The sequence below is a fragment of the Phascolarctos cinereus genome, unplaced genomic scaffold, assembly GCF_003287225.1.
Source record: "Phascolarctos cinereus isolate Bilbo 61053 unplaced genomic scaffold, phaCin_HiC Scaffold_726;HRSCAF=1367, whole genome shotgun sequence".
Taxonomy (NCBI): domain Eukaryota; kingdom Metazoa; phylum Chordata; class Mammalia; order Diprotodontia; family Phascolarctidae; genus Phascolarctos; species Phascolarctos cinereus.
Genome location: NW_027556098.1, coordinates 91,829,919 through 91,974,097, shown reverse-complemented (window position 1 = coordinate 91,974,097; position 144,179 = coordinate 91,829,919).

Here is a 144,179-nt window from a genome sequence, read left to right as displayed (position 1 = left end):
CTCCATTCTACTTTTTAAGGAAGTATTTTCTTCAGTAATCTTTTGGACTTCCTTTTCCATTTGGCCAATTTTGCTTTTTAGGACATTCTTCTCCTCATTGGCTTTTTGGACCTCTTTTGCTATTTGGGTTAGGCTATTTTTTAAGGTGTTATTTTCTTCAGCATATCTTTGGATCTCCTTTAGCAAGCGGTTGACTTGTTTTTCATGATATTCTTGCATCACCCTCATTTCTCTTCCAGGTTTTTCCTCTACTTCTCTTACTTGCTCCTTAAAATCCCTTTTAAGCTCTTCCAAGGCTTGGGACTAATTCATATTTTTCTTGGAGGCTTTGTGTGTAGGATATTTGACTTTGTTGTCTTCTTCTGGTTGTATGTGTTGATCTTTTTTGTCACCAAAATAAGATAATATAGTCTGACTCTTTTTGTGAGGTTTGTTCATGATCCCAGCCAACTATATGCGTTCTAAACTCTTTGTTAAGGTAAGAGCCTGCTTCTAATATAGAGAATGTACTGTCCCAAGCTTCAGGTGTTTGTGCAGCTATTTTCAGAGATATTTCTAGGGACCTGTCAATTTTCAGTTCTTTCAAGGTCATAAGGTAAGGGACTAGGTGTTTACTCTTTTCCTGGCCTGTGCTGTGGTATATGAGGGACCACCCACAAGCAGTCTTTTCTGTTTTAGAATTGTGAGAAGGTTTTCCTCTCCGCCACTACAAGCTCTACCATGCCAGCACTTCTCCATGTCCCAGGTCTTTCCCTCAGAACTGTGACCCAGATCCAAGAACGGGCAAAGCAAGCGATTCCTGCCTCAGTACTGGCAAAGAGATCTCTGCAATCCCCCTCTGATCAGCCACTCAATTACCCCTCAGTCTGTGGGCCAGAAGCTCAAGAGGCAGCCACTGCCCTGGAGCGGAGCTCCTCAGGGAATGGGGCTGAGACCCTGTGCTTTTCTCACTGCAGAAACAGATTTTCCCACTGACCTTCTAAGTTGTCTTCAGGGCTCGTGGGTTGAGAACACCACAGCTGCCCTTGATTCAGCCCTCTGAGGCCTGCTGCAGGTTTTCTGTGGCCTGCACACCCACACCTAACTGCACTCCTTTCCCTGTCTGGTGTGATATATATTTATATTCAACCATCCAGTTTGTCTTGGGTTGGAAATTTGTTTCACTCTGTCTTTTTGTGGGTTCTGCTGCTTTAGAATTTGTTTAGAGCCATTTTTTCACGGGTATTTGGAGGGATTTGGGGGGAAGAGTTCAAGTAAGTCACTGCCTTCACTCTACCATCTTGGCTCCACCCCTGAACTTTACTTTTTTTTCTTTTCTTTCCTAGAGATGATATGGAAGTACTGAACCCTAATATAGCAATATGAACATGTCAGTTCTTTCAGAATTCAAAGACATCTGGATGAGGAGAATTGTATTTTCAAGGGCAAATTGGTATTCTTTTATTATCATCTTTATCTTTGATTATAAGTTTCCTATTATTTAGTCTACCATTTCTAGTATAATGGTTATTTTTTTTTGCAATAAATAATATACAATAAATAAATGAGTAAAAGGAGGAAACAGACAGTAAAACTATACTAATGAGAGACTTCTACAGTGCCCTCTCAGACCTAGATGAATCTAACAAAATAAAGAATGAAATTAAGTAGATTAATAGAATTTTAGAAAAGTTAGATATGATAGATCTGAGGAAAAAAAATTAATAGAAATAAAAAGGATTATACCTTCTTCTCAGCTGTACATGGAACTTTCACAAAAATTGACCATGTATTAGTGCATAAAAATCTCACAACCAAACATAGAAAGAAGAAATATCATATGTACTCTTTTAAGACCATAATTCAATAAAAATTACATTCAATAAAGGTTTGTGGAAGCATAGAATAAAAATTGATTGGAAAATAAATAATCTAATACTAAAAAAAGTGAGTAGATCAAAGAACAAAACACAGAAACAATAATTTAATTAAAGAGAATGACAATAATGAGACAACATTGTGAAATGTGTGGGATGGAACTCCAAAGGAGTACTTACAGAAAAAAAATTATATTTCTAAGTATGTACATCAATAAAAGGGAGAAAGAATAAATTTGACATGTACCTAAAAAAAGAAACAACTAGAAAATAAATTTAAAATCCACAATTAAATGCCAAAATGGAAAACTGGGATTGGGTTTTATGAAAAGAACAATAAATTGATACAAATTGGTTAAACTGATTTAAACAAAAAGAAATAAAACCAAATTACCAGTACCAAAAATTAAATGACTGAATGTGCCACCAATAAAGATGAAATTAAAGTGATTATTGGAAGTTATACTGCCCAGTTATACGCTAGCAAAACTAAGTGAGATGGATGAATACTTACAAAAATGTAAATTGTTCAAATTATCACAAAAAAGAAATAAAATACTTAAATAACTCCATGTTAGAAAAAAATAAATTGAATAAACCATCAATGTACTCCCTAAGGAAAAATTTCCAAGACCAGATAAATTTACAAGTGATTTTATTGAACTTTTAAGGAATAATTAATCCAAATAGTATACATATTATATGAAAAAATAGGGGAAATGAATTCTATAAAACTCCTTTTATGGCAATGTGAATTTAATAATAAACCAGGGAGAGCAAAAACAGAGAAAGAAAACTATAAACTAATTTCCTAAGTAAATATCAATACAAACATTTAAAATGAAACACTACAAAGGAGAATACCACAATACATCACAAAGGTCATATGCTATGAGCAAATGGAATTTGTGACAGGAATGCAAGCTGGTCGAATATTAGAAAACTCTAAATATATTTAACCATATCAATAAGAAAAAAAAAACCAATCATACGATTGTATCAACAGAGGCAGAAAAAAAGTATTGATTAAAATTCCACACCCATTCCTATTAAAAACACTAGAAAACACAGAAGTAAATGGAGCTTGTCTTAAAATGTAAGTGATATCTCTCTAAAACCAAGAGCAAGCATTGTATGTAATATGATAAAGTATAAGTAGCAGAGATCAGAATGTCTATTAGCACCACTATTATTCAATATTGTATAAGAAAAACTAGCTACAGCAATAAGACAAGAAAAATAAATTGAAGGAATAAAAATAGGAAACAAGAAAATAAAGCTATCACTCTCTGCAGATGATATGACAACATACTTAGAAAAACAGCTGCAAAACTAGTTGTAACAAATAACAACATCAACAAAATTGCAGGATATAAAATAAACCCACAGAAATCAACAGCATTTCTATACATTAAAAACAAAGTCAAGCAGGAAGAGTTAGAAAGAAAAATTCTATTTAAAATGACTGCATATGGCATAAATAACTTTGAAATTTATACCAATAAAGACAATTCTAAGCAATTGGAGAAATATTAATTGCCCATGGGTAGGTTCAGCCAATATAATAAAAATGAGAATTCTACCTAAGTTAATTTACTTATTCAGTGCTATATTAATCAAACTACCAAAATAATTATTTCATAGAGCAAGGGGTAAAAAAGGAGGAAGGAAGGATTTCAAAATTACTAAAAAATAGTGTTCAAATTTCTTTAAAATGTAATTTGGAAGTATTTAATGAACTAAACAAAATATATTTTTAAAATAATGTAAGGATATACAGTTTAAGTGGATGAAAAGACTTGAATTTATCCAGAGCAACCATATACTTTCTTATATCTCCTATCTTGAGTATTAATTTCCTGTTAACTATGTCACTTTCTGTAAACAAAAACATATAAACTCAGAATGAATAGCTCTGATTTTTGTAAATTGCAGTTTTTAATCCCTCATTTATCCAAAAACAAAGATCTCATCCAATTTTTTGTTCTCTTTTTCTCCTAAAAATAGCTTTTAAAGTATTTTTATTATTGTTGTTTTCCTTACCTTCACTTGTCAGTTTCACTTTACCCTGAGTTGTAGCTCCCTGGATAGTAATTTGACATTACCGTGTCTGTTACATAGTCTTGCTTTCTCCTATTTATATTTTTATTTAAAATCTAAGTTGGTTAGAGAAGTCCCTGTGCATGCATGCAGTTTTATTCACATACATCCCAGTTTTCCTCTTCACTTGAATTACTTCTCTTTGAATCTTCAGAATATCATTTTTGTACATCTTCTATCCCTCCAGGACTCATTTATTATTGTTTTTTTTTGAGCCTACCTATTCTTCCTATGAACACTGAAATCTTCTTTCTCCAAATCTAGAATTCATGTCAGTCTACTTTTCTTAAAAAAAAAAAGTTAATTCATCTTCCAAAGTTCCCAGAATTTCTACTCCAGAGAGAAACCAGGAAGTTTTCTTAGTTAATGAGAATCCAATCCAGAATATAATTTCCTTTTGTCTCTGCTACCTATTGAAGGATGAAATTATAAGTAGAATAATAGTTATTAGCTACTTTGCTTTAGGCAGAGATAATCTTTGGAAATATCTGAATAACTGAAGTCCCAGATCACTACTATATCATGCTTCTGTACCAAACGCATGATCTTTTCCATTCATTTTTTGCCTAATTCCGCTTTCTTTCAAGATGTCTGTAGCATGCTTCAAGAGAGCATTTGTTTAGTTTGTTTTTATTTTTCTCCCTCTACTGACCTTTATCTGTATTCTGTCCACATACTTTGCCTCCCTGGTTCCTGGATATCCTCATTCTCATATTTTCTTAAAGTAAAAGACAAACCCCATTTACTATACCCCATTTAACCCTCTAGTTTTTTTTTTTTTTTAATACTAATAATGTATGTCCATCAAGACCTATAATTCAGTTATGGTTTTCATCATCTAACCATGGTTGCTAGGAGTGAGGGTGGGCATATACTCCAAAGCAAGTGCTTCCATCTCTCATAGTACCAAGCATTTTCCACCTCCTGGTACCAGCACACTTTCCTAATAGGGATGTAGAGAAACTACAATGCAAAGAAAAGCAATCTGCCCTTACACTTAAGACCTCTCATTTCCTGCTGCACCTGTCCTTTTAGAGTAGAGGGTGCCCCCTGCACTCAAAAACAATCATTCTCACATCTGGTCATACACTTTACATCCCAGTAATGCTAAACTCCTATAAATCATCATCCAAACAACATTTCACACTCCTTACCACCTGATTTGTCATTCCCATCCTCCTCAACGTTTCCAACCCAAAATTTCAGCCTGTCTCCATCCAGCCCTTCCACTGTGTCCTCAGTAAAGTTGTCTTATAAGTAACAAACTTTCCTTCAAGTTAAATAATTTCTCTCCTTTCATCTACTAACTCTTATGGAAACCTGGCTTTTCCTTGATTTCACAGCCTCCATGGCCATCCTTTCCAGTAATAACTGTATCTTCACTGATTTTCCTTAGCTCACTGGAGAAGGTGAGGAAGTTGTAATATTCCTTGATCTCCATTGCCACTTCCAGGTTTTAGTTCCTTCCTCTATTACTTAATAACTTTTCTTCCTTTGAGGTTCATGCTATTCATATGCTCTTGCCCTCAGACTTCCAGTTCAATCCTCTTCCTTTTTCAATGAGAATTGTGCAAATTTCTAAATGTCTTTGCATATTATGAGAGGATGGTTATTAAGGCTTTATTGCAAAAAGTGTTCTGTACCACTGAAGACACACACAAAAAACATTATTCATGCACTCTTCATAGTTGTTGCTGTAGAACTAGACATGCAGGTGTTTTTTCTTCTTACTGTAAACTTTTCTCTTGAAAATATCTTGAAAAATATTTTTCCAAATTAAAGTCAGGCTAGGGGTTTCTGAGAGATTCCACCTCAAGGTGGTAGAGTGTGTGAGTGTGTGTGTGTGTGTGTGTGTGTGTGTGTGTGTGTGTGTGTGTGTGTGTTTAGTAGGGGGAGGGAATATTTATATAAATTGTCCTGGATTAAAAAGTACAATAGCAAGGGAGGTGGAGGGTCTCAGAATGTTGCTTTGGGAGAAAGACTTCATCTACCCCTCAATTCCACTGACAGCTTCCTTTACTTCACTGACTATAAGCAATCCATATCATTTTGATGATGATGATGATGACAATTTCTGATTCAGTTCTAGTGCTCTGGTATCTCCATGCACTTTGGCATTGTCTACAAGCATATCGATTAGTTCATAATCATCTTTGGCATATAAATGTCTCAGCAGGTACCAGCGTGCAACTGAGACGATGGATTTAGGATACCCAGGCTTACACACTACTCTCTCCAACAGCCACCATGTCTCCCTTGCTCCCATTTTGCGATGAAATTGTAACAAAACTTGCAACAGAAGAGCAAGTGGGCAAAAGCAAAGTTTCGGTGCTTCAGCTGTAGCTTCCTGAACCAAAGATGGCCAGTGATCATTTGAAACACCAGCCCTGCAGACTTCCAGGGCAAGTAATGGTTTACATTTTTTTTTCTTTTCTCCAACTCCTACCCTCATATTAGGGGGTTTCAAAATATACATTGATTCTCTCTCAAATACCTTAGCTAACTCAGTTCCTCAAACTGCTTACCTCCCATGACTTAATGCTTCACTCAACCACAGCTGCAAATGAAGATACTCATAACCTGCAACTTGTACCCTCAAATTGTATTTTTTAAGCTGGAAGTATATAGCTGCCCTTTACTGTCTCTTTCTCTCTTATGCAATAATCTTACCTCCTCTAACAACATCATGATAAGAGTTTGCTTCCCCTGTTCTCTACTGGATCCCTTCCCCCTCCAATCATTGACTCTTCACTTGTTTCCTTTATAAACTTTTTATCATCCCTAATAACATGGAGAGTGAAATGATATTCTTCAAAAGTATTTGCTTTCTCTTCTAGGAGGAAGCATAAGCTACACTTTCAACACAGATAAGAGTTAGCTGTAGCAGAAATATAAACATTGCATCTCATTATAAATCACTACAGAATTTGCCCTGCTATCTATATGCTTGACATTTTCAAACTTTTGCAGGGACTACTTAGGGTTTTCATAGCAATTCTAAGTACATACTTTAAAGATTCCTGTCGACTGGACTCTAACCTGTGGGTGGCCAAAGTTGAACAGAGCACGGTAAAGACAAAAGTCAGGAATCAAACAGAAGTTTAACTTCAAATTGAGGGAAATGGCTTGCAAGCAAGTATACATTTTCTGGAGCCCAGCCCCAAGTTGAGGGGACCTACTTTAGTGTGGGCAAATCTTGATACTTATATCTATGGCTATGCAGTGAGCTGCAGCTCTGACAATAACAGGTAACAGTAGCAACCAGACAAGTTTGATTCATAGCAAGATGATATGACTGGAACATGGGTACTTGTCTGAGTTTGTCTGGTGCTTGTCTTAGCTCAGAGAACTCCTGATTCTGGGATTTTGCTGTGGCTGAGATCACCCAGAGGGTTAATATAAAGGATTGTTGTTATGCCAGGCAAAGTACATCTTACTTGCTGGGCCTTAGCTCTGGAAAACAGGGCACTTCTAATATCTTGACATAACTTAGTCAATTTCTTTTTCTTCATTCAATTAGAAATCTGAAACCACATCCCACATCCCACTCTCAGTCTGGTGCTCTGTCTACTGCACCACCTAGCTACCCCAAGAAATATAAAACCCATTATAAATTTTGTTATAGAAGACAAATTTCTAAATTAACCATGTTCTAGAAAAAGTAAAAACAAGAAAAGAAAAGAAAAGAAAAGAAAAGAAAAGAAAAGAAAAGAAAAGAAAAGAAGAGAAGAGAAAAGAAGAGAAGAGAAAAGAAAAGAAAAGACTCATACTCAGTCCATCTGCACCTGGCTGTGGAGAGCATTTTTTATGATTCATCTTTTGAAATTGTGGTAGATCATTGTGTTGATCAGTTTCTATGGTTTACACAGTTGATTATCCTTTTTTTTTTGGCAACTGGGGTTAAGTGACTTGCCCAGGGTCACACAGCTAGTAAATGTTAAGTGTTTGGTCTGAGGCCGGATTTGAACTCAGGTACTCCTGACTTCAGGGCCGGTGCTCTATCCTCTGCGCCACCTAGCTGCCCCTACAGTTGATTATCCTTACAATATTGGTGTTACCATGTAAATTGTTCTGGTTCTGCTCATTTCACTTTGCAGCAGTTCATATAATTTTTCCCCAATTTTTTCTGAAATAATTCCCTTCATCATTTCTTATAGTACAATAGGATTACATCACATTCATCAATCATAATTTCTTTGGCCTTTCCCGACTTGATAGATATCCCCACATTGTCTAATTCTTTGTCATCAAAAAAGAGTCACTATGAATATTTCTGTACATATGGTCCTTTTACTTTTTTCTTTGATATTTTTGTTTTTTAAACCCATTAGTGCTATTTCTGGGTCAAAGGGTATGTTCAGTTTTATAGCCCTTTGACCACAGGAAAAATTGGAATCCAGAAAAATAGGACAGGTTCATAGCCCCATCAAAGGTGTATTAATGTACCTCTTTCCCCCCATCCCCTCTAGCATTTGTCACTTTTCTTTTTTATTTTATTAGCCAATTTGATAGGTATGAGGTGGTATCACAGAAATGTTTCAATATGCATTTCCCTCTTTATTAATGATGTGAGCATTTTTTTTCAAATGTCAATCAATAACTTTGGTTGCTTCTTGTGAAAACTGCCTATCCATATCCTTTTATGATTTATCAATTGGAGAATGGTTCTTATTCTTACAAAGTTGGTTCAGTTCCCCATATTTCTGAAATGAAATATAGAAATTTATGAAAATATTATTTTTCCCAATTTCCTGTTTTTCCTTCTACTTTTACATGCATTGGTTTTGGTTGTACAAAATCTTTTTTTTTTAATTTTATGTAATTAAAATTGTCAAATTTATCTATTGCAAACCTTCTTATCTCTTTCTTGGTATTGAACACTCACATTATCTTTCAATCTTATAGGGTTTTTTTTTTAATATTCCACTAACTTATTTAAGATATTCCTTTTTTTATCTAAATCACATACCCATTTTTAGTTTAACTTGGTATACAATATAACATGTTACTTTTGCCAGTTTTTACCAGACTACTTTCAAGTTTTCCCAATTTTTTTTGTTTGTATTTGTCATCAAATAGAGGGTTTTTGGTCCAGTAACTTGACTTTTTGGGGTTTATGAAAAACTTGGTTATTGGGCTCTTTTTATTTTATGTATTGCATACCTAATCTGTTATATTAATGAACCATTTTATTGCTTATCCAGAATCAAATTGTTTTGATGGTTAGAGCTTTGGAGTATACTTGGAGATCTAGTACTGCTGCCCCCCTTCCTTCCCATTTCTTTTTCACTAATTCCCTCAATATTCTTGACCTTTTTTTCTTCCAAATGAATTTTGTTATTTTTTTCTAGCTCTATAATGTAATTCTTTGGTGGCTTGATTCTTTTGACAGTGAATAATTTAGGCAGTTTTGTTTTTTATTATACTGGCTCAACCTACCAATGACTAAATCATATATGTCTTAACTCATTCTAACTAAAATTAGAATGTTATATGCACTTGGCCAATATCACATAGTAAATATCATAATGGGAGACACTGTCTTAGAAGTGTAGGCTGTAACCAGTGTAAATTCATATTGTAGAAATACGGAAATATGAAAAAATATTCTCTCTTTCTTTTCCTCCCCTTTGAACCCCTATTTTATTTTCCTCATTTATCTTGGCATGAAATTGTTAGGCTTATATAACCTCATAAGAAGCTTAAAAGTTCATAATAGGGGTATTGATTTGTCATCTAATTTAATCATATTTATAGAAATGCTTGCATGTCTGCATTTTTACAGTTAATATATTAGATAAAAATATGACCCCAATTTCTAGAAGTCATTGGTTATAAACAGAATCGGGTTGATTCAGCTTTGCTTTTAATGTTGTGACCACAGTCCTTCACCTACTGGCTTCCTTTAAATATGAACTAAAATCCCTTCTTCTACAGGAAGTCTTTTCCAAACAGTTTTAACTGTAATGCCTTTCTTCTCAATTACTTTCTATTTATTCTGCATATAACTTCTTTGTACATATTTCCTTTTGTTAACTGTATTGGATTGTGAGTTCCTTGAGGGCAGCAACTAACTTTTGCTTTTTTTTTTTTTGGTTTTGTTTTGTTTTGTTTTGTTTTGTTTTTATCCCCAGTACTTAGCACAGTACTGCAAAATAATAGGTACTTAATACATATTTATTGATTAACTGCTACCCTAATTTGTGCTTCCTTATTCTTGGACCTTTGTCTACATCAGGATTTCTTAATCTGTTTGCATACCATGGATCTCTTTGGCAGTCTGAAACCTATAGACTGCTCCTTAGGGTAATGTTTTTAAATGCACAAAATAAAATTCCTTTTATTTTTTCCTTCGTAATTTGGTAATAAAATTATAAAGAAAACCAATTAAATGGAAATAGTTATCTTTTTTTTTTCAATTTAATGGCTCCAGGTCTAGATTAGGCACTTATGGACTCTTATATCCAGGTTCCCTACATAGTTTCAGTGCAGCCAATGGAATTTTCCACTAAATGTACTTGATGAATTTTTTGTGGTGTAACTTGTCATAATTACTCAAGAACGCATCATTGGAAGTAATTGAAGAACCAAGCAGGAATAAGGAGAAATACAGATGTGTTCAAAATTAGGGAAAGAAATATGAATGGAAACTAGCTGATAAAAAATAAATGCATTCCAATACATTTTAGAAAAATGAATAATGTGATGTTTTCTTATTATTATTGTTTAGTCATTTTCAGTCATGCCTGACCCTTCATGACATCATTTTGGGTTTTCTTGTTAAAGATACTGGAATGGTTTCCTTCTCCAGCTCATTTTGCTGATGAGAAAACTGAGGCCAAAAAAAAAAAAAGGTATGTGACTTGCCCAGGGTCTGAGTCCAGAGGTGAGTTTTATTAACTCCAAGCCCAGTATTCAATACAGTGCACCAACTAGTTGCCACATATGTGATGTCTCTATCAACTATAACTTCTAATTACTTAATTATTTTGGATAAATTCATTCTTCATTTAATAAAAAGACTTTTGTATCTAAGTAAACTAGAAAGCTCAGTTAAAAAACTTGCACACAGAGTTCAAACCACCTTTTCATTTGGTTAGCAGTCTACATGAAGCTATAAGCAATTTGACTAAGTTGTCCTGACAAATATGTGAGTAAAATTAGACTATATATATGAAATAGATCATTTGAGATAGCAAAAAGAACAGTGGACCCAGCACCAACAGAGTTATAAATTTAAATCACGGTTCAAAGACTCGATAATTATGAGAATATCACCAACTTATTTAGCCTCTATTAACCTCGACTTCTTCATCTATATAATGGGAATAATAATATTTGGCACTACCTACATCACAATGAAGAAAGTGCTTTGTAAATCTTAGAACAATATATCAAAGTAATTTTTTATTATGAAGCAGAATAAAGAGTTCATGGGCAAATGAATATGAACAAATAAAAGGGAAGAAACAGAAAATATATGTTGTTTTTCCTCTTCACTGAATGGATGATATCATATATATTATGACAATTTTGAAAAGTTGGGCTCACTTTATCTAATGAAAATGGCAATTATTTTTAATTACATGGGCTTTTTATTGAAAATTATTTTTGTAAGACTATTTGGTGCATGACAAAGTTGGGGACAATCAATAAGAGACCAATTTTGTGAACAATTTCTGGGCTTTTCTATTTACCTATTTTTATTCTTTTTCCATAAAAAGATCATAGAAATATATGATGAAAATTTCATAGAAATTCTATATGGAAAACATTGCCATAAGTTGTCCTTTTAGAACTTTAGTTGACAGGTTACAATACATCCTCTTCATTTAGGAATGAGGAATAAAGCAGAAATAATTACTAAAATATATTTTAGACCAAGTCCTAATAGAGCAATGAAGAGAATATAGAACAACAGTTCCTTTTGAGATAAAATTTGCTGAGGATAGCACCATCTTTATGTAATACTCAGTTCTTTGAAATAGCTGATAAATGTGTCTATATCTTGAAGGACTGAGCTCACTTTCCTACAATTCTCTCTCAAGGGAAAGCTGTTTCTAGAATTATTTTGATTGATTCCATTGTCAGCTCTTAATTTGACTCCCTATTAATTGTGAACTTACATTGTCAAGGGGCAATAACACATATTAAAAATTGTCTTATGATGACATCTGGGAATTTCTCCAGGAATATGGTGATATGGCTGGGTAAAACTTAAGAATGATGTAAGATATAAGATTGATTGTCTCCTTTATCAGGAAGGGAAAGCAGGAAATTGTCCAGTGGGTGAGTGAGAACTATAGAGCAGTACCCCTAAGAATGATATAAGACATATTGTGGCAGGATACCTGCTGGGAGAAACTAAAGACTGACTGAACTGGCAGTATTGAGAAAGGCTGTATAAGAAATACAAGGACAATGAGACACTGAACTTTGATACTGCAGGGAATTGTAGGCAGACTTTGCTTGGAAATCTTGAAAAACACAATAGATTTCCAACACTTTTCAGTTTTATTATAATCATGACTGAAGTCAGAGTACTTTGATGCTCTACAAGGTCCCTTTCAGATCTGTGATTTAGCATGTTTATTATCCTGAGGAAAAACCTATTCTTGAGTAAATATTTAAAAAGCACACACTTCAGATGCACAATTGCGTTAAGCTCAGAAATGCTTCTTATCCTTAAGAAATATATAATACAGTTGTTGAAATAAGAAAAAAAATATACAATGACCAAAATATAATTAACATATGCAAAAAAACCATGTATAATTAAGGTATACACCAAAAGGCAACATCTAACTTAAGAAAGGCTCTGAAATCTCCCAAGCCTGGAAATCCGGACAGGAAAAAATACAAATACTCTCAATAATGAAATCAATACTTAACAAGAAAAAGGGCTTCAAAGTCAAAGTAATGAGTTCAAAAAGAGATTCAGATTTCTATCGGACTTATAATTTAAGATATAAAATACATAGTTGTAAATGTGAAGTTTGGAAGTTAGGATATCACCAGGTTCAATAACATAGAGGGAGAAATAAACCCAGAAGAAACTCTTGTACTACACATTAGGTTAGTGGGAGTGCCTTAGATGAATAGCCAGTAGAAAAAGTGTAGACATACAAGCAGGAGAAGAAACAGAAGACATGAAGAAGTTTATTTTTTTTTAATAACAAAATAAAAATACTTGGAAAAGAGTATCAAGGAAAAGATGATCTACAGCAGCACAGGCTGCATAAAGTCAATAATGAAGAAGACTGAGAAAAAGCCATGATATTAAATAGTCCTGAGGGTGAAAAACAATCTCTCTGTCTCCCTCCCTCTCTCCCTCTCTGTGTCCTTCTCTTTTTTCCTTCCTTCCTTCCTTCCTTCCTTCCTTCCTTCCTTCCTTCCTTCCTTTTCCTTCCTTCCTTCCTTCCTTCCTTCCTTCCTTCTTTTCCTTCCTTCCTCTCTCTCTCTCTCTCTCTCTCTCTCTCTTCTCTCTCTCTCTCTCTCTTCTCTCTCTCTCTCTTTCTTTCTTTCCACACACCTCTGGATACCAGGTTAATAAAAGAGAAAAAAGGGAGTTAAAAAATTGAACATACAATATTAAAAAATAGAAAATCAACTGATGTGTGATCCCCAAAAGATGCATAGGAAAAATATCATGAAAATCAGAAGAACAGTGAATAAAATTGAAAACAAAATGAACAAATTATTAAGAAAAAATACAGCTTTCTTTTTATAGGGACTCAAAAAATTCAATAAACTATAATGGAATTGAAAAGGAAAAAGTAAAACAGTTCATTTAAATTTCCAAAATAAAAAGCAAATTCATGACATGGAGGGAAATTTTATTAGTAACTATTATAACATAAGAAACAGATAATTACCTTAAGGATAAAAAAATACTATGAAAGGTATCAGAAAGGGATATCTAGACAGCAAATATTACTAAGAGAAATTGTTATAAACCTGTTAAATAAAAATCTTTAAAATGATTACCATATATATGTATCATATATTTTATCATCTCTTTGGTAAAATTTTTATTTAAAATATTTGCATCAGTTTTAATGAGTAATTTTGACTTGCTTCTTTTCCTGATTTTGAATTAGATAGCTCATATTACTTATTTCTTCTTTTTGTACTTTATCACATACTTATTTTTTTTATATTCCTCATGTTCACAATCTTGCAAGAATATACTTTTGATAATTATATTGTGTATGGGCCTACATATACATACACACTGTGTATTTACGACTAAGCTAGATGTACATTAAAGATCAAAGGATAGGTCAAAATTAGAAAAAAAATAACTTAAATTTTGATATAATTGGAGGAGGGATGTTCTTTAATATGATCAAAAGTATATCTCTAAAACCAAATGCAAGTGTTCTATGCAATGGCAGAATACCTGAAATTTTTCCAGTAAGTATACAAGTAAAGGAGGTGGATAGGTGACTCCATGCAGTGAATGGAGTCCCAGGTCTGGAATCAGGAAGATCTGAGTTCAAATATGGCCTCAGATATTTACTAGCTGTGTGATCCTGGGCAAGTTATTTAACTCTGCTTGCCTCAGTTTCCTCATTTGTGAAATAAGCTAGAAATAAGCCAGGCCATGAAAAGTGAGGGCCAGGTAAAAGAGAGGGTATTTTCTCTTCTTAGTACATTTGGAAATTCTTCTGGCAATGCTAGGTATAGCAAGATGCAAGATAGAAAAATCAAATGCATAAACACTGTAAACACAAGACAAAATTACCACCATGTTCTGATGACATAATGGCTTATTTAGAAACTTTCAGAGAATCAATAATGAAATTATCTGAGACTATAGCTTCATTAAAACATCACATTTCAAATTGACAAAATCATCATCATCATCATCATCATCATCATTTCTCTATAGTACTAACTGGGAAGAAATTACAGAAAATGTAATTTATTTCAAAATAAATTATAAATTCTTTGCGAAGTTAAGCTACCCAGACACAGGATTTATATAGAAAACTAATGGAAAGTACTCTTTATAGAAATAAATGCCAACTAATGAGAGAACTTTATGATTAAAACACAATATGATAAAAAAAAAAAGATTAAGCTCTCTAAATAATTAATAATTTAGTACTCTAACAAATTTCCAAAAGGTTTAGAACTGGATAAAAATATCAAAATTCATTTGAAGCAACAAAACATTTAAATTGTCAAGGAAAATCATGGAAAAAAAACAGTGGAAGTGAGAAAGAAAATATGGCTTTACTAGATTGAAAAATAGAGTGAAGAGCAATAACTTTCAACTATTGTGGTATCTGTTAAAAACATAAAAGTAGATCTAGCTGACAGACAATCAAGACAAGTAAAAGAAGACCATTAGGGATGGATAGAGCCAAGATGACAGAGTAAAAGAAGTGACTTGCTTGAGCTCAACCCCAAACCCCTCCAAATACCATTAAAAAATGTCTCTAAACAAATTCTAGAGTAGCAGAAGCCGCAAAAAGACAGAGTGAAACAAATTTCCAGCCCAAGACAACTGGTTGGGTGATTAGAAAGGTCTATCATGCCTGGCTGGGAGGGGATTTCAATTTGAAGTGGGCATGCAGGCAAAACAGGCCTCAGTGAACCTGGAGCAGGCCTCAGAGGACTGAATCACAAGCAGCTGTGGTAGTTTTCAGACTTCTCAACACAGGAATGCCAAAGATAATTTAGAAGGTCAGTAAGAAAAGACTGTTAGTACAGTGAGAGAGAAGTGTGGTCCCAGCCCCAGCCCTGGCTATTGATCCCAGGTGGTGGCTGCTTTTGAAGCTTCTGGCTCACAGACTGAGGGGGAATTGAGTGACTGATCAGAGGTGGATTGCAGGGATCTGCTGCTGGTGCTGATGTAGGATTCTCTTGCTTTGCCTGGGCTTGGATCTGTTCCCTTCAAGTATCTCTGAAAACAGCTGCCCAAACCCTCCAAAACTTGGGACAGTACATTTTCCACATTGAAAGCAGACCCCTACCTTAACAAAGAATTTATGTCAAGTAACTGCCTAAGATCATCAACAAAGTTACAAAAATTCAGTAGAATCTTTCTTTAGCAACAAAGAAGATCAAAACATCAATGAGAAAAAGACCACAAAGTCAAAGCTCCTACATCCAAAACCTCCAAGAAAAATATGAATCAGTCCCAAGCCATAGAAGACCTCAAAGAGGATTTTGAGAAGCAAGTAAGAGAAGTAGAGGAAAAACTAGGAAGAGAAATGAGAGTGATGTAAGAAAACCATGAAAAACTGGTTAACAGCTTGCTAAAGGAGACCCCTTAAAAATACTGAAGAAAATAGTACCTTAAAAAATAGCCTAACCCAAATGGCAAAAGAGGCCCAAAAAGCCAATGAGGAGAATAATGCCTTAAAAAGCAAAATTGACCAAATGGAAAAGGAAATCTAAATGCTTACTGAAGAAAATACTTCCTTAAAAATTAGAATGGAGCAATTGGAAACTAGCAAGTGACTTTATAAGAAATCAAGACACTGTAAAATAAATCTAAAAGAATGAAAAAATTGAAAACAATATAAAATATCTCATTAAAAAAAATCGACCTGGAAAATAGATCCAGGAGAGATAACTTAAAAAATTATTGGACTATCTGAAAGCCATGATCAAAAAAAAGAGCCTACACACCATCTTTCAAGAAATTGGCAAGGAAAACTGCCCTGATATTCTAGAACCAGAGGGTAAAATATTAATGGAAAGGATCCACTGATCACCTTTTGAAAGATATCCCCAGAGGAAAACTCCTAGAAATATTGTAGCCAAATTCCAGAGTTCCCTGGTCAAGGAGAAAATGTTGCAAGCAGCCAGAAAGAAACAATTCAAGTATTGTGGAAACACAGTCAAGATAACATAGGATTTAGCAGCTTCTACATTAAGGGACTGCAGGGCTTGGAATATGGTATTCCAGAGGGCAAAGGGGATAGGATTACAGCCAAGAATCACCTACCCTGCAAAACTGAGTATAATCTTTTTTTTTGGGGGGGGGAAATGGACATTCAGTGAAATAGAGGACTATCATTCTTGATGAAAAGACCAGAGCTGAACAGAAAATTTGTCTTTCAGATACAACACTCAAGTGAAACATGAAGTAAACCAGAAAGAGAAATCGTAAGGGATTGAACTGTTTACATTCTTGCATGGAAAGATGACATTTATAACTCATGCGATCTTTGTCAGTATTAGAGTAGTTGGAGGGAAAAATATAGATAGATAGATAGATAGATAGATAGATAGATAGATAGATAGATAGATAGATAGATAGAAAGAAAGATAGAGGGCACAGGGTGAGTTGAAGATAAATAGGTTCTATCTGAAGGACAAAATTAAGCAGTGAGAGAGGATTATACTGGGAGAAGGAGAAAGAGAGATAGAATGGGGTGTATTATCTCACATGATATAGACAAAAAATGCTTTTACAGTGGAGGGGAATGGGGGGAAAAGGTTAGAGGCTATGAATAAATCTTATTCTCATTGGATTTGTCTTAAGGAATAACATGCACACTCAATTGGCTGTGGAAATCAATCTTACCCTGGGGTGGGGAAAGGGGACAAGAGACCAGGAGGATGATAGAGGGTAGGACATATTGGGGGAGGGGTTAATCAGAAGCAAACACTTGTAAGGAGGGAGAGGGTCAAAAGAGAGCATAGAAAAAATAGGAGATGGGATAGGATGAAGGGAAATAAAGTTTGTTTTCCACAGCATGACTACTATGGAATTGTTTTGATGACTACACATGGATAACTTGTATCGAATTGCTTGCCTTCTCAGTGAGGGTAGGTGAGGAGGGAGGTAGGGAGAAAATTTGGAACCAAAAGTTTTAAAAACAAATGTTAAAACAAAATGTTTTCCAGTCACGTTGTGCGATGACTAATATTGATACACTTAACCCTTCCCAGCAATACAAGTATCTAAGACATCTCCAAATGTGTCATGAAGGAAAATGCTATCCATATCCAAAGAAAGAACAAGAACTATGGAGTTTGAATGCAAATTGAAGTATACTTTTTGCTAGTTTTTTCTTCTGTTGAATTTCGTTTCATCTTTCCGGTGGTTCCTTCTATTAGTTCTAAGTCTTACTTAGAACATCACCAATGTGAAAATATGTTTAATAGTAATGTATATGTATAGCCTATATCAGACTGTGCACCATCTTGGGAAGGGTACTGGAGAGGGATGGGGAGAAAAATTTTAAACTCAAAAGCATACGGAAGTGATTGTTGATAAATCAAAACAAATTAATTAAAAAATTGTTTTCACATGCAACTGGGAAATAAGATATACAGGCAATTGGGTATAGAAATCTATCCTTTCCTATAGGAAAACTGAAGGGGAAGAGAAGGGGGGTAGAGATAGAAGGGAGGCAAGATCAGGGGAAGGGGTATTCAGAATACATGCCATTTTGGGGTGGGGATGAGATGGGGAGAAAATTTGGAACTCAAAATATTGTGGAAGTGAATGTTGAAAACTAAAAATAAATAAATAAATTTAGAAAAAAAGAAGACCATAGGCAAGGGACTGATAAACTCAGAAACATAAATTATTTATGGAAATACTCTGGCAAGAACAGCTTTAAAAGGTTGAGGTCAGTGTTGTAGAATTTTAGTTAATGATAGCATTTTGTACCATGTAGTACAGTAAACTCCAAATAGATGTGTCACCTACATGTATATACATAAATAGATAAATAGATTAGATAGATATAGATATCTATCAATGTTCACACACATACACACACATATAATATCTGTATACACACACACACACACACACACATATGTATATACGGACCTTTCACTACTATGACTAGGTGGAGAATCTTTAAACAAAGGATGCATCTGTTCACAAAAACAGCCAATCTCAGTCACACAAACTTAGATTTTTTTTTATGAACACAATTAATTTGTCAATAAACATTAGTAAGTGCCTACTGTGTTTCAGGCAATGTACATAAAAATACATACATAAAAAAAGACAGTAACTGCTTTCAGTGAGAGACTACACACAAAAGGAAGCTAAACCAGGGAGGTGGAAGGGTAGGAAGAAGAGGTAGGTTGATGAAGCCCATTCCAGAACAGTCCAGCTTGAGGGAAATGAAGAGCTGGTTCTCCTGAGAGCCAGGTGGTTTAAATGGTGGTTTAAATTCAAGATGAATTTTTTTTGAGAGGGTATTGGGGTTAAGTGACTTGCGTAGGGTCATGCCAGTAGTGAGTATCATGTATCTCAGGCTGCATTTGAACTCAAGTCCACCCGACCAGTTCTCTATCCACTGTGCCACCTACCTGGTGCCCCACAAGGAATTTTTTGCTCCAGCTTCTAGCTCTCTAATCAGAGAGGCATGGAGTACTGAGTGTACTAATGAGGAGCGAGTCATAAAACTAACGCAGTTTTATGATTATGAGGCTGGAATGAGGAAAGAGAGTCAAAAATATTGGAATAAGAAGGGATGTTTTCAAATGAGAAAAACAAGTATTTGAATTAAATATATTTGACATATTGTTTTAACCTGTTGTTCCTGGGAGACTGAAATAATTATATAAGAGTAGGTAGGAGTCATTACATAATGAATAAAAATGGGAGAAAAAAAGTATTTGAACAGTTTTCTCAAGAAGAAAGGCAAATTATGAATAACCATATGAAATATTTCTTTAATCCTTAACAAGAGAAATATAAATTAAAGCGTCTCTAAATTTCTACCACAATATCATCAAATTATCAAAGACAATCAAAATTAGAAATAGTTAATATTAATATGGAAGAAATTATAAGGATATAGACACACTAACATACCATTGATAGTGCCATAAATCGATGCAATCATTTCAGAAGTTTACTTGTAATTTTGTGAGAAAACTCAATAAATTCTTGAGACCTTTTGATCCAGAAATTATATTAAGTGGCATTTTCTCAAAGGACTAAATGACCCAGTGATTATGCCATATATAACAAAACAGTCAATATAGCATTCATTGTAGCAGGGAAAAACTGGAAAAGTTAAATAAATAGAGTTATACGAATTTAGTAGAATACTATTAGGTAGTATATAATGATGTATGATTTTGAAGAGCTATAAGATTTATGAGATTATAGAATTTTGTTACATGATTATACAATATATAAATATTTTAATATATTAAATTATGTTTAATATATTATATAATATAAATGTTATAGAATGAAGAAAGGGCAGCAAAGAAAACTATATGCAAAATGGCAACAATGTAAATGGAAATAATATTAGAAAGCAGTTGAACTCTCAAGATTTTTAATTAATAGTCTAAGTCCTAACAAATTTAAAAGGAAATACAACTTCCTCCTTTCAGGAGAAACGTAAGGACTCTTTGAGTATGGGAACATATTGTACTGTCCCATGTGAGTACTATGTTGCTTTGACTAAAACAAAATCTTTCTTATAGGGAAGATTTCATTGGCAGAGATGGTTTAGATGAAATGTCTCCTCCAAAAAAAAGATAAAATGAAAAGGAAAAAATACTTAGTTGCCAACTTTGTAGCGATGACATTCTCTGTACTTACTGAATGTTTGTTGTTATTTATTTGTTTGATTTTAGTGAGAGGGAACATTCTATCCTCAGGCCCATATCTGAAGGCTTTAGAGCTTGGTAAAAGCTACTTAAATAGCCAATGCTTGTTTAGTGCTTCAAGGTTTGCTATGTGCTTTTTACACTTACATCTATTTTTGATACTCATAACAAATCTATGAAGTAAGTGTTACTATTATCCCTATTTTACAAGTGAGGAAATAGAGCCTGACAAAGGTTACATTTCTTGCCCATGGTCACACAACTAGTGAATGTCTGACACAGGATTTCAACTTGGCTCTTTCCGATTACAAGTAGTCTTCTTATCTATTATGGTAGTTACCCTCACTTCCCTGGAAGAAATCCAGGAAGAATCCCAAACCTTTGAGAATCTTGTAATATCTTTACATAATAATATGACACTGGAATAAGACTTTTTCATATGAGGAAACATATTAGGAATTTATTTAAATGACAATAAAATCACTACTTATCTGAGTAAGTAAGTAAAGGGAAACACTAAAAGATGTTACTATGTCTGTAGGAGGTCACATTTTTAAATGACTTGTGCACAAGAAAGGCACATGGTCAAGAAAATACGGATTAATAAAACTAGTCTTAGGAAGGTGGAAGCACAGAATGAGCTGTTTTGCAAACCATCGCAGGAGAAAGAATATAGGATTCTCTTAATTATGTTAGGAGAAAAGAAAACCACTTATTTAAGACTTAGAGAAAACGGTTTAATGTTAACCAGTAAAAGAGAAGGCAAAATTACTAACTCCTATTTTGTGTTTGTTTTCTTTATCAAAAAAAAAAAAGATTACTTTTTTTTGAAATTGGAAAGGATGAAAAATTTAGGTCTAAGGAGCAATTGAAACCTCAAATTGGTAAAGGAGTAATAACTTAGCATTTCTAAACGAGTTCAATGCTTCACATCCAGATATATATCTAAATGTAATGAGAGGTTATTCATGTGATGACAGCACCATTGACAGTCATGTAATGTCTAGAATCATGGAAATATGAAAGTTGGCAAAAGATTTTAAGATGGGTAAAATTCCCAATTTTAAAAAAGCTAAATTTAAAAAGGTCAACTCTGCAAACTCTACATCAGCATCAATGGTGCCCATGGCTGGTAGGAGGGGAGAAAAAAAATCGTGAAATTGTTTAAGAGAATTTAGAACTTAAAAGAGTTGAAACCAGTAATCATCATGGTTTTTTTTTTAAATCATCAAAACATATTTCTTTTTCCTTATTTTTCCTTTCCTTCCTTTTTCTTCCCTTCTATTTTCCTCTCTAGCTCACTCTTTTCCTTCCTTTTCTCCTTTTAACATTTCTCCCTCTCTCCTCCCTCCTTCCTTCTTTTTTCTTCCTTTTCCTTCCTTCCTTCCTTCCTTCCTTCCTTCCTTCCTTCCTTCCTTCCTTCCTTCCTTCCTTCCTTCCTTCCTTCCTTCCTTCCTTCCTTCCTTCTTTCTTTCCTGCTTTCCTTCCTTCTCCCCTCTTGTCTCCCTCCCTTTCTTGTTTTTGGAATGTTAATTCAAGACTGTGGACATAACATATCTCTATTTCAGGAAAACATTCAACAAAATGTATGATGATGTACTAAGGGACAAGAAGGAGAAACATGAGCTATGAAATTGTAAAATTAAGTAGAAATATAATTGCATGACTAACCATACCTAATGAGCATTGATTAATAGATCTATGGGAAATCAACTTTGCAAATGTATAGAATGTATACCTATCAAATAGTAGAATCTTATAATTTTCAAGATGATTTATGATATATATTACAGAAAAAAAAATATCTTAGTAATCTATAATGATGATTGAAACTAAAAAATGTACTTTAATTGTTGTAAAAATGATGTCTTACACTTAGCTTACAAAATTCAACTGTGTGGATATAGATTAAGAAGTCATAGGGTCAAAGGAACATTAATTTAGCACTGAAAGAGATCTAAAAAGCTAATTTCTTCACAATCTTTTTTTTTTTTAAATAAGTAGACCATGACCAAGAGAGATTAAGTGGCTTGTGAAGCTCAGTTTACACAGGTATATGTCTGATAAAAGCATCTAAACCAATGTTATCTCACCAAATCTGTTTTATTTACTTTTATGCATTTTTTATTTATTTCCCCACTATAGGTAACAAACGTTCTTGAAGGCAAGGGAAATCTTCCATATATTTTTATATCCTCCTAAGAAACTTACTTGATTTGCCATTGTCCTTTTTAACATATTGTCTTATTCGGAGATCCAAAGTCATCACTGTTTCCACTGAAACACTGGGAAATATTGTAAAAAAAAAAGATTATGATAATGTAAATAAAAAATACAAAAAAGAATGTTCAATAATTATGCTAAGTTGTTACAAACACTAAGATGATAAACTTTTTTGATCTAGTGACTAGTTTGGCTCTCTCTCTCTCTCTCTCTCTCTCTCTCTCTCTCTCTCTCTCAGTGGTGGAGGAAGGGGAGAAATACATTGGGAAATCTAGGTTGTGTAACAAAAAGATAGAAACCATTTTTAAGGGAAAATATGCCATTCAAGTTGAATACACAATTCTTAATTTATCCAGTTTCCACCCAAACCTGGGATCAGTTTGATAAAGGGACAGCCCCTGTGCTCCATGGTACTGCTGCTATCAGAAGGCTCCTGACTGGCTGAGAAAAACTTAGGTGGAATGTTATGTACCTGCTGTAAGAGATCTACTTGAGTTCGTTGTAGGTCTTTGCTCTTCAAAGATACACAGACACATATAGATACATTTATCCTCATCTCATATGACTCATATGCTTTCGGCAATTACCTTCTCCTTCATCCTTGTCTCACATGATGAGGTGATTTTGTACCTTACCAAGACTAACCCTTCTATCTGTTAAAAAATTCCATCCTATTTCCTTCAAAAGATTTTCCCCTCTGATACCCCTTACTCTATCACTTATTTTCAGTCTCTACCTGTATACCGGCTTATTCCCTACTGCCTATAAATATGTCCATGTATTAGCCATTCTGAAAACACACTCACTTGTTCCTTCCATCCCCAGTAATTATCAACCTGTACCTCTTTTTTTAATAGCTAAAACCCATTAAAAGGCCATATCTAAGAGTTGCCTCAACTTTTTCTACTCTCATTTTTTTCCTAACCTTTTACAACCCACAATCCAATCTTATCATTCTAACAAAATTGTTCTCTCCAAAGTTACCAATGATCTATTAATTGTCAAATTCAATGGCATTTTCTCAACTATCATTTCCCTTGACTTCTCTGCAACTTTGACTACATTGCACATCATCTTCTCTTTGATAATGTCTTTTCTCTATGTTCTCAAGGCACAATGTTATCCTGATTCTCCTATCTGACCACTCCACAATCTCCTTTACTGGATCCTCATCCAGAACACATATTTTTCTATCAGTTGCCCACAGGGATCTACTATGGGCCCTTTTCTCTTCTCCCTCCAGACTACTTCAGTTGGGCATCTCATCAGCTCCCATGAATTTCATTACCATCTCTACCCTACAATTCACAAATATATCTATTCTGCCCAAACCTCTCTACTGACCTTCAAATTTATATCTCCAACTATCTTTCAGACATCTCAAACTAAGTGTACTGTTGACATCTTAAATTGAACATGTACAAAGTTCATTACTTTTTATCTACATACTTCCAGCCTCTACCTTCCCTATTGCTTCAGAAAGTAAAACTTTCCTCCCTGTCCCTCAGGTTCACAACCAAGGTGTCATCCTCAACTTCTTACTGCCTCTCACTCCCCATATCCAATCCGTTGCCAGGGTCTATTGATTTCACCTCTAACATCACTTAAAAATATCCTCTTCTGTCCCTTGACTCTGAAACTATTCTGGTGCAAGCCCACATTATCTCAGACTTACTGGTAGCAGGCTGATGTCACACAAGCAATGCCATGTTGCCGCAATTCTCTCTTCATTTTAATCTATCTTTTATTCAGTCACAAAAATGATTTTCCTAATTTGAAGATATGATCATATTACCTCTCCTACTCAATAAATTCCAGTGGCTCTATATCATCTCTGGAATCAAATACAAAATCATTTCTTTGACATTCAAAGTCTTTTATAACCTAGCCCCCTTCTAGATTTCCAATCCTTTCATACCTTACTCCTGATCTGACACCATACCCTTCAACTCAGTGACACCCAGACTCCTTAATGTTCCATAAACAAAGATAATCCACCTCAACTTTAGGCATTTTCTCTGACTACTCTCAATGCCTGGAACTTTTTTCCTTCTTCATCTCCACCTTCTCTTGCTTCCTTTAAGAACCAACTAAAATCCAATCTTTTTCAAGAAGTCTTTTCCAATCCCTCCTAATTCTAGTATCTTTTCTTTATTCTTATCAATTTTTTATGTATTTTATTTGTATACTTTTTTTATTATTTCCTTTTTCCATTCATTCATGAGCTCCTTAGGGGCAGCCTTTTGCCTCTTTTTCTAACCTCAGTGCTTAGTACAGTGACTGGACATAGTAGACACTTAATAATTGTTCATTCACTGATTGACATGGACCAAGGATCTCCTGGTATACGTATATTTATATATACATACATACACACATTTACATATATGTGTAAATGCATATATACATATATATCAGTGTACCCATATGTATATATGCACTACATATATTACATGTGTATACCCATACACACATATGTTTGTGTATTTGTGTACTTGCGGATTCTTATGTTTGTACATTTAATTCCTCTAAATGAATGAAATTCCTTGAGGCAAATATTATTTGCTTTTGGTCTTTTGTTCTTGGAAATGCCCAGCATGGAACAGGTATTGATGGATTTACTAATTAATTGATACTGAGTTTGTTGTTAAGAGTCTTTTTTAATGAACTACATAGTTATCGAGTACCTGTTATATGTAAGGTCCTGTTGTAGCTTCTGAGGACAAAAACATGAGTAAGATGTTGTCCTTGCCTCTCAAAAATCTTCTAGCCTGGGGTCAGTTAACTGGTGCTTGATCAAAGCAGTATCATGATACAAGAACTGTTTTAGGGAAATTATACTGGCAATGACTTAAAAGTTGAACTGTGGGAGAAAGAGAGCTAGTTCTTCAAGGCAGGTCAAAGAAAGCTTATTGCAAAAATAGTTATTAGTTGATAAGAAGCTTGATTAGAATGGGAGTGACAAGACTAGTAATAAAAAAAAAGACATGTATTATTGTATATCATGAAACTAGGGATGACCTTAGGCACTTATTCTTTTATGTTTTGGGAAAAAAATTCTTATAATTCAATATTTTTTTAATCAATAGACTTTTTTTAAATGAAATATTTCATTTCAATTATATTCATGGCTGAATTATCATGGTTAAGTTTCATGGTAGCTATTCCTCCTCTTGGTTAAATATATATTATTAGATAAAATATAAACTTGCAAGAAAGAGTAAAATGCATTGTCAAATCAATTAAGTGAAACTTACTTATAACTAAGGATGACAAGAATTAGGTGCCTTAGGTGGGATGGACAATAGTGACACTTTTGATAACAACATCAAGGAAAGCAGAATGTATTTCTCCACTCATCACACTCATCCATTCCTTTTCACTTTACCTCAATGCTGAAACATCATACATTCAATGACAGTCCTGCTTAGGTAGAAAGAACAGTCGTTTGGTAGTTTCCAAACTTCAGTTTGAATTTTTCCTCTTCCACCTACAATTTGTGTGGCTTTGAGCTAATCACTTAATCTTTCTGGGACTCAATTTACTCATCAACAAAATATGAGTTTTGAAAAAAATCATCAATCAGTAATTGAAAGTGCTCAGGAGTCAAATAATCTAAGCCTTTCATTTTTGTAAATGAAGAAACTGAAGCCCGAGAGGTATAGAGCATGGTACTCTGAAGTACAAAGTACAAGCTACTTCCTTTTTGCTGGAAATTAATGGAAGACACAGTTATTTAACCCACATTCTCTGACTCCTGCTACATTGTCTTTTCCAGTGGAAAATTAAACCTCTTTTAGGAATTCTATTGTCTCTTTCAACCTTAAAATCTTATGATTAATTGCTATGAATCAAGCAAGGGAAAAGTATACAACCGTACACACACACACACACACACACACACACACACACACACAAAAAAAAAAATGAACATGCTACAGAATTAAATATCTTCCCAGTTGATATTTTTAATTTAACTGAACAAGAGCAATAAACAAAGATACTGTGACTGGATGAAAAAATCTTTGAAAATTCATGATTATACTTTGTTTTAATTAAAAAAAGATAAACATAACAAGTATTACTATTCTTGAAATTTCTGTACCAAATAAATAAACACCTCTTTTAAAGACATAAAATATTATGACATATGCCCAAAGAGTATGCTTTTTGGTCCCCACACTTACTTAAGGAATAGGAGATTTGTTATATTTATCATAAAAATAATAGTGATTCACTTTTTATGGCTCTAAGGTTTGCAAATCATTTTGCGCACAACAGCCTATGAGACAGGTGTTATAGGTATTATAATTTCCTTTTACAGATGAGGAAAATGAATGTCTAAAGTGATATACTTTTCTTATGTCCATCCACTTGTCAAATATGAGAGCTGGGATCCAAGCCCTGCTTTTGAGTCTCACACTCTTTCCACTATGTTATCCAAGTTTCCAATTGTCATAAAAGCAATGGCTTTGCTCTGGACTTGTGTAGTCATCAGTGTCGCTTGATATTTATTTTTTACAACAAGAATATGTTGTTCATCTGGAAGTTATTCTTTCAATCACGATAGGACAGCAAGGGCTGAGGAGAGGCTTTTTTCAACTATAGTTTTGAGGGTTGGTTAACTAAAACTCTCATATCTTCAGACTAAAGCTATACAATGGGAAGGGTGGGGAAAGGTCAACTGTACTAAGAGTGTATGTGTTCTCATTTCCTAAAGTTTCCTAAAGAATATGATTAGGGAAAGGAATCAATGAACTGTTGATCTAAACATGATAAGGATCATAGAAAACTATGGTTCCAACCTTCTCTTTTTACAGATGAGGAAACTGATGCTCAGGGAGTTGAAGTGACTTGTTCAAAGTCACACAGGTGGTGTTAGATTTAATTCAGGTCCCCTAATTCCAAAGCCCAGTTTCATTTCTCTGTATCATTCTCCTTCCCTAATGGGAAAGAGGCACATTCTTAAATACTTCACATCCATCATTGTGCATAAGTGATAATATCTTCCTGAAAATGAGTATAGAATTGGGTATACAAATTGCTTTTGGCTTCTGGGTACAACAGGTGAAAAGTAAGATCACATATCCAAAACTGAGCTATCAGCTCATTTATTTCACTGTACAATGAGCTTAAAACATCTGATGACACAGGAAAACAATAAAATGAAAAGAGGACCAGTGCAATTTTACATCCAGGATTTATAACCAGAAGCCAAAGAGGATTCCAACAGATGTGGTTAATGTGAAACACAACACTCTAACAAGTCCTAATGCATTCAGCTACCCTTTCAACCTGCTGAGTGCTTATTATTTACTCTTTTCTTCTAAAATATATCACTTTACATGTATCTTTACATAAATGTGCCTATTAGAAAGGAGGTCCTTAGCTTCTTTGCTTAAAGTGCCTAGTATACATTGAAATGTGACTGTCTCCTCATCCCTGACAGAAATAGCTTAAGGGAGTATTTGGGGGGGATGCACAATAAATGTCAAGTTCTGTTTTTTTTTGAGCAAATAACAAAAGATGCTAATTATCAACAAAGTATAAGAAATTGATACTTGAGTTGAAGCCTTCCCTTTTAGAGCAAAGTTGGAATCATATTTCTTTTTTAAATTTTTGGTCCTTTATTTCATTCATTATGAATCATATTTCTAAATTGATGAAAAAATTGAAGATTCACTAGTTAATGATTTGTGTATGTGCATGTGTATCACATTGAAAAGAAAAAGAGCTTGCTGTCTCTATGCATGTTCATGACAATTATTTGCCAAGATCATTTGTAATAGGACCAATATCCTAAGGTTTTTTGCCACATACATTAGGCTAGCAATTTTTTTTTTCTCCTTTTCCTGCTTATATGGCATTGAAACCATCCTGGCGACTCACTTGGCTCAAGAGGCCCTAAGACTGTGACTGTTTATGTAGCTTTCTGGTGGCATATGTTTTATATACATGTATACATGCATATATCCACACATATATGTATGTATACATATACATACACATATGTATATAATCAAGCTATAAGGAGTCACCAACTCCTCCACACTTCTGATCTATGTACTAGCATGGGTTCCGCTGAATTACTGCTATATACTTGTTTGATCTTTCCCCTGCTCAGAACATCCTCCACTGTTTTCCTTTTTTGTGTTAACTTTACTTCCTTTTGTGTTTTATCTTTCCTTATTAGAATGTAATCTCCTTGAGGGCAGGAATTATCTTTCTACATGTATGTGTATTCATCAGAGTACCTAGCATATAATACAGTAAATTTTTAACAAATCCTTCTTTATTGACAGATTGCCACAATTATCTTTAAGTAAACTTCTTTTTGTAAACTATCAGATGTCTTACAAGAGTCTTAATTTGTTCTGATCTTGAACCTGAACTGTCAGATAAACCTGAGTCTGGCCTTCCTTATTATAACGTTAAACTGATATTTATCTAAATAGATCAGAATTGTATTATGAAAAAATTTTGTTAGTTTAAGTACTTGGCATTTATAATAATCATAAACATTATCATAATAATAACTAGCATTTTATATAACAATTTAGGGTTTACAAAGTACTTTACAAAGATTATCTGTATGTAATCTTACAAAAATCCTGGAAAGTAGGCATTATTATTATTCCCATTTATATGTGTTAAAACTCAGTTAAATAAATAGAGGTTAAGTGACTTCCCTAGGGTCATATAGCTAGAAAGTGTTCTAGACTGAATTTGAACTCAGGTTTTCTGACTGCTAGGTCTATTGCATGGCATTCCCAGTAGTATAGAGAAGTTTCATGGCAGAATAGATCCAGTTGTATCATCAAACTGAAAGGATGCCTATAGTATCAAAAACAGAGATCGTGAAGACACATGAGACCATCTAATCCAAACAACAAATTTTGCAGATGAAGAAACTGAGTCCTAGAGAGGTAAAGTGACTTACTCAATGTCTCATGAATAGTAAACATCAAAGGCAGTACTTGAACACATGTACTTTGAATCCAGGGAAAGATTTTTTTGTTCTTCTTATTGTCCTGTACTGCCTTCTAGATCAGAGCTTATCTTGTACAACCTGAAAGGACATTCACCAAGGTACATTCCTGAGAAATGATCCTCTGCATTAAACTTTTTCATTTTTAAGAATGTAAAACTCACCACCACACTGGGAAAGCCAATCTTACTTTTGAGCAGTTCTAAGTACCAGGATGATGTGGTTTTTTGTTTGTTTTTTTGCTTTTTTCTTTTTTAGTCAAAATCTTCCTCCTTGTACCTTCTACTCATTGCTCCTAGTTCTACCCTCTTAGGCCAAGTAGAGCAAAGCCTGTCCTTTTTGATGATCACTAAAATATCTCCACCCCTACTTCTGTATTTTGTAATTCATATTAAATGTTGCCACATTTTTTTTTCACCAATTCAAGTATAGCATGGTTTTAATTCAGCTCATCATTCTTTCCATCCTCCTTTAGACAGGTTCCAGATAAGTACTATCCATCTTAAAATATTATAGCAAGAACTGAACACAATTCTCTTGTGATGATCCAATGGGGCTCTAATCCCTTTTGTTTGGGACACCATATTTCTATTAATGTATCTTAATATTTTCTGAGGGGACTGCTATGTCATAATGTTAACTATAATTGATATTATAGCTCATTTAGAACTGAAGTTTTTTCTCAAATGAATTGCTATTTGATTACATTTCAATGATCTTAAAAGAAGGAAGGAAAAGGAGAGGACAGAGTAGGAAAAATGGGAAGAGGAAAAGTGAATAATATCTATAATCAGGGTATACAAGTAGAAGTCTATTCTACATTAAAATGGATGTGGTAGAGGAAATATGTGTCACAGGAACACCTCATTTTCATTTGAATAGGTCAAATGCATGTATAATACTTCTTCTCTCCCTCTTTCCCAACACACACATACAAAGATTTTGGTATAGAAAACATTGAACTCAACAGGAAAAAAAAGGGGGGGGGAAGGAAATAAAGAATAATTTTAAAATTATCCATCTAAATTAAATAATAAATTAACATGTAACCCTAGTAACTTTTTCAAACAATAATTTATTCATAATAAAGTTTACCATAGAAAGTATATACCCAGGCTAAATCAGACATGGTACTCTAAATTCAAACCAACTAATAATAAAACTAAGAATAAATGCATGTAATCTGTGGAACACAGAGGTAAACACTGAAATAAACAAACACAAAATATCAAAACATTGATAGGAACATGTGCCTTTTCTCCAATGGGAGATACAAAAAGCCATATTAAGGATTTTATCTAGACCATGTAGTACAAAATGTAATAGCATAATAGGAAAAGGAAGGAATCTAAAAAAGCAAGTCCCCTAACAAGTCTTACTTCATGCTTCCAGGGATACACATATAAAATAACTAGTTTCAGCAGCTGTGTCACAGTTTGACAAATAACAAAGACAAAAATATCTTCTTACTCTTCAATAAGAAATAAAAGCTGAGTGGGAGCCAAGATGGTGGAGTAGAAAGATAGTTGCTCTCACCCTCCCCTATCAACCTCTGAAAACTAGGCCCAGGAAAAGCCCGGAACAGATGAACAAGAAGAAAGATGGGGAGTAGCAGTCCAGTAACACAGGTAGCTTGATGGATTAATGGAAAAAGGCCCCTCTTGCCCTGGGGGAATGAAAGCAGTACAGGATGGGAGGCATCCCAGCAAGCTAGCAGAAAGCTCACTTTAGTACAATGGGAGATCATGAAACCCAGGTGGTGGAGGAGGCAAACACCAACACCTGGACCTCTGAGTGCCTCAGAGAGGGCAGGGGAACCAGTGGAAACCTGCTCAAAAAATCACCAGGTGCCTTGGCATTCTACAGCCACTGGGTCTCCAAGTGCCTCAGCAAAAATAGGGAAGCAGCACCACAAAGGGCACCAGGGGGATAAACATCCTGCAATATCCATCTGAAAGAAGCTGAAGAAAGATAAAGGAAAGGTAAAGCAGGAAACAAAGAGTTTCCCTAGAGTTCCAGCCTTGCTGATTCCAGCCCAACACCAGTTAATCTGCCAGAACCCTACAGCCTCTAATTGCCAACATTGGAGGCCCCAGCACACAAAGCCATTGACCACGCCGTAGGCTCCCAATAAAAGAAACTTGGGTCAGTGCCCTCTGCTCCCCAGCAGGAGAGTTCAATCTCTTTAAAGACCAGGGAATAACACCATCAGCAAAAAAGAAAAATACCATAGATTCATATAATGAAAAGAGTGAAGATCAAGGCAGAAATTCTGAAGAGGACAACAATGTCAACAAACCCACATTTGGAACCTTAGAAGAGAATATGAACTGATCTGAAGCCCAAAAAAAGCCTTCTTAGAAGAGCTCTAGAAGGATTTTAAAAGTCAAATGAGAGAGGTAGAAGAGTTCTTAAAAATACAATTGGCCAACTGGAAAAAAAGAAAGTTGAAGAAAACAAATTGGCCGAATGGGGAAGGAGATACAAATGTAACAGAAGAAAATAACTTTTTTAAAAATTAGTAATTGGCAAATGGAAGCTAATGACTCTATGAGAGAGCAAGAATCAGTCAAACAGAAACCAAAAAAAATGAAAAAACATAGATGAAAACGTAAAATACCTTATTGGTAAAACAACTGACTTGGAAAATTGATCCAGGAGGGATAATTTAAAAATTATTGGTCTATCTGAAAATTACAATAAAAAAAAGCCTGGACAGTATCTTTCAGGAAATCATAAAGGAAAACTGCCCTGAGGTCCTAGAACCAGAGGGTAAAACAGCCATAGAAAGAAACAACTGTTCAACTCCTGAAAGAGATCCCAAATTCAAAATGACAAGGAATATAGTAGCCAAATTCCAAAATGACCAAGTCAAAGAGAAAATGCTGCAAGCAGCCAGAAAGAAACAATTTAAATGTCATGGAACCACAGTGAGGATTACACAGGACCTTGCAGCTTCTACATTAAAAGACCGCAGGGCATGGAACATGATATTCCATAAGGCAAAGGAGCTTGGATGACAACCAAGGATCAACTACCCAGGGAAAATGAACATGATCTTTCAGGTGAGAAGATGGATATTCAATGAAAAAGGGGACTTTCAAATCTTCCTGACACAAAGACCAGAACTCAACAGAAAATTTGATCTTCAAGTACAAGACTGAAGAGAGAGATGAAAAAGTAAATTGGACAGAAAGATAAAATATGTTGTTAATAAGGGCAATCTGTTTACATCCCTACAAGGGAAGATGACACTTGCAACTCTTGAGAACTGTATTGTCATTACATCATGTTAAAGGAGTATACATAAAGGGGGCTCATATAAATTGACTTTCATGTAATGATAAAAACAAATCTAATCAAGTGGGTGAATTACAAGTAAGTGGATTAATCTGATATAAGAAAATGTACTGAGAAAGGAGGAGGCAGAGAAAGTAAATTGCATTACAAGAAAAGACACTAAAACCTATTATAGAAGAGGGAAAGAAGGGAGGGAGGTGAGCATTGTTTGAACCTTACTTTCACCACATTTGGCTCAAGAAGGGAAAAACATAATCAGTTAGGTATAGAAATCTAACTTGCCATATAAGCAGTAGGAGGGAAAGGGGGAAAGAAAAAGGAGGGAAGATAAAAGGGAGGGAAGAAGCAGTAAGGAAGAAGAGGAAGAAAAGAGAAAGGGCTAATAGAAGGGAGGAGAACAGAAGGAGGCTGTAGTCAAAAGCAACAACAAAAATAAATAAATAAAACTAGTGAGCAGGGGGAAAAAGAGAAAGAAGAAAGAAAAGAGTAAACGGGTGGGGAGGAAGATAGGAAGATGGAGAGAAAGACACAGATAGTAATCATAACTGTGAATGTGAATGGGATGAACTCTACCATAAAATGGAAGCAGATAGCAGAATGGATTAACAACCATAATCCTTAAATATGTTTTTTATAAGAAACACAGGTGAAAAAGAGTGACACACACAGGGTAAAGGTAAAAGGCTGGAGCAAAATATATTAAGCTTCAGCTGAAAAAAAAAAGCAGGGGTAGCAATCCTGATCTCAGAGAAAGCAAAAGCAAAAATACATCTTACCAAAAGTAAAAAAGGAAGGAAACTACATCCTGCTAAAAGGCGCCATAGCCAATGAAGTAATATCATTACTACACATATATGCACCAAATGGTATAGCATACACATTCCTAGAGGAGAAGTTCAGAGAGTTATAGGAAAAAATAGCAGAACTATACTAGTGGGGGACCTCAATCTCCCCCTCTCTGAACTAGATAAATCTAACCACAAAATAAACAAGAAAGAAGTTAAGGAAGTAAAGTGAACATAAGAAAAGATAGGTTTGATAGACCTCTGGAGAAAACTGAATGGGGATAGAAAGGAATATACTTTTTAATCCATGATGCATGGCACATACATAACAATTGACCAGGTACTAGGGTATAAAAAACTCACAATGCAATGCAGAATGGCAGAAATATTAAATGCATCCTTTTCATATCATGATGAAATAAAAATTATAAGTAATAAAGGGCCATGGAAAGACAGACTAAAAATTAATTGGAAACTAAATAATCTAATTCTAAAGAATGAATGGGTCAAACAACAAATCACAGACACATCAATAACTTCATTCAAGAGAATGTCAATAATGAGACAACCTACCAAACCTTATGGGATGCAGCAAAAGCAGTTCTTAGAGGAAGTTTTATATGTCTAAATGCTTACATACATAAAATACAAAAAGAGGAGATCAATGAATTGGGCATACAACTAAATAAAAAAAAAAAACTAGAAAAAGAATAAATTAAGAATCACTAATTAAACACCAAATTAGAATATTGAAAACCAAACAAAATTTAATAAAAATGAAATTAAGAAAATTATTGAACTAATAAATAAAAGTAGGAGATAATTTTATGAAAAAAAAAACACAATGAAATAGATAAACCTTTGGTTAATTTAATTAAAAAAATAAAGAAGGAAACCAAATTACTACTATCAAGAATGAAAATGGTGCATCTACCACCAGGGAAGAGGAAATTAAAAAAATAATTAGAAACTGTTTAGTCCAACTGTATGCCAATAAATTTGACAATCCTAATGAATTGGATACATATTAAGAAAACTATAAATTGCCTAGATTAACAGAAGAGGAATTGAAATACTTAAATACCAGCATCTCAGAAAAAGAAATTGAGGGGGGAGCTAGGTGGTGCAGTGGATAGATCATATGCCCCATTAGTCAGGAGGGCTTGAGTTCAAATCTGGCCTCAGACCAAACACCTGACACTTAGTAGCTGTGTGACCCTAGGCAAGTCACTTAACCCCAACTGCCTTAAAAAAAAAAAAAAGAAGAAATTGAACATGACATTGATGAACTCCCTAGGAAAAAATCTAAAGGGTTACATGGATTTGCATGCAAATTCTATCAAACACATAAAGAACAATTAATTCCAATACTGTATAGACTATTTGGGAAAATGGGTGAAGGAGTCTTACCAAATTGTTTTTATGTTAAAAATATGGTGCTGGTACCTAAACTAGGAAGAGTCATAACAGAGAAAGAAAATTATAGATCAATTTCTCTAATGAATATAGATACAAAAATTTTAAATAAAATATTAGCAAATAGATTACACAACTTATCAAAAGAATAATACATTATGGCCAGGTAGGATTTATACCAGGAATGCAGCGCTGGTTTGATATTAGGAAAACTATCAACATAATTGATCATATCACCACCAAAACTAACAGAAACCATATGATCATCTCAATAGATGCAGAAAAAGCTTTGGACAGAATACAACACCCATTCCTATTAAAAACACTAGAGAGCATAGAAATAAATGGGGTCTTCCTTAAAATAATAAATGGCATCAGCCTAAAATCTTCAGCAATCATCATATGCAATGGGAACAAGCTAGAAGTATTTCCAATAAGATCAGGGGTGAAACAAGGATGTCCATTATCACCATCGTTGTTCAATATCGTACTAGAAATGTTAGCTTTAACAACAAGAGAAGAAAAAAGAAATTGAAGGTATTAGAACAGGCAAAGAAGAAACAAAGTTATCACTCTTTGCAGATGACATGATGATATACTTAGAGAATCCTAGAGACTCAAGTAAAAAGCTACTTGAAATAATGAACAACTTTAGCAAAGTTGCAGGCTATAAAATAAACCCACATATATCATTGCCATTGCTATATATTACCAATAAAGCCCAACAGCAACAGATAGAAACTGAAATTCCATTTAAACTTACTGTAGACATTATAAAATATTGAGGAGTCTACCTCCCGAAACAAACCCAGGAACTCTATGAACACAATTACAAAACACTTTTCACACAAATAAAATCAGATGTAAATAATTGGAAAAACATCAGTTGCTCATGGGTAGGCCAAGACAATGTAATAAAAATGACAATCCCACTAAGCTAATTTACTTATTCAGTGCCATGCCAATCAAACTACCAAAAATTATTTTATAGAGTTAGAAAAAATAATAACAAGATTCATTTGGAAGAACAAAAGGTCCAGAATATCAAAGGAACTAATGAAAAGAAATGCAGAGGAAGGTGGCCTAGCAATTCCAGATCTTAAAATTGTATTATAAAAGCAGCAATCATCAAAACTGCTCAGTACTGGTTAAGAAATAGAGTGGTGGATCAGAGGAATAGGTTAAGCATGGAAGACACAGTAGTCAATGACTATAGTAATCTATTATTTGATAAACCCAAAGACCCCAGCTTCCTTACAGTCTTCCTCTCACAGCCATACATTGCTATTAGAAAAACAAAACAAAGCAAACCAAAACAAACATAGCTTTCATTATACAGACCTTTGTTGGCAAAGTGATGTCTCTGTTTTTCAGTATGCTCTCCAGTTTTGCCATAACGTTCCCTTCTAAGAAGCAAGCCATGAACCTTAACATTCCTTAACAGAGGCTTTTAATGGCTGTAGTGCTGTCTGCAGTTATTCATGCATAAACACACACATTCATAACTGTCACAATATAGATTACTTTCCTTTGGTAGCTCCTTACAAGCAGATATACTTAATTTTATCTTTGCATTGTTAGAACCTACCATAATGTCTACCACATAGTAATTGTTTAATAAAGTTTGTTGAATTAAATTCTCACTCTCTGTTGAATTACTGCTATAGTAGTGAATAATAATAATGAAAAAAGAAAGCAGTCCTTTATAGGTAAAAGCTTAAAGTAGTTTTAGATATCAGAGGTCCTTACTAATGCAACAATTGTGAAAACTCACAATTTTGGATGTGTGCTTGGTTGAATGAAATCCTCGCAATAGAATACAAAATTTGAACGGGCCTAAATCTCCAGGCTCTTTTAAACTACATGATTATATTTCAATTTAGCATACATACTTTATAACACAATTAGAATTATATTTTCCATATTTATATAGCAGATTTTTATGAGAAAATGAAACAATATATTGCTGTCAGTGAATTAAGTTATGGTAAGCAATTTGTCAGTAATAAATTTAGATAACATACCTGAATGAGAATTTGCTTTTACAATTACTTTCACTGCATGGTTAAGCCCATAATGCAATTTTTCATCTGCTTGATCACAGTGTTTTTTAGAAACCAGGCCTGAGTGAGGAAGGAATCCTCTGAAGCCTTCTCAACTTCCACTCCAAAAAATTCAGAATTGATGCAGGAGTAAGGAAGCATCTTACCAGTCTGGCAGGAAAGGTCTTTCTCACTGGGGTAGGAAGGGAGCAAGATCCAAGAGCAGCAGAAGCAGCTAGACACTAAGCAAAGGGCTTACAGAAAGGTTCCAAACCTGCAGCTTTCAATCAGTGAGGCTCATCCTCCTGCAAACCAACAGTCTATGCAGCACAGCAAGTGAGCCATCTTTACAGCACAGCAAGGTCAGACAACAGCAACTCTACTCCTAGTATAAGCCACTGGCCTTTACCCCATTGTTGAGCAGCAGTAAAGTCCCCCCCACACTTCAGTACCACCCCTGGGGTTATACAGACCCAGAGCCCCAACACAAAAGGCTTGGGACAGGGCAGGACTAGGGCCCAAATCTCACATAAAAATACCAAGTCACAAAGAAAAGGCAGAAAAATGAGCAAAAAATTAAAAAAAATAGCTTGACTAAAATTACCATGGCGGTAGGGAGAATCAAGGCACAAACGTAGAAGAGGATGATAGTGTCAAACTGGCTACATAGGAAGCCTGAAAGAAAACATGTAATTTGGTCTCAGGTCTAAAAAGGATTCCTGGAAGTTCTTAAAAAGGATTTCAAAAAGAAAATTAGAGAAATAGAAGAAAAATTGGTAAAAGCAATGAGAGTAATTCAAGAGAATCATCAAAAAAGAGTCAATAGCACAGAAATTCTACCACACATTAAAAACAACAACAACAATAATCTCAATACTATACTAATGATTTGGAAAAACAGGTGAAGAAGCCCTACCAAATTCTTTTCACAACACAAATATGGTACTGATATCCAAACTGGAAAGAGCCAAAACAGAGAAATAAAATTATAGAGCAATTTCCCTAATGGATATTGATGCAAAATGTTTAATTAAAATACTAGCCAAGAGACTTCAGCAACATATCACAAGGATCATACACTAAGACCAAGTGAGATTTGTACCAGGAAAACAGGGTTGATTCAATATTAGTAATACTATCAGTATAATTAACCATCTCAACAACAAAACCAACAGAAATCATATGATTATCACAATAGATGCAGAAGAAAACTTTGATAAAAATATAGCACCCATTCCTATTTAAAAAAACAAAAAGAAAAAAACCATAGTGAGCATAGGAATAAATGGAGCTTCCCTTAAAATAATAAGTAATATTCATCTAAAAACACCAGCAACATTATTTTTAATAGGGATAAGCTAGAAGTCTTCCCAGTACAATCAGCATTTAAGCAAAGATGCACATTATTACCTTTATTATCTAATATTGTACCAGAAATGTTAGCTATAGTAATAAGAGGGGGGAAAAAAAGATATTGAAGGAATTGGAATAGGCAATGAGGACACAAAAATATCACTCTTTGTAGATGATATGATGGTATACTTAGAAAATCCTAGATAATCAACTCAAAAACTACTTGAAATTATTAACAACTTTAGCAACACTGCAGGACACAAAATAAACCCACATAAATCATTAACCTTTCTATATATTACCAACAAAGTGCACCAGTGAGAGAGAAAAAGAGAAATTCCATTTAAAATAACTATAGACATTATAAAAGACTTGGAAGTCTACCTGCCAAGACAAACTCAGGAATTATAAGAACACAATTACAAAACACTTTTCAAACAAATAAAGTCAGATGTAAATAATTGGGAAAAAACATATTAATTACTTATGGTCAGGCTGAACTGATATGATAAAAATGATAATTCTACCTAAATTAATGTATTTATTCAGTGCCATGCCAATCAAACTATCAAAAATAATAACAAAATTCATTCGGAAGAATAAAACCTCAAGGATATCAAGGGAATCAATGAAAAAAAATGTGAAAGAAGGTGGTCTAGCCACACCAGATCTCAAAGTGCATTATAAACTGGTAATTTTCAAACCAATCTGGTACTGACTAAGAAATAAAGTGGTGGAGCAGTAGGATAGATTAGATATAAATTACATTATAGTAAATGATGATAGTAATTTATTATATGATACACCAAAAGATCCAAGCTTTTGGAACAAAAACTCATTATTTGACAAAAACTGACAGGAAAACTGGAAAATAATATGGAAGAAACTTGGTATACACCAACGTCTTACACCATATACCAAGGTGAAGTTGAAATGGATATATAATTTATACATAAAGGGTGACAGCATAAGGAAATTAAGAGAGCATAGAATAGTTTATCTGTCAGATTTGTCGACAAGGGGAGAATTTAGGACAAAGGAGGTAGGGAAAGCATTTCAAATTATAAAATGGATAATTTTGATCATCTAAAATTAAAATGTTTTTGCAGAAATAAAACCAATGCAACCAAAATTGTTAGAAAAGCAGAAAACTGGGGATTTTTTTTTGCAAAAATATATCTGTGAAAAGTCTCATTTCTCAAATATATAGAGAATTGAATCAAATTTTTGAAAAAATGCAAGTCATTCCCCACTTGGTAAATGGTCAAAGGATATGAATAGGCAGTTTTCAAAGAAATCAAAGTTATCTGTATTCATATAAAAATGCTCTAAAGCACCACTGATTAGAGAAAAACAAACTATAACAACATTGAAGTACCACTTCATGTGTATCAGAAAGGTTAATATGCTAAAAAAGGAAAATGTTGGATGTTGGAAGTGATGTGGGAAAACTAGAACACTAATGCATTGTTGGTGGAGTTGTGAACTGATCTAGCCTTTCTGGAGAGCAATTTGCAACTATGGCAGAAGGACTATTAAACTGTGCATATCCTTTCATCCAGGAATACTACTGCTGGGTCTACATCCCAAAAATATCCAAAAAAAGGGGGAGAGGGAAAGATCTATTTGCACAAAACTATTTATAGCAACTATTTTTATGGTGGCTAAGAATTGGAAATGAAAGGGGTGCCCATTAATTGTGGAATGGCTAAAAAAGCTGTGGTATATGATTTTAATGGAATATTATTGTGCTATGAGAAATGACAAGCAGGATGATTTCAGGGGAAAAAATGCTGGAAAGATATGAACTGATACATAGTGAAGTGAACAGAACCAGGAGAACATTGTACACAGTAACAGCAATATTAGATGAAGAACTATTAATGACTTGGCTCAGCAATACATGATCCAAGACAATCCCAAAGGATTAATGATGAAGCATACTATCATTCTCTAGAGAAAGAACTGATATTAATTGAATGCAGACTGAAACATGCTATTTTTCACTTTCTTTCATTTTTTTCCCCTTTTATTTAAGTCCTCTTGTACAAAATTACTAATATGGAATCATTTTAAATAATTGCACGTGTATAACCTATATCTGATTACTTGCCATCTTGAGAATGGAGGAGAGAGAGAGAGGGATGAATAGAATTTTGAACTCAAAACTTTAAATAAAAATATTAAAAATTAGAAAAAAAGAAACTAGGTCTGAGGCAAGATGTACACAATGGACTGAGTTGCTTTAGTAGAAATATGGCAGAATTTTAAGTGATTACTTTCCTAATACAGTATTAACTTATTTAATGAGGAAAAAACATTCCCTACATTCAGAGAAAGAAAAATCAATATGCAATGGAAAATTTCTTCAGAAGAAAAAAAGGCATGTACATATTTTGGGAAAGGAAAAATATACAAACAGTACCAGGACAGCTCAAGCTCAGGAGAAATGAAGTCTCTAGGTCATCTCTTCAAGCATATTTTTCCCTCAGCATTGATTAAGTTTGACAGAAATGAGTACTTGTATTTCCTAATGCATGAACTTTTAACAAAATCCTTCAACCTTTTTTTGTGTTCAGTCAGATTCACAACCCTACTCCCATGCTAACCACCATTTTTTTCCTTCAGCAGATCCAATAAAATAATTCTTAGTAACATCCAGTTATTGGAAACATAGTGCACTGGTAGAGGAGAGATATTTTAATTTTCTGAATGTTTTCCTCTAGAAGATCCACATTTTCTGGACTTGTCTCACTCTTTAATCTATCTTGAAGTTGAGGTTCATGCTTTTTTTTTTTTTATTTACCATCCAAGCATAGGCATCTCTGCTTGGTCTCAACTTCAAGAAACAAAATTCCCCTTTCAGGACAGACTGATTACTAAAATTCTCTTCATCATGCTGTTTAATTGAACCTTAAAGACTAACCACCTTCCTACGTTCCTCCTCCCTCCTTTCCCCTCTAATTGGAGGGCTAGAGAGTGGAACAATAATTTCCATCCCCCAGCCTTCCTTTATAGAGGACAGAACATGGACTTTGTAGCTCACTCCACTTTGCTTCAGCAGCCCTGCTTATTCTCAACTCCACAAAAGAAGATGCCTGCCAGCTGGGTAACTCCTGGTGTCCTAGTACTCCTGACCTCCCAATTTCTAACTTCTTTGGTTGTATTCCCCAACTAGACTTAAATCTCCTTGAGAGATTTTTGTATTTCCATCCCCAGTACTTAGTACTGTGCCTTGCATTATAGTAGTTGCCTAAAAACCCTTTATCAAATTGAATTGCATTCTGGTGACTGCTATCTACTGACCCCCAGATGACTCTCATTCCTTCCTTAAGCAGTTCAATAGCTGACTCACATGTTTCCTCACCTCTATAGCTCCTGTCCTCATTTTAAGGGACTTCAACATACATATTATTGCTTCTTCAAACATCCTTACCATTCAGTACCTCATCTTACTCGCCTCCAATGAACTACTCCTCCACCCAAACTCAGACACACACAAAGATGGTCATACCCTACATCATGCCGTCACTCAAATCTTATTCTCCTTGACCTCTTTGTAGCCTTTAATATTGTTGATCACCTTCTCCTCCTTGATGCTCTCTTCTCTCTAGGTGTTAAGGACATCACTGTCTCCTGATTCTCCTCCTACCAATCTATTGTGCCTTCTCTATCTCCTTTGCCCTGGAACCATAGTTGTCCAGCAGGGTTCTGTCCTGAGCCATCTTCTCTATTGCCTTTATAATACTTTACTTGGTTATATCATTACCTCCCATGAATTGAATTATGGTCCTTATGCTGATAATTGTCAAATCTATCTTTCATGGCCTAATCTCTCTGCTCACCTCCATTCTTACATCTCCAACTGCCCTTCAGACATTTTAAAATGGATATCTGATAAACACCTTAAGCTTAATCTATCTAAAATGGAACTCATTATCACCCACTTAACTACCTTCTACCTTTACTACCACTGCAGAGAACAATACCATCCTGCCAGTCTTTCAAGCTCATAACCTTGGAGTCCTCTTTGGATTTCTCACTATGAATATCAAATCTGTTCCCAAAGCCTGTTGATTTCACCCTTTCAACATCTCTCAAATGTTCTTCCTTCTCTCCTCTGACACTGCCCCCACTCTAGGCCCTCATCACCTCATGCCTTGATTACTGCGGTAGCCTACTGCTGGGTTTACTTGACTCAAGTCTCTCTTCATTCCAATCTATTCTCCATTCAGGCACTAAACTAAGTTTACAAAAGTTCAAGTCTGATCATATCATGCCCCCTACTCAATAAATTGCAATGGCTTCCTATTTATTGTATCCTATTGTATCAAATAATTTTGGGGGGGGCATTCAGAAAGCCTTTTTTTTTGTTTGTTTTACCTTTTCAATCTACTTACATACTGACTTACTTTTTACTCTCCAACATGTACTCTTTGATTTAGTGACACTGGTCTTCTGGTTGTTCTACAAAGAAATTCCATTTCTAAAGAACTACAGAATGCAGATTGAAGCGTACTATTCTCTTTTTTTTTCTTTCTTCTGGTTTTTACCTTTTTTTCTGATTCTTCTTTCACAACATGGCTAATATGGAAATAGGTATAATATGATTTTACATGTATAGCCAATATCATATTGCATATCATCTTGGGGAAGGGAGAAGAGAGAGAGGAGGAAAATTTAGAACTCAAAAGCTCACAAAAATGAATGCTGAAAATTAAAAATAAACAAACAAATAATTTTTAAAAGAAAGGACAATACCCTCCCACTCACCCCACCCCCCTAAAAAAAAGTTCTAGGAATTTTATCTGGCTGTTCTCTATACCTACAACACTCTCTTTCTTTCACTCCAACTACTAACCTCCTGGATTAATTTAAGTCCTAACTAAAATCCCACCTTCCCCAACACTTCTTAATTCCAATATCTTTCTTCTATTAATTATTTCCTACTTACATGGAACAGTGGATAGAGAGCTGGGTCTGGAATCAGGAAAACTCATCTTTATGAATAAGAAATACTTTACATCCAGTGACTTTCACAGCTTGTTAGCTTTGGTAAATTAAAAAAAAAAGTTATCTGTTTTCTACTATGTTACAAAATTTACTAGGATAAACCAAATCCACCATTAGCTCTCTAACATGGAATTCAGAATTCTTTTTATTGCCTTAACTTTTATTTTTCAAAAATGAGAACTGGGTATTTTTAACATTTAGTAGTGTCATGCCATATGTATCTTACAACTACATATTTTAGTATCAAATGAAATTAGTAATATTTAGATAATTCATAGTATATTTATAGAATAAAAACAATCAAAATACACTTCTAACTAAGAAAAATAAATAAAATCCAAGCAAACCTACCTACACAAAGTTAGAAGTAACTTTGATGGATTTCAGTATAATAGATAGTCTATAAGTAGCATGTTTGCCCTTTCCCCCTATTGCTGCTTATATTCTGGGCTAAGAATTGGTTTTGTTAAGATTTTATTATGTTGACATGTTTCTCATTCTACATCATCTTCGGCCAAGTTCTGTACACTCACAAGTCTCTGGCTAATTATTTGCAGCTTTGTCAGAAGCATCTGGAACACTGGTGGTGGAAGAGTTTGCTATAAAACTTTCAACACCTGCAGTGGCTGCCCATAGAGCACAATAGAGTTTGTCGAGTGGTCAATACCCTTTTCATATTCACCTTGGGCTAGTAATTCCTCACCAAGCTGTATTTCTTCGAGAAAGAACTTCTGAATAGTTTCTACATCTTTAAGGTCAGGTAACTTAGAAAGCCCAGCTCTCTCTTTAGTAAGCTTCTGTTTCTTTCTTTGTCAGGAGCCAGGTCCTTATGGAAAATCTCTAAGTCCTTAGTGACTTAAGGGGTCAGTACATACAGAGGCTTGCCGCGATAAATGCTTCCTTGACTTTTGCCCCACTTCCTGCTTGTTACGGGTTCATTGGTTCCAAGTCCTTACTCGTGACTGAATTATTTGTAGATATGATTTTTACCCTACCAGCTCTGAAGCCAATACTAAGACAATACTAAGAACTGGGCAGGAAAACAATAGATATGAACTTTGGAAATGTTACTACTTTGCCTTGAGAAAAAGATGATCTTTAGCTGCTTAGTTTGTGTATATTATTGATAGGGCTTTGCAGAACTTGTAAATCATTTCTCACAATACAAAGTTGTTTTTCTATGAGTATATAATGAGAAAACTTCTGGTATAAACTAGTCTTGAGCATTAACCTCTAAGACTCGCCTAGCTCGACTTTTCTTTATCCATTTTTCTTCACTGCTCTGTCCTGCACCATGCCAGCTGCTGGCATTTCTTCACTCTCTAAGCCTGTTCTTGAAGTTGGGGTCGTTCCTCTCTTCTGGTGAAAATAAATACAGTAGTTGATGAAGAAGGCCCCTGCACACATTGGTGGCCATCATACCACTCAGGCCCACCATGTTGGTTGCTGCTCATGATGGAGGCACCAGCAGCAGTACTGTCCCTAGCTATATGACCCTATGCTAAGATAGTAGCCAAAGTTCCTTCTAACTCTGAGATTCAATGACATGACATGGTCCACACTGCTATGAATTATCTAGTTTTCCCAATTAGCAGAGATTTCCACTTTTAGCAAAATTTGAAGCTTGAGAATATGATCAATGCTGGTCACCTTTGAAATCAGTTCAGGAAACTGACAAGGCAGCCCATATTCTGTACTAGATCTCTAATGGTGGTCTATTGAGAACAAGACTGGTTTCAGTGACAGCAGACTTGGATTCCAGTTTTAAGTTCTGTCACTAACTATAATCTCAGGTAAAGCACTTAAGCATTCTGCAGCACTTTCCTCTTCTATAAAGTATTATCTAAGGTCCTATCATCTGTATAATTCTATGAGGCTTGGTATTGCTAAACAGCCTCGCTCTCTCTCTCTCTCTCTCTCTCTCTCTCTCTCTCTCTCTCTCTTTAGCTTTCACTGCCTGTCACACAAAAAGACAAAATCACACTTTAAGAAGTCCCATAATTTTCTCTGGTTGGATCCTGTGAAGTGTTAGTTATCACATTATGTGACCTCAGCATGATTATACGATGCATAACTCACTGGAGTTTGGACAATCATCCTCTAGAACTATATGTGAATAAAACAAACATACTTTGGTGAGCCCCATACTCAGGAAACAACTAAACATCCATTTGTTTGCTTTTCTTCTCCAAACTTTCAATTCAGTGTGTGTGTGTGTGTGTGTGTGTGTGTGTGTGTGTAGTGGAGGAAGGGTTCTATGAGCTTATTAGGATTACTAAAATAGCCAGCTACTTGGTAGTGCAACAACAGTCAAGAATAAACAAAGACATTGCAAACTCCTCCCCTGCTGTGCTAAGATTATCTATTGAGCCTTACGAAACAAATATGGAAAGAATTTAGGAGTCAGGCTCATGAAGGCTCAATAATCAAATTACTAAGTGTGAGAAGCCTAGAGAGGTTTAAGAGCAGGGATATAACTTATTCTCATCCTACTCCCTCTCCATACCTCCAACTTTCATATTCAGATTGCTGTTCCCAGAAAGCTCCCTTGGCTTTTAGGCTTTCTTCTTGTCTATGGAATGATTACAATGACAGATCTTCCCCCAAGTAGTTTCTGCTCTCTGCTGTGCTTTCTCCCTCATGCACTTGGGGCTGCAGTCTCTTTGCCTTTCTCATTATTTGTTCAAACTTTCAAATTCTCCATGGAAGCATTCACAGAACAAAAGGCTGCCATTACATCTATCCCTATTTATCCTCCTTTGAAGCTGAATTGAATTTTGCTCTTCCACTGTACAACAGCAGGTATAAGAATCCTGCATCATCACCGTATCCCTAGCTTTGTTTGAAACTTTCTGAATATGACTGCAATTTAAACCCTGAACTCTTTTCAATGACTTGAGAACCAAAAATATTCCTATTAAAAAATCTTCCCTATTGTTTCTTTGCCAGCAGAGAAAATGTCCTGTGTAAGGATCTAACATAGTCAAATATAGCCCATGTGAGAGAAAGGGGGTGAGAGGTGTTCCAGGCAGTTATGGGCAAAGGTCCAAGGGCAGCTATCTTTACATAGAGATGGTATACCTAGAACAAGCTTTGTATTTAAACAATCTACTTGCTTAGTTTATTCAACATCCTTTAAAAAAAGTATTGCTGGAGGGGGGAAATAATCTGCAGAACTAAATCACTGTTCTATCACCAAAAGGACAAGCCTCAACAATTTGTATCACTGTAGAGAGAAATATGCCTTTTTCTGGCCTACTGCTGAATTAATTTAGACAGTTAAGCCCTGTTTTCTGAGTCATTTCAGCTTAACTAAGTGAAGAAGAAATCGCCAACAATTACAGGAACTCCCCCAAAATTCTCAGGTTTCATTGGTGAAGATGAGGCAAGTGCCATTCAAAATCCAAGAGGATATCAATGAACAATTCCCCCAGATCTCCTTTGGAATCATGTAGAATAAGGGGTAGATGTTTTCCCTTCATTTTCATCCTGCCATATGTCTGGCAGGATTGACTTTACACTGATTGGATTGAGGGAGCTTTCTTAGTGAGGGGAACAGCTTTTCTCTTGTACACTGCTCCCATTCTTCCTAAGGCAAAATGTCTCCCTTTACATTATGGATTTTGAGACAGTAGGGACCCTAGAGATCATGCAGTCCAACCTTCTGTAAAAAAAAAAAATAGGTAATTTGGGGAAAAGAATGTTCCCTCCCACTGGAATGCATGGGAACAAATACTTTAGGGCAGAAAAAAAATGCTGGTTATATTCATCATTAATAACTTAGTATCTGTATTGTGTTGTGATTCCAGATGTAGCCAGCCACATTTTAATTACCCTTTTTGTTTTCATAGAGTAATTTCAGCAATGTACAATTCTTTGTGATCACATTTTGGAGTTTTCTTGTCAAAGATACTGTGGAGTGATTTGCAATTTCCTTCTCCAGCTCATTTTACAGATGAGGAAACTGAAGCAAACAAAGTTAAGTGATGGGCTTAGAGTCACATAGCTAGTAAGTCTCTGAGACTGAATTTGAACTCGATTCTTCCTGATTTCAGGCCCAGTACTCTATCCACTGTACCACCTAGCTGCCCTTAATTACCCTTCGCTGCCCTATTAACTCAGGAGTCAACTGAAGGCACAACTATATGTGGTGGTCAGGCATTTTCTCCTACTCAGCAGAATGTACCTAGCTGTACTTAAGAATCCATAATGGGGAAGATTATATGCATTTATATCATGCCTACTACATGCTAGGTACTGAACTAAACATTTTATAAGTGCAAATGGAGAGAGATTGTTCTTCCCTATGTGTATAGGAAAGCTCATCATTAATGCCTTGTCACATAAAAAGAGAGAAAAAAAGATATTTCACATTACTTGAGTTCTCAATTTAGCAGACTTTAAATGTAATTTTTTTTTTGCTTGATAACTGAACACTACAGAACTGATATATTCAGTATTTTCCTTTTTCCATGTATACATGTAAGTGTGGGGATTGAAATATTTCCTATAATTTGATACACACCTTTCAATAAATAACCCAAAGGTGCAATTCCCCATTAAATAACACCACAGGTGCTTTCTGTCAATACATTTTCTAAGGAAAATAATCTCCAAAAATTTCTTATATCCACTTATTTCAATTCAATTCATTCTCATAAACATTTAATAAATGGCTACTTTTTGTGAGCAACTTTTAGATGCTAGGGATACAAGGATTGTAAATGTCATGATCTCTATCCTGGCAATTCCTACAATGTAGTAGAGTGTTCAGTCAATCCTCAACTTACATGGGTATAATATTCTTAGAGCAAGAAAGTAAAAAAAAATGTGAATGTTGATATATTTTACCTGTGGGAAATAGGGGTTAAGTTCCTTCTACCACCAAAACCGTAATCTTTCACTCGAAAATGCTGAAAATACACTTTTCTATATACAATTCTTTATAACAAAACATGAATTCTGATAATATGTACTATTTCTACCAAAGAAACCATAAAATACAGACCACAAAACAAAATTATAACACACAAACCCTTTTCTCTTGCTATTCCCTAGAATTCTGTGACCTTTTGTTTTAACACCATGATAAAAAAAATATTGATTTCAGACAATATTCACTTTTCATAACACATGAAATCTACAGTACAATAAATAATTTCTTCCTTTTTGTAAAAATAATGAATCATCAATTTGTTAACACCAAACTCATGGCTAACAGTGGCTACAGACATTCCAGCATGAAGCTTCTCTAACACCTTTATTTTCTCACTAAGCTGCCTCACTGACTGTGCATACTTGCAAGGAGATTCTAAAGGACTTGCACTATATTTAGGTGGCATAATTGCAAAAACAATCAAAACAACAAATTGAGTTTTTAAAGGCAAACAATGGGAATATGCAACAAATGCACAGGGAGCTCTTTACAAGGGTAGGGTGAACAAGACCTGTGAAACATCTAGTAAGATCCCAGCTGCTCCACAAATTTTCATGCATCCTACATCTTATTTATTTTTCTCTATTGTTCATAGGCACAAATCACGTGGTTGCCAACACAAAAGTATAAATGAGGTTACTAATATGAATGTTAAAGATTGTATGTAGAAATAAATATATTGTTACATGGAATATAGTAATGTACATAGGGGATATAAAATTGAGTGGTAACAAGAATTTGAAATAATGAGTTATTTTTATCTGAAGTGACAAAGAAAGATTTCATAGTGGAGATGCCACCACAATACAGTCATAACTAGTAGGATAACCACAGCATTTGCAATTCGTTAGCAGTGGAAACAACTGAGCTACAAGTGGCTACATGAAATAATGGGTAAACATCTGGCCATCATGGTGTCAGGACAGCCTGGGTTCAAGTTCTGCATCTGATGCATGGCTAATTGAAATAATTCCTCCATTACACACACAACTAAGAGTAAAAATTGAAGAGTAGGCAGAACTCTACACTAGTACAGGAATTTTCTTAAGTAACAAGTTCACATTAAGAAAATAAGTAAGAAAAGTATAAACCAATTAAGTTGAGTGCCTAGTTCAGAAAACATTATAGTTAACATACAAGATAGCAGAAGAGCTGCATTCATTGTGTCCTGGTCTTGGTTTCGCAAGCTAAACAACTGAATTTTCTTTAAAAACTATTTAAGGGATCTTTTCATGTTATTTTTCCCTACCTGTTTTGTAGGATTTTCCTAAGGCTGAAAAATTCTACTTGAGACTTTTCTGATAGATTTCATTAAGACAGAGATGTGGACAAAGTTGGGTTGAGGTACAGGAGACAGACAGCATGAATAAAATCATAGTGATTATGTGGAGAAGGATGATATTTCTTTGGAAAGCAAACTGCATGAAAGAGGCATGATAAAGTTAAAAAAAGTCAAGGCAGACTGTGGAAGGTCATGAATGTCAGGATAGTTAATCTTATATTTAGCATGATTGATTATAGAGAGGAAAGATTGAAGGTATTACAATAATTCAGATATTAGAGAGTGAGGCTTTAAATTAGCCTATTTGCAGGGGAAATAGGAAAGACAGATACAAAAAAAAATTGGTAACTTATTGGTTGTAGGAAATGAGGGAAAGCATTTAATAGTTTCCTACATGTTGATATCCATAACTGAAGGTGACTCCGTTGATAATATTCTATATCAGATTTCTCATCTGTCAGCAAACCATGTAGTGAAATTATACATAATGTTGTGGTTCATGCCCCATCACACACTCTCACTTATGGCAGAACTTGTAGAAAGATGACCAGCAAAGGTTAGTGCAGCATTGTAAATGACAAATGAAACATCTGTGAACTCTCTATGGTAGTAGGGACCTGATTTCATTCAGTAACTAGGCAGTAGAAAAGAACTGGGCATTTAATCACTATTAGTGATTAAATTAAGGACCAGAGAATTCCCACTATTAGTGGAGTTTCAATTACTACCTGTTAAGATTTGTGATCTACTTGAGAAACTCAACAAATAGAAAACAATTCTAAATGGAAATTTGTATGGATATTACATGGATGTTGTAGGAATGTGAACTAAAATAATGACCAGTGGATTGAAATTATTTAGGAAAGAAATTGTAAAGAGTGAATTTTCAATTTGGTCATGAAATAATTGATACAAATTAGTGAACATGAATGGGGGAAGCATTAAAAAATTGTGAATGTCAAGAACAAGGGCATGGAAGTGTAGATGAATACGTGTTAGGGAGGATAACATGATGCACTTAGTTGAGACAGATGATCTATGATAGAGAATGAGAAATTTTATGGGAAAAGTGACCGTGTAGTGGGGAAAAAAGGCTGAAAAATAGAGACAGACAGTATTAACCTGAACCCAGAGTAATGCATAGAATAAAAGGTGTTCATATTTGGAAGGGACCATGGATTTTATCTGTTGCAACCTATGAACAGGAATGCATTCTGCAATATCTCATATGTGGTTAACCAACTTTCAGTTGAATAATTTGAATGATGAAAACTCATTTCCTGTAGGAGAAGTTTATTCCCCTTTTACAATATTCTTAATTGTTAATAATTTTTTCCCCTCACTTTGCTACCTCAACAACTTTCACATTATTGTTAGTTTTGACTTCTGAAATCAAATAACATGTTTTTCACATAATAGCTCTAAAAAAAAAACTAGAGACAGTTAACAAGTCTTATCCTATCTTCCCTTCTCCAGTTTAAAATCCTTTAAATGGACATCATTTGTAAAGCTGGACATCACAAACCATTGTCTCCAGGTCCATTCTTCCACTTGTTCTGTCACTAAGGAGTACTGGGTAAATGGTTTATTACACTTGATGCTCAGTGTGTCTATCTCTAACATTTCTGTACAGGAAAATTGTATCAATGCTGAAATTAATGGCTACCCCAATGAGAAAGAAAAAAAAAAGGATCACCAAAAAGAAGGAAGACAAGCATTTGTTAAAAAAAAATGAATGAAAAACACCCATTAGCCTTTAGTTTGGTCATTATGGAGTATTTGCATGGACCTATGTATAAAATCCTCAAGTATCTGGTTACCACTACCTGGTAGAGCCACTTGCTTCTTACCCACGTTCATCAGGCAGAATCACTATGCACTTCTAGCAGACTTCGAGTAGGGAAAATATATGAAAAAATGGAGGATACAAAATGTAAGGCATTGCCTATTTCACTCAGTTTCTGTACCCTCTGAATGGTTAATATATAAACTCTTGAGCACAGTAGATGACAATCCTTATTTGAAGTAAACTAATGGTCATAATATGAGGAAGCTTATTTTAATATTTGAAGTAAACTAATGGCCATAATATGAAGAAGCTTATTCTATCAACCATATATAAATTAGACTAAAAAGTGAAAATGAAGCTAGTCAGTAGCAAATTGGAATTTTAGACTTAGAAGGTAATGAAAGGGAAAGAGTTTGAAGAAGAATTAGTAAGATCAGGTAAGTAATTCAATGTGGGAGGAAAAAACAATTTTAAAAAATTGAGAATGTTTTTTGAGGAAATAAAAGAGCATAATAATGTTGTTGAGGGTCAAGGGTCATTGAATAACTTGCCCAGTTATTTTGAAATTATATTCAGTTCAACTCAATTCAATGAAGATGATGTGCCCAATAAAAACTTGATATGATCCTCCACAAATCCTTTGTGTCTCCTTAATGAAGTGTTAAATTCACTTCATAAACAATTTGTATAAGGTGTGAATTCACCTTTTTCTCTGTCCTCATTGACCCTTTAACAACAAATGAAGGTAACTGATAATGAATTTTAAATATAGTAAAGTTTGCTCATGATAAATTACAGAAGCAATAATTTATCATCAGAATGATTAAGACTACCATGACAATATATTCACATCTAATCATATACCTGTTCTAAAAAAGTTGGACTTGATCTTCAAAAGAGATCTGAACAGAGAAAGAGAGAAAAGGAACTGGAGAGAGAGGAGCAGAGAAGAGAAAGAATCCAGGTATTACTATTCTCTTGAGTCCCTGTGAGACCCACCTTGGAGCAAAGTGACCACAGAGAGCATAACAAATAGTAACAGTAGTAATAATAATGTTATAGCTGCTGGAATTTATATAACACCTTAAGGTTTGCAGAGTAGTCTACAAATATTTTTCTTAAAATAACCTTAGGAAGTAGGTACAATTATTTATCACTTAAAAGACGAAAAAATTGAGACTGATATAGTTTTAGTGATTTATTCTGAGTCACACGGATAGTAAGGATCTGAGGTCAGGTTTAAACTCAGGTCTTCTTAGATCTCAATACTGCAGTCTAGTCACTTTGCAATTCAGGTGCTTAGCTTACCACCAAGTTTCTGGAAAAATAAATATTCCTTCAAAATTAGGATTTGGTAAGGGGACACTAATAATTCCATAAGACATCAGGAATCAAACAAAATCAAAGAAATGAAAAAAGAAGAAAAAGTGAAAAATCTCATTGGAAAAAGAACTGACCTTGAAAGATAATGAAGATAGTTGAAATAAATTAAGATAATTTAAGAATTATTGGACTACCAGAAAGTCATGATTAAAAAATAGAAGTTGGACATCATATTACAACAAATTATCAAAGGAAATTACCCTGATATACTAAAATAAGAGAGTAAAATAGAAATGAAGAGAATCTACCAATTACCTCCTAAAAGAGATCCCAAAATTAAAACTTTCTCCCAGGAATGTTATAGCCAAATCGCAGAACTATCAGATCAAAGAGAAAATACTGCAAGCATCCAGAAAGAAATAATTCAAATATTGTGGAGCGATAGTCAGGATTATACAGGATTTAGCAACTTCTACATTAAAGTATTGGAAGGCTTGGAATATGATATTCTGGAAGGCAAATTAGCTTGGATTACAACCATGAATCATTTACCCAGAGAAACTTAGCTTAACATTTCAGGGGGGAAATGATTATTCCATGAAATAGAGGTCTTTTTATTTTTATTTTTTATTTATTGATTTATTTTGATTTATCAACAATCACTTCCATATGCTTTTGAGTTTAAAATTTTTCTTCCCCTTCCTCCCCACCACTCTCGCCAAGATGGCACACAATCTGATATAAGCTATACATTTACATTCCTATTAAACATATTTTCACATTAGTGAAGTTATAAGTAAAAATTAAAACCAATGGGAGGAACCATCAGAAAGAGGAAACAAAACTCAACAGAAGAGAAAAAAAAGATAGCGATTCAACTTTCACAGTTATGATTAATGTCTGTGTCTTTTTCTCCACCCTTTTTCCCCATTTATGCTTTTCTTTCTCCTCTCTCCCTTCCCCCCACCAATACTTTGCTTTTGACCATCGCCTCCTTCAAACTCTCCTCCCTTCTATTATCCCCCTCCCCCCTCTTCCCCTTCACCCCACCACTTCCTCCCTCCCTTCCATCCCCCCTCCTTTTTCTTTCCCCTTTTCTGTCCCAATGCCCATAGGGAAAATTAGATTTCCATACCTGATTATGTTATTCCCTTCTTGAGCCAAATCTGATGAGAGCAAGGTTCAAACAATGCTCACCCCTCTCCTTGCTTTCCCTCTGCTGTAATAGGATTTTCTGACTTTTCCTTTAATGTAATTTACCCTTGTCTGCCTCCTCCTTTCTCAGTACCTTTTTCTAAGATCATACTAATCCACTTACTTGGATCCATGTAATCCACTTGATTAGATTTTGTTTTAATCTTTACATCAAAGTCAACTAATATCCGCCCTATTTATGTATACTCCTTTAACATGATGTAATAACAATACAGTTCTCAAGAGTTACAAGTATCATCTTCCCTTGTTGGGATGTAAACAGACCGCCCTTATTAAGAACATTTTGTATCTTTCTGTCTCATTTACCTTTTTATGTCTTTCTTGAATCTTGCAATTGAAGATCAAATTTTTGTTGAGCTCTGGTATTTTTTATGAGGAAGGTTTGGAAGTCCCCTTTTTAGTTGAATATCCATCTCCTCCCTTGAAAAATCATGCTCATTTTTGTTAGGTAGTTGATTCTTGGCTGCAATCCAAGCTCCTTTGTCTTATGGAATATCATGTTCCACACCCCTGCAGTCTTTTAATGTAGAAGCTGCAAGGTCCTGTGTAATCCTGACTGTGGTTCCATGATATTTAAATTGTTTCTTTCTGGCTGCTTGCAGCACCTTCTCTTTCATCTGGTAATTTTGGAATTTTGCTATTATATTTCTTGGCGTTGTCAATTTGGGATCTCTTTCAGGTGGTGATGGGTGGATTCTTTCTACGGTTATTTTCCCTTCTGGTTCTAGGACTTCTGGGCAGTTTTCCTTTATGATTTCCTGGAAGATACTGTCCAGGCTCTTTTTCTCATCATAATTTTCAGGTAGTCTAGTGATTTTTAAATTGTGTCTCCTGGATCAATTTTCCAGGTAGGTTGTTTTACCAATGAGGTATTTTATGCTTTGATCTATTTTTTTTTCATTTTTTTGTTTCTGTTTGACTGATTCTTGCTCTCTCATAGAGTCATTACTTTCCATTTGTACAGTTCTAGTTTTTAACAGATTGTTTTCTTCTGTTAGTTTTTGTACTTCCTTCTTCAATTGGCCAATATTTTTAAGGGATTTGTTTTCTTCAATATACTTTTTTTCCATTTGGCCAATTGTATTTTTAAGGACTCTTCTACCTCTCTCATTAGACTTTTAAAATCCTTCTTAAGCTCTTCTAAGAAGGCTTTTTGGGCTTCAGACCAGTTCATATTCCCCTTTTTTTGCAGATGTGGGTTTGTTGACAATGTTGTAGTCTTCAAAATTTCTATCTTGATCTCCACTCTTCTCATAGTATGAATCTATGGTACGTTTCTTTTTACTCATAGTGTTTCTTTACTCCCTGGCCTTTAAAGAGATTGAGCTCTCCTGCTGGGGAACAGAGGGGCACTGACCCAAGCTTCTTGTGTTGGGAGCCCAGGTCTTGGTCACTGGCCTTGCGTGCTGGGGCCTCTTATGCTGGCAATTGGAGGCTGTAGGTTTCTGGCAGCTTACCTCACGTTGGGCTGGAATCAGCAAGGCTGGAACTTTCAGACAATTTTAGGTTGCCTGCTTTTCCTTTCCTTTAGCTTTCTTCAGCTCCTTTTAGATGGGTGCTTTCAGGGTGTTTATCTGCCTGGTGCCCCTTGCAATGCTGCCTCCCTCATTTCTGCTAATGCACTGGGAGATTACTTTCAGGTAGAGTGAGGAAGCACCTGGTGGTTTTCTGACCTGTTTCCACTGGTTCCCCTGCCCTCAGTGAGGCACTCAAAGGTCCAGGTTTGCCTGCTCTTACCACCTGGGCTTCAGGATCTCTTCCTGGGGTTCTGACAGCTTACCTGGTGTTGGGTTGTAATCAGCAAGGCTGGGGCTTTAGGAAGACTTTAAGTTGCTTTCTTCAGCTCCTTTCAGGTGAATGCTGCAGGGTGCTTATCAGCCTCTGGCCCTTTGTAGTGCTGCTTCCTTTATTTTTGCTGAGGCACTGGGAGACCTTTTTGCTGGGCTGCTGCACTGCTGTTCCCTGTCTTTCTTCTAGTTCAGCTGTTCCAGGTGTTTTTTTTTCCCCCTAGGGTGATACTTTCTGCATTTTCAGAGGCTGATAGGGGAGGGTGAGAGCGACTACCATTTTACTCTGCCATCTTGCTTCTGAAATAGATGTGTTTAAAGTACTCCTGGTGAAAATACCAGAACTAAACAGAAAATTACATGATCAAATACAAGACTGCAGAGCAGCATATAAAGGTAAACAGGAAAGAGAAAGAAAATAAGGCACTCAAAAAGGCTAAACTGTTAGGATTATACATAGAAAGATGATACATGTAGTCTTAAGAACTGTATCACTATTATGATAGTTAGAAGTATATATAGAAAGAGTGTGTGGATATAAGTTGATTTTGATGGGATGATATAAAAAGTAAAAATGAGAAAGAATATTGCATGGCGAGAATAGGTAAGGGAGAGGTAGAATGGGACAAATTATCTAATATGTAGAGACTCAAAAGATCTGTTATATTTAATGGAAAGATGAGGAGGGTGAGCACTGCTTAAAGTTTACTCTGATCAGATTTGGCTGATAAGGGGTTAGTTGGCTATAGAAAGCTATTTAACCCTATAAAGAAGTAGGACAGCAGCTCCTAGAGCCAAGATGGGCGAGGAAGCAGTATGTCTATCTCACCCTCCCTTATTAATCTTGAAAACCCCAGAGACTATTACCCCAGGAAAAATTTTGAAATAGTAGAGTTAGCAGAAAGACTAGACACAGCAGTCTTTTAGCTTGTGAGGCTAGGGGGATTGACAGGAAAGGTCCTGCTTGCTTTGGCTAAAGGGGACCAGTATAGGAAGGGAGGCAACCCAGCAAGCTAGTGACAAGCCCCACCTCAGCAGACCAGTAACCAGGTCCCTATGTCCAACACAAGAAGCCTGAGACAGTGCACCCTGTGCCCCAGAGGCAGAGATCAACTTTATAAGCCAGAAAAAAGGTAAACAACATGAGCAAGACACAACACAGAAAAATAATAACCATAGAAAAGTATCTTGGTGACAGCGAAGATCAAAATACAAATTCAGGAGAGGATAACATTGTCAATACGCTCACATTTGAAACCTCAGAGCAGAATATGAACTGGTCTCAAGTCCAAAAATCCTTTTTGGAAGAACTCAAGAAAGATTTTAAAAATCTTATAAGTGATGAGGAAGAAAAAGTGGTAAAAGAAATGAGAGGTACACAAGAGAGTATCAATAGCTTAGAAAAGGAAAGACAAAAATTAACTGTAGGAAAAAAAGTATTTAAAAAGTAGAATTGGCCAAATGGAAAAGGAGGTACAAAAGCTAACCGAAGAAAACAATTCATCATTAATTTACATTACTTTACATTATATTAGAGTTGGGCAACTGGAAGCTAATGACTTTATGAGACATCAAGAGTCAGTCAAACAAAATCAAAAGAAGGAAAAAGTAGAAAAAAAAAGTAAAATTCCTCATTGGAAAAAAATTGACCTGGAAAATAGATCCAGGAGACACGACTGAAGAATTATTGGTCTAGGGGCAGAGCCAAGATGGCAGAGTGAAAGCAGTGACTTGCTTGAGCTCTCCCCCAAACCCCTCCAAATACTCATAAAAAATGGCTCTAAACAAATTCTGAAGCAGCAGAAGCCACAAAAAGATAGAGTGAAACAAATTTCCAGCCCAAGACACCTTAGATGATTGATCAGAAATGTGTATCGCACTGGGCTGGGAGCACAGCGCAGCATGGACGCGCAGGACACAGCAAACCTGGAGCAGGCCTCAGAGGACTGAATCGCAGGCAGCTGTGGAGGTTTCCAGACTCCTCAATCCACGAATGCCAAAGAAAACTTAGAAGGTCAGTGGGAAAAGTCTGTTTCTATGGGTGATCAGAGAGGAAGGCGGGTCTCAGCTCCATTCCCCAAGAGCCAGGCCCTGGGTGGGGCAGCTGCTTCCTGAGCTTCCGCCCACAGACTGAGGGGGAATCCAGTGGCTGATCAGAGAGGGACTGCAGGGATCTCTTTGCCAGTGCTGAGGCAGGAATCTCTTGCTTTGCCTGTGTGTGGATCTGGGTCACAGTTCTGGGCGGCAGTGCTGGGGTGAGGAGGAGCGCTGGCCTGGTGGAGCTTGTAGTGGCTGTGGAGAGAAACCCCTCCTCACAGTTACAGGACAGAAAGGAATACTTGTGGTCACAGGCCAGGAAAGGAGTAAACACCTCGCCCTTATCATACCACCTTGGAAGAACTGAAAATTTACAGGTCCCTACAAGTATCTCTGAAAACAGCTACACAAACCCCTGAAGCTTGGGACAGTACACTCTCCACATTGGAAGCAGACTCTTACCTTAACAAAGAGTTTAAAACTCAAGTAATTGGCTGGGATCATGAGCAAGCAGCACAAAAAGAGTCAGACTATATTATCTTACTTTGGTGAAAAAGAAGATCAAAATATACAACCAGAAGACAACAAAATCAAAGCTCCTACATCCAAAGCCTCCAAGAAAAATATGAATCAGTCCCAGGCCTTGGAAGAGCTCAAAAGGGATTTTGAGAAGCAAGTAAGGGAAGTAGAGGAAAAACTGGGAAGAGAAATGAGAGTGATGCAAGAAAATCATGAAAAACAAGTCAACAGCTTGCTAAAGGAGACCCAAAAAAATACTGAAGAAAATAACACCTTAAAAAACAGCCTAACCCAAATGGCAAAAGAGGTCCAAAAAGCCAATGAGGAGAAAAATGCCCTAAAAAGAAAAATTGGCCAAATGGAAAAGGAAGTCCAAAAGATTACTGAAGAAAATACTTCCTTAAAAATTAGAATAGAGCAATTGGAAGATAGTGACTTTATGAGAAATCAAGACACTGTAAAACAAATCCAAAAGAATGAAAAATTAGAAAACAATGTGAAATATCTCATTGGAAAAACAACTGACCTGGAAAATAGATCCAGGAGAGAGAATTTAAAAATTATTGGACTATCTGAAAGCCATGATCAAAAAAAGAGCCTAGACATCATCTTTCAAGAAATTATCAAGGAAAACTGCCCTGATATATAGAACCAGAGGGCAAAATAGAAATTGAAAGAATCCACAGATCTCCTCCTGAAAGAGATCCCCAAAGGAAAACTCCTAGGAATATTGTAGCCAAATTCCAGAGTTCCCAGGTCAAGGAGAAAATATTACAAGCTGCCAGAAGGAAACAATTCAAGTACTGTGGAAACACAATCAGGATAACACAAGATTTAGCAGCTTCTACATTAAAGGACCGCAGGGCATGGAATATAATATTCCAGAGGGCAAAGGAGATAGGATTACAACCAAGAATCACCTACCCAGCAAAACTGAGTATAATCCTTCAGGGGAAAAAATGGTCATTCAGTGAAATAGAGGACTTTCAAGCATTCCTGATGAAAAGACCAGAGCTAAACAGAAAATTTGACTTTCAAATACAGGACTCCAGTGGAACATGAAGAGGTAAACAGGAAAGAGAAATCATAAGAGACTTATTAAGATTGAACTGTTTACATTCCTGCATGGAAAGATGATATTTGTAACTCATGAGAACTTTGTCAGTATTAGGGTAGTTGAAGGAAAAAAATTGTATGTATATATAGATAGATAGATAGAGGGCACAGGGTGAGTTGAAGATTAAGGGGTCATATCTGGAGAATAAAATTAAGGGATGAGAGAGGATGATACTCAGAGAAGAAAGGGAGAGGTAGAATGGGGTAAATTATCTCACAAAAAAAAACAGAAAAGAAAAGTCTCTCACAGTGGAGGGGAAACAGGGGAAGGTGAGAGGGAATGAGGGAATCTTATTCTCATAGGATTTGGCTTAAGGAGAGAATAACATACACATTCAATTGGGTATGGAAATCTGTCTTACCCTACAGGAAAATAGGGGGAGAAGGGGACAAGAGAGCAGGGGGATGATAGAGAGGAGGGCAGATTGGGAAAGAGGGTAATCAGAAGCAAATACTTCTGAGGAGGGACAGGGTCAAAAGAAAGAATAGAATAAATGGGAGGGCAGGATAGGATTAAGGGAAATAGAGTTAGTTTTTCACAACATGTCTACTATGGAAGTGTTTTGCATAACTGCATACGTACAATCTATATTGAGTTGCTTGCCTTTTCAATGAGGGTGGGTGGGGATGGAGGAAGGGAGAAAATTTGGAACCCAAAGTTTTAAAAACACATGTTTTAAAAAAAAAGTTTTCACATGCAAGTGGGAAATAAGAAATACAGGAAATGGGGTACAGAAGTCTTCTGCTCTACAGGAAAATAGAAGGGGAAGGGGATAAGAGAAGGGAGGGGGAGAGATAGAAGAGAAGGCAGACCAGGGGAAGGGGTATTCTGTATGCATGCCATTTTGGGGTGGGGGGAGGGGTGAGAAATTTGGAACTCAAAAACTTGTGGAAGTTAATATGGAAAACTAAAAATAAATAAATTGATATTAAAAAAAAAAGAATTATTGGTCTACAGAAAAGCCATGATGAAAAAAATAAAAGCCTGGAAATGATCTTTCAGAAGATCATCAAAGAAAGCTGAACTGAGACCCTACAAACAGAGGGTAAAAATGTCAAGAAAACAACCCACTGATCATCTCCTGAAAGAGATCCCAATTTGAAAATGCCAAGGAATATTGTAGCCAAATTCCAGAATTATCAGGTCAAGAAGAAAATCCTGCAAGCAGCCAGGAAGAAACAATCCAAGTATCGTGCAGCCATACTCAGGATTATTCAGGACCTTAAAGCTTCTACATTAAAAGATCCAAAGGACACTTCCACATCGGGAAGCCAAGATGGTACAGTAAAAAGGTAGTCCCTCTCATCCTCCCTTATCAATCTCTAAAAGCCCAGAAAATATCACCCCAAGAAAAATCCTGGAACAGCTGAACCAAAACAAAGATGGGGAGCAGCAGTCCAGTAGGCCAGGTAGCTTGAAGGATTAAGGAGAAAGGTCCACTTTGCCATAGGAGAAAGGGAGGCATCTCCGCAAGCAAGCAGAAAGCCAGGAGGAGATCCTCAAACCCAGGTGGTTGAGCAGGCAAACAGCAACACCTGGACCTCTGAGTGCCTCAGAGAGGGCAGGGGAACCAGTGGAAACCTGCTCAAAAAATGACCAGGTGCCTTGGCATTCTACAGCCACTGGGTCTCCAAGTGCCTCAGCAAAAATAAGGGAAGCAGCACTACAAAGGACACCATGTGGATAAACACCCTGCAACATCCATCTAAAAAAAGCTGAAGAAAGAGAAATGAAAGGAAAAGCGGGAACAAAGAGTTTCCCTGGAGTTCCAGCCTTGCTGATTCCAGCCCAACACCAGTAACGGTGCCAGAACCCTACAGCCTCCAATTGCAACATTGGAGGCCCCAGCACACAAAGCCATTGACCATGCCTTGGCTCCCAATAAAAGAAACTTGGGTCAGTGCCCTCTGCTCCCCAGCAGGGGAGCTCAATCTCTTTAAAGGCCAGGGAATGACACCATCAGCAAAAAGAAACGTACCATAAATTCATATTATGAGAAGAGTGAAGATCAAGGCAGAAATTCTAAAGAGGATGACATTGTCAACAAACTCACATTTGGAACCTTAAAAGAGAATACGAAGTGACCTTAAGCCCAAAAAAGCCTTCTTAGAAGAGCTCTAGAAGAATTTTAAAAGTCAAATGAAAGAGGTAGAAGAGACCTTAAAAATACAATCGGCCAACTGGAAGAAAAAAAGAATACAAATTGGCCAAATGGGGAAGGAGATACAAATGTAACAGAAGAAAATAACTTTTTAAAAATTAGTAATTGGCAAATGGAAGCTAATGACTCTATGAGAGAGCAAGAATCAGTTAAACAGAAACCAAAAAAAATGAAAAAATAATATATGAAAATGTAAAATACTTCATTGGTAAAACAACTGACTTCGAAAATTGATCCAGGAGAGATAATTTAAAAATTATTGGTCTATCTGAAAATCACAATAAAAAAAACAAACCCTGGACAGTATCTTTCAGGAAATCATAAAGGAGAACTGCCTTGAGGTCCTAGAACCAGAGGGTAAAACAGCCATAGAAAGAATTAACTGTTCACCTCCTGAAAGAGATCCCAAATTCAAAATGCCAAGGAATATAGTAGCCAAATTCCAAAATGACCAAGTCAAAGAGAAAATACTGCAAGCAGCCAGAAGGAAACAATTTAAATATCATAGAACCACAGTGAGGATTACACAGGACCTTGCAGCTTCTACATTAAAAGACCGCAGGGCATGGAACATGATATTCCATAAGGCAGAGGAGCTTGGATTGCATCCAAGGATCAACTACCCAGAGAAAATGAGCATGATCTTTCAGAGGAGGAGACGGATATTAAATAAATAGGGAAATTCCAAATCTTCCTGACACAAAGACCAGAACTGAACAGAAAATTTGATCTTCAAGTACAAGACTGAAGAGAGATATGAAAAAGTAAATGGGACAGAAAGATAAAATGTGTTGTTAATAAGGGCAATCTGTTTACATCCCTACAAAGGAAGATGACACTTGCAACTCTTGAGAACTGTATTGTTATTACACCATGTTAAAGGAGTATACATAAAGGGGGCTCATATAAATTGACTTTCATGTAATAATAAAAACAAATCTAATCAAGTGGGTGAAATGGATAGAAGTAAGTGGATTAATCTGATATAAGAAAATGTACAGAGAAAGGAGGAGGCAGAGAAGGGTAAATTACATTACAAGAAAAGACACAAAAACCTATTACAGCAGAGGGAAAGAAGGGAGGGAGATGAGCATTGTTTGAACCTTACTTTCACCACATTTGGCTCAAGAAGCGAATAACATAATCAGTTAGATATAGAAATCTAACTTGCCATATAAGCAGTAGGATGGAAAAGGGGAAAGAAAAAGGAGGGGAGATAAAAGGGAGGGAAGAAGCAGTAAGGAAAAAGGGGAAGAAAAGAGAAAGGGCTAATATGAGGGAGGAGAACAGAAGGAGGCAGTGGTCAAAAGCAAAAAAAAACCTAGTGAACAGGGAAAAAGAGAAAGAAGAAAGAAAAACATAAACAGGTGGGGGGGATGATGAAGAGAAAGACACAGATAGTAATTATAACTGCGAATGTGAATGGGATGAACTTTCCCATAAAATGGAAGAGGATAGCAGAATGGCTTAAAAACCATAATCCTATAATACGTTGTTTACAGGAAATACATGTGAAAAACAGTGACACACACGGTAAAGGTAAAAGGCTGGAGCAGAATATATTATGTTTCACCTGAAGCAAACAAAACAAAACAAAACAAAACAAAACAAAACAAAACAAACAAACAACAACAACAAAAAAAAACAGGAGCAGAAATCCTGATCTCAAACAAAACAAAAGCAAAAATAGATCTTACCAAAAGAGATAAGGAAGAAAACTACATCATGCTAAAGGCACGATAGACAATGAAGTAATACCATTACTAAGCATATATGCACCAAATGGTATAGCATTCAAATTCTTAGAGGAGAAGTCCAGGTAGTTACAGGAGGAAATAGACAGCAAAACTATGCTAGTGGGGGACCTCTACCTCTCCATTCTGAACTAGATAAATTTAACCACAACATAAACAAGAAAGAAGTTAAGGAGCTGAATAGAACATTAGGAAAGTTAAGCATAATAGACCTCTGGAGAAAACTGAAAGGGGATAGTAAGGAATACATTTTTTTTTCTCAGTGGTACATAACACATACACAAAAACTGACCATATATTAGGGCATAAAAACCTCACAATCCAATGCAGGAAGGCAGAAATATTAAATGCATCCTTTTCAAATCATGATGCAATAAAAATTATATGTAATAAAATATCACATGAAGATAGACTAAAAAAACAAAAATAATTGTAAACTAAATAATATAATCCCAAAAAATGACTGGGTCAAACAACAAATCATAGTAACAATCAATAACTTCATTCAAGAGAATGACAATAATGAGACAACCAATCAAAACTTATGGGATGCAGTGAAAGCATTTCTTTGGGGAAGTTTTATATCTCCAAATGCTTACATAAATAAAAGAGTAAAAGAGGAGATCTATGAATTGGGCATACAACTAAAACAAAAACTAGAAAAAGAACAAATTAAAGATCCTCTAATTAGATAAATGGAAAACCAAAGGAAAAATTAATAAAATTGAAATTAAGAAAACTGTTGAATCAATAAATAAAACTGAGAGCTGGTTTTATGGAAAAAAAAACAGTAAAATAGATAAACATTTGATTAATTTAATTTAAAAAAAGAAAGAAGAAAACCAAATTACTAGTATCAAGAATGAAAAGGATGAATCTACCATGAAGGAAAAGGAAATTAAAACAGTAATTAGGAACTACTTTTCCAAACTGTATGCCAATAAATTTTACAATCTTAATGAAATGGATACATATTTACAAAAATGTAAATTCCCCAGATTAACAGAAGAGGAAGTAAAATACTTAAATAACCCTGTTTCAGAAAAAGAAATTGAACAAGCCATTGATGCACTCCCTAGGAAGAAAATCTCCAGGTCCAGACGGATTTACATGCAAATTCTATTCAAAAATTTAAAGAACAATTAATTCCAATACTATATTGACTCTTTGGGAAAATAGGTGAAGAAGGAGTCTTACCAAATTCTTTTTATGATACAAATATGGTGCTGATACCTAAACAAGGAAGAGTCAAAACAGAAAGAGAAAATTATAGACCAATTTCTCTAATGAATATAGATGCAAAAAATTTTAAGAAAATAGTAGCAAACAGATTACAGCAACTTATCACAAGTATAATACACTATGACCAGGTAGGTTTTATACCAGGAATTCAGGGCTGGTTCGATATTAAGAAAACTATCAGCACAATTGATCAACACCAAAACTAACATGAACCACATGATCATATCAATAGATGCAGAAAAAGCTTTTGACAGAATACAACACCCATTCCTATTAAAAATGCTAGAATGCATAGGAATAAATGGAGTCTTCCTTAAAATAATAAATAGCATCTACCTAAAAACCTTCAGCAAGCTTCATATGTTTTGGGAACAAGCTAGAAGCATTTTTAATAAAATCAAGGGTGAAATAAGGATGTTCATTATCACCTCCATTGTTCAATATCGTACTGGAAATGTTAGCTTTATCAATGAGAGAAGACAAAAGAAATTGAAAGTATTAGAATAGGCAAAGAAGAAACAAAGATATCACTCTTTGCAGATGACATGATGATATACTTAAAGAATCCTAGGGACTCAAGTAAAAAACTATTTGAAATAATAAACAACTTTAGCAAAGTTGCAGGCTATAAAATCAACCCACATAAATCAGAGGCATTTCTCTATATTACCAATGAAGCCCAACAGCAAGAAATAGAAAGTGAAATTCCATTTAAACTTACTGTAGACATTATAAAATACTTAGGAGTTTACCTCCCGAAACAAACCCAGGAATTATATGAACACAATTACAAAACACTTTTTACACAAATAAAGTGAGATATAAATAATTGGAAAAACATTAGCTGCTCATGGGTAGGCCGAGCTAATATAATAAAAATTATAATTCTACCTAAGCTAATTTACTTATTCAGTGCCATACCAATCAAACTACCAAAAATTATTTTATAAAATTAGAAAAAATAACAAAATTCACTTGTAAGTACAAATGGTCCAGAATATCAAGGGAACCAATGAAAAGAAATGTAAGTGAAGGTGGCCTACCCACTCTAAATCTTAAATTTTATTATAAAGCAGCAATCATCAAAACTGCTTAGTACTGGCTAAGAAACAGAGTGATGGATCAGTGAAATAGATTATATAGGCAAGACACAGTAGTCAATAACTATAGTAATCTATTATTTGATAAACCCAAAGACCCCAGCTTCTGGGATAAGAACCCACTCTTTGGAAAAAAAAAAACTGCTGGGAAAACTGGAAAAGAGTGCAGCAGGAACTAGGCATTGACCAAAACTTAACACCACATACCAAAACAAGTCAAAATACGTTCATAATTTAGATATATAGGCTGATACTATAAGCAAACTGGGACAGCACAGCAAGGAATAGTTTACCTATCAGATTTATGGAGAACAGAAGAATTCATGACAAAACAGGAGGTAGAGAACATTATGAAAAACAAAATGGATAGCTTTGATTACATTAAATTGAAATGTTTTTACACAAAGAAAGCCAATGCAACTAAGATTAGAAGGAAGGTAGAAAATTGGAAAATAATTTTTACAAATAATCTCTTTGATAAGGGCCTCATTTTTAAAATATATAGAGTATTAAGTCAGATTTATAAGAATACAAGTGACTCCCTAATTTATAAATGGTCAAAGGATATGAACAGGCAGTTCTCAGGTGAAGCAATTAAAGCCATCTATAGTCATATGAAAAAAAAATGCTCTGAATCAATAGTAATTAGAAAAATGCACATCAAAACAACTCTGAGGTGCCCCATCAAACCTATCAGATTGGCCAACATGACAAAAAAAAATGATAAATATTGGAGAAGATGTGGGAAAATTGGAACATTAATGCACTGTTGGTGGAGTTGTGAAATGATCCAACCATTTTGGAGAACAATTTAGAACTATGCTCAAACAGCTATAAAAATGTGCATACCTTTTGACCCAGCAATAACAGCTCTAGGGCTATATCCCAAAGAGGTCATACAAATGGGAAAAGGACCCACACGTACAAAAATATTTATAGCAGCTTTTTTTTTTTGTGGTGGCAAAGAATTGATATTGAGAGGATGCCCATCAATTGGGGAATGGCTGAATAATTTGTTGTGTATGAATGTAATGGAATGCAATTGTGCTATGAGAAAGGATGAACAAGTTGACTTCAGAAAAACCTGGAAAGACTTGTATGGTCTGATGGTGAGTGAATTGAGCAGAACCAAGAGAATGTTGTACACAACAACAGCTATGCTGTATAATGACTATTACTGTTAAACTTAATCCTTCCTAGCAATACAAGGATCTAAGGAGAAATATAATATTTGTTATTTTTTTTTCCTTCTGTTGAATTTTGTTTCCTCTCTTTCTGGTGGTTCCTCATACTGGTTCTAATTCTTACTTACAACATCACTAATCTGAAAATTTTTAACTCAAAAGCATATGGAAGTGATTATTGATAAATCAAAATAAATTAATAAAAATGAAAAATTATAGATATAGGAAAAAATAGTAAAAAAATAATAATGAGGTTATTGTACAACTATAGATTTTGAGCTGGAAGAGAAAGAAACCAGGAGCCAACTTTTTGATTTTACAAAAGAGGAAACTGAAGAAGATTAGGAGAAAAGGTCAGCAATGCACAGATAGTGAGTGACTAAGGTAGTATTGTAACATGGATCTTCTGACTCTATGCCCATTTCTCTTCTCATTTTTTCATACTTTATGCACTATGCATTTGAATTAGTTAAAATCAGTTCAATTCTATTAATTTCTTCAGCAATTCTTAGTGATCCTACAGCAGTGGGTAGGATATTTTTTTTCCTAGTGGAAAAAAAAGGTAAAAGAATAAGTGATTTAATGTGAAGGATTGAGATAAGTGAAAGGATATTGGGATGTAGGCAGACAGCAAATTTTATTCAGGATGATGGAGCTAGTACAATTCTGAGGGATTGTCAATTATAAATTGCGATCATACCTATGTGTGTTAGAGATACTATGGAGATGGATGCTACAATAATAAATGTATTTTAAATGTTTCAGTGCTTTCAGATAGCTTGTTCAATGATTAATGAATGAAGATATTATTACTCTTTCTTATTTGTTCTAATATTTAAAATGTTTTATCAGGCTGGTTTTACACAAAACTGTGAATGTTTTGTATAGAGTACATAAATGTAACTGGCATATATTGAGGAGGTATCAGTGTTCTCATCATTTAATAAAGAATGAATTGAAGAACATAAACATCTCAAATTCTTCAACTTTTCTCTCTTCAAATTTTGATAATCCCTCTATTTCACCTTTATTTCATTTCATTTGTGCTTAGAAACAAAGTTATTTTGTTTATCCTGAATTAGTCAGCAACATTGTCATTTAACTTGGAGTTGAGGGTACAATTAAAAGTAAATAGTATGACCTCACCTATACCTGGCAAGATCTATTTCTAATTTGTTTTTTTTTAAATTAATTTATTTTGATTTATCAACAATCACTTCCATACACTTTTGGGTTTTAAATTTTTCTCCCCCTTCCTCCACACCACCTCCCCCCAAAATGGCACACACTCTGATATAGGTTATATGTATGTATGTATATATACATATATATATAATATACATATATACATATATATGTATACATACACACATTCTTATTAAACATATTTTCAGATTATTGATGTTGTAAGTAAAAATTAGAACCAATAGGAGGAACCACCAGAAAGAGGAAACAAACTCAACAGAAGAGGAAAAAAAATAACAAATAGTATGCTTCCATCTGCATTCAAATTCCGTAGTTCTTTCTTTGGATGTGCATAGCATTTTCCATTACGAGGCCTTTGGAGGGTGTCTTAGATCTTTGTATTACTGGGAAGGATTAAGTTTATCAATATTAGTAATCACACAATGTGGCTGTTATTGTGTACAATATTCTCTTGTTTCTGCTCACTTCCCTCAGCATCAGACCATACAAGTCTTTTCAGGTTTTTCTGAAGTCTGCCTGTTCATCCTTTGTTATAGCACAATAGGATTCTATTACATTCGCATAACACAACTTGCTCAGCCATTCCCAAGTTGATGGAAATCCTCTCAATTTCCAATTCTTTGCCACCACAAAAAGAGTTGCTATGAATATTTTTGTACATGTAGGTCCTTTTCCCATTTGTATGATCTCTTTGAATTAAATTCAGTGCATAATAAAAATATTAACACATTCTATCCACTTCATGCACATTCATAGTAACCTCCATCAGCTCCAAAATATTTCTACAGAAAGATGTTGGTATTCGTTATCTGTTTGTATATATCTTGCCTTGTTATGGTATCAAAACATGGTGTGTTATGGTATCAAAACATGGTGTGCTACTTGCTCTACCCCATTCCATGTCAAGCTAGTCATCACAATAATTTAAGGAAGATCTAGGTTATGACCATATTCTATCATAACAATAAGGATCTTTGTAAAATTCCTAATATATAATATGAATTATTATTATTATAAATTATATTTATATAGGAAGTTTTATCTGGTGATCTAGATGACAACCCAGTCAATGGTAGAAATATACCCCAAATGGCCATTGTTTTATTTATCACCATCTTTAACATCACCTGTCATCATCAGCTATTTCATTAGCTATACCTCAGTAATCACTAAATTCCTGGTATATAACTAATCCATTTAATATCAAAAATCTCTCTAAATGGAGACAAATAAGTTATGCCACAACTACGTTTGAAAAAAAAAAACAACGTAGTCTAGCAGTGATATGGGGTATAAAGAATGGATTGGGAGCAAGAAAATCTCTTAGGAACTTATTCTGACAGCCCAGGCATAAACTAAAGTAAATTATGAAAATTTGGAAAGTTATCTCAATGTTAAAAAAAAAAGCTACAAGCACATGAAGCAGGAGGCATAAGTGGATTAGAGTTCAATTGTGCAAAGATTATTGAGAAATGGTTACAAATTCATACTTTAGAAGCAGTAGTTCAGGGCAAAAAACATGACTATAACTTTCTCTGACCCCATTAATTGAATGGATTGGGTAAAGAAGTGACCTTCAGTGGAAAGAGTTCCTATGGAATTGATATCCAACAGAAATATTTTAGGAAAACAATTTAAGATTTTTAGGAAGAATTAAAACACAAAGTATATTGAGGAAGCATGCTCCATTGAATAAATAAAAACATTAGAGGAACTGCACAGTTAATTTATCCCAAAGTTACAAATGCAATTAGGAATGCCATTTTCTTTCTTTCTTTCTTTCTTTCTTTCTTTCTTTCTTTCTTTCTTTCTTTCTTTCTTTCTTTCTGAGGGGGAAGGGATGATTATAGAAAACTTCATTTCTCCAAACAATAATTTTCTACCTTTATTGATGGTTGAAAAACTTCCATATTCTTTGGGAAAAAAAATGTCAGCTGGTAAGGCCTGTAGAAAATGTCATCTTTTGAAACTTACCACAAGTTCAAGCTAAATGTTTTTCTGCCTGGTATGAAGGAAAGAATTATGCAGATAATTCAGGGTAAGCAGGAAATCTTACTACTGTTTCATCTCGTACCACTGTTGTGATGAGCTGTCACGTGTAGATAATTCAATTTTAACCATCATATTTCATCTTTAATGTGTTTTGGATCATTAAGTCACTACATCCACCAAAATAAACACATAGATAGATGAAATTTATATATATATATATATATATATATATTAAATGTTAAAAACTATTTTTAATCTACAAAGCTTAGCTAACATTCTGCATTGTATGTAGAATAAAAACAAAATTATTTTCCTAAGGGAATAATTTGAACAAAAGTAGAAAATCTGGGAATCAGGAGGTTTATAGTGGAAAATATGAACCTTGAATTATACTATAATTATATGTCCCAGCAATAACAATACATGTGCAGCTCTTAGGAATAACCTGTTAGAAGAGAGAGCAGAGGTCAGCTTATCCTTGTCTTTTATAGAACATCTAGTTATACAGTCATCAATTGAGTGGAAAAAAATAACTAAATTAAATAAACTAACTAAAAATAACTATATTAAAACTGAGTTACCAATCCATAATCATCATCATTGTCACCATTAAATATACAGAGCTTAAACTGAACCTAGTAGTTTTCACCTGACTCTTTCATTTTACAGAAGGAGGGGAGGCCCAGAAAGTCTGTTAGTTTTCTGTAATCCAGTAGTAAACAACATAGCTAGACTTTAAGGAACTCAGGTTCTCTATCTTCAGAGACAATATTATTTCCTTCTACATCACACTGGTTTCAAAGACATCTATTGATTTATATTTGCATGTGAGACATTAGTAAGAGTTATGTCTGACTATTGCAGTTAGTTAAACCATAGCATTAAGGATGGGTAAACTGTAAGTTGGAACTCTGTAAGAACTTATTTTCACCTAAGAGAAACTGTTTCTTCAACACAGATGAAATCTATAATTTAAGTCAGATATCTCACAAATGTATTACACTTAGTATATGACAGGGGAATGTGTTTAGCTGGCTTGATGAAATTAATTAGTTATATTAGAAAAAAAATAAAATAGTTGTACTAAGGAAGAGTCAGTGGTATTCTTTTTAGGTAAAGAACATAATACTGTTATCATGCTTTACCTCTATATGTCATCCACTGGGTGTGTGCGTGTTTTTTTTTTTTTTTAGGAGGTGGTGTGGGGAAAGTAGTGGTCAAATTTTAGTGCAATGAGTGAATTGTGAGACTGAATGATCTCTATTAGAAGAAAACCTCTACTTTCTAAGATATCTTTGTCTTAATGATGTGGTGAGTGAAATTAAGAAGTAAAAATAAATTCTTTGAACACACTAGGAGAATGAAGGACTGCTTCTCTTCCCCTTGTTTCCTCAATTCCATAATAGGTAGAATGGGTTTCCATAGCCAAAGTTATGTTTAACAAAATCACAGACTCACACACCTAAAATCCCTTCCTCCTCGAAAAAAAATATTTAATTGGGGAATTTTTTTCTTTCTTTTATTATTTTTCATATGAATGTCATACATGAACATTTTACAAGCATATTTTTCCTTATCAATTATTGTATATACTTTGAATATATTTTTTCAACCAATGATATAAATGTGACCTGTAACAAGATAGAACACTAGAAATTGTCTCTAATCTTCACAACTGGTCAAATGTCTCCAAAATAGAAATTATACACCAAAGATAAAGCAATATAAGCTCTCTCCATGGTCTAGGACAACAAAAAACCCAAAAGAAGGTGAAAAACAATGTAAGAAAAAAGCAAAAAACCTACATTTGCTTGCTTAACACCTCCTTCCCTATCAGCCGCAACAATGCTAGCAGCAAGATTACAGTAGTAATTTCACCCATGAGCTTGTGACAAAAGCAGTTCCTCACTCTGATCACCGCTTCAGCCTCCCGGTTCCCCTTTCCAGTGTCATGGAGATCCCTACTCTAGGCTGCAGAAGTTTTCTGGGACCTGTGTGGCTAGTGCTGGGCAGTGCTCTGTGCTATGTAGGATCAGTACAGTAAAGTGAGGGAACAGAAAAGGATGCATGTCTGGGCTCAAAATGGAGTTCGATCCCAAACCCCTCTTGATCCATTCTTATTTCCATAAATCTGGAGATCTAACACCAAATGATAGAGATCATGTCAAACTGCAATAGCAATAGCATGGGCACTCTGAACCTGGGGAACGAAACGGGGCACTGAGATAGGATGCTCTGTGTATGACAGTCTGTGTAATACTCGACTAAGTCTGAGGGAAAGAGACCAGAATCTGCCTGGGGCCAGTTCTGTCTCTCTAAATAAGAGATCTATTTTAAACATGATGGTGACAGGATCCACTTTATGAAATACTTCATCAGAATGTTTGATCTAAAACACAACATGTACAAAACAGAACTCATCATTTCTGCTCCCCACCAATCTACCCTTTTTCACGTCTCTTTTTTGTATTAAAGGGATTTCTGTACTTACAGTTAACCAGATTTGAAAACGTGAAGTCATTCTAGTTTCTCACTCACTTTTCATCCTCTAATATAAAATCATTTGCCAAATTTTGTTGATTCCATATCTCTAAGATTCCATTACATCTCTCACATATACTTTCTTTTGCACATTAACACAGCTACCAATCCTAGTTCAGACCCTTATCACCTTATACCTAGACATGCAATAGTAATAGCTTGCTAATGTTCTCTCAAACTCAGGTCCTCCTGCTTTCCAACCTGTCTTCCTCACAGATGTCAAAACAACATTCCTAAAACAAAGATCTGTTGATATCACTCACTTGCTCAGGAAGTTCCAGTGGCTCTATATTGTCTCTAGGATAAAATACAAATTCTTCTGTTGGACTTTTAAATCACTCTGTTGCTAAAACTTACTTATATCATATAAACATTTCTGCCCTTTATGAAATTTATGGCCCAGCCTCCATCCCATAATCAACTCTCCATGCATGGCTTAGTCATTGTAAACAAACTCATAAGCTAATGATCTCAATTTTATTTGACTATTCACGCTCACTCCTCACCCCCCACCAATAATAGACAGAGGCGAAATGCAAAAGAAAACAAAACCTATAATTTGCTACTTATATAAATTAAATCCATAAAAAGAATGCAAATGAGAAGCTGAAATAAAATTACAAAAAAATAGGCTGGAGTTGCAGTCATGTTTATCAGGAAAAAAAAAAACAAGTTAAAATATGAAACGAAATGATAAAAAGGGAAAACAAACTATGCTTAAAGAAATGATAAACCATTAAACATCATTAACATTGAGTATGCATGTGATATTGGGAGATGGAATCTACTTTCATAAGGGGAATTTTAATTACATTGGAAAAATAAAAATAGTAACATAATTGTAGAATACTAATTTTCTTTTCTCAAAACTGAAGAGAAATTTAACGAAAAAGGAAACAGGAGAACTGAACAAAACATTGGAGAAGTTAGTTCTGAAAGAAAAGATGGTATCTTGGAATGGAATACATGTGTATATATACACATATACATACATGTGTGTCTGTGTGTATGCATATGTATGTATTGCATGCCACAACATGATGGCATTAACTAAATTAGTCTATATGCTACAGTATAGAGCAATTATACATAAATGAAGAATAGTAAAAATAAGAAGATAATTTCATAGACCCTAATAAATTCAAATAGTAATTAATACAATAAATATAAATGAAAGAAAGAGGCCTAAATGGAAGATTAATGATGTTATAATGCATAATAAGTTGGTCAAAAAAGAAATTACAGAAACTGATCGAACTAACTGAAAGATAATCATAATGATAAGATGACAGCAAAATTTCTGTTACATAGCTAGCTTATCCTTTAGAGGAGGAAGCACACACACACATATAGTTTCATAGATGTAGTTGTATATGATTATATATAGTTACATATAATAGTTTTATTAAAATATATAACAATATAAAATTACATATTATAAAATCATATAATGTGTGTGTGTGTGTATGTGTGTGTGTGTGTATGTGTGTAGACATCTATATGACACACTATATAGAAAGCTAGACCCAGAGTCAGGGAGATCTGAGTTCAAGTATCACCTCAGATGTTTCTAGTTCATTGACCATAGGTATGTCATTTTATTTTCTATGTCTCAGTTTCCTCATCCACAACATAGACATAAAAATGCCCAGTGATTATTCTGAAAGTAAAAAAAGATAACAGTTGTGAAACACTTTGCAAACTGTACAGCACCATAAACTATCATTATTATTATTATTATGAAATATAAACTAATTATGGAGTTTTAAAATTTAAAATCAACAAACAAAAATAAATGCAAAAATCTAGAAGATAATAAATAGGATATAAATGATCCAGAAAACTAATTTTTTTCTTTACTAGAAACACAAATGAAATGTATATACCTGTAACATAAATTCATTTCTATAAAGAAGAAATAAAATCATATTTTTTCAAAAAATGATAGTCAAATCAGTGAATGTAAGAATTACTAACACAATTGCATCCTAACTAAACTGATAATTTAAAAGAAATGCAAATCATTTAAATTCATAAAATATAAAATAGATAGATCAAATAGCATAATTTCTGAAAAAAGTTAAGTTGAGTAAGCCATAAAAAAACCTACCAAAGTTGGAGGATGCCCTCTTCTAGGTACAATTGCTGGTGAATTTTAGGATATTTAAAAACAATAATGTGTCATAATAATTACTAAAAAAAGAGAGAAACATTGTACCATACTTCCTTTTAAGCAACTATGTACATAATATACAATCCAGAGAAAGAGAAATCAAAGAGAAAATTTTACAGCAATATCAAAAATAAATATTGTTGAAAAAAAATAAAATTCAAGGAAGAAAACTGTAACAAAATTATTTTTCAATCACTCTAATAAAATTTGATTTATTTTTGTATTCAGCTCTGGTCTTTTCATCAACAATACTTAAAAGTTCTCTATTTCACTGAATGCCAATTTTTTTTTTCCCCCTGAAGGATTATAGTCAGTTTTTCTGGGTAGATTATTCTTGGTTGTAATCCTATCTCCTTTGCCCTCTGGAACATTATGTTTCAAGCCCTCCAATCCCTTAATGTAGAAGCTGCTAAATCATGTGTTATCCTGATTGTGTTTCCCCAATACTTGAATTGTTTCTTTCTGGATGCTTGCAATATTTTCTCCTTGACTTGGGAACTCTGGAATTTGAATATAATGTTCCTGGGAGTTTTCCTTTGAGGATCTCTTTCAGGAGTTGATTGGTGGATTCTTTCAATTTTTATTTTACCATCTAGTTATATAATATCAGGGCAGTTTTCCTTGATAATTTCTTGAAAGTTGATTTTGAAGCTCTTTTTTTGATTATTGCTTTCAGGTAGTCCAACATTTATCTTCTCTCTCCTGTATCTATTTTTTTTTAGGCAATTGGGGTTAAGTGACTTGCCCAGGATCACACAGCTAGCAAGTGTGAAGTGTTTGGTCTGAGGCTGGATTTGAACTCAGGTACTCCTGAGTTCAGGGGCAGTACTCTATCCACTGTGCCACCTAGCTGCCCCTCCTGTATCTGTTTTCTAGGTCAGTTGTTTTTCCAATGAGATATTTCATATTGTCTCCTATTTTTTTCATTCTTTTGGTTTTGTTTTATAATGTCTTGATTTCTCAAACAGTCATTACCTTCCATTTGCTCCATTCTAATTTTTAAGGAAGTATTTTCTTCCATGAGCTTTTGGACCTCCTTTTCCATTTGGCCAGTTCTGCTTCTTAAGGGATTCTTTTCCTCATTTGATTTTTGGACCTCTTTTGCCATTTGGGTTAGGCTATTTTTAAGATGTTATTTTCTTCAGTATTTTTTGGGTCTCCTTTAGCAAGCTGTTGAATTGTTTTTCATGATTTTCTTGCATCACTCTCATTTCCAAGTTTTCCTCTAATTCTTTTACTTGCTTTATGACCTGAGACCAATTCATATTTTTCTTGGAAGCTTTGGATGTAGGAGCTTTGAATTTGTTGCCTTCTTCTGGTTGTATGTTTTTATCTTCTTTGATACCAAAGTAAGATTCCATGGTCTGACTTTGTGTGTGTGTGTGTGTGTGTGTGTGTGTGTGTGTGTCTGTGTGTGCAGTTTGTTCATATTCCAAGCCAATTACTTGAGTTTTGAACTCTTTGTTAGGGTGGAGGTCTGCTTTGAATGTGTCGGGTGTACTGTCCCAAACTTTAGATGTTTGTGCACCTGTTTTCTGAGGTACTTCTATGAACCTGTAAATTTGTATTTCTTCCAAGGTGGTATGATCAAAGGAGAAATGTTTATTCCTTTCCTGGACTGTGCTGTGGTCCATGAGTGACCACAAGCAGTCTTTTCTGCTTTGGAACTGTGAGGAGGATTCCTTCTCCACTGCTTCCAGAAGCTCTGCCACATCAACAGTCCTCCTCACCCCAGGAATGCCACCCAGGACTGTGACCAAGCACAGATAAAGCAAAGGAATCATTCCTCAGAGCCAGCCAAGACATCCCTGCAATCCCCCTCCAATCAGCTGCCTCATGCCCCCAGCATCTGTTGACTTAGAGCTCTAGAAGTAGCTACTACCACTGTGGCCACCACACTGAGGCTGTGCTATGGCCATGGCTGGACTGTGCTCCTCTCACTCAGGTTCAACGGACTTTTCTCACTGACCTTCTGAGTTGTCTTTGGCTTTTGTGGGTTGAGAAACTACCATGCTCACCTTGATTCAGTCTCCTGAGGCCTGCTCCAGGTTTGTTGGGCCCTGTCTTTGCCAGCATGGCCCATATTTAACTGTGCTCCTCCTCCAGTCTAGAACACCAGACCTTTCCTCTTGACCATCCAAGTCACTGGTTTTACTCTGCCATCTTGACTCTGCCCCCCACCCTTTTCATTTTTGATACTGGTAATTTTGTTTGTTTCTTTCTTTTTTTAATCAAATTAACCAAAATTTTATCTATTTTATTGTTTGTTTGTTTTCAGCTATTTTCAGAGATACTTCTAGGGGCCTGAAAGATTTCAATTCTACCAAGGTGGTGTGTTTACTATTCTTCTGTCTCGTGCTCTGGTCTGTCAGCGAACACAAGCACTTCTGCCCTAGAACTGTGAGGCGGGTGCCCGTTTCACTGTGGCCACAAGATCTTGTGTCCTAGTGTTCTTCTTCTCCCTGGACTGCCTCCCAGTCCTGCAACCCATGGTCAAGGCACAGCAACAGAATTCTATCTTAGTGCTAGCCAAGAGACCCCTATAATATACTTCCAACTAGTTATTAGACCTCCATACCATCTGTAGGTTGAGAGTTCTGGAAGTAAAAAATTCTGCTGCTGATTCAGTGACTTCCAAGGCTGGCTCCTGGTTTGCTGGGCCTGGCTAAACTGTGATCCTGTATCACTCTGATGCAATGGACTTTTCCTGTTGACCTTCTAAGTTGTCTTCAGCTGGAACTTGTTTCACTCCCTCTTTTTATGGCTTCTGCTGTTCTAGAATTTGTTTAGAGTCATTATTAAAAGATATTTGGAGGGGTTCAGTGGAAAGCTCAGATGAGTCCCTGCCTTTACTCTGCCATCTTGGCTCTGAATCTGACAAAGACTAATACATACAAAAATATTTATAGTAACAATTTTTGTGGTGCCAAATAAGAGAAAACTGATAAGATTGCCCGATGGGGAATGCTTAAAACAAATTATGGTATATGAGTGTAACAGAATGTTATTGTGCAATAAGAAATGAAGGGGATAATTTAAAAGAGACCCGGGGAAACTTTTGTGTCCTGACAGAGAAAGAAGTGAACAAAGACAAGAGAACAATTTATGTAATAAGAAAAAAAAAAGAGGAAAGACAAAAATTTTCAAAGACTAAGGATCTCTGATAAATACAATGACAAACTTTGACTGTAGAGGACTGATGATAAAACATGCTACACATGTCTTCACAAAAGTGATAGATTGAGAACAGATTAAGCCATATTTGAGCTTGGAAGATGACTAATTCTGAAATTTACTTTGCTTTACTAAATATGTTTATAACATTTTTTAAAAATTTTCTTTCTTCTTCATTTGGGATAGGGCAGCTATGAGGGAGAAAAGACAGATTCATGGATTGAAAATCAAATTTCTAAAAATGCTGCTCAAGGAATACCTTATATCAAGATAAGCCACAAACGGGTAAGTAAATTAGACATAAGTGGAGCAGTGGATAAAGCACCGGCCGTGGAGTTAGGAGGACCTGAGTTAAAATCCAACCTCAGACACAACATTCATTAGCTGTGTGACTGTGGGCAAGTCTCTTAACCCCAATTGTTTCACAAAAATAAATGCATTAATGAATGAATAAATAAATAAATAAGACATAAGGGTTGATAACATAAACATATTAGATGAGCAAGGAAGAAATTACCATCCAATATTTTAGATGGAATAAAACATCCTGACTGAATAATGGACAGAGATTCAACAAAGATAAATGGATAATTTTCAGTCACATGAAATTTCAATGTTAGCCACAAATAAAGTCATACATTTAAAATGAGAAGAGAAGCAGTTTTGTGTCAAATTTCTCTAATATTTCATTTCCAAGATATATAACATACTGGTTCAAATAGGATCCATTTCTCAATGGATTAGTAATAGTTTTGAAAGGAAGAAATTAAACTCTCAATAGTTATGTAGAACAATGTACACAAATCATCAATAATTAGATAAATGTATTTTAAATCAAATCTTAGGGTCCACCTCAAGCTCATCAGATTATTAATATTGGCAAAAAAAAGAAAATGAAAAATGTTGGAGAACCTGTTGGGAAACAGGCACATTGATGGATTGTTGGTAACCAGTCATTCTGGAAAATAATCTGGAACTGTTGATGTAGATCAAATGCCTGCTTAAAGAACAAATCCAAGTTTAAATGACTGCATCAATAAAAATAGAGCACAGTGTTCAAAAGATAAGAAAAGATGTTCATACTTCTAGTTAGACAACATCTGGACTACTACTTTTATTTTTGGCACTGGATTTTAAGAACTACGTTTAAAAAAACCTGTGAATATAGAAAAATGACAGCACTGTTTTGCAATATCTGAAAATTTTCATTCTGATTTCTTGAAGTGGGGATTTGATTTAAGATAATTAATGGGAAAGATGGTATTTGTCTGAAATAATTAGAAGATTATCATATGGAAGTAGAACTAGACTTATTCTATATTATTCCAGAGAACAGAACTATAATAAATGAATCACAGCTAATTTTGGCTCAGTATGAAGAAGGGCATTCTGACAATGATATGCGATAATTGAATGTCCTGTGTTGTTAATTATTGGCCTACCCATCATTGCATTTTGGATCACTTTTTTTTTTTAAATGAATCACACAGAAAGCATACCTCCCTTGGACTGGATATTAGAGTACATGGCCTTTAAAGTCCAATTCAACTTTACATTTCTAGGACTCATTCCTCACTTGTATACCTACATGAAACTCCACTAACTTTCTCTACCATACCAAACATTTTCATCCCCTAGCCCTGGACTTCTCACATTGGAAATACTTTCTATACCTATGGCCTCTTCTTCTGATTGACTGCTTCCTCTCAGAATTTTAATGTTAGGGAGGATGCCCAAGCCTACCATATCTTCATTTCTCTTCAGACTCTGAATTTTCTCTACCAGGCCTCCTTTCTAGGAATTTTCATCTCTCTCCCCTCTCTGTACTACTTTTCAGCTTCCTTTTATGTGTTGTCCTTCCCCATGAGAATATATGTTCTTAGTTCAAGGACTATTTTCTGCTTTTATTTTTCTTCCCAATTCTGAGCATGGTGCCTAATACATAGTAAGTAGTTAATAAATACTTGTTGATTGGATTTGATTCTAATCTGTGATTTTTGTTATACATATATCATGTGTATATATGTATATATATATATATATATATATATATATATATATATGTGTGTGTGTGTGTGTGTGTGTGTGTGTGTATGTGTGTGTGTGTAAATATATGTATATACATGTATATGTATGTGTATAAATATGTGTGCATACTTATATTTTTGTGCTTACCTTATGAATGAATGAAGTTCCACCAGCCCAAATATTCATTTTGATTATGTTGGGATCATATAAATGAGTAACATAGGGAGTGTAATAATAAAATGAAACAATTTAACATTTAGGACTAAGTAATGTAATAAAGTGTCCTATTTGACTTCTATAGCCAAGGTCAGATTGTTCCCTTCCCCCTACCAGGAACAGACTCAATTTCCGTAAGACTGAATCTGTTAATTTGAAATAAATAAACATAATTGAACTTCCAAGTTAAGGAAATGTGTTTTTAATTGTTCTATTTAAAATGGTTTTAGCTTTGATGAAGCAATTGACATCCCTAGGATATAGCTACATTGATCTTTTGTAGAGTTTATTGTAGAAAGCATCTTTAAAAAAAATCTACAGTACATTTAAACATATTTTCTATGTGAGCTATTTTTTTATATGTTATGTATCATTCTGAATCCAAACAATTTCTTCTGTTCTGTTGTGTCTATACAACAAGCTTTGAAATAGAAGAGAGAAGGCTTAGATGCTAACTGATATACTTATATTCTATTTTGAAAATTGGGTAAATTATTCATTCTCATAGTCAACTCAGTGGAACTTGAATAAGACTGGGAGAGGACAAATGCCCCCAAGATTCTAGAGTGCTATAATATTTATGTTCCATCTTCCCTTCCATTTTCCCAGACCTTTGAACATCCCTCAACAAATATGCCCCAGAATGCAGTTAGCATTGCACCTCCTCTACCTCTCTTCTTTCTTTCTCTTTCTTTCTTTCTTTCTTTCTTTCTTTCTTTCTTTCTTTCTTTCTTTCTTTCTTTCTTTCTTTCTTTCTTTCTTTTTTTCTTTCTTTCTTTCTTTCTTTCTTTCCCTTCCTTCCTTCCTTCCTTCCTTCCTTCCTTCCTTTCTTCCTTTCTTTCTTTCTTTCTTTCTTTCTTTCTTTCTTTCTTTCTCTTCCTTTCTTCCTTTCTCTTTCTTCTTTTCTCCATTTCTTCCTTCCTTCCTTCCTTCCTTCCTTCCTTCCTTCCTTCCTTCCTTCCTTCCTTCCTTCCTTCCTTCCTTCCTTCCTTCCTTCCTTCTTTCCTCCCTCCCTCCCTCCCTCTCTGTCTCTCCTCTCTGTCTCTTTCTCTCTCTCTCTCTCTCTCTCTCCTCTCTCTCTCTCTCTCTCTCTCTCTCTCTCTCTCTCTCCCTCTCTCTCTTCTCTCTCTTCTCTCTCCACATCTCTCCCTCTCTCTCTTTCTTTCTTTCTCACTTTCTCTTTTTCTTTTCTTTGTATGTCTAGCCTGCAGCTCAGCAACTGACATATAATGGATTCTTAACAAATACTAGATTTAGTTGCACTGTGCAAATCATGCTTTAGAGTTCAGACATTTTATTGCAAACTTCATCTCAGCCTAAATTTCTCAAGTAAGTTTCTCATCAGAACAGTGCAACAGAATGGTTATCCCAACATAATCAAAATGAATATTTGGGCTGGTGGAACTTCATTCATTCATAAGGTAAGCACAAAAATATAAGTATACACACATATTTATATACATATATATGTATACATGTATATTTACATACATACACACATATGCACATACATATATACATACACACCTACATAAACACATATACACATATGTGTATATGTGTATGTATGTGTGTATATATGTATATGCGTGTGTGTACATGTGTGTATAAACATATATGAGTGCACACACACATGTGTGTGTATGTATGCATGTATGTATGTATGTATGTACTGGACACCAGAATTGACCCTTTCACACTGTTACCAATTCTAGGTATAGTTGAATGATGAAGATGAAACCAAAGCAAACTTTTTTTTAAAGAATTTTATCCCAATTTAAAATTATTGCTTATAATTGTGTAGAATTGTGTTCCATTTCCAAACCTTTCTCATAGTTCAGTTGCTTCAAAGAGATGAGAAAACGAGAAAGTCAGAGAAGATGGGTAAGGAAGGGGAGGAGGGAAGGAAGAAGAAAAGAAAAAAGAATGAAAGAAAGGAAGGAAGGAGGGAAGGAAAGAAGGAAGGAAGGAAGGAAGGAAGGAAGGAAGGAAGGAAGGAAGGAAGGAAGGAAGGAAGGAAGGAAGGAAGGAAGAAGGAAGAAGGAAGGAAGGAAGGAAGGAAGGAAGGAAGGAAGGAAGGAATAAAAGGCAAGAAGGAAGGAAAGAAGGAAAAAAACTGCCTTATTTGATAAGGATCCATGATTAAGAGTACATGAGCAATTTGAGCATAAAATCTTTTATCAGTTATAAATTATTTGATATTTTGTGCATTCTTGGTGTTCATATAATTAAAAATGAGCTACAATTCAACAAATGGAACTTCATAGGCAATTAATTACTCCACCATATATTTAATGGACTTTGAATGACAGAGACATTAAGCTTTGAATAGTCACCATTTGGCAAAGCACCTTTTTCTCCTTCATAAGAGTTTGAACTCTAGCTAGCTATGTCTCTGTGACAGATAAAGTGGTAAATAAAGCTTTAATTAAAATGAAAAGCACAGTTATAGATATTGCTGCTAACCCCATTTGACTTCTTTGCAGTTGATTCCTTTTGGCTATTATTAAATGTGTGTCATAAAATCATGTATAAACATAATTTCCTTCAGAGGAAAAAATAATAATACTATAGTTATTTTCATAAAAAATTTTTAAAAAATGAAATAAAAGCCTTTTATAAATATTTTTTTTTAAAAAGTTTTAAGTCACTATATCCATTGATCAAATAAGATCTCAAAGTCAATGCCTTGGCTGACATAGGCCTTACATCAGTACAGAATATTTGTTAATTACATTATAAACTTTACTCAGATTTCTACTACTTGTTTTTTATAGATTTCTTATGTATTTTTTAACAGAAGGTGTAACATATTAGTAAAGAAAAGGTGAGAAAACTAAAAAAATCCCTTCAAATATAAGCTTGAATTGTTCCCCTCCCAATTTGTATGAACTTCTAAATTAAAAACAAAACAAAAACATATTGGCTTTGGACCCAAAAGGACATGTCGAAAATCTCATTGGGTTTAAAGAACAGCTTGTTATTGATTTGGTAATTATTGAATAATGCCTACTGAATACATATACACATTCACTTAAAAAAGTAAGTTCCAACCTAATGAAAATACAGGTGGTGGTGGGAGAACATAAACAGTTTATACACCATTGATATAACCATCAGACTAGTTATATTAAAAGTTATTGAAACTTGAGCCTCCTTGAAAAGACAGAAAGTGGCAGAACCATATCAAATTGGGTCTCTTCATAGACAGACAGACAGACAGATGGATAGATAGATAAATAGATAGATAGATAGATAGATAGATAGATAGATAGATAGATAGACAGATAGATAGATAGATAGGTAGATAGATGGGTGGATGCATGGATGGATGGATATAGATAGGCAAACAAAGATAAATTAGCTTTTACTAATTATTTCAAAAATTTATTCAATTTTATACTAATTGATTATTTATATACTAAAATATATAAATTGGAACAAGTATAGTAAGAGTGTTAGGACATTTAATGTTCACATGAATAATCACCTACTATATGAAAGATGCCACCAGCACCATACCATCAAGAATTACTATTATAAAATGTGGAATTTTCAGGGTAGATATCTTAAGTATTCTTTGCTTAAATCTTTTATCATTTTTCCCAAATATTAATACAAATAGTTTTTGAATAACTAATCAAGGTAAAACATGTTAACTACCTACAATATAAAATTATATGGCTACAATGAAATACATAGTAAACAACTTTCTTCTCAAGTAATCTTTCTCCAATGACATCTATACATCATTTGAAACCAATAAGTATAAAACTCAAAGTTTATCACTTAGGCAGAGACTAGTTGGTTTTCAATTGGAGTCTGGTGGTCTCATTTAACCAAAGGATAAAAGCACCACTACAAATAACTTCTCCTCCAGGCAAAGCCTATGCCTGAACACAAAGAGGATACTTTGAATCTTGAAATTAAAGTAGATTGGGAAGAATATATTTAAATTAATCGACACCTATGTAATACATCTCTAAAGATATTCTTTTGGAATTGTAGGCTTACCTTCTAACAGAGCTAGAAAGTATTCTAAGGGGAAAAAAAAGCATAACTGTTAACAAATTAGAATCTGCAGCACCCTTTGGCAGTTATAGAAAGATGAGAGTCATTCTTAGAGTTTTTGTTGTTGTTCATTCTTCATTTTTATACATAATAATAGATGGCATTTATATAGTGTTTTAAGGTTTATAGACTACTTTGTACACATTTTCCCATTTTATCCTTAGAACAACTTTGAGAGGAAGGAAATCTCATTATCCTCATTATGTAGATGGGGAAACTGAATGAAAAAGACTTTAGTTGACTTGGTTAGGATCATGCAACTAGCAAGAGTCTGAGGCTGGTTTAGTACTCAGGTCTTCCTGATTCTAGGTACAGCACTTGATCCACTGTAAACCAAGCTACACAAAAGTACGTGATAAAAAGGTCTAGAACTTCCAGAAGTACCTTTGGAATAAGAGAATAATACTTTGCGAAGAAGTCGTTAATGTTAATAATAGGTGTACACCACTATATTTTGGGATGTAACCACTGGAGCAATTTGTACCATTTCATGTGAGCTATTTGTTAAATTTTCAGCATGAGCATCTACACCTCAAAAATAGATAAACACTACCAACCAGGGCTTGATTTTTTGTTTTGTTAATTGTCTAAACTTGAGAAAGTGGTAGAGGAAATGTCAACAATACATATCAAACTTCAAAGTATATCACATGGAGCCAAGAAGGTGCTATATGGGCACAACCTGGCTAAATTCCCCTACATAAAAAGGAAATGAATAGGAGAGATCATTTGAAAATAAAATCTAAAAAGATGTTTTGTGCAAGAGACATATTTAAAACTAAAAGACACAAGTGAGGTACAAGACTGGAGTAGAATCTAATATATTTCAGCTGAACTAAAAAAAAAGAAAGAAAAAGACATGGGTAGCAAGCATGATCTCCAATAAAACAAAAGAAGAAACAGACATAATTAAAAGAGATAATCAATGAAACTACATTTTGCTAAAAGGTATCATAGACAATTAAGTATTTTTTTTTAAATAGAGCAGGTCTCATGATATAGGCCTCATTTCTCAAACATCTAGAGAATTGAGCCAAATTTATGAAAATAAGAGTTATTCGTCAATTGATAAGTAGTGAAAGGATAGGAACACGCAGGTTTCAGGAAAAAAAAATCAAAGCTATATGAGTCACATGAAAAAATATTCTAAATCACTATTGCTTAAAGAAATGCAAATTAAAGCTACTGAGTTACTACCCCCCACCTGTTGGAAATGAAAAATGCTAGAGCGGATGACAATATAGGTACACTAATAAAATGTTGTGTTCACCGTTTCATCCATTCTGGAGAACAATTTAGATATATACCCAAAGGGCTGTAAAACTGCATATCCTTTGACCCAGTAATATCACTACTAGATCAGTATATCAAAGAAATCAAAGAAAAAGCAAAAGGACCTATATGTACAAAAATATCTATAGTGTCTCTTTTTGTGGTGGAAAAGAATAGGAAAATGAGAGGTTGTTCATCAATTGGGGATAGACTGAACAAGTTCTGGAATATTAATTGTGATTTTGAATTATTTTTTTATACGGAATCATGTGGGCATGGTTTCAGGAAAAACAAAACAAAATTAAAAAAAAAAAACATGGCAAGACCCTCATGAACTGATGTAAACTGAAATATGGAAAACTGAGAGATCATTGTGCACAGGAAGGGCAATGTAATGATACTCAATTGAGAAAGACTTCATTACTCTGATCAGTATAATGATCCAATACAATTACAAATGAGTCATAATGAAAAAAAAAAATGTTATTCACATCCAGAGATGTGTTGAACTCAGTGCAAATCGAAGTATGTTTTCTCACTTTATCTTATAATTTGCTTTTTTTGTTATATACTTGTATGGAAATATATTTTACATGACTTCACATGTATAACTGATAATATTTTGCTTACCTTTTCAATTTTAGGGGGAGTGGTGGGAGGGAGAGAATTTGGAACTCAGTTTAAAAAGAAAAGAATGTTAAAAAATAAAAAAAAATATATTTAAAAATAAATTATAGTTAAAATTACCAGTCCCTCTCCCCTCAAAAAACCTACCAAAATGTATCACATGCATTTTTTAGTTTGTTTCCTTTTTTAAGAGACCATATGATTCAGATGACTTCAGGGTGGTTTCAGAAGGCCCTCGATGGGGGAATCAAAGAAGCATTGTGCCAATGGCTAAGTCTGGGAATTTTCTATGCATAGAGATCTGGTTGAAATATAAATCATGCAACCACAAGATGAGATAATATCTTGTCTACTTCTGGAGTTGTGGTAAAGGTGGCTTTTGTGAGCTTACAAAAGTTAAGCTTTAATAATAAAATACTATTGTATTATTGTACAATGCGATTATGCTAATACAAATTCAACTAAAGAAAATAGCTCTTTAATCCATCAGTGCATAAGTCTATACTACATTAAATGCAGAGAACTGAGAAGATAGTCACTTTTCCCAGGATCCCACTGAAATAGATGACAACATGAGATAATTGATAACAAAAAACAGTAGCCACAGCAAAACTATTGTCTACAACTTCACAGACATAATATTGATTCATACATATTTAAGAAAAAAAAATGTAAATTGTTATCACCATACCAAAAATATAATCTCTAAACAACACAAAATGAAGACCTTCTAAAATATAGGAAAAGGGAAGGAAAGAAGCATTTATTAAGAACTTATTATATGCCAGGGGTTGCTCACAACAGTCTTATAAGGTAATATTATTATTATCTCCATTTTATAATTGAGGACACTGAAGCAGACAGAACTTAAAATGGCTTGCTTTGCTGGTCACACAACTAGGATTTGTCTGAGATCAGATTTGTAACTCAAGCTTTTCTGACTCCAGGTCCAGTTCTATCCACTGTGCCACAAAGATGCTAGGAAAATATCAAAATCAAGTAGGAAAAAATGAGGTAATGTTCAATGATATTGCTTATTTGCTACTTTAGTCGTATTAAAGATGTTTATATTGAGTTTACATTAAAGGATCTTACATCTCAATGCTATAATTCAAATCTAAAAAGCTATAATTTTACCTCTGTGTACTATAGTTCACAGAATTCTCAAAATAAAGAAATTTTTAGATATAGGGACTTGCCTTCAATCTACTTTTATATTATCATGATAAAAAAGAGATAACATGATGATCATGATCATGATGGTGCAAATGAGAATAGGAATAACAAAAAAAATACAGAAGTTTTACTTCAGTGCCTCATCATGGTGTGAATCTTGAATTTATGCAATTCAGTCTCTGGTAAGTTCTATCCCACTGCAAAGGCTTCAAGTCCAGGCCCACTGATGAATGTCTCATCTCTCACTGGGGACTAGCCAGGCTCAGATTAGAAAGCTCATTACCAGAAGACTGCCACTGAATGACACTATTATCACAGACACTAATGAAGACTTTGAACTAAGCATGGCGGATTTGTTTTCTGCCTCAGTACTCACACAAACATAATTATGAATCCTTGAATATTATTACCATAATAAGAACAACTCCTATAGACACAATAATTAACATTATTAAAATATATTCTACACTTAGGTTGATATGGCATGTTATTGTTCATTTTATGTAAAGATTGATCTGTGGACCCTACAAGTTTAGTGAGACTCTATGTATGGTGAAGATAGCTATTGTGTAAGTGTGGCTTGAAAGGAGCTAGAATAGAGATAAGTAGCCTCTTCCCCCACCCCCACCCCCTTCTTCAAGAGAGACTTTCATTCTTGCCAGGTAGAGAAAAAAGAAGTTGGTTAGAGGCCACCACTCTACTCTCCTCTGAAGGAGGAGGTACCAAGTAGAAGTATATCTTGCTCCCCTAAAAATTACTTATCTCTGGGACATGATCAAGTTTCATCTAACTTTGGATTGTTTTTCCATTTCCATGTGAAAGTCAGGCCACAAGCTCTATATCCAAGACTTCACCCTTTTCCCAACAAATACCAATACTTCAATGAACACATATAACAAATGGAAAAGGAACCTTTTTATCCAAATCACAGCAAAATAGAAAACAGGAAAGTTATTCACAAGAGAATATATATATATATATATATATACACACACACACACACACACACACACACACACACACACACACACACACACACACATAAAAAGACAATAAAGAAAGAAGGATCTCTCCCACTGGGAATGAGATAACTCAGCTCAACCAAAAGATAATGTCCTAGATCTCACCCAAGAGGAATACTTTCCAAAGTCTCTAGAGTAGCAAGCAGGAAATAGGGACAAGATGGAGACTGCCTGATCATCTCATCCCTTCCCAGAGTCTTTTTCCTTCAGCAACTTGAAGTGAGGTTGGCCTCTTTCATCTACTCTCTCAAAGCTGGAGGCTGAGTCCCAAAGGGAGACTCCGGCTTAAAGAGTTTCCAAAGGGGAACTGCCTGAGATCTGAAGCTTTTACCTCTTCCAACTCCATCTTATCCTTCAAGGGCCTTAATTTCCACCAATTTAGGAGAGAGCTCTGTACAATAAGCTTTGAGATAGGAGTTATATTCCTTCCCTGGGCCAAAACTCTTTGCAGTCCCTTGCAAAACTAGATGAGGCAAATCTAAAAACTGCAAGTATACATTACTAAAAAAAAAAAATCAGAGCAAAAAGACAAGAAGGATTACTTTCCTGCCTTCCTAGGAACCTTCCAACCTTTAGTACATTGAGATGGAAATAAAACAAATACATAGTACCAATAAAAGCAGTAGATATGGCCTAAGCAGAACATCACCTGTGAGTATGCTAACATGCCTAACTACGTGAAGGATATATAACAAATATACAATTTGAAAATACATGCATATTCACAGTATATAGCAAACAATCAAAAGTAATAAGTATGGTTAACTAACAAAGCAAAGCTGGCTAGCTTCAACAGTATCAATCCGTATATATCTATATCTATATATGTGTGTGTATGTATGTATATATATATGTATATGTGTGTATATATATATGCAGCTTAAGAAATAGTAATGTATACACAAAATAAGGAACGTGCAGATATTGCGAGAGCATGGACATAACACAAAACATAGTCAAATGAACATGAGAGCAAAACAAAAACATACGTTCTTAAACATGCAATAATTCATATGTATAGCAGTAAACATGTAATTACATGCAAGGCATTTTTCACATAAGCAACCTCTAGCACTATCTTTCTATCTATCTATTTATCTATATTCAGGTTTAACTAGCACACCATAACTTAGCCTAGTGACTAGTCTAATAGGCCTAGTTCTTTTGTCACTGACTGATCTCTCTGCTCCTATACCATTTTCCTCATAAAGTAGAGTGTTATAAAGAAGACTCCAGACTCAGTTCCAAAGACTGGTGTCTCAAAGACTTTTTAATTAAAGACATTGAAATGTGTCCTTTCGATTCTCGAGAGAAGTGGGCATACCTCCTTTGAAGGGACAAGTGTGCCGAGTACAGAAGCAAGAGCAAGCTTTATATTTAGTAATTGCCTAACTCCTCCCTTCTGGATCAGAATTGGCCCTAATCCTTCTGGGTTACAATCTTCCTTATACTCCCTGTTCATATATTTTATATGCATGTAATCCCCACCCCTTAACATACATTTTGTGCCTAGAATTGTGTTGTCATTCCCTCCCTGGACAGAGAAGTTAGTCTGACTGTGCTGATTTCTTATCTACTTATGTGGAAACTTAACTCTTATTTCTCACTTAGATTCTTGGATGTAATTGTGATATTCAGTTTCTCTGTAGGAATGCCTTCTCTAAATAGAAATGCTTTTACCTCTTTAAGCAGTTCCTTATCCTCACAGGACTGACAAGTCTGAAATTCCCAGGAATAATTTCCTTTTATTAATTCCTCAAGTTAAAATTCTTGGGCAGGATTAGAAAAGCTTCCTGAGTTGTCACATCTCTTTTAAGATCAGTGGCCTTAATTATATACATACATATAGTACTTTCACTTTCCTGCCCCATATCCTTAAAATATCCTCATCCTTCATGTTTTGGTCTGTTCCTAATATTAGGAAACCTCTATGCTTTTCAACATCAATAGCAAGATAATACTCCTCAATTATTTTAGTTCTCTTCTCTTCCAAAGATTGCTCTGTATGACCATGTTATTAAAAATATTAATATAGTTCAGAAGTGTAAAACACTGCACCAATAATGGTCTGTTAGGTTAACATACCATGCTTAAACCATAGAATGTTACAGCAAAAAAACAAACAAAAAATCTAAACTCAAATCATGAAAACATTACCAATGACTTTTGATGTATCAACCTCTAGAAAGCAATTATACATTCTGTAGCATCAAGACTTCTAACAAATGCAACTATCAGTAAGTGCAGCAATTGAAAAAGTAGAAGATGCAGCCAATACAGGATAAGCTTGTTACACATCCAAAACACCAACAAAAGAAACGATATTAAATTTTAAAACATTCCAGGACATAACCAGGAAGAAACAAAATTGTAGCCCTAAAAAAAAAAAATGCTACTTCCTATGAAGAGAAAAAGAAAAGAAAAAAAAAGTAAACAAAAGTGTTTCCCAGAATAGAAAACCAAAATCCTATTTCTGAAATAAATTTCTGAAATAAAACTGGCCACAAAGAAAAGTCTAAACTTTCTTTCAAAATCAAGAGGCTTTCCCAGGCCACAGTTTGCTTTGCCAGAGGCAATACCCACTCAAACACTAATGACTAGACAAAAGACAGCCTAAAGATTTACCGCACAAAAATATCAGCCTGGGAAGAAAAATTACAAGGAAAATTGTTGTTATATATACAAGATACAAACCAAGTTTTTGGTAAATACAATTCTTAATTACACTCATTTCAAGCTATCAAAACCTAAACAATGAGCCTTAAGAAGACTTAATTTAGGGGCTTTTATTAGCTATTCAACAAAGGCCAGTGGTGGTTTGGACTTAAAGATCTATTTAAGAAGTTCCACTTGAAACATTTTGAGCTAATTCTGAAAAAAATACACTTAATTACAGAACAGAAACTAAATTTGCCCAGCTATTAGGGGAAAAAAAACAATCGAACACTCCCAAACCATAATATCTTGTAAAATGTAAGTGACCAAAAGTTATATTCCTATGTATCTAGCATCCAAGTGTAGAAATATAGAGGGAGTCCCAGAAGGATAGTGAGGCTCACCTGTGGCAAGGGGTCTATTGTTATGTGGCTCCAAGGGAACCAAAATGAACATTTCTAGCCTCTTCCCTCCACCCTTTCTCCAAAGGAGATTCATTTTTGCCAGGAGGGAAAGCAAGAAGTTGGGGCTGTTGGCCACCGCTCTGCTCTCCTTAGAGATCGGGGAGCATGTACCAAGGGAAAATATATCATTCTCTTAAAGACTGTTCATTCAAAGATATGTCTGGGTTCAATCTAACCTTTGATTGCTTTCCCACTTCCCACTTTACATCCAGGGCTTTACCCCTTTCCCAATAAATGTCAGTTTCATAAAGAACACAAATAGCAAAGAGCAAAGAATCCATTTATCCAAATCAAAGCAAAACAGAAATCAGAAAAAGTGCTGTTGTTCAGTCATGTCCCACTCTTTCTAACCACATTTAAGGTTTTTTGGGCAAAGATACTGCAGTATTTCTTTCAGCAGCTCATTTTATAGGAGAGGAAATGGAGGCAAACAGGGATGGAGGATATGCCAAGGTCACAAAACTAATAAGAGTTCACACAACTAATAAGTGTCAGAGGCCAGATTTTAACTCAGATGCTCCTTGCTCTGGGGCCAGTGTTCTACCCACTGTACCACATAGCCCGAGAGAAAGTATCAGTATAGGAGAATATGTAGCAGACAGTACAAAACGAAGGAGCTCTCCCATTGGGAAGAAGATGAGTCAGCTTAACCAAGCGACATTGCCCTGGATCTCACCCAAAAAGAATACTCCCCAAAGTCTTTAGAGTAACAAGCTGGAAATAGTAATATAATGGAAATTTCTCTCATCACTTCTCAGTCTTTTTCTTCAGCAACCTGAAGTACAGATGGCCTCTTCCATCTTCTCTCTCCAAGCTTCAGGTCTACTGGATGTTGTGCTGTAAAACAAGTTTCACTTGAAAAGTCTCTAACTAAGATTCACAGTATATGAGTCCCCAAAGGAAGACTGCCTGAAATCTGAAGCTCTTGTCTCTTGCCAACTCTGCCCCTACACTCACTGAAGGTGGGACTTTCATCTCCACTATACTGATGGACTTTAGGACAGGGATTACATTTAAAACTTTGTAAATTATGGCTCAGTAAATGTGTTAGCTTTCTCAAGTCCATTCTGTATGTAGCAGAATCACGTTTCCTGAGCTCTTTCCATTTTATCAGGCATGTTGTATAATTTACCAAAACATTGAAACTTATGTAATTTTGCTGCTGATTTTCCCATGAAAATCATTCAGATATGCTTCATAGAATTTTTATAAACCAATATTAAATCTACATACTTTTAAATTTAAGAGGCTAAATATTTTACAATTATTGATTTTTGCCAATTTGTTAACGTAGTGTGTAGAGATCACTGTGTCATTATGGTGTTTAATAGAAACATGAAAAAAAAACACTTTTCTGTCAGGACAAAAAAACTGTGGCAATATCTACATGCAGAGAAATGTTATATTAACAATGGATTATTTGATATTTTGTGCTTTCTTAAAATGCTTTTAAGAGCAACTGAATGGTCAATCCATTCAATTTTTGGAGATTTCTTTATTAGACTGAATTTATTATTTTTTTCAATTAATCATTTATTCTCTAGCATTTATTAAATGCCTATTATGTGATAAGTCCTATATAAGTAATTAGCAATACAATAATAAAAAAATAGGCATACTCTTTACTTTCAAAGAGCTTACATTCTCTTAAAAAGAAAAAAAATGTATATATAAAGTTAAGTGCAAACTATACACAAAATATTTGGAGGGTTGGGGAAGGCACTAGTAATTTCAATCTTCTTATAGGACAGGACACTTGAACTAATTCCAGGAGGTGGAAATAAGGAGAAATGTTTTGTTTTGCATGCAGGAGTGACAATCTGTGCAAGAGGCAACAAAAGGGGACAAGAAAAGTAGGGATGATGGAGCTAGATTGTAATATTCATACATACATACATATATATATATATATATATACATATATTTGAATTAATTTTTCAACAAATTTGATCAAAATATTTTGCCAACGTTTCTCAAAGATTCTGCAGCCTTATACTGAAATTACAAAATGGGAACTGTAGCTCTAGAGAGATGATCCCAGTTTAATACAAGGAAACTGAGAAGCAAAGGGATTAACAAACGATCAAGGTTATTCACAGAACCTTGAATTTCTATCTCCAATATAGACCAACTATTACATTGTTGAAGGTTATGGCTTCAATACCATCAAGAAGCAACTTTATGTGACTTTTCTAGGATAATCATTGGTTTACGCTGCTGATTGCTTATATGTATTCCTAAATCAAGAATTGTTTATTATGGTAGTTCCTTCATATTCCTCATTATATGTACCATAGTTACATTGGGTAAATCTTTGTTAGATAAATTAAGTACCTTTTTAGTACAATTAACCAATTAGTCTCTCAAATAATCCTACATTAAAATTTTAAACCTAGTCAACTCACCTAAACACATCCTTAATCTTAATTGTACTACAAAGGTACATAATAGATAAATTAACAACTGACTTATTTACATTAAGTAACAACTTTGTTCAGAAAATCCAAATTCATATCACACTTTAAGTCTTCATCCTTATGCATTTGAAGAATCGGAAACATTGATATAGAGGAATAAAAACTATAAAGGAAAATGGCTTTTCAACCTAGAAGCCACAACTTTTCCTTATCCTGTTCCACACCTAGGCTAATTTTCTTCTTGGTCCATCCTGGTTCTTTCACATAGAACTGAATAGTAAATGGAAGAGCTGCCAGTTGATGCCTATTCTCAAAATCTGAACAAATTTGCACAAACACCCCATGGGTGTGAAACGTCTTCTTTCCCTCATTTAAAGACTGTTTTCTCTCAGGTCCTGCATTGTGTGATGCTATAAGATGTAAAATTTGGTCAGTACCTCTTCCCAGTGCCCTCCATAGTATCTGTAGATTTATCACTCTCCTTGTTCTGATTTTGCTGGAAGTATGACACACTATTCCTTTTCCCTCCCTCTCCTTTGGATTACCAGATGAGAGCTAAATTTAGTGAATTTTCTAGATCTCTATGAAGGAGTTGTATTGAGAAGTTTAGCAGTACTTTAAAAAAATTATTCTGTCATTTTGGCTCTGTCCCAATCTGTCATGCTGCTTTGTACCACACTTTTCTTTGCCCTATGGTGTCTGGGACTCAGATAAATTTGATATCTTAGAATCTATATTTTTGTATCAATAAATCCAATCTAGTTATCATAAAGAAATTATATAAATACAAGTGTATATACCAAGGTTTTACATATATACAGATATCTATATTTAATGGTAGCCTTCTACAGGGTAGGGTGGGAGGGAGGGACAAAAAAAGTCTCCAGCAGAGAACAAAAGAATACTTAGAAGGAAGCACAGAAAAGCAGGGTAGCTTTGAAAATGAGGTGTAATGTTGATTACATATTTTTTTTTAAAGTTAACAGCGTGCAAAAGAAATTCAGGGTTCCACATTGAATCTTCTTTTTATTATGAGCTGTTTACATGGGAACGTTCTTTTTTTGTCTTTTGCATTTAAATTCACAATGAATTTTTTAAAATTAATTGTAAAGTTTGATTTTTGCTTTGTTTTGTTTTTGTCAAGTATGTGAGAGTTATAAAGTACGGGGATAGGGAGCATATTTTAAAATTTTTGGTTCCTGCTTAAACTCCTCCTGCTTTGTAACAAACTTGAGATGTTTTAAAAGAAAGAAGATGTGATATTCATTAGGGAGGAGTTCATGGGGTACAGCATTAAAAACTGAGGGTGGATATCCGAGGAACGAACAGATGAAGTGAAAGGAGCCTTACTTCTCATGGAAAAGAAAGACCTTGAAAAGTTTATTTTAAATACAAATGGACATTAACCTTGGTCTTGTGTCCATGCTACCTAATATAGCCATCTCAAGTCATCTCATCTAGCACTCACTGGGGAGATTGCCTGATGAATTAATGCATTATAATTATTTTACACACTGTTTTCTAGGCCAGTCTTAAATTCACGCTTATCTTTCTCAGAGGATATAAGCTGGGGAGAAGAATGAATGTACATATGCACACACACACACACACACACACACACACACACACACACACATCCCCCATATAGTATACAATAAGGTAATGTGATAATGAAGGGGAAGCCCTGCTCCTAGAAACAGATGATGTGTATCTGGAAATAAAAACCATAGTCTTGGAACACATCTGGAATTGCATGTTTTGATTACCCAGGTGACAGATATAACAATAGACTGTTATAAAACTTTGAGAGAGAGAGAGACAGAGAGAGAGAGAGAGAGAGAGAGAGAGAGAGAGAGAGAGAGAGAGAGAGAGAGAGAGAGAGAGAGAGAGAGAGAGAAAGGGGGGGATATCATCTTATGAGGCTAAAAAAATGTTACTTAAACTCTCTGAAACACAACAAAGGGAGAAAATTTGAATATAGAGAAACTGTTAACATTTGGTAAATATATAGCTGGAGTTTTATTGCTGCCCATGGAAAGTAATTTGACTGCCAAGACTTGCAGAAAGAAATATAAAGGCTACACTAGCTGTGATTGAAGGTAGCAAACTGACACAGCTTATAAAGTGCTGGAATTAGAAAAAGGAAAGCCTGAGTGTGAATCCTCCCTCAGACACTTAATATCTATATGACCGTAGGAAAGTTACTTAACCCCACTGTGCCTAGGATTCCTTATCTGTATAAACATGTTAATAACAGCACCTACCTCATAGGTTGTTGTCAGAATCAAGTGATATAATTTATATAAAATGCTTTATAAAACTTTCAATGCTATCTAAATGTTAGATGATGATAATGCTGATGAAGATGATGGTGATGGTGATGTGCTGCCAAGCAGTTTTTTGTACTGTCTGCCCTCTGTGGGTAGTTCTGTTTCTTTGCTTTAGCTTCTGTGACATTTTTACAGAAAAAAAAAAAAGGCAGCCCATTTCTGTATGCCAAATGTCAGTTTGACTTAGTCTTTAACTGCTTCCTGCAGTCCATGGTCATAATCCCTGTACTGCTCGGACAGAAAGCCTTCAGAGTTTGGGTTTTACAACCTTTCTGTCATAACCCACTTAAATTCACAGGATGGAAGTTGATTGGACATTCTTTGGCCACCCACCTCTAGTCTTTCCATATCTGTAATCCTGCTGGACTGGCTATCCTATGGGCACTGTTTCTGATACTCCTGTCATCTATTTACTAAGGTGACTTGGTCTATAGGTAGATGTTCAAAGCAGACAGAAAAGGGATGATTCTGACCAGTGTCTTTCTCCATCAAACTCAAGTGGCACCAACTTTAAACTCCTCATCAGAATAGCAATATGTGCTAAAGGTTACTGTCACCACATGATTTTTTTGTTGGTTGATTAAATTAAGTAAAGGGAAAAAAGGCTGTTAAGAATGAGTCACATTATGTGAAAAACATGCTAAAAGTCAACAGCTCTCCAGGATAATTAATGTAGCACAGTGGAGTGCCAGAAAAATGAGTGTAAATAAAGGAAGAAATCATTTGAGAGGATTTGGGTATTATGGTGTTTATGCATGCCTTTTAGACCTGTTGCACACAGTAGATTGAAAAGAAAAAATAAAATTATTCTTCTGAACTAAGAGGAAGTTTGGATGCTTTTTTTTCTCATTAATTTTTCTAAGGTTCATTAAATAGGAAGGGAAAGAGAATAAGTATTTATATAGTCCTTACTATGTGCCAGGCACTACGCTAAATACTTTAAAAATATTTTATTTGATCCTCATAACAACACAGACTATTGTTATCCTCATTTTATAGTTGAGGAAACTGAGACAGACAAAGGTTGTGAGTTGCCTAGGTTTATATAGCTAGTAAGTGAGACTGGATTTGAACTCAGATTTTCCTGACCTCAGCACTCTATCCACAATGGCACCTCATTGCCTCTAGGATCAAGATAAATACCGGGGGACAGCAAGGTGGCACAATGGATAGAGCACAGGCCTCAGACACATAACACTCACTACCTCTGTGAGTTGGGGCAAGTCATTTAACCCTAATTGCCTCACCAAAAAAAAAAAAAGATAACTACTGGGCTTGTGATTCCATTGATATAGGGAAACTTCAGGTGAGGAAATCCCCTCTACCAATGCAGGTTGACACCTCTGTAACTTGTTTTAGCAAGCTGCCTTGAGCACTGAGAATTCAGGTGATTTACCTGAGATGCTATAGCCAATGTGGGTCAGAGGCCAGACTTCATTGTTCTTCATAGTGTGCTTTTTTATTACTAGGCAGCAGGAAAAAAAAAAAAAACATTTTAATTGTGAGGTCATTCACATATTCTGACAAGCTCAAGGTTCTGCTGCCAATGACTGCAAAGATATGTGCTCTGTAAGGCCATGGAAAATAGTTGTCCTCCCTGATTGTACCCTTAAAGGTTCTATATATCTCAGCTTCTTTGAGTAGCCACTTATCACCTTATCATTTTTAAATGTGTCCAAACTCTTTTTGAATCAATTTATAATTCCTGCCATTTGCTCTGCTTGGAATAACAAATTCCTGAAGTTTATTACTTTTTTAAAAATTTGTTCTGAACTTTTCTTGCTCAAGTTTTAAAGAGTACTCTTCATCCTAATATTTTGGGATTTGATGCTCTAACCCATGTTCACCTTAAGCACTTTATTAATTATTTTATAGATTTCAGCCATGCCCCTATTCACCTTTATAGATTAGAGATCTAATATTTTTACTGTGTTCTTATATGGCACTTCCTCCTATAACTTTCTGTCATTTTGTTGGCATTCTATAGACTTCCTTTAATTCATATATTGCATATCTGGAGTGAAAATCTGTGAAGTCAAGATATAACATCAAAACTACAACATGTGAACTCTCAGGAGGAAGCCAGAAGCCTGACTCCCTCTATCAATAGGACAGTGCATACGTGATGGCAGGAATTTGTGGAGATATATTGTAAAATACTGATGTTCCAAATTTTACTTTGGAGATCAATGCACATCTTTCATTTCACTTTTCGTGAGGAGATATAACACAGGATTCTGTCTCCTACTATACTGAATCCCTGATTCCATTCACCCAGTACTGTTATCTTAGATAAAAATCTGTATGTCCATATTGCTTCCCCCTCCATGGCCTCATCCTTACTATATCCCATGCCTCCTGAGGTATCACTTTGGCCCAATAAACCTGTCTCCTAGCTCATTCCACAGGGCATTTTAGAATTCATTGCTTTATTCTCAACAAACTATTCAACATCATTAAAACTTCCAGACAATATTGATAATAGCTTTTAAATTTAACTGAAACCTGGGATACTCCTGAAGATAACACATCATCTGGAACCCTCTCATTAGATACCTGACTTCTGCCATTGTTCCCACATCATAAAGCCTAGAGGAGTCAGTCTCCATACATTCATTAAGCACTAAATGAACTGGAGAAGGAAATGGCAAACTACTCCAGTATCTTTGCTAAGAAAACCCCAAATGGGATCACAAAGAGTTGGACACGACTGAAACAACTGAACAACAACATTCCAGGCTTTGTGCTAAGCAACAAGAATACAAGTATAAATGAAGGCAGTCTCCACCCTCAAGTACAGTCTAATGTGCAAAGACAATACATACAACAAAACTGAAAGGGGGAGAGGAAAGGAATACAAAGCCAACTTTAGATCTTCCCTCCATTGTTATCAATGACCTTTCCACTATGGAGATCCATCTAATTTATGCATCCTCTTTCCTCCATCCTCACTGCCTCCTCTACTAAATTAACTTTTTTTCTGGACTTTTAAAAAAAATAACTTTTGTATTTTGCTAATAGTCTTTCTCCCAATCTTATTATCATGGCATCACATGATTGTTATAGATTTAGAGCTGAAAGAACCCATAGAAGCCATAGAGTCTATCTCCTTCATTTTACAGATGAGGAAATTGAGTCACAGAGAAGTTAAGTAACATTCCTAAGGATCTCAAGCTAATAAATGTCTAGGCAGGATTTGACTTCCTTATTGCAAGTCCAGCACTCTGTCTACTATGCCACTGAGTTTCTTAACACCCTCACATAATCCTTAGTAACATTAATATTCTGTTTGAGGACTCTGCTACGAACCAGACCACATGAATCTTGAAGTTCCTTAACTTTAAAGCCAACCTACCTTAGCTAGATGTAGTCAAACCTGATGTCTCAGAATCTCAGCAAAGTATAAAACCTTCAAGATTGAATTTTGAACATCTGCTCTCTGGCCACTTCCCTCTTCCCTTGTCTCTTGTGCTCTATTACACAGAAAAAGTCTACTTTGTGAACTCTGATGTCTTGAATCTTCTTCTTATCTAATTCATTTCCTTCATCCTGGCTTCATTTGAATTGATCTTCAGTTTTACTCACATGGCCTTTGACTTCATTTTTTCTTTACTTGTAATTATTCTAGATTTTCATGTCTTTTGATTACTTTCTGCTCTTGGTTTGTATATCTTAACTATTTGTACTCCTTGTCCCTTGTTCTAGGGTTGCTGATTGTCACTGCATATAATCATGAAACTGAAGATATTTTTATTCTGTAAAAATAGATGGCACATAACTTCAGATAGGCTCTCATTATTGCTTTACATTCCTTTTACTCAACTTTTATCAACTCCCTAATTAATTCCTCACAGTAACTCACATTTCCAATACCTCACAAGATGTATTTATGTTGATGTCTCAAAGTCATGGCATACTTGATATAATAAGTTCATTACCTTTCCTTTTAATTTTTTCTTCTTCTAGCATCAACACTTATCTTTGTAGTGTTAACATACATCCTGACTTCCATATTAATGACTGGGGTTATCATTCACAGTTTGTGAATAGAAGGTTAATACAGGAATATTGGATGGGAGTTATAATAGGGAAAATTGACCAGGGTATATGAAATATTTGTATCACAATTCAAAGTAATTATTCTTTTTGGGATTTCTCAACTTATTAGAGATGCCTCACTATAAAAATTGAGGTTATGATGTGAACAGAAACTAGAGAGTAGAAACCAGATCACAAGATTGAGTCTGTATCAAAAGATGAATGCAATGCTAGGTGGCTAGACAGATAGATGTTATAGTGGATAGAATGCTGAACTTGGAATCAGAAAGTCCTAGGTTCAAATCCTGCCTCCCATAGTTATGTAGCTATGTAATGCTGCACTTCTCCCATTCTCTCAGCCTCAATTTCCTTATCTGGGAAATTGGGATAACAATAGCAAACATTCTGCAGGATTATTGAGAGGGATCAAATGAGATCACATTGAGTCCTTTGAAAACCTTGAATTGTTTTAAATATGGTAGTAATAACATGTGTGTCTGTGTCTGTGCATGAGAGACAGAGAGACAAAAAGAAAGAGAGATATGGAGAGACAGAGATAGAGAGAGAGACAGATAGAGAGACACAGAGACAGAGATCAAAAAAGCCAATATACCAGATAATAGAACAGAAAGGCCTTTAGAACTTAGAGGGTGACAGGAATTGAACATAGCTAGAATAGAAAATCTGCTGCTAATGAGGGGGAACTGATCTGATTGGTGAAAAGCTGTGTTGTTCGAAAGTTTTGACTGAAAGAAAGCAAGTTGCTCTGCTTTAGGTGAAGAGCTGGCTAATCCAAAGTTTGCTTTGTTAATCTACAGAAGTCATCTATAGAAGGAGAAAGGGGAAACTCGTCAAAAGATTTCTTATCATCCCCTTTTATACCCTATATGACTTTAGAGATGAAACTCTTGAAAGTCTATGAAAATCAAGACCTGAAAACATTTGCAAAAGAGGCATAAAGATTTTTTGTTTGTTTTTAATACAGAAAACATGTCATGCTACCTCAGTGCCCAGTGAAAGCAGCAGAAGTAAGAAGAGCTACTGACCTAGGCATATCTTTTTTTGTTTGTTTGTTTTTTAATTAGCTAACAGTTTAGCAAGGTTTCAGAGGCTTGAGAGTAGTAGATAATTTTTTTTTAATTATTTTTTCCCTAGTAAGAGAGAACAGAGTTTCAGAAGAGGAACAATCTTACATAGCAGAAATTCAGGCCTATAGGCCAGAGTAATGAGCTGCCCCCAGTATATGGATTTTCTTACTTTGTGTTTCACTTCTAGGTTTCTATAAATTTGTGACCACTCTTATTTCTTATGGTAAGTGTGTACAGAAAACTGTGGCAGAAAAAATAAGACTAGATTTATGGGTGGATTTTTATATTTTGAGTATTCCTGATTTTCCATTTAGTTGTTAGTAAATGTCACGTCATGATTACCTTTACTTTAACTTCCTCTTAAGTTAATATTTCATATTTAAGAATTAATAGTACTACTGTAACTGATTTGCATAAATGGGAAAAAAATGTTTCTGGAGGCTTAGGAGCTACAGACTTGAATGTAGACATACATTTTACCCACTCAGAACCCTGAGAGTGACTTATAGTAATGTAGCCACCTGGGGCTGATCACACCTGCAGGAACTTGGGGATCACTCTCTACCTACCCACCTTTGGGAAAGTATAAGTCCAAATAGGAGTCAACAAGGTAGTACAAAGAAAAAGAAAATCAAAGTGAAGGGACCATGTTCTGAGACCATGTCTTCTGTAACCATTACTCTACACAATAATTATTTGTGTGTATGTCAGATTAACCTTACTAAAATGTTACTTTTATACTTCTCAGAAGAAATGTGAATTCTTAACCACCATATGGTAGATTTCTCCAAATCAATTTAAAATTATTCCTTGATTTCCTTTAAAATTAATGGTATTATACAGAGTGAATCTTAGACTGGGGATCCCCAACATAATTACAAGATACTTTTTGCAAAAATATAAATGCACTTTAGAAAATAAAATTCTGATGACATGAAGGAAAAAGACCTAGAAACTTGAATTTCAGATCTGAATCTGATCCTGCTTTGTAGGGTGTGATTGGGCAATTCACTTATTCATTTAAAATCTCTGTTTCAGTATCTTCCTCATCTACCAAATGAGGGTAGTATTAAAAACCCTGTTATGTTGGGGATCCAGTGAAATGATGAATATGAAAATTATTAATTCAATAAAACAAATTTTTTATATATTACGTAGGTTAGCTATTGAGATTTTAGTTTCAGTTAACAACCTACAATAAATATTTCATGCTTTATGATAATAAGGGCTAGTTTGCATGCTAATTCATTATGATTTTTTATGTTTAATTGAGTGAAACAGTCTTCCCAGAGACTCAGGAATGTTTCCAGAGCTACTTTCATCTGGAGCAGTCATGCAGCTGTCTGACATTACAATTGACATTTTCATTGCAGGTGTATTGACACAACTTGAATCCTCTTTAGCTAAAACTGGTATTAGAAAGGTGCTAGAGTGTTTAGAGTAGAAGATCATTACAGAAAATCAGTTTTTTCCTATGAGAAAAGTAGATGTCCAGTCCAAGAAAGAAAGTATCAGTCTACTCATGCCGATAGTACTTTGAAAATAGAGATCCTTAACCTTAAACACCAATAAGACAATGAAGCAACAAACCACAGTAAGGTTGCTGTAGTTCAAGATTAACGCAATTATTCAAGAGAACATTTATTAAATGGGCACATTGGGTAACTATTATGTTTAGGGAACTATTCTAGCTGCTGTATGGGATGAAAGCATGTATCAGATAGTTATTGCCCTCTTAACATGGGGAGATGGAAAGTGGAGAATTTTTTTAAAAATATGAAACTATATTAAAAAGCAATATGCTAAATCACATAAGAAGAACAATTACAGTATTGTGGAGATTTGGAAAACAGACAAATGTTATAAAAAAGGAAAGCTTCATAAAAGAGGTCGTTTTGAAGAGAGTTTAGGATTTCAAGAGGTGCAACTGTGGCATTACAGGCAACAGAAATAGGATTGGAATATTAGGATATAAGGAATTGTGAACACTGTCTCTCTTTCCCCCTTAGTAGACCACTCTTCCACTAATTTTGTCCTGCTTTTCTAAAGATAAAGGCATGTTTGACATTTTCACTCTTTTTATCTTTCCTTCATTAAATCTCTCAGTTAAGTTATCCTCCAGTAGATGGTTCCAGTTTTCTGACAGCTGCTCAGAGAATTTCTCTGAGTAGATCTGAATCAGTTGGCTAAAGACACTTTTTCTTTTCTTGGACTACACTTTAAGTTCTCTGTTTTTTCTTTGGGTCAGCTTCTTTGGGGTCTTCTTTTGGGTCCATGTACAGTTAGGTCCTCCATCTCAGTCATGTCAGCACCTCCCATTAAGTTTTACTCTGTTTCCATTCCCATCTTACTAAGCAGAAGAGCTGAATTATACAAACTATTCTCAGGCTGAGGCATCTCTAACAGAAAGAAAAGAGGAAGGAAAGTACATTGCCTGACTCTCATTCCTTCTGAAAACAAGTGAATTTGACTTAGCACTAGGGAGACAATAAGAGAAGAATGGCATATAAAGACAGAACTTTGCAGAATGTCCATTCTGAGGATCTAAAAGGAGGAAAAGGAACCATTCAGGGAAATAAAGAGCAATTAGAATAGAGGGTGGAGTCAGGCAAGGCAGGAATGCAGAAGACAAGGAAGCCAAGAGCTTTACGAGGGGAAAACTTTTAAATAAAACAGGCCCAATATAAGAAAAACTGAATGAAAAAAAAATCATTGGATGTGATGAGTAGGAAGAAATTGGTAATATTTCAAAAAGCAATTAGATAGAAGGGAGAATAGTAGTTATATTGCAACGGTTTAAGGAAAAGCTAGAAGATTAGTAAGTGTGGAGTAACCAGTGTGGTGAAGAACCCCAAACTTATATTAGATGAAGTACACTTCAAGGAAATGAATATATTTTACTTTAAGACAAGAAGATTTAGGGGAGACATAATAACTACTTTCAATAATCTGGACGTCATAAGCTAGATATATTAGACCAGAAAAGTTTGGTGTTGAAGAAGAGAATTAATAGTAATTGATGGAAGTTGAAAACAGGTAAAGTTTGGGTTGATGCAAAGAACAATTTTCTAATAATTAAAGCTGTCTGAAAGTGCAACGGACTACTTTGGTTAATGATTTCCTTCTCTCTCACTAGAAGTTTTCAACTATATTAGAGTGTATATTCATATTTTTATACGGTGTCTTCCCCATAAAAGGTAAGGTCCTTGAAGAAAGGGCCTATTTCATTTTTGACTTCGCAATTCCTGTATCTAGCATAGTTTCCAACACTTGGCAGCTGTTTAATGAAATGTTTGTTGACTTACAAATTCAAGTAAAGACTGTATGATTACTTGTGGGATATGTTGCAGATGGATTTGTATTTCTTTATGTGGTTCAACTAGGTGGTCTCTGAAGTAGCTTCTAAATTAAAGATCTTCTGATTCTTCCTCTAGTAGTTCACAAGTAAGTATAAGCAAAGCAAACAATGGAGGCTATCCAGTATTAATGATTGTCTATGCAGTAATGATGGAAGGCCATGGAGAAAAATAATTTTACATCAGTTCCTAACAGCTGGTGAGATCTAAAATAGGTGAACACATTGAGGAAAATTGAAGTGAATTGAATTTAAATTCTGAAGATTTAGTCCCAAGAGAAGCTGAATAATTATGGCCATCTAGCACTGGGAATTTACAATTTAAGAATGGTATAGGGGTCAAAGAACACAGGAATCCTAGATTAGTATCCAAGTTTTGGTTTTTTTTTTGAGATATTATGAGGAGTTTGGGAAGAGCAATCACCGCCTATATTGACATAGTAACAGCTTTAATGTCCCTTAATCACAAGGTTTACCTAACTTAAAAAAAAAAAGTAATAATAACTGTTGTGGATATTGTTATTGGTCCTTAAAGTTTACAATGTATTTTTAAAGAATCAATAATTTTCATCCTCAGAACAGTTACGTAAGTTAAATACTATAAGAAGCATTCTCATTTTATAAAAGACAAAACAAAATATCCAAAGATCAAAAAAGTGTAAGTAACTTGCTCAAGTGTCAGTCAGAGGAGACTACACACAGACACAGACACACATTTATATATACACACATATAAGTGCATGTATGCACATGTATATATGTATCCATACATACGTGTGTGTACATATGTATATATGTATTATTGTCATTAATAGTCATAAAATATCACTTACTAGTTATCTATTAAATTGATGTCCAAAAGATAGATACAAACTTTCCTTTTTTTAATAAATTAAAGCTTTTCAACAGTGGCTTTAGGAAAATTTTATTGGTAGAGCTGGTATAAAGTTTCATTAGCACCATAACTTCAACTGTTTAGAGTAAAATAAATCTAAAGCAATGTTCTTGGCATCGAGCTCAACTTGCTTTTTTAAGAGTTTACACAAGTGGAGTGTTAGTAAATTATAGAGCTTTAGCTATGTAATTTGTGTGGAAGAAACACAGGAGGTACTCAATAAGAGGACCAGAAGATAACTCAAGAGGGGTTATTAACAGCCAATCAGAACACCCTGCTGGGTGCTTCTTAATTTGTATTCAGATGTTTAGAAGGAACTACTCTGAACACAGAAGAAGGCTATGGGAATTCTTGGGTGAATTAAAAAAGAATTTAAAAAGATGGTCCAGTTTGAAATGGATTATTTTTTTTCAAAATCTTTCAGAAAACAGAAGTGGATAGATATGTTACACATCTACACTGCAAACTTTATATTGACTTTTTATTGTGAATCTATCATATTTTGGAGCTTTATTAAGAAATCTAGAGGGGAACACTTTGTAATTTTTTAACTGGTTTTATGCAAACAGGAAATAAATGTTTTTGTTTGTTTTATCTATTACTCTAAGTTCAGAACAGTATTTTGTTTTTTCTTTTCTGCAACTTTCCTTCTGAAATCATTCTCCCATCTCTTACCAGCACTAACAGATTGGGCACCCAGAAAAGCAGTTACTGGTATTATCAGGGCTCTAAGGGTAACCCTATGAGTTGCTATTCTCCTAAAGATGCACAGACCCAACAAGTATGCTTTCCTTCAATACTTAAGCAGTAGAATCCCCTCTTTATTACGATATTCACTTAAATGACATAGTAAGAACAATAGTTAAAAAGCATTATCTACAAATGAGGGGCACTATCTCCCACATGCACAGAGTCTGGGGGAGAAAGGGAGAAGACCACACCTTATAAATGTATTTATTGTACATATACATGTATATTAAAATATAATGGAAGAGAGGCATTTGAATAGGAAACACACATGGTTAAGACAAATCACAGCTCTAGAATTGCAGGGCTTTGATGTCCTTTCTGGAATGCCCTCGCAGTGCTCAATACTTGCTAGGGAATAGTGTTGTATTAATGGGTAAATAATTCTATTACTCAGCTGGATTGGCTTCTCAAGCCCAGTGTCTCAGGTATATGTGTCTATCTGATTTCAGCTAGATCGAGACGCTTGACTAAGTAGCAGTTTCCTGATTGGGTTTGAATGCTGTTGGGCTGAACTGAGCAGCTCATTTTGCCTCTGCCTTGTTACTGCCAGGCTGGGGGAGGAAGATCACTTGGTGCTGGCCTTTTCAAAGTGCAAAGCATCTCTGCTGGTCAAGTTAGTCCACTGGACTCCCTGCACTTACTCTTTGATAGGTATCTGGAGTCTTAATAGTCTCTAACCTCAGACTCAGCTGAGTGTTAACAGCATTCTTTTCAGAAGCAAGTTTATAGTAATCTCAGCAAGGGCTATGGCACTTAACCTGGGAGTATCAGAAGCCTTTCCTCTTGATTTAGTATTTTATTTTCCCCTAGTTACATGTAAAAACAATTTTTAACGTAAATCTGTAAAATTTGAGTTCCAAATTCTCTCCCTTCCTCCCTCACACATGTGCTCATTGAGAAGGCAAGCAATTTGGTATAGGTTACATGTGTAATCAGGCAAAATATTTCCATAATGGCCATATTGTGAAAGAAACATAGACCAAAAAAAAAAAAAAGAAGAAAGAAAAAAAGGAGGAAAGAAAGAGAAAAAAAAGAAAAGGAAAGAAAAAAAGCCTCAAGAAAAATGAGGTGAAAAAAAAGTATGCTTCAATCTGTATTGAGACACGATCAGTTTTTTTCTCTGCAGATGGATAACATTTTTCATAAGTCCTTCAGAGTTGTCTTAGATCATTGTATTGCTGAGAATAGCTAAATCATTCACAGCTGGTCATCTTACAATATTGCTGTTACTTTGTACACAGTACATTTCACTTTGCATCTGCCAATCCTGGTCTTCCCAGGTGTTTCTGAGAGCATCTTGGTACAATAGTATTCTGTTATACTCAAATACCACGATTTCTTCAGCCACTCCAAAATTGATGGGCTTCCCTTCAACTTCTAATTCTTTGAACCTGGAAAAGAGTTGCTACAAATACTTTGGTACATATAGGTACTTTTCATTTTTTGTTTTTGATTTCTTTTGGTATATAGACCTAGTAGTTGTATTGCTAGCTCAAAGGGTATGTGTGGTTTTATATCCATTTAGATATAGTTCCAAATTGCTTTACAGAACAGTTAAATTAGTTCAGAAGTACACCAACAGTGCATTAATGTCTCATTTTCCCCACATCACCTCCAACATTGGTCATTATCATTTCTGTCATATTAGCCAATCAAATAATTATGAGGTGGTAACTCAGAATTGTTCCAATTTGCCTTTCTCCAATCAACAGTGAGTTAGAGTATTCTTTCATATGGCTATAGAAAGTTTGGATTACTTCATCTGAAAAGAGATCATGTCTTTTGATCTTTTATCAGTTGCAAAATGGCTCTTTTTTTATGTGACTAAGTTTTCTATATGTTTGGAAAATTAAGCCTTAATCAGAGAAACTTACTTCAGTTTTATTTTCAGAGTTACTATTGCTAATGGTATTTCCCTTCATCCTATTCCGCACCCAATTATTCTATTCAGTCTCCTTTCACCCTCTCCCTCCTCAAAAGTGTTTTGCTTCTGATTACCACCTCCCCCAATCAGCCCTCCCTTCTATCACTCCCCATTTCTCTTTTCCCCTTCCATCCTACTTTCCTATTGGGTAAGATTGATTTCTACATTAATTTGAGAGTGTATGTCATTCCCTCTTTGAGCCAATTCTAATGAGACTAAGATTCATGTACTCTGCCCCTCCTCCTGCCTCTTCCTCTCCGCTGTAAAGCTTTTTCTTAACTCTTTTATGTGAGATAATTTACTCCATTCTATCTCTCCCCTTCTCTTCCAATACATTCCTCTCTACTCCCTTAATTTTATTTTTTAGATATCATAGCTTCGTTTTCAAATCACACCTGTACCTTCTGTCTATACTATATTCCTATACTATTTCTAACTACCCTAATAATGAGAAATCTTACGCATTTACAAGTATCATATTCCCATGTAGGAATGTAAACAGTTTAAAATTGTTAAGTCCCTTATGATTTCCCTTTCCTGTTTACCTTTTTATGGTTCTCTTAAATCTTGTATTTGAGAGTCAAATTTTATATTCAGCTCTGATCTTTTCATCAAGAATGCTTGAAGGTCCTCTATCTCACTGAATATCTTTTTTTCCCTCCAAAGCATTATACTCAGTTTTGCAAGGTAGGTGATTCTTGCTTGTAATCCTCACTCCTTTGTCCTCCAGAATATTATATTCCAAGCCTTCTGACCCTTTAATAGAGAAGCTACTAAATCTTGTGTTATCCTGACTATGATTCCACAATACTTGAATTGTTTCTTTCTGGCTGCTTGCAATATTTTCTCCTTGACCTGGGAGTTCTGAAATTTGGCTATAATATTCTTGGCATCTCTTTTGGGAATCTCTTTCAGGAAATCATTGGTGGATTCTTTGAAATTCTATTTTACCCTCTAGTTCTAGAAGATCAGGGCAATTTTTTTTTTGAGAATTTCCTGAAAGTGTCTAGGCTTTTATTTTAATCATGAGTTTCAAGAGTAAAATAATTTTAAAATTTTCTCTCTATGATCTCTATTCTAGATCAGTTGTTTTTCCAATGAGATATGTCATATCTTCTCCCTTTTTTTTTTCATTCTTTTGGTTGTTTTAGATTTTCTTTATTTCTGATACCATCATTAGCTTCCATTTGCTCTATTCTAATTTTTAAGGAAGTATTTTCTTCAGTAAGCTTTTAGACCTTCTTTTCCATTTGGCCAATTCTGCTTTATAAGGCATTCTTTTCCTCATTTGTTTTTTTGGACCCCTTTTGGCATTTGGCCTAGTCTGTTTTTTAAGTTGTTATTTTCTTCAGGATTTTTTTGTCTCTTTTACCGGTCTGTTGACTCATTTTTCATGATTTTCTTCCATCACTCACTTTTATCTTCCCAAATTTTCCTGTACCTCTCTTATTTGATTTTCAAAATCCTTTTTTGAGCTCTTCCATGGCCTCAGACCAATTCATATTTTTCTTGGAGCTTTTGGGTGTAGGAGATTTGATTTTGTTGTCTTGTGAGTGTGTGTTTTGATCTTTCTTGTCACCATAGTAACTTTCAGATTTTTTTTTTCCATTGCTGGCTCATTTTCCCAGCCTATCAGTTGACTTTTAACTCTTTGTTAAAGTAAGGCTCTGCTACCAGGGTGGAAGGCACACTGTCTCAAGCTTTCAGAAATACTTCTAGGTACCTGCAAATCAGTTCTTCCAAGGTAGTACGATCTAAGGAGAGATGTTTACTCCTCTCCTGACCTGTGCTCTCATCTGCGAGTGACCACAAACACTGTTTTCTGCCCTGGAACTGTGAGGATGGTCCCCCTCCACTGTGACCACAAGCTCTGCTGTACTAGTGCTCTTTCTCAACCTGGGACTATGACCCAGCACTGTGACTAGGATCTGAACATGGACAAAGCAATAGAGTCCTCCCTCAGAGCTAGCAAACAGCCCCCTTTAATCTCCTTCTGACCAATTGTTCTATCCCCTCACTATCTGTGGGATTAGAGCTCATGAAACAGGCATTGCCACTGCTGATTCAGTCATTCCCAAGGCCTGCTTCTGGTTTACTGGGATTGGGTTTGTGCTGGCACAACCTACACTGGACTGTGCTCCACTCTCACCCAGGTGCAACAGACTTTTCCTTCTCACCTTCTAAGTTGTGTTTGGGATCTGTGGGCTAAGACCTCTGGAAACCACTGCTGCTGCCAGTGATTAAGTCTTCCTGAGGCTTGGTCTAGGTTCAGTAGGGCTAAGTTTGTGCTGGTGTGGCCTATATGGATCGGGCCCCTCTCTCAACCTGCTGCAACAGAACCTTTCTGATGACCTTTCAAGTTTTCTTAGGCTGGAATTTTGTTTGACTCTATATTTTTGTGAATTCTGCTGAGTCATTTTTAAAGTTATTTGGAGGGATTTGGGGGACAGCTCAAGCCATTCCCTGACTTTACTCCACCATCTTGGCTTGAGCCTCTCCTCTTTGACTTCTTCAAAGGATAATTTATGAAGTTTCTTATCTCCAGAAAGTATGTGGGAAAAGTCAAGCACTTCCCATTTGGTAATCCTTCCTAATACCCTGGTGGCTTTTCTCAGTGAAAGAATCAATCCACTTTTACTTGTGACCAATCTGGTCTCACATATCATATTTCTTTGGGTTCTAACAAGTATGAATGATTGGGGGGGGGGAATGAAGTAATCTCTGCCTTGAGGCAAATTCATTATCTCACTGGCCCTTACCAAATAAGTTAGGCTTTCATGTCTCAGAATTTTATTAGGTGTAGGATGCCTCCTTTGCATCAGAAAGGCATTTCCTTTTACATTCTAGTGTGTTTCCCCCCTGTAGAGAATTAATTTACTAAGTCTCAACTGGACTAAATTGCAATATGAAATGTTCTTTAGATCTTCTAGTTGAACCAGGACCCTTGTTCATAGGTAGATTAATGCAGAGAGAAATAACAGCAGCAGCAACAACTAGTATTTATAAGATTATCTAAGCTGTGCAAAGTGTTTTAAAATTTTAGCTATTTTTATATCCTCACAACAGCTCTGGGAGTTATTGTCATCATTTTATTTATAAGAAATAAGAGGGGTTGGAGCTAAGGTGGTGGAGTACAAGCAGTGACTTACTTGAGCTCTCCTCCAACCCCTTCCAAATACCTGTAAAAATGGCTTTAAACAAATTCTAAAGCAGCAATAACACACAAAAAGACAGAGTGAAACAAATTCCCAACCCAGGACAACCTGGATAGTTGATTGGAAAGGTCTATTGAGATGGACTTGGAGAAGATCACAGTTCAGCCAAGGCAGAAAAGAGTGCTTGTGGCCACTCATAGAACAAGGCACAGGCCAGGAAAGGAGTAAACAACTCACCCACGATCATATCACCTTGGAAGAACTGAAAATTTACAGGTCTCTAGAAGTATCTCTGAAAATAGCTGAAGAAAATCCCCAAAGCTTGGGACAGTACATTCTCCATACTGGAAGCAGACCTCTAATTTAACAAAGAGTTTAAAATGCAAGTAATTGACTGGGAACATGAGTAAACAGCTCAAAAAAAAGTGAGGCCATAGAATTTTACTTTGGTGACAAAGAATATCAAAACATACAACCAGAAGAAAACAAAGTCAAAGTTCTTACATCCAAAGCCTCCAAGAAAAATATGAATCAGTCCCAGGCCATGAAAGAACTCCAAAAGGATTTTGAGAAGCAAGTAAGAGAAGTAGATGAAAAACTGAGAAGAGAAATGAAAGTGATACAAGAAAATCATGAAAAACAAGTCAACAGTTTGCTAAAGGAGACCCCCAAAAAATACTGAAGAAAATAGCACCTTAAAAAATAGAATAACCCAAATAGCAAAAGAGGTCCAAAAGCCAATGAGGAGAAGAATACCTTAAAAAAGCATAACTGGCCAAATAGTAAAGGAAGTGCAAAAGCTTACTGAAGAAAACACTTCTTTAAAAATTAGAATGGAGCAAATGGAAGGTAATGATGTTATGACAAATCAAGAAACTGTAAAACAAAACCAAAGAATGAAAAAATGGAAGACAATGTGAAATATCTCATTGGAAAAACAACTGACCTGGAAAATAGATGGAGGAGAGATAAGTTAAAAATTATTGGACTACCTGAAAGCCATGATCAAAAAAAAGAACCTAGATATCATCTTTCAGGAAATTATCAAGGAAATCTGCCCTGATATTCTAGAACCAGAGGTTAAAATAGAAATGGAAGGAATCTACTGAAAATCTCCTGAAAGAGATCCCCAAAGAAAACTCCTAGGAATATTGTAGCCAAATTCCAGAGTTCCGAAGTCAAGGAGAAAATATTGCAAGCAGCCAGAATGAAACAATTCAAGTGTTGTGGAAACACAATCAGGATAACACAAGATTTAGCAGCTTCTACATTAAGGGATCGGTGATCTTGTAATATAATATTCCCAAGGTCAAAGGAGATAGGATTACAACCAAGAATCACCTACCCAGTAAAATTTAGTACAATCATTCAGGGGAAAAAATGGATATTCAGTGAAATAGAGGAGTTTCAAGCAGTCTTCATGAAAAAACCAGAGCTCAATAGAAAAGCTGATTTTCAAATACAAGACTGAAGAGAAGTATTAAAAGGTAAACAGGAGAGAGGAATCATAAGGGACTTATTAAAGTTGAACTATTTACATTCCCACATGGCAAGATTGTACTTGTAACTCATGAGATTTTTGTCAGTATTAAGGCAGTTGGAGGGAAAAAATTATTTGGATAGCTAGCTAGCTAGCTAGCTAAATAGAGGGCACATGGTGAGTTGAAGAGGAAGGGGTGATATCTAAAAATAAAATTAAGAGGTGAGAGAGGATTATATGGGGAGAAGGAGAAAGGGAGAGGTAGAATGGGGTAAATTGTCTCACATAAAACAGACAAGAAAAAGCTTTTATACTGGAAGGGAAGTGAGGGAAGGTGAAAGGGAATGAATGAATCTTATTCTCATTGGTATTGGCTTAAGGAGGGAATAACATACATACTCAACTGGGTATGGAAATCTATCTTACCATGAAGGAAAATAGGGGGAAGGGGATAAGAGACAGTTGGGATGATAAAAAGGAGAGCAGATTGCGGGAGGGGGTAATCAGAAGCAAATACTTCTGAGGAGGGAGAGAATGGAATAAATGGGGCACAGGACAGGATGAAGGGAAATATAGTTTGTTTTTCACAACATGACTACTATGGAAGTGTTTTGTATAACTACACATGTATAACGTGTATTGAGTTGCTAGCCTCCTCAATGAGGGTGGGTGGAGAGGAAGGAATGGAGAAAATTCAGAACCCTAAGTTTTCAAAACAAATATAATTTTTTTTCATATGCAACTGGGAAATAAGAAGCAATCACAGTTATCTATAGCCATATGAAAAAAAATACTCTCACTATTGATTGGAGAAATGAAAATTAAATAATTCTGAGCTACTGCCTCATACCTATTAGATTGGCTAAAATGACAGAAAAGGTAAATGATAAATGTTGGAGGCAACATGGGAAAAATGAGACATTAGTACACTGATGGTGGACTTGTGAACTAATTCAACTATTCTGTAAAGCTGTTTGGAACTATATACAAATGGTTATGAAACCATGCATACCCTTTGACCTAGGAATACCCTTCTAGGTCTATATCTCAAAAGAGATTTAAAAAAAAAAAAGGAAAAGGACGCATATATACAAAAATATTTGTAACAGCTCTTTTCTGGGGGGTAAAGAATTAGAAATTTATGGGATACGCAATGATTGCAGAATAGCTAAATGAGTTGTGGCATGTGATTGTGATGGAATACTATTGGACTATAATAAATTGAAAAGGATATCCATCCCCAGAGAGGGAACTGATGGTGTTTGAATACAGATTGAAGACTACATTTTTTTTGCTTTCAAAAAAAAAATAAGGATTAAGCATTAGTATTGTGAGGCTCAAATGTGAAAACGGATGCAAATTACTTCACAAAATTTAAAATGCTAGTTATTATTACTATTATTAATGTCATTATTAACATGCAGGGAAGGTAAAGGGCTAGGATCAAGCATTTATTAAACACCAACTATGGGCCAGGCACTATGCTAAACACTTTAATATCTTATCCCCATTTGATCTTTCACAATACCCTGGTAAGGTAGGTACTATTATCTCTATTTCACAGTTGAGGAAACTGAGGCAGACAAAGGTTAAGTTACTTCCCCAGGTTCACACATCTAATCACTTGCTGAGGCTAATTTGAACTCAGATGTTCTTGACTCCAGGCAACATGCTGTATCGATATGCCACCCATAAGATCACCCATTTTCTAATGTGATGTCTTAATTCTCTGAGCCTCCTACTCTACTCTTCATGATCTTGAGTAATGTTTATAGAGCAATAAAAGAGTGTGTTGGGGGAGCAGCTAAGTGGTGCAGTGGACTGAACTCAGGCCTTGGAGTCAGGAGGACCTGAGTACAAATGTGACCTCAGACACTTGATACTTACTAGCTATGTGACCCTGGACAAGTCACTTAAACCCCACTGCCTCACTAAAAAACAAAACAAAACAAAACAAAAACAACAACAAAAACCAAAAACAAACAACAACAACAACAACAACAACAAAACAGCTCCAGAGGCAGCTAGGTGGCACAGTGGATAGCGCACTGGCCCTGGATTCAGGAGATCTGAGTTCAAATGCAGCCTCAGACACATAACACTTACTAGCTGTGTGACCCTGGGCAAGTCACTTAACCCCATTACCTAGCACCCTCCCACCAAAAAAAGAGTCTGTTCATAAAAATATTTAACTGGGTTTTTCAGAAAATTTTAAAAAAGGATTCATATATTTTTGAGTTTAATCTGGATTATTAACATGTTCTTAAGTCTAGACAGTCAAAAAAAACCTCAAGTGCTGATTTGTAGCAATTACCAATTTCTGAGGTGTAAATACATTGAAAATTTGCAATGGTTTTCACAAGCCAATTAGACTTGGTTTCACCACACTCCTAGGAATAGAGGAAGACTTTGAAGGATAAATAGTGAGTCTAGTTTTACTTATGTTGAATTTAAGATGCTTATGGATCATCCAATTGGAGATGTCTGACGGGCAGTTGGACACATGCAAGTGGAAATCAGGAGAAAGGTTAGAACTGTGCAAATAAATCTGACAATCATCAACACAGAAATGACAATCGAATCAATGATAGCTGATGAAATCATCAAACACAATAGCATAGAGGGAGAAGAGAACTTAAAAGGCAGTGCCTTCAGAAACACACTTTTTTCTGGCTGACCTATACAAAGGTGCTGCAAAGGATTTTAGTAAAGCGTTGGTCAGTCAGGTAGGATAATATAGATTGAGAAAATAAATAGGTCTGATCCCAGCAGTAAGAATCCATAACTTAACTAATCTCTGAAGCAGAGGTTCCCAAACTTATTTGACCTATAGACCCCTTTTCAAGAAAAAAAAAACTCAGTTCCCCCACTCCATCTTCTTTCTTTAACCCATTATGTTTTTGAAATTTGTATCATTTCAAAAAAAATGTAAAATTAAAAAGATGTATCTTAAATTTAATAATTTATTCTGAATTTATGGTTTATTTCCTGCATTGAAATTTTGATGACATAATATTTCATTATGTAAACATATAGCATTGTATTACAAAGAAGTCACCGAACACACATATTCTTGCTGATGCATGCTGGAGTTACTGAACATGTGTGATACCTTCACCTGTCAACACTTGCTTGTTAAGATCTGTCAGCGGCTATAACCACTGGCTATAACTTGCATTTTGTGTATTTATTTAGAGAATAATGTAATCACTATGACTTTAATTCTGTTACACAACAGATGATACATGTACAAACCGTTTTTCAAATTTTTCTTCTTTTCTTTCCTTATGATTCTACCACTCCCTTATTTCTATTCAACACCCCCCAGTTGCACCTGATGCCACTACTGCCCCCCCCCCGGATATTCTAGCACCCCTCAGGGAGTGGTATCACTCATTTTGGTAACCTGTGCTCTAAAGTGTAAATTAACTCTTACTTAGTGATACCATCTGTTGTAATTCCATCTCTAGGTGCAATTGTTGTCATTTTTTTTAACTGCTTGCCCAGAAATGCTACTGTGCTAGGCTACCTAGGTCTATTCTTACTGACAATGGTGTATGTTCCTGATATTTTCCTCTGTATTCATATCTTGACTAAATCTTCTATCAAATTCACCTTTATTATGTATCTAAGGAGAGGACAGTGGCACAGTACAATGTTCCTGTAGTATTTTTTTCCTATAATTCTCATAGTTGTATGTTACACTGATTTCTAAGGTTAAGGACCCCTGTAATTTTCATACTTCTCTTCTCAAGTTGAAAATCTTCTTGATCTTTGCTTTAGTAGAAGAGGTGATATCAGTACCTATTTCAATGATGAAAAACATCAGAGGACTGATGATGTAGCATGTTATTTATCTCCTGGAAGGGGGGTAATGTTTTTAATATGTAGAATGAGACATATATTTTGAGCTCTGGCCAATAGGAGCATTTGTTTGTTTGAATATAAATATTTGTTGCAAAAGTTTTGTTTTTTCTTTTTGGCAGTACTAGATTGACAGAAGAAAGCTACTGATAGGTTGGTTGAAAAAAGAAAAGAACTGTATTGAAACGTAATGAAACAAAAATGGGTGAAAAGAACACAAAAACAGGGCAGCTTTGGAGGATGCATACTAAATTTATTTTATAATTAAGGGAAAAGTAAGTTGTAAATAATGGAAATTCATAGTTTCATATACAATCCTCTTCTTTTGTTCTACTTTTTATATGAAAGTGTTTATTTTCCTCGATGCTTAAGCTTAGAAAAATATTTTAAATGAGGAAAAATGAAAGACATAATTTTTTTCAGTGTCATCTGTAATACAAAGAAGAAACATCTTGCCAGTGAAGTATATAAAACACAGGAAATATATATTTCCAAATATCAATGATGTTAGCCATATCCTCCCCTGTTTAGGATACAGGGGTATACATCAGTGAGGTATCCCCATTTATGGAAAGAGATCCTACAGGACCAAATGTCAACTGTCTCTTTTCAGACATCTTGGTAAGCTAACGAAGAACAATTTTTTTTTGGGGGGGTAGTTTCAGCAGTAGTCCTCAAATAATACTAAGGAAGAAATTACTGACTCTGACTACTTACGACTAGTATTAAAATCAAGATAGATTAAGAAATCTGTTTGTTATATTTTCCCTTCCTTACAGAGAAGTGACTTCTAGACATTTAAACTAAAGGTTGTTGGGTATGATCAATTTCTCCTTTAAATCCAACATCACCTAGCAATTTCTTAGTGATTTTGTGATCTCTGATTATGTCTTTGCCTTGGTTTCCTACCCCTACTTCTCATGTAATTACATCTTTTTAGTTTGGCTGTTTTCCCTTGAAATCTGACTTTGGAATTTAGTCATATTTAGGTTAAAAGGGTTACCCAGAGTTTAGTCTGTAATCTTGCAACTGCAAAAAGTATTTTACAATCATTGACATTCACAGTTGAGGTGTCTCATCTTTATGAAGACATCTGCTTTCACTTACATAGGAATTTGTGTGTGTGTAACCATAAATAATATCTTAAATCTAGTATAACATGATTAAATATTTATCGAATATCATAAAATGTAGAAACATCAGAAAAGAATGAATGACAGATGCAGTATCTATCCGATTAGGTGGAAATATCTGCATAGATTAAATTGGAATAATAACTGGATAAAAGGAAATGAATAATAAAAATACCACTGAAAAATAAAAGACCCCCAAAAGGCTGTGGTACTATTTGGTAAAGAAAAGGAATAATTAACTGATTTTAAAGCTAAGAGAAATATGGATTTTGAAATCCAAGTATATAATCGGAAATCATATCCACCTGAACTATAGTATTATTTTCATTTGACCCCAATGTGGAAGGAAAACTCCAAAAAGCTAGATATCACATTGGAAAATTTCTCCCAGGTCAATAGATGTCAATTGGTCTCTAAGAGAATATCCTTAAAACCTAAACTGGGGAAGTGGGGAACTCATGTTGGAAAGATAAAAACTTTGAATATGTGTTTACTTATTTTAAGAGTAAATGATTTGTAAAATATGAAACTTTTACCAAGTCTTTTCTCTTTAAGATAAAATTCCAGACGTATATTTTCAAAAATTAACTATTCAAGGGGGATTGTATTATTTATGTGCTGCCATCTAGCATTTTGGTTAGAAGAGCTAGTCCAGTTTTTCACTATTTTTGAGTAATTCAAATTATTTAACAGCATATATGCATATGCATGTATACATGTATGTATGGATAACTTTATTAGCATTCATTGAAGTTTTTATTTAGTTGAAAAGTTATTTCTTTTTATGTGACTATTAATATATATATATAGGCTTGGTTGAATTGAAAATTGCAAAGCATATATTGTAAAGTCCTGAAATAAACCACTAAGTGAAAGAGAAAAGAAATGCATCTCTATTCAGAAAAAAAAAAGTTTGCAAAACAAGGTTACCCACTACCACAGAGCACCAAGGACTTCCCAAACTGAAGAATTATGAAAAAGATTTTTTTCTTTGTTTTGTTTTTATATACATTATAAGGGGAGGCGGTAGGAGTAGTCTGGCTTGATCATAAGATGTTAGCCACCCTCCATAATCTGGCCAAGGAAAACCACTTCATTCTGGCTGTCTAATCGTTCATGCCATGAATCCCAATCAGAACGGGTAAGCATGCCAAGGGGGCAACCTGGCTTGAACTGGTTTTATTTAGCAGGAAATATTCTGAGGTAGGAGGCTTGAAGTTTCCAGGATGGGGACTTAAGGTGTGACTCAGCTCAACCTAATCTCATTATTTTAAGAGTAAGAATGTAAAGATATTACTGATATTTTGATGTTCATAGATATGCAATGTGTGTGTATTTAATATGTACATATGCTATATATACAAACACACATATAAATGCAACAAAAATTGAAAGAAGATTCTCTTAAGAATAAATAAATATATATATGTGTGTATATATGTACATATTATATATGTATATGTATGCCATTTAATGTATTTGCATGGGTTACAAATAATAGTATATTTAAGTTTTTTATGTCATTTGTTGTATTATACAATCAGTATGATTTTGATAAAAAAAAATGTCACGCCAGTAGAAGTACTTTGAAAATATACTCATGAAGATGAAAAATGAAAAGCAATAAATGTAAATATGGCATTATAGCAAGAATGTGGCCTTTACTTTGTTCATTCCCCACCACTGGTGCTGTCAGCAACTGATGACAAAATGGGAATTTGGTTTAGCAATGGGAGAATGAAATTGATTTTTAAAAAAGTCTATGGCTGAGTCAGTTTTTGAAAGGCATAAATTTTACTTCATAATCAAAGGGAGACAATGGAAAATAAGAGCAAGTTACTTATGTAATGTAGAGAACCACTGTTCTTAATTTTCCCAATTATATCATTGCCATTTGTTTAAATAGGTTATTACTGCATCCTAATAGATTAACACACTCTCTAATACAAAACGGGAAGTTAAAAGGAAAAGAAGGGCCACATATTCTGATTCTTAAATTTGGCATATGGTAAACTCTTTATTAAGCATTTATTATAGACAAGTCACTTTATTACAAGATGGAGAGTGTTGCATCTACCATTTTACTTATGGGTTTCTTGTTTCTTTCATCAATTAAGTTCATGACTGTTTCCCCCTTCTCATTCTATGTCAAGATAATTTTTAATCCAGGAACATTCCTATCATTTGGCAAATATTTATAAATATTTGGCAGAGTATCATTTTAAAAAGGGGGGATGGGGGCAGGTAACTTGATGGACAATAGAATAAATAGCTTCCTAGGGATGAAATTACTGGAAATCTCTGCAGTTTGAATTTTATCATTCCTCATCCTATGGTTTTGTTTGTGGCTCCATGTGATTAAAGGAATGGGAAAGTAGATTCGATTACTATCTTGTTCTTAAGCTTCCTCCTCAGGTTGATTAATGCTTTCTTTACACATGCACTAAGCTGTTCTACATTTCCTTTGTTAGTAATGCTAATTAGAATGAACATGCAGACCAAGCTTACAAAACTAATGTTTGAAGTAGAGCCACTTGGGAGCTTATGGTATTTCTGAATGGTATAAAGCATGACAGGAAAAAAATGGTTAAAACAATATATATCATGTATGAAGTTCTCTGATTTCCTGTTCTTTGAAATTTAAATACCAGATTGCTTCACAGTAACTCAGACTTGAAAACTCCTTCACCCACTTAGGTGATAAATAAAGCTTAATTGCATATACAGTGTTGTTGCCTAAAATCTACCAGTGCCTGCAAGGTTCCTACAGGTTAATTTCTACTACTCAAGAACTGTCTTGATTTGTATTGACTTACATTACCTTTTTGTAAGCACCTGCAAACTTTCACCTGCAGATGCCTTCCTCAAGTCCCTATGGAAGTGTGGGACAACACTATGCACACTACATATTCATGCAGATTCAATCAGGGCACAACATTTATTTTGAGATCACTATACAGACAGAGGTAGGCCTTGAGAAAACAAATACAAAAGAGAGTTTACCCTTCCCCTCAAGATGCTTATATTCTTTATTCATTCTTTTCTTAAAGGCCCTACTAGAAACATTAGTAGAAAAAACAAGATAACTGAAGTCTGGAGAACTGAGTTTGAATTCCATCTGTGATACTTTATAGTAGTGTGATCTTTGCCAAGTTATCTCAATTCCAAGGCATCTATTTTCTTACCTCTGACCAGAGCTGCGCTGGTAAATATTTTAACAACTTGTTCTCTGAAAAGGCTTTTAAGTTTCATGTTCATTACAAAAATTTTCTCTATCCTAAGTCTAGACAATTAAAAAAATCAAAACTTGATTTGTAGAGTTTGGTCATTTCTGAGGTTTTAATGTTCACATTAAAAATTTAACAATCATTTCTAGAGAGTGCTGACTCCAGCACAACCCTGTGCATAACATAGAAATAAAAAAGCTTTCTGGTCATCATCCTCATAAAATTGTTGTGAAGAAGGTAGACATCATTGCATACCTGTTCATTCAATCTCTTATATTCATTAGAGCAGAAAAAATAAAACACAACAAGCTATGGATACAAGATGAATAAATGAGATAGGGGCCAAGGTTACTTACTCATCCATAGGGCTATGGACATTCATCCTTCTTAATTGAATGCTATTGGGAGAAAAAGTGGTTATTGAGTGAGTTATTACCTTTTGTATGTATGTGCAGTTCTAGCTCAACAGCTAATTAAAAACAGTCCTTCACCAAGCAGTAAGCAGACATGAAAGTCACAACACACCTGTTCATATTGTAAAGTGGAGACCTTCGCCCTTTGAATCCATATCATCATGCCCTTCTAAAAGAAGGCTCACTAAACCCTTCTCTTGTGGGTTGACAGGAGACCCACCACTCTCAGGATTGTCTGAGGCATCAGCATCAGCCCTCATTGTCAGTCCCCTCATTGTAGTAAGTTCTTTTTTTTTCTTCTCGTACTCCTGAGCATGCCAAGTTTGATTTTCATGACACTGAATAAATTAATTAATTTAAGAAGAATTGTCATTTTTATTATATTGACAGCCTACCTATGAGCAATTAATAGTTCTCCATTTGTTTAGATCTGTCATTATTTCTATGAAAATTGTTTTGTAATTGTGTTGACGTAGTCTCTCAATTTGTCTTGACAAAAAGATTTCCAAGTTTTCTATTATGTCTGTAAGTTATTTTAATTGAAACTTTTTTTTATCTCTTTCTGATGGCTTTTGTTGGTAATACATAGAAATGCTGATAATTTATGTGTGTTTTTTATATTCTGAAACACTGCTAAAATTGTTAATTATGTCAACTAGACTTTTAGTTGATTCTGTAGTGTCCTCTAAGTATATCATCATAGTTATCTAGAAAGCATGAAAAATTTGTTTCATTACCTATTTTTATTTCTTCAATTTCTTCTCTTATTGCTATGGCTAGTATTTCTAATACAATACTGAATAATAATTTTGATAAAGGATATTCTTGCTATACCCCTGATCTTATTGGAAAAGCTTTTAGCTTCCTCCATTACAGATAATGCTTGTTGTTGACTTTACATAGATATTACTTATCATTTTAAAAAAGGTTTCAGGGGGCAGAGCCAAGATGGTGGAGTAAAAGCAGTGACTTACTTGAGCTCTCCCCCAAACCTCTCCAAATGCCCGTAAAAAATGGCTCTAAACAAATTAAAAAGCAGCAGGATACACAAAAAGACAGAGTAAAACAAATTTCAAGCCCAAGATAACCTGGATGGTTGAATAGAAAGGTATATTGTGCCGGGCTGGGAGAGAAACACAGTTCTGTGTGGTCTTGCAAGGCTCACCAAACCTGGAGCAGGCCTCAGAGAACTAAGTCGCTTGCAGCTGTGGCGGATTCCAGACTTCTCAACCCATTAATGCCAAATACTACTTAGAAGGTCAGTAGGAATAAGTCTGTGCCTGTGGTGAGAGAAAAGTGCAGGGTCCCAGCACCAGTCCCTGAGCATTACCCTGGGTGGCGGCTGCCTCCTGAGCTTCTGGCCCACAGACTGAGGAGGAATTGAGTGGTTTATCAGAGGGGGGTTGCAAGGATCTCTTTGCTGGTGCAGGATTCTCTTGTTTGACCCGTGCTTGGATCTGGATCACAGTTCTGGGTGGCAGTCCTGGGGTGTGGAGGAGTGCTGATGGAGTAGAGCTTGTAGTGGCTGTGAAGAGAAAATCCTCCTCACAGTGCCAAGGGAGAAAAGAGTGCTTGTGGTCACTCATAGACCAGAACCCAGCCCAGGAAAGGAGTAAACACTTTGCCCTTGATCATACCAACTTGGAAGAACTGAAAATTTATAGGTTCCTGGAAGTATCTCTGAAAACAGATGCACAAAACCCCTGAAGCTTGGGACAGTACATTCTCCACAATGGAAGCAGAACTCTACCTTAACAAAGAGTTTATAACTCAAGTAATTGACTGGGATCATGAGTAAACAGCATGAAAAGCATAGATGACAGAATCTTACTTTGGTGACAAAGAAGATCAAAATATACAACTAGAAAAAGACAACAAAGTCAAAGCTACTACATCCTAAGACTCCAAGAAAAAATGTGAATTGGTCCCAGACCATGGAAGAGCTGAAAAAGGATTTTGAGAAGCAAATAAGAGAAGTAGAGGAAAAACTGAGAGTGATGCAAGAAAATCATGAAAAAAACAAGTTAACAGATTGCTTAAGGAGACCCAAAAATATACTGAAGAAAATAACACCTTAAAAAATAGCCTAACCCAAAAAGGCAAAAGAGTTCCAAAAAGGCAATGAGGAGGAGAATGTCTTCAAAATCAAAACTGGCCAAATTGAAAAAGGAAGTCCAAAAGCTTACTGAAGAAAATGCTTCCTTAAAAATTAGAATGGAGCAATTGGAAGCTAGTGACTTTATGAGAAATCAAGACCCTGTAAAACAAACTCATAAGGATGAAAAAATAGAAAACAATGTGAAATATCTCATTGGAAAAGCAACTGACCTGGAAAATAAATCCAAGAGAGATAATTTAAAAATTATTGCACTATCTGAAAGCCATGATCAAAAAAAAAAAAAGGGCCTAGACATCATCTTTCAAGAAATTATCAAGCAAAACTGTCCTGATATTCTAGAACCAGAAGTCAAAATAGAAATTGAAAGAATCTACTGATCACCTCCTAAAAGATATCCCCAAAGGTAAACTCCTAGGAATATTGCAGCCAAATTCCAGAGTTCCCAGGTCAAGGAGAAAATATTGCAAGTAACCAGAAAAAAAAATGATTCAAGTATTGTGGAAACACAATCCGGACAACACAAGATTTAACAGCTTCTACATTAAAGGACCTCAGGGCATGGAATATAATATTGTGGAGGGTAAAGGAGATAGGATTACAACCAAGAATCACCCACCCAGCAAAACTGAGTATAATCCTTCAGGGAAAAAAATGGATATTCAGTGAAATAGAGGACTTTCAAGAATTCTTGATAAAAAGACAAGAGCTGAATAGAAAATCTGACTTTTACATACAAGACTCAAGATAAACATGAAGAGGTAAATACGAAAGAGAAATCATAAGAGACTTATTAAGGTTGAACTGTTTACATTCCTACATGGAAAGCTGATATTTGTAACTAATGAGACCTTTGTTGGTATTAGGTATTGAAGGGAAAAAAATTATATATATGTATATATACACATATATGTAAAATATATATATATATAATACATATATATATAAAATACATGTATATTATATATTATACATATATGTATATATGTATATATATATATATATATATATATAGAGAGAGAGAGAGAGAGAGAGAGAGAGAGAGATATGGATAGATAGAGGGCACAGGGTGAGTTGAAGATGAAGGGGTGATATCTGGAGAATAAAATTAGGGTGAGAGACGATTATACTGGGAGAAGGAGAAATGGAGAGGTAGAATGGAGTAAATTATCTCACATGAAACAGACAAGAAAAGGCTTTTTTAGTGGAGGGGAAATGGGGGAAGGTGGGAGAGAATGAGTGAATCTTATTCTCATGTAGATTTGGCTTAAGGAGAGAATAACATACACACTCAATTGGGTACAGAAATCTATCTTACCTTACAGGAAAATAGGGAGGGAAGGGGACAAGAAAACAGGAGCATGATAGAGGGGAGGACAGATTAGGGGAGGGTGTAATCCAAAGCAAACACTTCTGAGGAGGGACAGGGTCAAAAGAGAGAATAGAATAAATGGGGAACAGCACAAGATGAAGGGAAATATATTTAGTTTTTCACAATATCACTACGATGTAAGTGTTTTGCATGACTACATATGTATAACCTTTATCAAGTTGCTTGTCTTCTTAATGAGGGTGGGTGAGGGGGGAGGAAGGGGAAAAAAATTTGGAACTCGAAGTTCTAAAAACAAAAGTTTCAAAAAAATGTTTTCACATGTGAATGGGAAATAAGATATACAGGAAATGGCATAAAGAAATCTATCCTGCCCTACAGGAAAATTGAAGGAGAATGGGATAAGAGAAGGGGAGAGAGATAGAAGGGAGGGCAGATTAGGACAAGGAGATGCATGCCATCTTGTGGTGGGTGGAGGGATGAGATGGGGAGAAAATTCGGAACCCAAAATATTTTGCAAGTGAATGTTAAAAACTAAAAATAAATTAATCAATAAAATAAAAAAAAATAAATAAGGAAGGTTTCATTTATTCCTAGGCTTACCTTACACTGTTTTGTTTTGTTTTGTTTTTAAATAGGAATGGATGTTATATTTTGTCGGAAGCTACTTTCTAATGTATTGACACAATCATATAATGTTTGTTCTTTTGGTTAGTGATATGGTTAATTATGTTTAAAATTTTTCTAATATTTAACCAGCCCTGCGTTTTAATATGAATCCCACCTAGTTTCACTCTATGATCCTTGTGATATATAACTATAATCTTCTTGATAAAACTTCATTATTATTTTGCATCAATATTGATTAGGGAAATTGGTCTAGACTTTTCTTTCCATATTTTTGCTCTTCTTGGTTTAAGTGTAGGCCTTCTTGTTTCCTTTTTTTTTTTCATATAGTTAATATACTATTGAGATTAGTTGTTCCTTAACATAAAGCAAAGCTTCACTTTATTCATGAGGTATCATACTTCTTTCTCCTTTTTTTCTCCTTTTTTCTTTTTACTTTTGCTGTGATTCTTCTTTCACTACAATGGAAATACGTTTAATATGATTGTACTGTATAGCCTTATATCAGGTTGCAAGCCATCTTGAGAAATGGGGAAAGGAAGGAAAGGGAAAAATTTGCAACTCAAAATCTTATAAAAGTGAAAGTTGAAGACAAAAGTAAATTTTTTGTTGGTTTGTTTGGTTTTTTGTTTTGTTTTGTTGGGCAATGGGGTTAAGTGATTTGCCCAGGGTCACACAGCTAGTAAGTGTTATGTGTCTGAGGCCGGATTTGAACTCAGGTTCTCCTGAATCCAGGGCCAGTGCCCTATTTACTGTGCCACTTATCTGCTCCCAATAAATTAATTTTAAAAAATTATAGTTCCTAAATCTTATTTAGCTTCCACTTTATCACAGTTAAAAAGGATAAAAAATATTTCTTTTGGTATTGTTGTGCCTTTTTTAATAAACTACTAATTATCTTTCCATAATTGCCTTGCATTGTTCTCTTTTCTTTTCCCAATCTAAGACATTTCCAATTTTTTTTTCTTCTAGGAATTCTTAATACACTTATGCCCAATTCACTTTTTGACTTGAAATTTTGTTCGTAGGTTTTGTGACATTGTGGCCTTCTCCTTAACTTGTGTCTTGATCTACCAAGTCAGCATAGTACATTTCTATGGTCTTTTGTTTTTCTTTGCTCATTTTCCTGCATGTTTCTTGAATTTGAACTTTGTTAAATTTGGGCTCTCTTCAGTGATAGAAAGTAAGGGAACTATCCCACATTTCAGGCTTTTCTCAGTGCTGTTTTCAAAACTATTTCTGGAAATTTGAAATGATGATATGATGCTGGGACAGTTATGGTCTTTCTTCTCTCCTTCTACGCTCTGGTGCTTAGCCAGGAAGAGCCATTAGTATTCAAAGAGATACTGCTTCTCAGGGCCCCTGCTCCCTTAGGACAAAAAGTGCCCACTAATCCTCAGGGTCCTTGCTCCTTTGTCACATGAAGTGCTCTGGTCTACCCTGGAACTCTGACCTAGAAGTGGGTATATGCAATGGAGTTGCCTAACAGTGTCCTGTCCTATGCCAAGTGATAAAACAGGGATATCCAATAATCTCTTTCTCCTCACCATCTCTGGCTTGAGAGCTCCCAAAGCTACTACTGAATCTTGCCACTTTCAACGCCCAATGCTATTGTTGCCACCATGTGGGCTCTAGGCCAACTCCCACACAGACTTCATAGACCTCTTCTTCCAACCTCTTACATTGTCTTAGGCTGGAAAAATATCTGACCCTGACCATTTTTTGACTCCTTCACTCTAGAATTCAATTTAAAGCATTATTTTAAAGTTGTTTGAGTTAGAATGTTGGGATAGTGCAGCCGCTTCCTCTATTCTACCATCTTGGTTCCACCTCTGGAAGTATCCCTTTCCAGATTTATTATACATTGCTCTCCAACCTATATTCTATGTTTAGTTCCAAACTCATTTTCATTGTGTTTCTCACAGAAAAAATAGGATGTAAATATCCAAATATGAATATGGAATTAATATATGATACCATCCATTAAGTAGAACTATATAAAGATAAATATATTAATATTGATAACTTTCTACTTCACTGCAACCATAGATAATTTAATTCTGCTCATTGTTTTTACATTGTGTTTGGTAAATACGTAGACACAGAAGACATGGCTTGCTACAAAATTATTATATTTACACACTGGTATGAGCTATTATGTAATCCTTAAATATTTCTATCTTTCAATAAAAATATCTAAAAAAGAAATTTACCTCATTAGCTGGCTATTATGACCAAATTAATTTAATAATTAATTAGTAGCAAATAATTATCATTTATAAGTCCACCTTACCCCTCCAGAACATACACAGGGATTTTTAAATATAATGAAACATATTAAATGACATTAATATCTCTAAAATATTATCATTGCTATTTCATAATTAATGTTGCATTATAATATAGTAAGGCAAAACTATCAAATATCCATAATAATATTTAAAATAATGAGAGCAATGATTTTTACCATTCTTTGAAATGCAAAGGGACTACTTTAAATTACTTAGTCACTTTAAAATGTTAAAGTATGATTTATTTCATCTCTACCTCATCTTTCCTAGTTTTATTTCTATATATGTTTTATAATGTACATAATAGTATGATGTATATGTGTGTATATGTATAATTTATAAATAAAAAAATATTTATTGGGCATGTTATAAACTTTTTTTTTAGCTGAGAAAGGTATATGACCAATAAAGTTTGTAGTCAACTGATCTATATGATTAATGATGTTAGGAACTCAAGTGAGAGTTGATTGCAGGTTTATGTGCTAAAGAGGACTTCAAAGTAGGTGGCTTTGGCAATATGTAAATGCCTTGGACTGAGAGGAAATGAAGAAGTGATTTTTGAAGTTGAGAGAGCACTCAATAAAAAAAAAACTTGAGAGGTCCACTATTGGAACAATAGTAGGAATTCCTTTTCTGAAAGGTTAGAGGCAGCCATATTAGCTATGTAACCATGGGCAATTGACTTAACCTGTTTAAAAATCAGTTTCCATATCTATAATTTGGGAGTGGTAATATTTGTAATATCTGCCTCATATACTTGCATTGTGAAGAAAACCCACTGGTGGCAAGAATAGAACTGATGGGAAATATACATATATATTTACATACATATAGGCAATACATTTATATACACAGAACTTTGATTTACCCTACATATATATAGTGAATGGAAACTAATAGCATAGGGAAGGCATTTGATCCAAGGGGAACTAGGAAAGGGAGGCATGGTTTTAGCTGAAACTTGAAAGAAGCCAGGGAATCCAGGGAGTAGAGGTGAGGAGGAAGAACATTCCTAGGATGAGAAACAGTCCAGGAAAATGTCTTTTGCAAGAAATCCAGTGTTAATTGGCCATTGAGTAGGTAGAGGAGTTTAAGGTCTACTGAAAAAGGAGACAATATTGCTACATCATCCAGGTGAAAGGTGATAAAAGCCTAGATTTGTCTGTTGGTGAAAAAATACTAAATATCTAAATCACGGGTGGGGAACCGGTGGCCTTTAGGCCACATGTGGCCATCTACATCCTCAGGTGTGGCCCACTGAATCCAAATTTCACAGAATAAATCTTCTTAATAATCGGATTTGTTCTATAAAACTTGGACTCAGTCAAAAGGCTGTATCCAAGGACCTAGAAGACCACATGTGTCCTCAAGGCTCCAGATTTCCCACCCTGGATAGAAATAGTTTTTTTTGATTTACAAAGTGTATTCCTCTGAGCAACCTCATGTGAATAATGCACAAATATTAAGATCCTCATTTTACATGAGGACACTCACTGTGAAAGAGGTTAAGTCATCCATAGATACACAGCTAATAACTGTTAGAAGCAGGCCTTGACCTCAGGTTATCTGATTCCAAATGTAGTGTGCTTTCTACAACACCATGAGTCCAGATAGACACAAACAAAATCATATGAGGAGAAATGAAGGGACGCATGAGGAGAAAGAGAGGGAGGAGGAAAGTGACTAAGATTATTAGACCATGTGGCTGGGAGAACTATTGCACTGCAGAGAAAAATTAGGAATAAATCAGAGGTGGGTCAAAGGAACATGCCATTTCTTATTTGGCTTAATAAAAAAGAAAAAAAAATAGATACTTGTTAAAGCCATTTTTTTTCCCACACACCTAATTAACTTAATGTTTGTGACTATCTCTGCTGAAGATACTTTGTGCAATAACAAGAAATGATGTTAAGAGGAGAATGCTCATTCCATGCAAGCGCCTGCACTGAATAAAGATTTGGAAATTCTCTTGAAGAATGATTTAATTGAGTGAAGAATGCTACAAAATTAGGAATAGGAGAGGGACTGGGCACTGAGGTAACATTTAAATGGTAGAAAACACTCACCAAATGTTTAGTCAAATGAATTAAAAATAACCTAGAATGAAAGGCTTCATCATAAGATAGTTACATTTTAAAGGAGATCTCATGGCATGGCCTCTCAGGTTAAGCAAGTCAGTTTCCCATGGATTCTGGTTAAACTGATCCACATAAAATATTGTAAAATCAGTGAGCCATAGAGCTAGGATTGAGTCATATACAAATCTGTCATCTCAGCCAACACAGCATACGGAAAATGCTTATTAAACAATTGTTGTAATGAACTTAACTGAATGGAATGGAAACTAATAACAGCAATAATAATAATAATTATTATTATTGTATAGGATTTACTATGTGCCAGACACTGTGCTAAGCAATTTACATTTATTATCTCATTTGAGCCTCCAAATGACTCTGGAAGTTGGATGCTGTTATTATCCCCATTTTACAGATGAGAAAATTAAGGCAAACATATCAAGTGACTTGCCTAGGGTCACATAGCTAGTAAGTCTCTAAAGCCAAATTTGAACTCACATCTTCCTGCCTCCATGCAATTAGGTAGTGAAGTGGAAAGAGTGTTAAGCCTGGAGTCAGGAAGACTCCTCTTCCTGAATTCAAATATAGCTTTAGATATTCACCAGCTAAGTAGCCCTGGGCAAGTCACTTAACCCTGTTTGCTCAGTTTCCTCGTTTGTAAAATGAGCTGTCGAAGAAAATGGTAAACCACTCCAGTATCTTTGACACAAAAATCCAAAATGGATCATGAAGAGTTGGAAACAACTGAAAAACAACAACTTCCTGATTCCAGGCCCAGAACTCTATCTACTGTTCTACCTAAGTGCCCTATCAAAGTGGATTGCCTACAGTTAAATATTTTTCAGGTGAATTTTTCCTTTCGCTTCAGGACAATAATTAAAACTATTACAGCTAACATTTATATATTCCTTTCAGTTTGCAAAGTCATAGATAATCACATTAGGTGTCGATGAAAACCCTCCAAGTTTGGTGTTTTTATTTTCCTAATTCAGCAGACCAATAACTGAGAGCCCCAGAAATGAAGTTACTTGCCTAGGGCCATGCAGATAACAAGCATATATGAAGTAGAATTTAAACCCAGATCTTCCTGATTCCAAATCAAACCAATTAATCAATTAAATCAATAAATATTTATTGAGTAACAACTATGTGCCAGGAACTGTGCTAAGTGCTAGGGATAGAAAAAAGATCCAAAAGATTTCCTGCCTTCAGGGAGCTTACAATCTAATGGGAGAGATATCATGCCAACAAATAGGTAAAAACAAGTTACATACAGGATAAATAGCAAATAATCAATAGAGGGAAGGAACTAGAATTGATAAGTGTTGGGAAAAGCTTCTTTTAAAAAAAATGGAATTTTAGCTGGGACTTAAAGGAAGCCAAGGAAGCCAATGGGCAGAGATGAGGCGAGAAAACATTCCAGGCATGGGGGCAAGCCAGAGAAAATGTCTCAATCTGAGAAATGGTCTTGTTTATGGAATAGCCAGGATACCAGTATCACTGGATATAAGAGAATATGGTTAGTAGTAAGGTATAAGAAGACAGGCAAAGTAGGAGGAGACTAGGTTATGAAGGGCTTTAAATGCCACAAAGAGCATTTTGTATTTGATCCTAAAGTTGATAAAAAGCCACTGTATTTTAGTGAGTGTAATGAGGGGGGTGACATTGTCAGATCTACATTTTAGGAAAATCACTTTGGCGGTTGAAGGGGAAAATGGAGTGGAGTGGAGAAAGACTTGAAACAAACAGACCTATGAGCAAGCTATCACAATAGTACAGGCATGAGTAGATAAGGGCCTTCACCAGAGTGGTGGCAATGTCAGAGAAAAGAAGGGGGAGTTTTTGAGAGATGTTGTAACAGTAAAATTGACAGGACTTGAAAACAGATTGGATGGGGGGTGGTGAAAGATAGTGAGGAGTTGAGAATGACTCCAACGTTATAAGCCTGGGAGACAGGGAGGATGGTGTTGTCCTCTAACAGTAATAGGACAGGTAGAGGGGGTGTGTTAATATTTAGGAGGAAAAATAATTAATTCTGTTTTGGACATGTTGAACTTAAGATATGTACAGAAAATTCAGTTCAAGGTATCTGAAAGACAAGATTAGAAGCCAATAAAGAGATTGGAGCAGTAAAAGTTTATTTAAAACTCATCAGCAGAGAAATGGTAATTAAATCCTTGGGAGCCGATGAGATCACCATTTGAAGTAATATACAGTGAGAAGAAAAGATGGCCCAAGATAAATCCTTGAGGGCAACTATGGAAAGGAGGGCATAATCTTGATCAAGGAAGGAAACTGAAGAGTGGTCCAATAGGTAGGAGAACTACAAGAGACTACTGCCCTGAAAACCTAGAGAGAAGAGAATACTGAGAAAGATAGGGTGATTGGCGATGACTAAGTCTGTAGAAAGGTCAAGGAGAATGAGGACTGAAAAAAGGCCATTGAGTTTGGCAATTAAGAGATCATTGGTGACTTGGAAAAAATAATTTTGGTACAATAATAAGGTCAGAAGCCAGATTGTAAAGGGTTAAGAAGAGAGAGGAGAGAAATTGGAGGTACCTGTTGTAGATGGCCTTTTTGAGCAGTTTTGCTACAAAGGTTAGATGGGATAAAAGGTGACAGTGGGGATGGAAAAATCAAGTGAGTTTTTTCTTTTTTTTTTTTTCCCCAGAATGGAGGAGACATGGGCACATGTGTAGGAGGCACAGAATGAACACATAGACAAGGAAAGAATGAAAATGAGTGATAGAGGGAGTATTTGCCACACTGCCTGTTAGGGTAGGCCCTCGTCAACTTAGTTTAAAAAATGTATTGGAGATGAAATTACTGCTAAATTTATTGATTGGGAGGGGTGACAGAGGGTACATTTAAGATTTTTTGGCATTGTATAGGTAGAGTCTATATAGAGAATGGGGAAGGTAGGTAGCACAGTGAATAAAATGCTAGGTTTGGAACCAGGAAGACTCATCTTCCTGAGTTCAAATCTAGCCTCAGACTCTTATAAGCTGTGTGAGCCCAGGTAAGTCCCTTATTCCCGTTTATCTCAGTTTCCTCATCTGTAAAATGAGCTGGAGAAGGAAATGGCAAATCACTTCAGTATCTTTGCCTAGAAGCCCCAAATGGGATCACAAAGAGTCAGACGTGACTGAAAAATGACTGAACTGAACTGAAGATAGTTTGTTTTTCTTTTCCCTCTGAAGGAATTAAATTATAAACACTAAGGTGTTAATTGTGTCACACATGCAAAATGACTAGCATATACAGTAGAGCAGAAGTAATCACTTTAATCATCTAACAATTGTCCAGATCACTATACAATTGCTTCAATAGCCACTATCCAGTCAGTTGAATATAAAGACCATAATGAACCCAACTAGCCATTTCTACCACCATGCAGTCTCGTTGTTTCAGTGTTAAAAACAAAACAAAACAAAAAAAGCAGGGTAAATGATCATATATGTGTATATATGTGTGTGTGTGTGTGTATTTTTTTTTCACCTAATCTTCTAGATGAGGAAATGGGTTCAGAGGCTATTATTTATCCAATTTCCCATAGGTACTAAGAGTTAGAATTCAGATTTGACTCAGTTCTTCTATCTCTAAATCCATGACTCTTTCCCCTGGACTACATTACCCCTTATTAAACTCATTTGCATTAACGGATAAATGATCTGGTTTGAATTTCTGGCATTACATGCTTCATAGTAGGGACTGACCCAATACTTCCTGGAACTGAGATTTCAAATGAAGGCATAGAGTTTTACTTTCAAGGTAGTAAAATTATTCCCTTTCACAAACTCTTAGTTAATATCCATTTATCAAATTAGTGTTACAAGATCAGAGATTAAGAGCTGAAGGAGACCCTAAAGTTCATCTAGGCTGCAGGTTTTTAACTTCTTTTGGGGGAGGAGGGCATGGACCCCTCTGAATGTCTTGTGAAAAATTTCAACTATTTCTCCAAACATCTTACTAATAAGTGTATACAATAAAACACGTATGACTACAAATGAAAACAATTATTTTGAAATAATTATAATTTTTTAAGTTCACAAAAAATAGATAAAAAATCCTTGATCTAATTCAACTTTCTTTCCTCTAAGGTGAGGAACTGAGGTCCAGACACACTAAGAGACTTGTCCAAAGTCAAATACACAGTAAATGCCAAAGCCAGAAACTAAATTCATATGCTCTCTCTCTCTCCAAATCAAGCATTTGTTCTGTTGTGCTACACACACTATGTACCAGGTACTATGCTAGATACTAGAGACACAAACATAAAATTATTATGACAATCCCTACTGCCCTCAAGTGGCTTACATTCCCCTGGATAGAGTTAGAAGCAAAGTCCTAGTTCATGAATTTTCATACAGTAGTAAAGGGTAAATAATTAGTAAAGCAAAGTGTGAAATTTAGATTAGATAATGGATATAAGTAGATATATCAGTAAGTGTTGTGACAGTATTTATCTATCTACAAATCTTAATGAAAAATATAAGTATATACACATACCCATAAATCTTAGTACAAAATCCTGTTACAAAGACCTTCTTCCTAGAGAGTTTTCTTATTGACCTTTGGAAAGTGCTTGATAGTGGGAAAGTATTGCTGAGATTCTTCTAATGGACATTCTTTTGCCCCATTATTTTTCCCCCAAGACCTTAGTGAACCCCTTTTAAAGTGCTGATTGACTCACCAAGGCTTTCCACTTTAAGAGGTCTGCATTTTCTTCTGAATCTTGGCTGAAATACCTCTTGGGCTTCCATTTTCTCAGTGTGAAGGGAGCCTGCAGGGAGAGGAGAGCTCCACATCCCTAGATAGTAATCTAATCTTAGCTTAAGAGGGCCCACATGACAGTTATTTGTGCCACACCTGTGGAGCTGCTCTGTGCTTACCACCTCCTCCTTAGTGAGGAACCAAATTCAGTCTCCTCAGAGGTATAACAAATCCTCTGTGAGTGTCTGCCTTCTCTGGGTGTGCTTAACGTGCTGCACAGGCTGCTGAAGTGTTTTAAAGCACTATTTCTTCTTCCTAAAACACCAATGAAAGAGGGGGAAACAATGGCCATTTAAAAAACCATTTTCACAGCAAACAATAGCTATGCTTCCACATATGTGTCTAATAAGGAGGAAAGAGAGGAAAAATAGCAAGGGCAAATGAAGTCCATGCTCCCTGGTAACACATTTGTTTTCTTCAAATTGCCTTCAAGACTGAGCTGGTTTAGGTCCCCTTAGACCATTCTAAACTTAAGTGGAAACTCTGGAAATGAAGCATTATTAAATGCAGGGAAATCTCTAACAAAGCAGTGTGTATTTCCAGGATAAATAAATTTGAGGCAAGCAAACTGTATTGAAAGCATTTATGAAGTGGAAGATCAGGGCATAAGCAAAGTATTTTCTGAAATTTCCTTAAAATATCTTTATAATACTGATCTAAGCTTTTGGGGACCTAAGATGGATACAAGTTACACTTCCGGTTACTTACTGCACCGTGAATGCACATGCAACACAATACTTCAGAAAAATAGGCTGTTATGAAATAAGGCCCCTCTGAATCACACACACACAAAAAAAATGAGCATTGTAAAATATTGTTACACATGTAAATAAACTTTTACCTCCTTAAAGTACATGTTTCTTACTTGAACAAATTGCTAAATATGTGTTTCCAAGCAATAGTCCTTGTAGATATGTTTAAACATGCAGATAATGCAATTTGTAATTATCAGCAGCTATTGTGAATTTTTAATGAATGGGGTTGACTTTAAAAAAAAAAATTAGTACCCTGGTGGGAAAAGGTCACTGGTAATCAGAGGTTGGTCCAATATAAGCAAGAATTTCCTAACACAGTGAGTATTTAAAAAGGTGGCAGAAGTTATTTGTAGAGCAGCAACTGGGTGAAATAAGGTGGGCAGATCTCCTAAGATAGTTACATTTTGTCTCCTGACCTTGTGACTTGAGTGTTTGTGTTGTTCTCACTTTTGTCTTGTATGCTACTGTCCTGTAAATAAATTAAGCCTCTGGGTTCAGATAGAGATAGAACATGTAGCTTCTAAGAGATTATAGAGAAGAATCTGGAGAGCAGCAAGGTAAAATGAGGTGAGTAATCTCATTAGATAATTGGATTTCACCTTGTATTCTTGTTCTTGTATGTTTTCACTGTGTGCTACCAGCTTGTTTTTCTTCTGCTAGCTAAATAAATTGAGCCTCTGTCTCCAAGGAGGGGTAGAAAGCCTGGTAGGCAGGGAAGTTAAAGAAAGAAAGTGGAGATCAGCTGCAAGGTGAGACAAAGTGGGGAGATCTCATTAGGGTCCTGTATGACATTTTCCACGGAGGAAATTTGCTTCAGTAAAATGCCTAGAATATCCCTAGAAGGTTAAGTATATTCCTGATCAAGAATTTAGCAGGTCATATGGATAAGAATCTTCCAAGATGAGAAGGCATGCCTAGAGTACTATCTGTAATATTAAGAAACAGTAGCCATACTGAGAAAATCAAAGATTTATGCAAGCATGAAGTTATTAAAATTCAGATTTCAAGAGTCTTGGAAGGAAGGGAGAAAATATAGGAAGGGATAAAAGGAAGGAAGGAAAGAAAGAAGGAAAGAGAGAAGAAAAAAGGAAAGAAGGAAGGAAGGAAACAAATGAAAAAAGCAGTTATTAGTACCAAGAAATGCATTAACTGAGGGGAGGAGGTTACAAATAGAACAGGTCTATATTCCTTGCTTTCAAAATGCTTACACATTAGTTTGGGGCATTGGTATGCTGGTTAATGTTTAATAACTAGCTCTCAATAAAATAACAATAACAACAGTATATATAATACACATTTGTTTTTAATATGCATTATTATTTTTTCTCATTAATTTTCTTAATCCTAGACAAGCGACAAAACAACTTATAAAGCCCTGATTTGCAGTTTATTGATTTATGAGTTATAAAGGCTCACTCTGAATGGATCCAGAAATTCAGATGGCTAGATAATGTTGGCATGCAATAGCATGGAAAATAGTGTATACTGGTAGTTCCTCATCTTATCAGAAGGATTGTAATTGACGACTCTCAGCTCATTCAACTATTGTTGAGTAACCATGCCTGTCACTGATCCATAAAAGAGGTGGTAGGTTGAGGCTGCAGAGTCTGGGCTACAACCACTGGGACCCTGGCAATGAATTTAAGGGTCCAAATGGACTTCTTTCTGTAGGGCTAAGGACTGAATTGAGCTAGTCACCAATCAGGACAGGGAAAGAGGAAGTAAACAAATTAGCAGTAGCGTCCTTACTGGTTGCTGGTCTGTCAGGTCTAGCACTTCTATGGGTTCTGGACAGTCTTCCAGAGAGGGAGGGGGAAAAGAGGGAAGCAGCAATTTCTAATTGGTTAGAATAACATGTAAAATTTAATAAAATGGAATTTAGTAGGGACAAATAAAATGTTTTATACTTGTGTTAAAAAAAATCAACTTTACAAATTTAGGACAGAGGAAGTATGGGTAAATGATAGTTTCTGTGAGAAAAATCTGAGAGTTTTAGTTATTTATAATTAAGCAAGATATCAGTTAACAAGCAAGCAAATATTGTATGCCACGAGCTGTGAACTAGGCACATAATAATTTCAATATATCAGGCATTTAGTATAATATCCACAAAACTGAATATTATCCTTTGCTTCATTAAAGAGGCATAACATGCAAAATGAGGAAGCGTCCACTATACTCTCCCATGGATAGGCCAAATATAGAGGATGATGCCAAATTTGGAGTACTACATTTTATAATAAAGGTAGCTAAATGGCTTAGTGGATAGAACACTGGTCTTAGAGTCTGAATGATCTAAATTTAAATCTATTTTCAGACACTTACTAGCTAAGTGATCCTGGAAACATCACTTCCCAACTGTTTGTCCCAGTCTCCTCATCTCTTTACCATGAAAACCCCAAATAAGGGCATAAAGAGTCAGATACAACTGAATAACAGCAGCAAAAACATTTTATGACAACCCGAGATGACTTAGAGTCCATCTAGAAGACCCTGATCATGTTGGTGAGAGAACTTGAGAACATGCCATATGAACCTGATTTGAAGGAACTGAGAATATATATCCTGGAGACAAAACTACTGGGAGGATAGAGGAGTGATAGATGTGAAAGCATGATAAATTGCCTTCAACTATATGAAGGACTACATAAACAATATGACTTTTTCTGACAGACTCCAAGAAGTGTATTGAGGTTCAAGTGATGGGAAGTGTGATAGGGCTCTAGATAAAAAAGAATTCTCTAATTAGAGCTACCAAAAAGCTGGCTGGGCCACCAAAATAAGTAGTCGGCAATCTTATGTTTTGGATATGTTTCTGTTTTTTTTTAATTTTTTTTTAATTTTTTACAAAATTTTAATAATTTATTTTGATTTATCAACAATCACTTCCATGTGCTTTTGAGGTGAAAATTTTTCTCCCCCTTCCACCCCCCACCCTCCTCAAGAAGGCAAACAATCTGATATAGGCTTTACATTTACATACCCATTAAACATATTTTCACATTAGTGAAGTTGTAAGTAAAAATTAAAACCAATAGGAGGAACCATCAGAAAGATGAAACAAAACTCAACAGAAGGTAAAAATAAGTGATAGCAATTCGACTTCCATAGTTCTTTCTTTGGATGTGGAAAGCATTTTCCATCCCGAGGCCTCTGGAGATGTCTTAGATCCTCATAATGCTGAGAAGGGTTCAGTTTAACAATCTTACTCATTGCATAACGTGGCTGTTATTGTATACAAAGTCCCCTTGGTTCTGCTCTCTTCACTCAACATCAGACCATATAAGTCTTTCCAGGTTTTCTGAAGTCAGCCTGTTCATCATTTCTTATAGGACAATAATATTCCATTACATTCATGTACCACAACTTGCTCAGCCATTCCCCAATTGATGCGCATCCTCTCAATTTCCAATTCTTTGCCACCACAAAAAGAGCTGTTATGAATATTTTTGTACATGTGGGTCCTTTTCCCATTTGTTTGATCTCTTTGGGATATAGCCCTAGAAGTGCTATTGCTGGATCAAAGGGTATGCACATTTTTGTAGCCCTTTGGGCATAGTTCCAAATTGTTCTCCAAAATGGTTGGATCATTTCACAACTCCACCAACAATGTATTAGTATTCCAATCTTCCCACGTCCTCTCCACATTTATCATTTTCCTGTTTTGTCATGTTGGCCAATCTGATAGGTGTGATGTGGTACCTCAGAGTTGTTTTGATTTGCATTTCTCTAATCAATAACAATTTAGAGCATTTTTTGATGTGACTATAGATGGCTTTAATTTCTTCGTCTGAGAATGCTCTGTTCATATCCTTTGACGATTTATCAATTGGGGAATGGCTTGTGTTCTTATAAATTTGTCTTAATTCTCTATATATTTTAGAAATGAGGCCTTTATCAGAGAGACTGGTTGTAAAAATTCTTTCCCAATTTTCTACCTTCCTTCTAATCTTAGTTGCATTGGCTTTGTTTGTGCAAAAACTTTTCAATTTAATGTAATCAAAATTATCCATTTTGCATTTCATAATGTTTTCTATCTCCTGTTTGGTCATGAATTCTTCTGTTCTCCATAGATCTGATAGGTAAACTATTCCTTGTTCTCCCAGTTTACTTATGGTATCAGCCTTTATATCTAAGTCATGAACCCATTTTGACTTTATTTTGGTATATGGTGTGAGATTTGGGTCTATGCCTAGTTTCTGCCATACTCTTTTCCAGTTTTCCCAGCAGTTTTTTTCAAAGAGTGGGTTCTTATCACAGAAGCTGGGATCTTTGGGTTTATCAAATAATAGATTAGTATAGTCATTGACTATTGTGTCTTGCATATTAACCTATTCCACTGCTCCACCTCCCTATTTCTTAGCCAGTAAGAAGCAGTTTTGATGATTGCTGCTTTATAATACAATTTAAGATCTGGAATTGCTAGGCCACCTTCCCCTGCATTTCTTTTCATTAGTTCCTTTGATATTCTGGACCTTTTATTTTTCCAAATGAATCTTGTTATTATTTTTTCTAACTCTATAAAATAATTTTTGTGGTTTATTGGTATGGCACTGAATAAGTAAATTAGCTTAGGTAGGATTGTCATTTTTATTATATTAGCTCAGCCTACCCATGAGCAACTGATGTTTTTCCAATTATTTAGATCTGATTTTATTTGTGTGAAAAGTGTTTTGTAATTGTGTTCATAGAGTTCCTGGGTTTGTTTCGGGAGGTAGACTCCTAAATATTTTATAATGTCTACAGTAAGTTTAAATGGGATTTCTCTTTCTATCTCTTGCTGTTGGGATCTGTTGGTAATATATAGAAATGCTGATGATTTATGTGGGTTTATTTTATAGCCTGCAACTTTGCTAAAGTTTATTATTTCAAGTAGTTTTTTACTTGATTCTCTAGGATTCTCTAAGTATATCACATGTCATCTGCAAAGAGTGATAGCTTTGTTTCTTCTTTGCCTATTCTAATGCCTTCAATTTCTTTTTCTTCTCTTATTGCTAAAGCTAAGGTTTCCAGTACAATATTGAATAACAGTGGTGATAATGGACATCTTGTTTCACCCCCAATCTTATTGGAAATGCTTCTAGCCTGTCCCCATTACATATAATGCTTGCTGAAGGTTTTAGATAAATGCTATTTATTATTTTAAGGAAGACTCCATTTATACCTATGCTTTCTAGTGTTTTAATAAGAATGGGTATTGTATTTTATCAAAAGCTTTTTCTGCATCTATTGAGATGATCATGTGGTTTCTGTTGGTTTTGTTGTTGATATGCTCAATGATGCTGATAGTTTTCCTAATATTGAACCAACCCTGCATTCCTGGTATAAATCCTACCTGGTCATAGTGTATTATTCTTGTGATAAGTTGCTGCAATCTACTTGCTAGTATTTTTTTAAAATTTTTGCATCTATATTCATTAGAGAAATTGGTCTATAATTTTCTTTCTCTATTTTGACTCTTCCTGGTTTAGGTATCAACACCATATTTGTATCATAAAAAGAATTTGGTAAGACTCCTTTTTCACCTGTTTTCTCAAATAGTCTATATAGTATTGAAATTAATTGTTCTTTAAATATTTGATAGAATTCGCATGTAAATCCCTCTGGCCCTGGAGATTTTTTCCCAGGGAGTTCATCAATGTCTTGTCCAATTTCTTTTTCTGAGATGGAGTTATTTAAGTATTTTACTTCCTCTTCGGTTAATCTCGGCAATTTATATTTTTGTAAATATGTATCCATTTCATTAAGATTGTCAAATTTGTTGGCATACAGTTGGGCAAAATAATTCCTAATTATTGTTTTAATTTCCACTTCCTTGGTGGTAGCTTTACCCTTTTCATTCTTGATACTAGTAATTTGGTTTTCTTCTTTCTTTTTTTTTTAAATTAAATTAACCAAAGGCTTATCTATTTTATTGGTTTTTTATTAAAACCAGCTCTTAGTTTTATTTATTAGTTCAATAGTTTTTTAAATTTCCATTTTATTAATTTTTCCTTTGGTTTTCAATATTTCTAATTTGGTGTTTAGCTGAGGATTTTTAATTTGTTCTTTTTCTAGCTTTTTTAGTTGTATGCCCAATTTATTAATCTCCTCTTTTTCAATTTTATTTATGTAAGCATTTAGAGATATAAAACTTCCCCTAAGAACTGCTTTCGCTGCATCCCATAGGTTTTGGTATGTTGTCTCATTATTGTCATTCTCTCTCTCCCTCACCCTCGCCAAGATGGCACACAATCTGATATAGGCTTTACATTTACTTACCCATTAAACATATTTTCACATTAGTGAAGTTGTAAGTGGAAATTAAATCCAATATGAGGAACCACCAGAAAGAGGCTTTTCTTTCTCCTTTTTCCTTTCTCCCCTCCACTAGTGTTTTGCTTTTGACTACGGCCTCCTTCAGTCCCTTCCCATTTTCATTACCCCTTTCCCTTTTTTTCCCCTCTAGTCTTACTGCTGCTTCCCTCCCTTCTTTACCCCCCTCCCTTTTCTTTCCCCTTTTCCCTCCTACTGCCTATAGGGCAATTTAGATTTCTATACCTAACTGATTATATTATGCCCTTCTTGAGCCTAATCTGATGAGAGTAAGGTTCAAACAATGCTCCCCCCCCCTTTCCCTCTGCTGTAATAGGATTTTGTGTCTTTTCCTGTAATGTAATTTACCCTTGTCTGCCTCCTCCTTTCTCAGTACATTTTCTGATATCATATTGATCCACTTATTTGGATCCATTTAACCCACTTCATTAGATTTTTTTTTTATCATTACATCAGTCAACTAAAATCCACCCTCTTTATATATACTCCTTTAACAAGGTGTAATAACACAGTTCTCAAGGGTTGGAAGTCTCATATTCCCTTGTAGGGGTTTAAACAGCACCCCCCCCCCTTATTAACAATATATTGTATCCTTCTGTCCCATTTACCTTTTTAAGTCCTTCTTGAGTCCTGTACTTGAAGATCAAATTTTTTGTTGAGCTCTGGTCTTTTTATCAGGAAAGTTTGGAAGTCTCCTATTTCATTGAATATCCACCTCCTCCCTTGAAAAATGATGCTCATTTTTGCTGGGTAATTGATTGGATATGTTTAAGAAGATGCAGAATCATTCCTTTTGGGGAATATTGTCAAAATTATTCTTCTTCTGGTATAGATGAAGCTCACATGAGAAAATAATAGCAACCAGCATTTATACAGTGGTTTGAGACATGCAAATAGGTCTTCCAATATTAATTCATTTATTCCTCAATACTACCTGGGAGGTAGGTGCTATTATTATAAGCATATCACAGATAACTAAAGTGAGGCAAATAGAAGTTAAGTGACTTGCCCAGGGTCACATAGCTGGTAAGTGTCAGAGGCTGGATTTGAACTTAAGATTTCTTCACTACAGGTCCAGCATTCTATGTGAGAGAGAGCCATTTTGATCAAGTGATTTGATTACTGCTTCTTTAAGCCTACAGAGAAATAGCCTAAGAACTCAAAATCTTATAAAAGTGAATGTTGAAAACTAAAAACAAATAAATTTAAAAAACACAACAGCCTGCCATTATATTTTTTATGCCATAAAGAAATGTAATTTGTTGAGTGCAACATCACTTTCCCAACTGGAAGTGCTTGTTCCATTGGCCTAGATTTGTCACTCCCTTGTGTATACACAAGGGATTGCTCTCCCTAGGAGACCATAGTGTCCTAACTGGTAACCAGAGGACATTCATAAATATAGCATGTATCAAAAGTTTAATTGACTTTTAAGCTTTAATATTGTCACCACTTTGTCCCAAAAGTCTTAGGGTACTTTTAAGTTATTAAAGCTAGGGAGTGGTGATACTAGTCCTTTCCTCTCTTGCAGGATCTCATTGTAATATAAGTGATGAAATAAATCTGCTAAACATATTAAAATATGAAACACATGGTCTATAACTATAGAGTCCTCAACATATGAAATATTTCAAACTCTCAGGTCATTTCCAATGTATTCATAGATTCAGAAACTTAAGCATGTTTTATCACATACATTTTAATAATAATGAAATAAATGCCCAAGAAATATAAACTTGCTTCATCATGCCTTTTGATATCCCTGATATTCTAAGCAGATGGAAAATACTTCCATACTATGCACAGTCATGGACCAAAAATGTGGAACAGAGAGAAAATTCTACTTATTTGATCTCAGCCAATGTGGAAAGAAGAGATCCTCTACATTGCATCAACTCCTCATTCAAAAGCACCCTTGAGATGCAATTGAGATACATTACCTGGGCTGCATCATTTTTATGACACTGTGAGTTCTGGCTCTATCTCTTCTGCTACTCTGAAAAATTGTCTATTCATTGATTAGTTATTGCTGCCAATCATACAATCAATGATACAAAGATAATAGGGGGAAATTGTAGTTTATTACTGTCAGAGTTCAGACATCATGATATTAAAAAAGAAAATCAGTG